General features: G+C 37.7%; 7 protein-coding genes and 2 long non-coding RNA genes across 13 annotated transcripts; 5 read left to right on the forward strand and 4 right to left on the reverse strand.

Annotated features, from left to right (window-relative positions):
• Positions 1-44,690: 44,690 nt before the first annotated feature.
• LOC307162011 lies at positions 44,691-45,923 on the reverse strand. Its single transcript, XR_013821839.1, has 3 exons — positions 45,468-45,923; positions 45,205-45,236; positions 44,691-45,040 (listed from the first exon to the last, which is right to left on the reverse strand). It is a non-coding gene; the product is annotated as an uncharacterized lncRNA (long non-coding RNA).
• Positions 45,924-53,534: 7,611 nt separating this feature from the next.
• On the reverse strand, positions 53,535-59,395 carry dsela (dermatan sulfate epimerase like a). The gene has a single exon (XM_079877026.1). It carries the CDS (start codon positions 58,427-58,429, stop codon positions 54,851-54,853), a length of 3,579 nt encoding a protein of 1,192 aa, XP_079733152.1. The 5' UTR covers positions 58,430-59,395; the 3' UTR covers positions 53,535-54,850.
• tmx3a (thioredoxin related transmembrane protein 3a) lies at positions 59,372-68,746 on the reverse strand. The gene is made up of 17 exons (XM_079877044.1): positions 68,494-68,746; positions 68,302-68,356; positions 67,738-67,777; positions 67,498-67,621; positions 66,716-66,761; positions 66,547-66,627; positions 66,317-66,416; positions 65,982-66,059; positions 65,811-65,877; positions 64,362-64,460; positions 64,036-64,093; positions 63,901-63,954; positions 63,744-63,800; positions 63,416-63,545; positions 63,241-63,309; positions 62,573-63,044; positions 59,372-59,497 (listed from the first exon to the last, which is right to left on the reverse strand). The coding sequence occupies exons 1-16, from the start codon at positions 68,513-68,515 to the stop codon at positions 62,820-62,822; spliced, it is 1,305 nt and encodes a 434-aa protein (XP_079733170.1). The 5' UTR covers positions 68,516-68,746; the 3' UTR covers positions 59,372-59,497; positions 62,573-62,819.
• On the forward strand, positions 64,761-66,215 carry LOC307162013. The gene is made up of 3 exons (XR_013821841.1): positions 64,761-64,833; positions 65,071-65,131; positions 65,293-66,215. It is a non-coding gene; the product is annotated as an uncharacterized lncRNA (long non-coding RNA).
• A 1,088-nt stretch (positions 68,747-69,834) lies between the features above and the next one.
• tesk2 (testis associated actin remodelling kinase 2) lies at positions 69,835-104,764 on the forward strand. 4 transcript variants are annotated; one of them, XM_079877038.1, is made up of 13 exons: positions 69,885-70,134; positions 70,307-70,404; positions 74,174-74,470; positions 74,936-75,046; positions 81,164-81,285; positions 88,922-88,970; positions 95,813-95,959; positions 97,342-97,424; positions 98,710-98,794; positions 98,896-98,979; positions 99,127-99,213; positions 99,612-99,753; positions 102,734-104,764. In XM_079877038.1, exons 3-13 carry the CDS (start codon positions 74,246-74,248, stop codon positions 103,648-103,650), a joined length of 2,052 nt encoding a protein of 683 aa, XP_079733164.1. In that variant the 5' UTR covers positions 69,885-70,134; positions 70,307-70,404; positions 74,174-74,245; the 3' UTR covers positions 103,651-104,764. The 4 variants fall into 4 exon arrangements, with proteins under 4 accessions (XP_079733165.1, XP_079733167.1, XP_079733166.1 ...); XM_079877039.1 differs by lacking the exons at positions 69,885-70,134; positions 70,307-70,404 and adding an exon at positions 69,835-69,878; XM_079877041.1 differs by lacking the exons at positions 69,885-70,134; positions 70,307-70,404; positions 74,936-75,046 and adding an exon at positions 69,835-69,878.
• toe1 (target of EGR1, exonuclease) lies at positions 103,963-108,521 on the reverse strand. Its single transcript, XM_079877042.1, has 7 exons — positions 107,977-108,521; positions 107,831-107,871; positions 107,643-107,739; positions 107,400-107,558; positions 107,050-107,309; positions 106,793-106,955; positions 103,963-105,661 (listed from the first exon to the last, which is right to left on the reverse strand). The coding sequence occupies exons 1-7, from the start codon at positions 108,088-108,090 to the stop codon at positions 105,017-105,019; spliced, it is 1,479 nt and encodes a 492-aa protein (XP_079733168.1). The 5' UTR covers positions 108,091-108,521; the 3' UTR covers positions 103,963-105,016.
• A 677-nt stretch (positions 108,522-109,198) lies between these two features.
• On the forward strand, positions 109,199-112,944 carry LOC307162006 (uncharacterized protein). The gene is made up of 4 exons (XM_079877045.1): positions 109,199-109,642; positions 109,765-109,918; positions 111,117-111,289; positions 111,377-112,944. The coding sequence occupies exons 1-4, from the start codon at positions 109,493-109,495 to the stop codon at positions 111,749-111,751; spliced, it is 852 nt and encodes a 283-aa protein (XP_079733171.1). The 5' UTR covers positions 109,199-109,492; the 3' UTR covers positions 111,752-112,944.
• An 850-nt stretch (positions 112,945-113,794) lies between these two features.
• On the forward strand, positions 113,795-115,821 carry selenop2 (selenoprotein P2). The gene is made up of 5 exons (XM_079877046.1): positions 113,795-113,966; positions 114,107-114,355; positions 114,934-115,146; positions 115,334-115,442; positions 115,518-115,821. Exons 2-5 carry the CDS (start codon positions 114,138-114,140, stop codon positions 115,809-115,811), a joined length of 834 nt encoding a protein of 277 aa, XP_079733172.1. The 5' UTR covers positions 113,795-113,966; positions 114,107-114,137; the 3' UTR covers positions 115,812-115,821.
• Positions 115,822-117,353: 1,532 nt separating this feature from the next.
• Positions 117,354-121,344, forward strand: elovl8a (ELOVL fatty acid elongase 8a). 2 transcript variants are annotated; one of them, XM_079877047.1, is made up of 8 exons: positions 117,354-117,538; positions 117,718-117,784; positions 118,049-118,236; positions 118,405-118,485; positions 118,609-118,665; positions 118,766-118,880; positions 120,709-120,836; positions 120,923-121,344. In XM_079877047.1, exons 1-8 carry the CDS (start codon positions 117,536-117,538, stop codon positions 121,088-121,090), a joined length of 807 nt encoding a protein of 268 aa, XP_079733173.1. In that variant the 5' UTR covers positions 117,354-117,535; the 3' UTR covers positions 121,091-121,344. The 2 variants fall into 2 exon arrangements, with proteins under 2 accessions (XP_079733173.1, XP_079733174.1); XM_079877048.1 differs by having other exon boundaries at positions 120,775-120,836.
• The last annotated feature ends 11,968 nt before the right edge of the window (positions 121,345-133,312 follow it).

Below are 133,312 nucleotides of genomic sequence, written 5' to 3' on the forward strand. Positions count from 1 at the left end.
TTTTGATATGAAAAATCTGGTAAATTTAGCAATATGGGTGAATTATGTATATGATGATATATATTACGAGGTTATGATGAATATGTCTTTCTCCACTGATGTTCTGAGTTGTTCAAAGCTTTGAATAATGTGGTTGTCACGCTGAGGCAAGGATGAAGCAGAGAGAGAATCCAAGTGCAAGCATACATTTAATTAAACAAACAGGTAATCCAGGCGGAACACGGAACTCAGGACAAGAACAGGTAACAGTACATTAAACAACGACCGACAACCAACAACTGAAGCACAGAGGTTTAAATACACAGACAAACAAGCTAAACAAGATAACAAGGGGGTGTGGCTAATTAGAAACACCTGGGAGAACTAATAAGCAAGAAAAACTACAAAGGACTACAAAACATGACACAGAACAGGAAATAACAAAAGTGCACACAAGACAAGGGAAACACAGGACAGGAAACATTACATAGCCCCCCACCTAAGGAGTGGATTCCAGACACTCCTCAGAAGAGAAAAAAAAAAAAAAAGTCCAGGAGGGTGGTGGGTCTGATCCGGGGGCGGGACGGGGGGCTAGGCCCGTGGAGCGGAAGAGGGCCTGAAGACTCCGGCAGGGCAGAAGGCCAGGGCAGAGCAGGCTGTGCAGGCGGCCAGGGTGGAGCAGGCTGTGCAGGCGGCCAGGGCGGAGCAGACTGTGCAGGCGGCCAGGGCGGAGCAGACTGTGCAGGCGGCCAGGGCGGAGCAGGCGGTGCAGGCAGCCAGGGCGGAGCAGGCGGTGCAGGCAGCCAGGGCGGAGCAGGCGGTGCAGGCAGCCAGGGCGGAGGTGACCCTTCAGGCGGCCAGGGAGGAGACGACCCTTCAGGCGACCATGGCACAGGAACAGACACCGGCTCAGAGGAGACCATCTTGTCCGAAGACACCGGCGTGGAGTCGGCCATCTTGTCCGAAGACCCCTCGGGCGGCCACGGCGGTGAAGACCCCTCGGGCGGCCACGGCGGTGAAGACCCTTCGGGCGGCCACGGCGGTGAAGACCCTTCGGGCGGCCACGGCGGAGAAGACCCCTCGGGCGGCCAGGGCTGAGACGACCCTTTGGGCGGCCAGGGCGGAGACGACCCTTCGGGCGGCCAGGGCGGAGACGACCCTTCGGGCGGCCAGGGCGGAGACGACCCTTCGGGCGGCCAGGGCGGAGACGACCCTTCGGGCGGCCAGGGCAGAACAGGAGACCACCCCTCTGGCGGTCCTGGTGGATCGGGCTGGTCCGGAGGTGTATTGCCCCCCCCAAAATTTTCTTGGGGAGGCTCCCCGGTAAAGAGTCCTGGACCAGCGATGAAGAGGGCTTTGAGCTGGGCAGGACCAGCGGCGAAGAGGGCTCTGAGCTGGGCAGGACCAGCGGCGAAGAGGGCTCTGAGCTGGGCAGGACCAGCGGCGAAGAGGGCTCTGAGCTGGGCAGGACCAGCGGCGAAGAGGGCTCTGAACTGGACGGAACCAGCGGCGAAGAGGGCTCTGAGCTGGGCAGGACCAGCGGCGAAGAGGGCTCTGAGCTGGGTAGGACCAGCGGCGAAGAGGGCTCTGAGCTGGGCAGGACCAGCGGCGAAGAGGGCTCTGAGCTGGGCAGGACCAGCGGCGAAGAGGGCTCTGAACTGGACGGAACCAGCGGCGAAGAGGACTCTGAGCTGGGCGGGACCAGCGTTGAAGGAGACTCTGAGCTGGGCGGGACCAGCGTTGAAGGAGACTCTGAGCTGGGCGGGACCAGCGGTGAAGAGGACTCTGAGCTGGATGGGACCAGCGGCGAAGGAGACTCTGAACTGGGCGGGACCAGCGGTGAAGGAGACTGAGCTGGGCGGGACCAGCGGCGAAGGAGACTCTAAGCAGGGCGCGACCAGCGGTGAAGAGGACTCTGAGCTGGGCGGGACCAGCGGCGAAGGAGACTCTGAGCTGGGCGGGACCAGCGGTGAAGAGGACTCAGAGCTGGCGTGAATTGCAGGCTCGGCTGGACTGGCTTGAAGCTCTGGATCGGCAGAAGTGACGTGAACAGTCTCTGGATCAGCAGAAGTGATGTGAACAGTCTCTGGATCACTAGAAGTGACGTGAGCAGTCTCTGGATCACTAGAAGTGACGTGAGCAGTCTCTGGATCAGCAGAAGTGACGTGAACAGTCTCTGGATCACTAGAAGTGACGTGAGCAGTCTCTGGATCAGCAGAAGTGACGTGAACAGTCTCTGGATCAGCAGAAGCGACATGAACAGTCTCTGGATCAGCAGAAGCGACGTGAACAGTCTCTGGATCAGCAGAAGTGCGCTCTGAGCTTGATGGGACCAGCGGCGGCGAAGATGCGGCTGAACTGGACGGGACGTGAAGATCAGGTGTTGACCTTGGGTGCCACGGAAGGAAGCTCTCCAGACATCTGGAGAGTGCCTCTCTCCAATCCAGACCGGAGAGATCGGGGAGCTCCCTCGGGTCGACCTCCTTAGCCCCCAGCCGGTAACACACCTTAATTGCCTCGTCACCCAGAGAGCAAGAGGCAGCAAGAGGAACAAATCCCCAGGTGTACTGGAACAGATCGAGGCTATCCAGGGCCAAGGCCGCGATCTGTCCAGCAAACTCCCGGGTCAGGCTGTGAAAATCAGGCATGACGCGAAGAGACTCAGGCTTTGCAGGCATGACGTGAAGAGACTCAGGCTTTGCAGGCATGACACGATGAGACTCATTTAATGCTGCTGGATTCATCGTTTGGTCGGTCGTTCTGTCACGCTGAGGCAAGGATGAAGCAGAGAGAGAATCCAAGTGCAAGCATACATTTAATTAAACAAACAGGTAATCCAGGCGGAACACGGAACTCAGGACAAGAACAGGTAACAGTACATTAAACAACGACCGACAACCAACAACTGAAGCACAGAGGTTTAAATACACAGACAAACAAGCTAAACAAGATAACAAGGGGGTGTGGCTAATTAGAAACACCTGGGAGAACTAATAAGCAAGAAAAACTACAAAGGACTACAAAACATGACACAGAACAGGAAATAACAAAAGTGCACACAAGACAAGGGAAACACAGGACAGGAAACATTACAGTGGTCAAGTAAGGCTAATCATATCAATTACCGTGATGTGTCCGACGTAGAGAGCGATACATAAAACGCATTAGCCTATCATTCTGATACATCGACTTGTAAACGAGCCTGTATAATTCACTCTTCCTCTTCTTCTTCTGAATCAGTTTCTGGTTCAAACATACTTATATGACTGAATTAAAACAGTATTTCCACTTGCCATCGTGCAGCTTTTACAGTAAAGTTGACGGGTGGATCAGGTATTCATCAAAGATTAGTTTTAAGGGATACAATTTTCCCATAATATGTTTTTAAACTTCTTTAAAGAAATCTTAAAAAATTATTTTAAAGAAATCTTAAAAAATTCTTTAAAAAATCTTTAATGTTTCATGTTTAAATTAAACGTTTAATGCTAGATTTCCAAAGTGACTCTACTGAACCTCATTATAATGTGTGATCTTGTCCCTTAATAGTTGCCTCAGTCAACAGAACAAACCTTCAAATAATACACTATAGTTCAAAAGTTTGGGATCTGTACAATTTCTAAAATGTTTTTGAAATAAGTATCTTATGCTCATAAGGCTTCATGTATATGATCACAGATACAGTAAAACCTGTAACATTGTGAAATACTACTACAATTTAAAGAAACGGTTCTAATTTAAAATGTAATTTATTCATGTGATGGCAAAGCTGAATTTTCAGCATCATTACTCATTATCATTACATACCTTCAGAAATCATTCTAATATGCTGATTTGCTGCTCAAGAAACATTTCTGATTATTATCAATGTTGAAAACTAAAAAATGTTGAAACATGTCGTGCTGCTTAATATTTCTGTGGAAACCGTGATGCATTTTTTTTCAGGATGATAAATAGAAAGTTCAAAAGAACAGCTTTTATTTGAAATATAATGTTTAAGTCACTTTTGATCAATTTAATGCATCCTTGCTAAATAAAAGTATGAATTTCTTTGCAAAAATAAACCTTTTGAATGGTAGTAAACAAGCTTTTATAAATACATGCCAAATAGTGTAGCAATAAAACAAAGAACCCAGAAAAGCCCTATATATAAATGTAACTAATTATTATTATTAATTATTAAACTCTTGGCTCAATTCTAAAACTGATGCTACGGCCACAACTGCACATAAATAGGCTATAACAACAGCCATATAGCACTAAGAAAATTCCTGCATAATGAACCCACAGGTAAATCTATAAAGACAACTGCTGAATTCTTCACATTCATGTAAAGGCAGGATGATTTCAGCTGTTGCAGGACTGAGGGCCCTTATGAATGTGTCTTTCAGCAGTGCACTGCACTGAAGCATCCTTGTTAATGATATGCCAGTGCCAATAATTCCCCAACAACACTCTCGGAAGACAGTTGGATAATGAGTCGTTCTCTTGCCTTCCACAGTAGAACAGCTGTTAAGCTTCAGCACTTGAACTTCCTGTTTAAGAAACTCTTAAATGGTTCCCTCTTTTCTGGACCACTTTTCTTGTCAAGCCTCGGACAGCAACATCTACACTACAAGAAATATACTGACAACAGTAACACGAACAACCAAAAATCACTCTAGTGAAAAGGTGCTCATTACCACCATACTAGTGGTGTATATTTCTTATATGCTCTGCTCTGTTAGAAGTCGCTTGGCTGGGAGGAATGAGGAATGAAGAAATCCAGGGAGGATTTGCCGCCACTGCATCATCAGTAGTCTTTAAAAGGACTCATAAATGTGTTGAATTTATTTTGTTATTGAAGGGAGAAACCTTATTATATGTGTTCAAGGGGTGAATGCTTCCTGAAGGAAAACCTGAAGGAAAACCAAAGGAATGCGGATATCATATTAGGCTTACTAAATGTCAGCTTTTGGAATATCTTTTGATTTTGAGATTTAAACTCAGTTTCATTGTTCCCTGAGCCATATGAACTCACTCCGTGTGCAGTTTGAAGATAATTTTGGAACTGTTTCTAATAGCTTTGCATAATTTTAGTTTTAACAGCTAACTAGGTCCTCCTAAATCCAGAGGGATACATTTTGTACTTATTACAATGTGAAGGCAATTAATTGGGCTGTAAAATGCTTTTAATATCTCATGCTCATTTGAAGCAAGGTGGCTTTAAGAGAACGAATGCTCTGTTTGCTCTTATTGGAAACCTATGGAAAAGACTATGTTGTCAGCACAGTTGTGACACCACCTGCGTTTAGTTTGGCCTTGTCCAGGGTTTAACTAATACTCTAAAGTGCATGGCTGGCAATATTCTCAGGGGAAAGTCACCGTGGCAATAAAAACATGAACCTTTATGGTCACACTGACCTAATTCTTCACACTGAATCAGCTCACTGCCACCGCTGTGGAAATGCGATAGCATCATGCTATGTTTGTAGCGCTTGCAGTGATACTGAAAAATCCCTGCATGCACAAGGGAAACTGATTGGTGACTGTATGCAAATTGCATTTTTTTTCTAGCATTTTGAGTTGTCTATTCGGATTCTCCTTTCTAAATCCACAGAAAAAGCAACGAGTCCAGAGAAAGGATTTACCACACACTCCCACCTATGACTCAGACAGTGGTATAGGAAGCTGTCAAAAGAGCAAAGCCTTTCTTAAAAAAACATTGGATATGGATATGAAAGTCTCCTAGACAGAGAAAAATGGTGTGTACTATGTTAAGACACTTACCTATTATTAGCTAGCTCTTCTCTTTCTTCCCTATATATAGGCCCTTGCTCTATATTATGCTAGAGATCTGTGGAAGTCTGTTTTTGCCTCAAGAGTACAAAATAAAAAGGTTGTTGTGAGCTAAAGTTGAAAGGGAGATATAAAGTCACATTGTGATTTGGAAGCTGCAGTTATGAGAAATAGTCAATTGCATAGTTACAATTGCAAAAAAGAAATAAAGTACCAAATATGACATTTTTATTTGCAAAATCGAAAAAATAGTTACAATAAGGTGCAATTGTAAAATATATAGTTGCAACTATGAGAAATAAAGTGAACTTTAAAAAGTAATGAAGCCGTTACAAGAAATGCAGTCGCATTGTGAGCTATAAAGTCAAACTGGTGAAATATATGGTTGTGATTATGTGAAATAAATCTGCAATGTTAGCTATTTTATTTATCTACTCAGAATAGGCAGAAACAGGCTTACATATTGACAAGTCTCATATCACTGCATATCAACAGGAACATCAACACTTAAACAGCATGTTTCATCAGTTTTCCCCTCAGACTTATTGACATTCCTTTATCATGAACAGATTGCACACTTTGAGAGGACAGTGGTTTTGGAGGGAAAGACACACTTTATTACTACAGCATTAATATCCAATCCTGCGACCGTCCGTGCCAGCCGTGTTTTTCTACCTGGGATCCTTTCCCAGGATTTATGGGATCATTCACACAGAAAATGTGCACCATTAGGTTTTTCAGATGCCGCAATTCAATCACGTCCTGAAATCCCCTCGCGGTCACCTCTCCCGGCGTGTGTCATTGTAGGCAGGTATTTCTCCCCACCGCCACACCACCCCATACGAGTTAATTCCTTCTCGGACTCCAGCGGGAGAAAATCAGGCCTTGAAAAATCATTACTTTCCATAATCCCTGCCTTCCATACGCCACCACGCTAATGTGTGTATGACAAAAGGGGGGAGGGAATGAGAGCGATGTGCTGGAATAAAAGAAATTGGATTAGAATAAGTCAAGAAAAAGGGAGATCTGTCCCCAAAAATTGAATTCCAGGTTTTAAGTGCCCTTGCCTCGCCAAGGTCTTTCATTCCTCATATTCTAACTTTATTTTCCATCGTGGGGCTTTCCTTCTTTCTTACTTTTGACTAGAAAACGCACCTGTTCCTGCAAAACTCTCAGCTCTCTACTCAGACATTTTGTCACTGGCAGCCTGAAGATTAATGGTGCTCTTGACAGTGTGTCTGACTAGAAAACAATCTGGTTTGTATTAACCACACACCAAATTGATTTACCACAACCAGCTGATGGAAAGTCCTTGTCGTTGCATAAAGTTTAATGCAAAAAATATGTTTTTGGGAAAACGTGAAGACATTTGACAGCACTGTTGACTGTTTAAACGTGAGGAGCATTTAGCTCAACAACCAGGACTACTTGACACACTGCTGGGAATATAAACACATTGCGGACTCAGGTGTTTACTGAGAGAAATTGAAGCTTAGACTCTGTAATGGTCTTTGGCAAGCTGGAGCTGGTTGCATCGAGGTGGAGATGCAGTTCTGCAGGGGGGTAAACAGAGAGTACCGATAACCTCAACAAACCAAAGGTGCACCTGAGCGAGAGAGGGGGAGAGAGAAAGTTCACAGGTCCAAAAACACAGCATGACACTGTCTTCCAAGCACTTATCATAAGCCCTGATTATACTGCAAGCAATGTGGCCAAAATAGAGTCAGAAATAACAATGGCAATCAAAGTGTGCATGCACGTAGAGTGACTAGGTTTCAGCATTACTGTGACAAGGGCACAGTGCACTTAATGTAAGTGGTGCCGCTCGGCAATTAAGACAGCAGAATGGAATCTCAGCAAAAGCCGAAGTGGAGAAAATTACGCCCTAAAGTGGTTATGATTCACTCATATATAACTGTCACCACAAGGAACTTTGGCGGCCTCCTTTGTCGTGCCAGATTTTAAGAGGAACATGAGCTGGAGTCAAAGACACTAATATTTTAGTGGGCATGCTTTCAAAGGTCATCGACCATATGTTGGATGCATCACCATCTCATTGTGTAAACAAAAAAATCAACAATGCTTTTTTGGCTCTGTGTCAGTTTTTATGATGTTCATGCAACACTATTGATCTGTTCATTGAAGTGTATGACTGCAGAGGAAGTACCTGGTTTCATCAACCCATTACTTCACACCCGCACCACCTGTCATGCCCCCCTCTGCTGTATCAGGAAGGGAGTCTAATCATTATCACATGGCAAGTTTTACCTGCCTGCACTTCAGTATCTCAACAACACATCATATCACACAAACAACCAAGAAAGAGAAGAGTGGGAAGAAAGAGCATACAGAGATCGAAGGAAGTCATGCTTGGTTTTTTAAAGCACTATCTGGAACCAGTGCAGCAAATGGGATAGGCTTCAAATACTGCAGGATGTTCTTTACTGAAAGAAAGTGCCCAGTGCCAGTTATTATATTTGGTTAGTAGTTACATATAAAAGTTCTATTTGAAATGCAGTGTATGAATGAAGTTTGATTCTCTGGGTCAGTCACTACACCACTGTATAAACATTTCACACTTATTAGTTGAATTTAACAGTTTACACAGACTTTTTAATGAGTCATACATGCAATTGGCTTGAACTATATATATATATATATATATATATATATATATATATATATATATATATATATATATAGTTTGCACAAGTTTGCAATTAATACAAGTTTGCAATTAATACAAGTTTAGGCTGATAACCAGGGTTAGGTGCTGTAATTCTATCATTTCCCTCTTAGGGATAACTTAAAGGTATGGTTAGGTTTAGGGGTATAGGGATTACATTTTCAAACAGGAATGTTGTTCCAGGATCAACAAAATATGTTGACCCAGGAATTTGTCTAACTCAGCAAAATCAGGACGTGCATATAGGCTACTCTAATTGAAGTATAAGTTCTTTGGGTAACACTTTAGAATAATGGTCCGTCATTAATAAGTAACTATGCAGGAAGCAATGAAGGACATATGAGTAGTTCTACATTAACACTTCAGCTACTACTATTAACTAATATGGAAACAATATTAACTAATCATTAAGTAATATCGAATTTAAGATAGTTCCTTATTAGGTAATCAATAGTTACTTAATGAGATTGGCATCATTAAGAACTAATAAGTAATTATGACAACTTATAAAGAATTACTAATTAATTACTAATCACAACATTATCGTGTCTGAGACGTTAGCAATTATCTTTTTTTGCCTTCAACGTGGTCATAAAATTCATCACTGCTTACTCAAGTGTTAGTCACTCTTCAAGGACTACTTGTGATCTGGACCATTATTTTAAAGTGAAAAAGATGTTTTTCACTTTAAAATAATGGTCCAGATCGCTAGTAGTTCCTGCATAGTGACTAGGTAACACTTGAGTAAATAGTGATGTATTTTATGACTATTTTCATAGTAAAAATGATGACTGATTACGTCTCAGACACACGATAATGTTCTTTATAATTTGTCAGTTAGTTAATAGTTATTAATGAAGCTAATCTCATTAAGTAATTATTGATAACCTAATAAGGAATAATCTCCTCAATTTTATTTATTTATTTTATTTGTAATTTTTGTTTCTTTATTAGTTAATAGTAGTAGCTGAAGTGTTAATGTAGTACTATTCATTAGTCCTTCATTATTTCCTGCATAGTTACTTATTAATGACGGACCATTATTATAAAGTGTTACCGTTGTTTGTTCACTAAAATAGACTGGCTCATAAAAATGCTTTGTTCAGAATCGGGTGACGGAAACTGGCTGCATTCTGACTCACAGGGTCTCTACGTAGTGTTCACTGTCTATTTACTGAGCACAGGCTCTCTGTTGAAGTTGCATTCAAAATGTGTTCATTTGGAGCTCCCTAAAATGTCATCAGACACATCCCATCTGCATCATTTGGTTATGCATATCAAATATATATTTAGTTTTTATTTCTATTATGAAAGCTCAGTGGTGTAGTTGCTAATTCTTCTCATTGAGGTAGGTATAAAGAAATATTGAGTGTCTCTCATTCTCATCTGGACACAGAAGAAAAGATACAGTATGTCTTAGCTACCATCGTGATAATACTCTCGCCGTCTTTGTGGTTGGTCGACAGACCGGTCAGTTTGCTCAAAGGACTGAATTTGTGGATCATTACCCACAGTGACCCGAACAGTCAAAGAAAGAGCATGTCAAGAGATGTGATGATTGTTCCACTGGACTGTGACTCGCAGCTCAAAACAAAATTTGATATTTGAAAGTCATGTATGCCTCTGTGTCGTACAATATGTTCAGCATTACTGCGTTTTGTGAGAACTGTCTCTTACTTCTGTATTTCTGGGAAGTACATCTAATATCAGTGGGACATAACCATGAATAAGTTCTTGAATAATTCTAACGATTTTTCTGAGAGATGTTGAATATTCAATGAAAGCTCTGTAGTTCATATCTAATTAATGCATTTGAACTTCATCTCAAGTTCTGTGTTTGATCTTATGCCATTTTGTAAATTTGGCTCCTCCGGAGACGTGCTTGCATGATTGCATGCTTGCTGAGTGCATGACTTGATAGTTCTCTCTAAGGTAGACATGAAAATGATCACATACTTGATCGCAGAACGAGGTATGTTCTTATTTATTTAATTTAGTCAATTAATTTGTTTCATTGGCACTCCATTAAAATAGTCGAGTAGGGGTCAGGGAGTACATGAAGAGTGGCGCTTTCGACTGTGAAAAGTCATAATGTGGTTCATGCGCTAAGTTTATAAGGTCAACCATTAGGATTAATTGTCCTGACTAATGATTTAGACAAGGATGCTAATTACCAGTTATTGTCCATTATGTCAAACACAAATGTAACCCTGATATATTTCGTCCCTCTGCTTTTTCCTCTTTATACTTCCTCTTTATATACTCTTTATACTCAAATTGCCTACATGATATACAGTATGTGACTTGGTCGTCACAGTTGCTGGTGACTAGTTTGAACCTCAGCTCCTCTTAAGTGTTCTAAACATAAAATAATAGCAGTGTCCACACCACAACTATAACGAAAACGGTACAGAGAAACAATTAGAATCACTTTCAGAATGATTTTTCTTTTTTTTTACAGCTGAAGAACAATAACAACATTGAGAGCCAATTAGAATCCATCTCTTTTTAAAAAAAAATAAAGGTTCTTTATTGGCATCTGCTTCCATGATGAAACTTTAACATCCATGGAACCTTTCCAATATACAAAAGGTTCTTTATACTAGAAAGGTTTTTTAAATTATTAATGTGTTCTTAACACTCATAAAAATAAAAAGTTATTTGAGGAACCAAAATTGATTCTTCTATAATGCATTGCTGCAAAACCTCCCTTTTGGAGGGAACGTTATCATCTGCTGGTGTGAATGCTAGTTGATGTTAGTTATCATCCTTGATGTGGACAGGCCTTTATAGGTCAGGTAGTTTGTGTAACACTATTGTCAAAGCAGCTGGCATAGCCACACGCTGCTCTGTGACCAGCTGGAGGTATTTTAGCCCTACTTTCAGTTATCCATACAAAAGAATTGCACCTGTGTTACAATGCACCTGAGCATGTTCATTGATTACTGCTGCACCCGCATCTACTAATCAACCCATTTCAGATCCTCAGGTGTCAGCAAGCACAGCCAAAGATGCCTAGTTGTGTCCTTCAGCTATAAATGACCACCATCGTCTTTCTCAGAAGCTCATCGTTTCACAAACACAAACAAAAAGAAAACATTTTCAACTCATGTTTTTATCTTGAAGTATATTTTACATTTAAATGTTTAATTGAGAAAGATTTAGGAATTTCTCTCAATTTTGTGTTATTATGATGTACTTTCCCACTAAAATATGTGAATTATGGACATATTATTTTATGAAATTGAATATACCGAATTGAGATGATAAAAGCAAGAGAAGGCAAAAGTTTATCTTTTATGAATCACATAATGATGGATCAAAATAATACAACATGAGAAATGTGAGCACTTGTGAGTCTTGTGGAGATAAAATACAAAACATTAAGCAGCATGAAGCTGCGATGAGGACAAGAACATTAATTTTCTGGATGAGTTTAAACATTAAAGCTTTCACAAACACAGTCAGCGGTCACAAATTAAACTGCTACTTAACTTAAGTTAAACTATCTTAGCTAGCCAGGCATACAATTCTATTGAACAGTGTTGGGGGTAACGCATTACAAGTAACATGATGGTTATTGTAGTTCTAGAATAGATGTGAGCAGGCATTTACCCATCTCACTTGCAAAAAAAAAAAAAAAAAAAAACAGATTCAGTATTATCAGTAGCAAAACCTGCAATAATTAAATGTTAAATAACACAAATATACTCTATGTATTTAATATCACTTAATTAACCAATGTCTTTGTTGCTGACCTTTGACAATCCAATTCAACCTTACCCATTTGTTTAATTTTTTAACATTTTTATTGCTGAAGTAAGTGTGTTGAACTTTCTCCTCCTGCATCCTATTCTTCTTCAATCTAGAATGGCAGAACAGCTTAAAGGTTTGTCTGAGCTTCATCCTCTACTGTACATGTGTGAATTTGCATTTCATTCAGCATGAGGTTTATTCATTTCACTTTTGATGTAAAAGGGCCTTTACATTTGCCAAAAATGTAACTTTTTTTAGTTATTAAAAGACAACCAAGCCCAGCCCAGGTGAGAAAAAGCAACACAAAAGTATCTAACACATTACTTTCCATAAAAAGTAACTAAGTAACGCAATTAGTTACTTTTAGGGAGTAATGCAATATTGTAATGCATTACTTTTAAAAATACTTTCTCCAACACTATAGTGTGAGTTTATACACTTGCAGCAGGACATCGACATCCAGTAAGTTGATTCTACTTTTGTATGTTTTTGTGCACTGAGTGAACTCTTCCTCAAACATGAACATTACCACATCAGCAGCTTTATGAGAGTCTGAGCATTCTGGGAAAACAAAATGCTCTTAGTGAGGTATTTAAATATGCGGACAGAATAAACAGTTCTTAATTTTTTTATTTATTTTTTGTCTGTGTGTTGTCATTATTCTCAGAAGTAATTATTTTATTATTGTTAACAGAATCAGCAATGTTGTAGTGGAGACACTCAATCAGCGACAACACCAATCATGTATCCACACAGTTTGATCATCATTCATTAAGGCATGTGGCTCATCCAGCTCGCTGTCGTAAATGACTAATCACGAGTAGATGGATGAGGAAAGGAGACTGCTATTTTCAGCAAATCACAAGACTGGGTGGCTTCTGAAAAAAAAGAAAAGAAAAGAAAGGAGACATTTAGAACCTTATAAGGTTACAGAAATCTCCTGAGGTTTGGATCATTTGTGGTATTAATTAATGATTTTTTTTCCTTTTCATGTTAATGCTAACTGTCACTAATTAATGGGTGGCTGTTTCCTTCCCTAATGAGAGTCTGGTGAAGTGATGCGGCCTCCCTGGAAAAAAACCAGTGAGGTATTTTTTTACTTGATAATACTGGTATATACTCATTTTTAAAACATGACAAATTACACCGAATTTAAAGGAGGTGATTTTTGGCCTTAAATTAGATACTGCCATTTCTTTAAAATATAGCTTTAATTAATTTTTACTTTTAGGAATGCATTTAATATTCAGACCAAATGTACCCCACAGCGCTCATAATTTGGTCAGAAAATCTTCTAATTGTTGAATAAGAATGGCCTTGCAGATTCTGCTGTGGTTTGAGCTAAACCATTATTGGAATGACAACATTTGCACCTCTCAGCAATGGCAGCATCTGTTTAATCTCTGATGGTTTGTGTCCTCTGAATTGGTCGGAGTTAATTGCAGTTTCACACAGAGGCAGAGTGGCTTCTTGTTGAATATCTAAGTGGGTCATTGTGTGTTTTGTTTTGTGGGGAGCACTACATCACTCGATGGGGTATGTGTCTGTGATAGCCACGGGGTCCCCTACAGATGATTTATGCGGATAATACTGTTGCTTGTAATAATAATAATAATAACAATGTTTTATTGGAATAAGAAATGAAAGTGGGTCAGCACTAACCGACTGATTCAGTGTCAAACCCAGGCATGCCTTCAGAGGCCAGACGCATAAAGACTCATCCATCAATAACATCCACCTAAATATAGCTACTGAAATATAGCATCCTGTTCCTCTGCCCAAGAATGATGGAAGAAATATGGCTTTTGCCTGCAACTGAGGTATTATTCATGAAGTCATACTTTGATTATATAACTCATTTTATAAAACCGTTGGTTCCTGCCTTTGAATTTCCTAGAGTGCTGATATGCAGTTCAACAGCACTGGGGCTTTTCACTGTTTGTATCACTCCACTTGTCTGTGTTTGCATGCTTCAGACATGCTGTTAATCTGTACATTAGTGGTGGGATTTTTCCCATTCACCATTTTTTGGAATCATTCACTGAACCGATTCATTAAAAACACTTAAAGAAACGTAGCTGTGTCTTAAATGACATACTATACACTATGCACCATACGCTGATAATAATAATAAAATAATTATGTAAAATATAAACCAACAATATGTACTCTGCTGTCTAACGTATGTTTACTTTCAGTGCACTTCTTGTTGTTGGAATTTTCAGTGTGAACACCTCTCACACTATTTCAGCCCGTTCTCATACCCAAGACGTCACTTTCAACCATGCTTCAATATCTGACGCTCAAAGCACCCTTTAGCGTCCATATGAGACGCATAACCCTACCACAGACCTAAACGTACCCAACCGAAGCGTCTCATATTGACGCTAAGGGTGCTTTGTGCGTCGGATATTGACGCTTTCGAAAGCGTCAGTTACATGACGCCTAAACCTACCCATAACCGAAGCGTCACATATGGACGCTAAAGGGTGCTTTGAGCGTCAGATATTGAAGCATGGTTGAAAGTGACAAAAAGTGACGTCTTGGGTATGAGAATGTGTTGACTATTTATACTAAAACGCACCTAGTGGCTTTATGAGTGAGTCTTTGAATCATTCACTTAACCCCATTCGTGACTCATCCATTCGTGGCTTGGAGACGCAGCAGTCATGCTTTGAATATTTTTTTTTTTCCGATTTGATTTTCTTTGAAGCCATTTTCATGGACAAAAATGCAAATAGACAGCCTAAAAGGAAGGTCAATCAATATTATCCTACTTTTATTGAACTGTTGTATACAAGCTGTTGCTTTGAATGCCAGATTAAATTGCATTGTGATTAAAACCCTATTCAGGCAGGGCTGCTTTTCACAGAACCTTCTTAGATTAATACATGTCTAGATTTCTCAGCTCATTTATGTGAGTTTATTTTATGTAGCCACTTCTATAAACTCATGCGAATATAAGTTTATTTATAATACAATTATATCAAAAGCTAATTTATTAAAAATGACACACAAGTCATACATGATGCACACAAGCACAGTACATAACCTTCTGTTACAACTACATAACTAAAAACAGTAAGTACACTCCCACCTCTGTAATAAATACTGAGATGTTAGTTCCATCTGAATTGGTATCTAAACTCACAAACATTGGGTGATAAGAAGAAGTAAAACTAGTTGGGAAAACTAGTCTCATCCGAATACTACTTAACTCTTAATGCGTCATTGGATAATACTTAATTGTAGGCGTGTCTGTTGAATAATTTCTAAATGAATCGGTGTCAAATCTCAGTGTCAAGAAGGACAAATTTGATCTTGTTATTGTTTGATATTCATTCACTCCAGATATTTTGGACATATGTTCAATTCCCATTGCATCATGGGTTCTCATAGACTAAAGAGTAGGCTATCTGCATAGAGTCATTAATAATGGACAAGCTACATTAAATTTGTATTCCCTAGATGTTCATTTTTTCTCTTATGAAGGTCAAAGTAGACATGATGCTCCATTTGACAACTAGTGCAAGACATTCATCTGTCTACAAAAGCCTGCCTGTGTGTGAATGCAGGCATGTGCGCATCGCTTCTGTTAGAAGTAGGATAGCTCGCAGGAGAGCAGCAGGAAGAGACTGGGAGTAAAAGGTTATGACAGACTCGTGAGGATGAAAGGGTCTAACCCTGTTAACAGCCCTACCTAAAGCCTCTAAATAAATGGAGTGAAAACTAGGTGACTAACTCAAGGAGGAGAGCTTCTTTCTCTCTGCACCAGACCAGACAAGTGCAGACAGATGTATCACCAAACCCTCTCGTTTCATTAAACTGTCATCCCTCTGGCACAGCCCATCAGCTTCTTTGGATTAATTGTCTTAAGTTGTTGTCACCGTGAACTGACTAATCTGAGTCATGCATGTGTTATGCTGATAATGAGTGCTTATAAACAGAACCTAGCTGTGGGAAGTGGGAAGAACTAAGCTTGCGTAGGTCCTCTGGGCAGTTGGGCGGCATCGCTCATGAGATCAACAATGGATATATGAATGAAGCTAAATAATCAAGGTCAACAGACTCAGAGCACTGAGCACAGAGTGTGAAAAACCAATTTCATGAGGCCCTGATAGGAAGCTCAATTTAATATGGCGCACATGCCCATTGTGTAATAGTCTTAAGCCATCTATCACACTATGAACGTACTGTTTTGAATACAGCAACACATGTAAAGCTTGTCAATCCCAGCTCTCTGTCTATCCATCTATTTGAAGCCTACGGTACTGCGGTAACTTGCAAATGGTAAATGGCTCTCTCTTGACATTGTGGTCACGGAATGGTTGTGCTGAAATTGAGTAGGGCCTTTGCAACTCAACGGCAACATCAAAAAAGACAAGTGGAACCTCCAGGGAAAGGATGGTGGTAGGCTAGAGGTATTACTGACATCGCTCACCTTCCTTTGGTTCGACTTGATATTCAGTGCAAAATATTATGCACACAACATTTTATTACAAGCTTTGAGGCATGATCTTTTTTTTCTTCTTTTTTTTCATTACCACATAATACATGATGTACCATAAAGGCGGAAAAGCACCATAAGGCTTTTTTGATTTCCATCAGTGTTTGGGGCAGGCTTACACAAGTCTGTGTTTAGATGTGTGTGTTGTACTGCACTCTTTTGTAGCTATAGTAAACACGCTTGGGGGGAAAACTAACAAAAGAAAAAGAGAGGAGAACTGGCTCAGAACTGCCTTTTTATAAAACATGAAATTGTTTGTGTTGCAGTGGCTCTGCTCCTCTGTGATACACATTTGGTGTACTTTAATAAAATAGAACACTCAAAGACACTTGTAATAGCAGCATGCTGGTCATGGTATTTCAAGTAAATAATATTGTACTTTATTGTATATATATTTTCTCTCTTTTTGTTTTTTTGAATGTGTCTTTTTGAATGTGTCAGAGCTCTTATAGGTTGCATGAACCAGTGCATGATCAATCATAAATGTATGTAACTGTTTATCTAACAGATGACAGAGTATCTGAGGTTTGTTTAGAAGTCTCCAATGAAAATCTATAAAAAATCTATAACTAAAGCTGTAAAGAGGGAAAAATCATGAGATGTCTGGGCAATAATTTCTATTTCATTTGTATTGCTTATAACTGAACAAGACCACACACATTTGTTATTTTTCTTCTTGTTCTTCCTGTTATTATAACGGGGGTGGGGGAGGGGTATCCCAGAAAGCTGGTTATGTGACATGCTCAGGTATGTTTTATATATATATAAAACATCTCACACATTGTTGATCTGCATTTCATGCTGGCCAGACAGAGTATTTTCAAAGTCGTAGTCACACAAACGCGGTTGTTCGCTCGACCGAAGGTGGCGGCAGGCAGAAAAAACTAAAGCTTAACACTAGTCAGCTTTTGTTGTCCTTGTCAGATAAAAGCAGTGATTGAATAACCTAAAACCCACATTATGAAGTGCAGTTTTGTTTTGTTGGGCGTCTTGTTAGATAAATCAAGGACCGAATAACCACAAACCCACATTATGAAACAAATTTTTGTTTTGTTATGCCAACCACGAAATCCAGATCTTTGTGTATATCAGTACTAAAGGTGACACTTGCTGTGGCAGAGCAAATATAGTTGAGCCTCCCTCAGGTGTAGGTGTATGTTGACCATGTCTGAGATCCTGTCCTGCTGTTTTCACAGCTAGCTCTAAAATCTATTAATTTAATTTTGTGGTGCAGCCTACACTCCTGTCAGGAGAAATATAATTAACAGGGTTTTGTTGCTGGTGTCTGAAACCATCTCTCTTACAGTCTAACTCACACATTTATATAATAAGCAGCCTCCTACATGACAGCTTGTGGTTGTGAATTATGACCATAAACAGCAGCCCTGTGGTTAAACTTCCTCACTGATATAATGAATATACTCACAGCAACATGATAGCGTGTGGTCTTGAATTAAAGTGCTTGTTTCAGTCCAAAATCTGGTGTGAATAAACAAACTGGACAGGCTTTGTTCAGAAATGTAATCAGGAACACAGCATTATGGGATTGTTTTATGTGCTTGAACTGTGTTGATTTTTGTGTGCCATAATTGTTGTTACTGGTGAGCTGTAAGAAGTGCCCTGAAATATCAACACTTTCTTGTATTTCTCTATTGACTCCAGACACAAAGCTTTTGTTTTAGCCTGAGAGCTAATGAAGCTGGCTCATACATGTTTAGCATTTTATAATGTTAATCAAGGTTTCTTGCAACCAAAACAGTAGTGATTTAGTTTTATATGAGCATGTTTCACCTTCTCCTCGACCCTTTACCCTTGTTCACACCTCCAGCAACTTGGCTGACAATGTGACCTGAACTCATTCATTTTCAATGAGAGTTGGCAACATGACAAAGCTGAGAAAAGTGTAACTTTATTGACTCCTGTTATTGTTTTTATAGTGCTTTGTTTTTAGAGCTTGACAGCCTTTGTTCACCATGAACTGTTGTTTTGTGGAAAAACATCTATGTGATGAATATTAAAAAAAAAGTTTTTTTCTCTCTGAAAAATAACATGCATTTGGAATGAGAGGGTGAGTAAATAGTGAGAGAATTTGCATTTTTGCATGATCCATCCCAGCTTGAAAAATAGTTCCTTAATGTGTTTAGGAACAATAGTATCTTCCTCATTACTTCACCATAATTAAGCTTCTGAACACCAAATGTAACTAATGTATAAATGTGGGTGGTTCTGCTGATGTATTCATAATGTTTTCAGTTTTGAAGCTTTTGACAACGGTGTACTAAAAATAGATGACAACGTTTCCAAAACTATCCCCGTTTACACGGATCTGTGAAAATTACTAAAAAGGCTGTATTATGCATGCCAGGCCAGTAGCTGGCGATGTAACTTTGTTAAAGGATAACTGTTGCCAAAATGCAACCTAGGGTTTTTTTGTTAATCTGCCCGAGGCAAACTTTCGTTTAAAAGCATAATTAGAATGGAAACGCCACTTTTAAGTTTGACCGTATTTTCGTTTTCGGTCAAATTGCCTTTTGAATGGGAGTGCTTGGGTCACTACTATGATAACATCAAAAATCGCAATTTTTAAAACACTAAGAAGGTTCGACACAACATGAAACTTTGCTCGAAGTATCACCGGGGGCTCTACACATGAACTCGAGCATTGAGAACGTTGTTTGTGTGCACAGAGTTTACTAAAAAGAAAGATTTTGAAGAACTCACTGTACTGTAGCTGTGTCCGCCGGCATTTTGTCTTCGAATGTGAATGAACTGACTCTGAATTTTAGTATTGCTTCTTATATGAGCATCCCTTTTCAAGTACAAGGTCAATACTGATTTTCACTAATGACAAAACAACAAATTATCTGTGACTTTATATGGAACTAAGCTTTAGGAGCTTTCCATCTTTACTCTCCTCCCTGTTACGTTGCATTCGGAGATCGACTATTTTTGACAGTCAAAATGCCGGCGGACACAGCTACAGTGAGTTGTTCAAAATCTTTCTTTTTAGTAAACTCTGTGTACACAAACAATATTCTCAATGCTCGATTTCATGTGTAGAGCCCCTGGTGATACTTCGAGCAAAGTTTCATGTTGTGAACACGCATGCTTGATTATGTATTTTGCATGCGCATGACATCACCGTTTTCACAAATTCACGTTTTTGTTGTTTACATGGAGAGGGCACTGTTTTCAAAACCTTGCACTTTGAAACCCGTTTTCAAAAGCTTGCATTTTCAGGCCCCAAAAAAGCTGTTGTTGTGTATGAACGGCCAAAATGCATAAAAATGTTTCAGTTTTCAGTTGAAAATGGTGTCGTATAAACTTAAAACTCTTTATTTGTATTTAATTTTTTTATGTTCAAGCAGTTTTTGAATTCCAAAAGACAATGTTTGCATTATAGATCAAGCTAAAAATTATAATATGACACCTTTAAACACTCAAGCTCAGATACAGCCACATACATGCTGGTGGAATGATCTGCCTATACCAGAGCTACTGAGTCCGTGGCCATTTTCAAGAAACGATTGAAGACGCATCTTCAAGGCAACACTTGATCCATTAATACTAACACTTTATCTTTTGTCTTCTATTCTATATCTATTAAAAAAACGAAAGTACATGTAGTGCGTCAGATTACACTGGGAAGGGTCATAGCACTTGCCTATTGTTAGTTTAACTGCTTCTATTGTTCTCATTTGTAAGCCGTCTCATGTAACTCATAAAAGCATCTGCTAAATGAATAAATGTAAATATACTGTACTTTAGCAAAGCCTAAAACAGCAATTATACACCTCCTGGAAGTCATTTCAAAATCAAACCAGCTCATCAGGACATCAACAACTTTTTCCTATAAACTGCATCCAGATACACATCCGGATATTTTACCAGCTGGTGCGATAACACTGTGCAGACATCTAGCACTGCTTGTCACATCACATATACATATGCATAGATTACAGGTGAAAAAGACAGCTTTGATATGATAACGAGTGTGCGCCACTGTAAGTGTCCCTTGTGTGAGTCAAAGAGTATCGTTCATGTCAGTGCATTACATATTATGTTCATTTCCATTTCCACTTTAATTTGAGTTTCTCTTTGTATCTAGGAAATTCAATCCAAATTTTGGGAGACAGCCATCATGTTGGTAATTATGCTGAAGTCTGGACGTAATTAATTTTATTGGACCAGTTAATCGATTCCTGATGAAAAGGGAGATTAAACTGATAGCTCTCCTCTCCAGTCATCGGGGCTCCTCCCTCCCTGATTCGGGCACGCATACGCGCTTTGGCTAAGCCATTACTTCTAAATGAATCTGTAGCGTGCCGCTGGCTGTGAGCCAGGGCAGATAATGCTAAGACTGTCTCACTCCCAGCAGTCACGGCTTGATCTTTCGGAGAGCGACCCATTCGCGTGACTATCAGTGGTGAATTCCTCATGCACAATGTCTAAACAGGTGGGGTACATCTATTAATCAGGTGCAGGCATCAGTGTGCATTGCTCATAGTTTAATGCAGGTCATAATTTAGTTACTGGGTGAACCGGTGTCATCTTTCACGAGCTGTATGGTGAAGCAATATTGTGCTCCATTCGGTCTTTTCACATTGACTATGTGAACTAATTGGCAAAAGCGGCAATAATAAGGCCCCTAATGCGATAACATACAAATTAAACTTATCGCTCTGAATGATGAAGCACAAAGAGTCGCGAGGGAGCGAGCTAAATCAATTTAGGAAGAGTAGCGTGTTTGTGAAAAGGGAAGAAAATGACAAGGGAGATCACGACGGCTACTGGTGGGGAAGTGCAGATCCTGTGCGAATGTGAATAAATCCGGCAGCTTGGTTTAATGATGAGAGACAGCATTCCGAGTGCCTTCTGGCAGTTTTGTATTACCTGCTAAAATGAGCTGACATTTGCATTTGAAAATCCTCCCTCCTGAAAAGATACAATTAATTCTCAACACCTAATGGTATTTGCTTGGCAAATCTGCAGTACGTCACGCTCAAATTTAAGCCCTCTGTTGAGTATCTTGGCAGTAGATTTGCTCTGAACATGCAAGTTTCCTGTCCAATCTTCCAAATGGAGATCCTCGCAGACCTTTGTCTGAGGCAGTACACAACATTTGATATTCCATGTTTGTCATTCTCATTGGAGGACTTTATGTATTAGTTCTTTTGTCAGGCTGTTCTCCAGGCACACAGGAGGTGATTCTTGGCCAGATTTAGCAGCATAGAAAAATGATGAAATGGCTGTGACATGTCAAGATGTTTCACTATTCTTGTAAACATCTGCTATCAGGCAATACAATGCCTGGCACGCAGCCTGGTTGTTTTCAGTGTTACGAAAATGGAGACAGCAATTCACCATCAGACCATGTTGAAATGCCAGTAAACTTTTATTTATCTAATACGTTCAGTTGCTCAGTAATATTAGAGTGAATGGAAATTTGCATTTAGTAAAGCCTGAACCGATTGTTCTGCAGTCTTTGTTGGATGAAAGAAAATGAAGAGACTTTCAGAGACGATTTCTTAATCATTACAATTAGAGGAACTTTGAGAACCATATCTCAGTAGCACAGACAGTCAACAATAAGATTGTCACACACAAAAACTTCACACAATTTATTTAAAAAAAAAAACTTTCATATCTCTTAAACAGTATATGGAAGTAGAAACATCAGAGACTTCTTTTGACAAGAACTATAAGCAGTTTACAAATATGCTTACACAGGTTGGGGAGGGTGTACCAGGTTAGAAAGGAGTTAGAAACAGGGATGAAGATAAATGATCATAAATTATCATTATGATTTGATTGCCAAATAACATTTACTCAAATATTTTTCTGAATATTAATGTCATGTCTGAGCAGACAGAGAGGATAATAATTTTTTTTTTATTATTATTATTTTATTTTTTTATCTTTTTGACTTTGTGGAAGTTGTTATACAAATCATTAGACATTTTAAAAGTAAATTTGATTAACAAACCCCTGGTAGTGGGGTGGGTAGAAACAACAGCACCCATTGCACTTGATGTTCATTTACACAGTTTAAGTTGTAGATTTCAAAACCACTTTAATTTATAGTAGATAAATGTTGAAAAAATATTACTTAATTATGAGATACATCACAGCACATAAAAAGCAAAAAAACAACAACAACAAATTAGGCCTACTATGAAGCAACAAAAAAAAGTGTCTCTCTATTGTGATTTAAAATGGGCAAAATGTATTTTATGTCAAAAAGAGCTGGATGACATTTTAAATGGGTAAAAGCTGAAGCAGAAAATTTGCCTTTGGTCGAATTATTGCGATCATTTTTCGAAACAGTCACAAAGCCAAACCGAGGCATGTTCTTCCTCTTCTCAAACAACGGAAATCTACTGTCTTAATCTGTCCAGAACTCAACTGCAAACAAAAACAGCTCTCTAGAACAACTGTCGCTACCGAATATGCAAACACTGCTGCCCTCATGTTTTTCTCTCAACGTCATGAAAAACAGGACTTATAGTAGCCTAGTTCTTAATAAAGTCGGCGAGAGGGGCAGGATAGAATTATGGGACATTTCTGACTCCTCGACTGTTACAGCGCCAAAAAGGTGTCAAGCTGATATCGATGGCAAAGGTGCCCACGAGAACTATGAATAGCAAATACATTTCTGCATTTATACTCTGAATTTGAATTACTCCTGGCAGGATGAGGTTGCAAAAAAAAATCACATCTACGGCTATCTGTGTCCTGGGTTGTAAGCGTGACACTGCTCTGTAATCCTGCCAATCCATATTCATGCATCATTCTGCCAGGTTCTATCAGGACGAATTCTATTACCAGAGCCAAGGAAGCAGAGCCTCAGTAATACATTTAGATAGATCATCATTATTATGTTTAAAACTTTAATATCTAAGTTTGTAATAGCAACATACATTGTAGTTTAAGCCTGCACAGTGATTGTCTTAAAGCGTTTCTTCCCATAGCTTCTCTTCCATGTTGTGTGGTTAATAAACGCATTCATGGGTCAATGGCATGATAAAAATACATGAAAACAACTATAAACACTTTACACTAAATACTACAAACATCACTTCTATGATGTTTCTGATTGTACTTTAATTGCTTTATTTAAACTCATTTTACTTTTTGGTCGGCATAAGTTTGCCTATAATATTTTCACAAAACAGCTTCACTACTTGTCAATATTTAAAAACACATTTGTGTGTCAAATGAAAGTCCTGTGGTCTAACCAACATGCAAAAAAAGAAAAAAAAAAGAAAGAATTGATACCATTGACAGGACCCCCGCAGACCATCTGTGTGTCAATATCAATAGGTCTCATAAAATATCAGATAACTTGACCTTTTATTAATGATTTATCATTAATTATTAATTCACAATTAATGACATTTATGAATTAATTAGTCATGATATTTGTAAAAATTAAAAAAAATATTTACAGTAAAAACTTTTTATAAATCATTCAACTATGTACACAAAATATAGATGTGTTCACGCCACATCGTAATTATCATAATTATGACTAAATATTTTCTAAATATTTGTAAAACGTATTAACATCCTTGCTGGTAGTTTGTAAGCTGAGAATTTTCGGAGAGCTCCTACTTGTACCATGTGAACGCTGGACAGCTCAAAGTAGAACATCACTTGTTTTCATCTCGAAATTACGGTAATTACATCATGACATGAATGCATGTGTTCATTTTTACTTGATGGTTACAATGATGTTTTTAAGACTCATTAAATGTTAACTTCTTAAAAATGGTATAAAAGTTTTTCAAAACATAAAGCCAACATGAGTATAAAGAGATTACATTTCTAAACTAAGTTAGAACTGTTAAAAGATGTTTATTTATTGTTGACTCTCTTACAGTATTGACCCTCAAACTATCGGTTCTTCTTTCAGCTGTGCTGTCAAGGTCGGTCTGTTAAATATTTCTCCAAAGGCTCACTATCCATTTGAGTTCTGACTCAGTCGTGACCGCCAATCGAAACTCAAACTGAGCTTGAGTCATGACAATGAAGAATCACTCACACACATCCACAAAGTGACTTTTATCACCCAGCTAATTTTGTAGCATAAGCCTTTGTTATGTGCTCCAATTCAAGTGTGTATGTGGCTTGATTTTTATGCTTAGGTCTTTTTTTCCTTTTCTTCTAAAAAGCAATTTGTCAAGAGTATGTGATAGAACTGTTTATGAATAGCAGATCAAATTAGTGTAATCAACCTTGCGGCTGCAATGCATCCATTTGTATTCATACGGTACTCTATCTGTCGTTCATTGGGATGTGGCGGTGCTGCGAGGTTTGAAGTTGTCATGAATGGCAATGCATGCTTTATTTGTCACTAAGCTATAGCCGCTAGTATGTCTTACAAGCATATAGTCTGTTTTACAGTTAATAGATTATACACATTCTTCTCTACTAACAAACAGCAATTTGTGTTAATAGAGTAATTTAACAGTGCAAGCTGAATGAAAAATAAAACCATGCAGTAACTAGCACTTTGCAGTGGGTATTCTTTTTCTGGTAACAAGAAGCGCATACATAATTAAAAATAAAAGGGCTATCATAAATGTGGTGTGGTCTGTTTTACTTAATAAGCTTCCAGAGGAAAATATGAATAATGCATTGCAGTTTTTCTATTTCTCTTTGTCTCAAGGTACCGATGGATAATTCAATTACTTTTTGAGGAGACCAGACCCAAATAATGCAATTAGATTTTTATAAGCCACACAGAATACAAAACCTGTCATAAACTTGTAATGCTGTGCGATATGATATCAAATGCAAGTTCATTGTGAGGTCTATTCTGAGAAAACTCTGAAACATTATGGAATTAATCAGTCAATCGATACACCTAGCTGAGGTGGAAGACACGCAGGCAGCTCTTGTTGCTCTTTTGTCTGAAGTCTGCAGAGATGAATGAATAGTGAAAGTAAGCTTTGTTTGTCATCTTACGTTTTTTTCTTTCTTTAGCTTGCAAAAGTGCAGGCATGAATTAAATATGTCTGCAGTCACAGTAGGGGGTGGAAACCAGAAAAATGATAAGTTGTAAGAGCAGAGGCTGCACTGGATTGTAGGATAAGAGATGGTGTGAACTAACCCTGCTGACACAAAGTAAATGTTAACCAGAACAACTATGAGCCACATTATAAAATGTATAATGTTATAGGAAACACTTTACAATAAGATCTCATTTGTTAATATTAGTTCATGTACAACTAACAATGAGCAATACATTTGTTACAGTATTTATTCATCTTTGTTAACATTAGTTAATAATAATACACAGTCGTTCATTGTTTGTTTAGTTCACAGTGCATTAACTAATGTTAAAAAATACAACTTTTAATAATGTATTAGTAAATGTTGAAATTAAAATAAAATAAGTTTATTAAATGCTGTAGAAGTATTGTTCATTCTTAGTTCGTGTTAACTAAAGTAGTCAAAGGGGTCATCGGATGCAAAATTCACTTTTATGCGGTGTTTATAAATGAAGAGTTCAGATGCAAAAGCCTCTAAGTGCCATCTGAAATTTTCTTCTAGAATGATCATTTTTATCAAGCTTGTATATTTAAGTTCAATAATTTCACTTAAATGGCAATGCAGATTACCTCTTGATTGTCATTTAAGTGAAATTACTTAACTTAAATATACAATCTTTATAAAAATTATCATTCTTGAAGAAAATTTCAGATGGCACTTAGAGGCTTTTGCATCTGAACTCTTCAAATGTGTCTTTGCAGTGTGTGGACACAACCACCATACAATGAAACAAAATTCATTCACTCCTTTTTTTTTAATCCTCAAAAAGTCTAAACACTCTCAATAATCAAGCCATTTGGATTTTCTGAGCAATGATATGTCATATTGCTCATGCTCCGCCCACGACCACTGACGGACTGTCCCGTATTAGAATATTTCCACCCTCAGCCATTTGTATACTGTCCGCCAAGGCAGGTTGTCATGGCAGCACTTTATGTGTCTTGTGTGACACGCCCCATGGAAGAGAGGGGTTAGGTGAGCAGTTGCTGTTTTGAACAGAGCTGTTTTTGAGGAGGTAAAAAGGGTGTTGTTTTACACAACCATTGAGGAATTTTAACCAAAGTATGTTACAAACTTTCCATGGAGACCCTAAAGAATCATACCAACTTGGGGAAAATGGGCATCCAATGACCCCTTTAACTAATGTTAACTAATGAAACCTTAATGTAAAGTGTTACCATGTTATAATAAAGAAGTATATTACTGAGTGGAAGAACTAACTCTGATAATTAATTAGCGGCTGCAACAATAACATAATAATAAAAAACTATGATAAAAATAATGGACAACAAATTTCATAACTGATTGATTAGTCGGGTCTGTGTACTGTGCAAGGATAATATCCACCAGTGACAACACTTTGCAATAATAAAAAATGCATTTATATAAAATGCATCTAGAAAATTGAGTGAACTGCAGCTTGGATTAAACACTTTCCCCACAGCATTGACCCAGTGCTTCATATTAAGCGCTTTAAACTAAAGTAAGCACATAGTTTAACGAGCTTGTCTAGTGCTTTACAGATGTGTGTGTGTTGTTTTATGCCTTCAAGACACGGTTTCCCAATTGCGTAAGATACAATTTACGGTTATATCCTAGCTGTAAATGTTTGAAATTCCACAAGTGTTTTTTTTTTTTTTCATAAAGGCTGTTCCTCCTTCTAACAAGCAATGATGCATCCAAATATACTTCCACACTAAAATATAGGCAAAAAACAGTAGGCCTATGTGAGCTAAGTAGAATGTCCGAATTCATATCAAACAGTATTTAATGACGCACCTGATGGCGTAGTTCACATGACAGAGACAACATACCACACACAATAGCTGCATCTCATTTCAAAGGCTGCGTCCTCTGGAGGACGCATGTGTAGGCTGTGCACGTCATAAAGGATGTCTTATTTCAGAACAGTAACCATTATAAAATTGACCATTATTCCAAGTGAAACATAAATTGTTGTAATTTCTTAATGACTTTGGAATGTAGTGGTCATGTTACTGAAATGGTGCAGTCTCAATAACATATACAGCCTTTGAAATGAGACACAGCTTATAGATTCGTAGATTCCACATTCAACCCCTCCAGACATGTTGACGTGTCCGCCATCTTGGAATGGTTAACTTTCTAGCTGCTTATCATTCACACTAACAAATCAATTAGTTTTCAAAGAAAATGTCACAGCACTGTGCAGCCAATGACTGTAAAAACCACTGAGCTATAAATTCCAGACAAAATGGGATAACCTTTCAGAGGTGAGAATGTGCTGGTTTGTGTTTTTATGTAGGCCTATAACTCAATATGCAACATGCAACACCCATGTGCAGAATTATCACATTATTGATAAACTAAATGTTGTGAAAATAATCTGCTAATGTATATTGCAGAAATAGATAGATGACTTTACGCTGGTTTGAAGCGCAAACAGTTTTAAAGTTTACTGCACGTTTACTGATATGTTATTCTCGTAATTTCCCTATAGCAGCTAATAAATAGGAAGTCTCGCACATTCACAGAAAACACACCTTACTTCCACGTTGAAAAATAAGGTTGGATAGCATGCCATGGAAATAGACACTCATGAGGCATCTATGTATTTATATATCTATGCTACACACATTCATACAATATATAATGCACTTTTTTAACTGTCACAAAGTAAGTTTTAAACCAAATGTAGTACCTATAGGCAACAGTATGCGATTTAATGCAGAGTGCAAGTCTGTGTTAAACTTCACATCAAACGAGCACCATCACACGCATATGCATCAATCAGATGAAGTGCAACACTAATGAAGCACAATAGGCCTTTATCACACTTCCACATTCGAAAAAAGGAAGCTTCCAATGGTAGCGTAAAACAACCTCCACTGCAGCCTGTATCAATGGCTGTGGGCATAGCATGGGATTGTTGTGATTTATTTATGTACAATTCAGCACAGATACAAAGACACCAACCTCAGTTTACAATCATTAAACGAGTATTGTGAAACAAAGAAAAATGGTGTCATGATATTCCAATGCATATTTTGTGATTTAAAGGGGACCTTTTATGCCCCTTTTTACAAGATGTAAGTCTCAGGTGTCCCCAGAATGTGTCCGTGAAGTTTCAACTCAAAATACCCCACAGATCATTTATTATACATTATATATTTTACATGTTTTAAATGCCCTCTTTTGAGCAGAAGGAAAAACATGCTGTTTTCATGCATGTATCTTTAAAATGAGCTGCTGCTCCCCAACCCACTTTCCAGAAGAGGGCGGAGCCTACAGCTTGTGCCTCGGATACTCTGCCAAAAACGAACAAAACTTCTGTGTGGTTTTGGCAGTCACGCTCATGTGACATTGCACATTGCAGTTCTTCATCATCATGAACAGGGTTTCTCAAACTCGGTCCTGGAGGGCCACTGTCCTGCACAGATTAGCTCCAACCCTGTTTGATCAGGGTTGGAGCTAAACTGTGCAGGACAGTGGCCCTCCAGGACCGAGTTTGAGAAACCCTGAGCATGAAAGTGTAGTATCTGCATCAGGGATGGGCAACTTAAGTCCTGGAGGGCCAATGTCCTACAGAGTTTAGCTCCAACCCTAATCAAACACACCTGGACAAGCTAATCAAGGTCCTCAGGATTACTAGAAAGTTACAGGCAGGTGATTTTTTCAGGGTTGGAGCTAAACTCTGTAGGACAGTGGCCCTCCAGGACCGAAGTTGCCCATCCCTGATCGGCATGGTTTTAAAGCCATATCAGTCTAAACTTCTGATGAGTGGTTTTCTGAACACACACATCTGAAGCATGCGCACAGAGCTTTCTGACTTCAGATGTCAGACGGCGCATTGTGTGAATATTAAACTTTATTAAACTTAAGTTCTTTTTCACGTGTGATTGCGCTTAAACTGTTAAACACACACACGGTTATGTCAAACAAAGTTCACATGAACACAGTCGGTTATGTGTGTGAGCGTAAACAGCAATCAAAGAAATCAAATGTGTATATTAGATCTGTGTATTAGATCTGTGAAAGTAGCATATAATAAGTAGCTACTGCTATATCAGTGGGGATTTTTTTAAGACTGCAAGGGAAGCTCAGCTTCCCCTATAACGTAAAAAATTAATGGTCAAATATGCACTATTGTGTTAACATTTTATTGACTAAAAATGCGTTAGAACACGTTCATCTCGAAGACGAGTTCGTTCAGAATCAGTTACATATAGCAGGTCGGCTGACTCGATTTCCTTCTCATACATTCCCGTAGCGTCACAGTGCATTTCCCTGTTGAAGCATAACGTCCATTGACTTCAATTGGGCTGCTTTGAACAGTTTTTTTCAGTGCTTCGAAACTAGACGATCATTGGATAAATGCTGCGATTATGTCCCGCCCACGGACGGTCAGCGTCTCTAGGGGTGAATGGAGGAGTGGGCTGGCCTGGACTCCGGGCTTCTGCGTGATGATTGGAGGGTCTGTCGAAAGACTGCATCTACTTTTGATTGACAGCGATTTTGTATTATAAAAAGTCGCTGACGCTGAAGCTATTCAAGCTCAGTCCCATCGCAGATTTTGCAAGTGTAGTCGAAAGACAAACTGCTGCAACCTATTTCTTGGTATTTGCTTGGCGAAAATGCTGGCCAATTTTCATCATACATTTCACACAATTATACACCACATTCCTTGTTTCAGTTTAACCTAATTCCCATATTTCCTCCGTCGAGTTTAATATCTTTTTTTTTTAGATTGTTTGTTCATTCATTCATTCATACAGTAGGCTAGGCTATAGCGTCGTAGGGGTGAACTAGCCAGCTAGCAAACTGCTGCTTCATTTTGTTGAAAAGGAACGTAGGGCAGAATTTACGGATAAGTAAATGGACAATTTTTATGATGTAGGCCGAAAATGAGCTTCCCCTCTTTGAAAGACCAGCAGCCGCCACTGTGCTATATATAGGCTACTGTTAATATGAATCAAACAACAAAAGAAAAACAGAAAATCACTCACACCCTTGATTGAATAACTTAATAGTTTTAAAAATAATACATTTCTTACTTGAATGCTGCTTTTAAATGCTCTGGCGAGGAGGTAAACATGGCGGACTGTGTACAACTCACTCAGTGCGGGGTCTATGCTAATAGGGAGAGTCCGTCAGCAGTCGTGGACGGGGCTTAAGCATTTGTTACATCACAAAAACGGATTTATGGTTAAATTATTAACTGATTTAAAAGCATAAATTATGATTTATGGGGATAAAAAAAAGAGGAGTGGGTGGATTTTTACCATTATGGGTGGTTGTGTACACAAACTTCCAACACACAATTATGTTCAAACACCATGTAAACATGAATTTTGCATAATAGGTCCCCTTTAAAAGTGTATGCGCAGTACTTCAGAGTCTGACCACCTTTTATATTAAAGAAAGGCAAGAATAGAATACAAACAACAAATCGAAAGAGCATTTGAATTAGACAAAGCTTAAAATATTAATTATGACTAAAAATTATTTTTGGGGGATTAAATTAAAGGTTTGGGGAAACTTATTGTGTTAAATGTTCAAATTTTTTCATGTACTTACTTTAATATGCAATCATAAATATTTAGATCAAATTGAAGATGTTCAAATAAAGGACTATTTTCAAATAGATAATTATTCAAAAATAACTGGTTTGATAAAGCCCCCAGATAGCAACATAGTGTCGGCCCAGATCCGGGCCACATCTGGCACATAAGGATTTCACGCCTACCATATGTGGGCTGGATCTGGGCTGACACTACGTTGCTGTCTGGGTCATATCCTCTGGGTTTGAGTGCAATGATTGGATAGCATTATTGGATATATACACATATATATATACATATATATACACATATATACACATATACATATATATACAGTATATATATATATATATGATACCTACTGTAAAGTCAAGTGCTAGCCTACCATACAATCCATAAATTCGTAATATCTAAGCCCAGTGGTCAGGAAAAACTGCAGCAATGCCCTCTGCAGATGCCAATCATCATAATTATTATTTATACTGATACCAGGATAATCCTCGGATAATCCTCAAGAACATCTGTAGCATGAGAGATTTGTTCTTTGTTCTGTACAACATTTTCACTTGGGACCTTTAAATTTGTTGCACTAGTCAGTGAACCAAAAGGCTAGTGTGCAGCGCTTGAACTAGAGTGATGCTTAATTCTCATAGGAGAATCTGTCTACCATGACAGCTTATATACTGCAACTGACAAACTCACGTCTTGCCCTGCACATCGTTTGAGGTCTTGGCAACACTTTGATGGATCCTGTTTTTCACTGATCAAGCCCTGAGGAGCCAACCCACAGCTCCCTTTTGATTCATAAAGGAATGTTTTTCGTGAGAGCAAATTGAAATTATACTCAATTATCAAGAAGAATTTTTCGCATCCTGAAGCATATTTAGACAAATAATAAAATAAAATAAAAAATACAATGTAATTTGACTAAATTTCTCGATTTTGTGATTAAATTTCTTATTATGAGATCTATAGTTAAGCCAAAAATGAAAATTCTGTCATTTACTCACCCTTGTGTTGTTCCAAACCTGTTTGACTTTCTTGGACATCATTCATTGTAAAAAACAAAACAAAAAACACTGAGACATTTTTTGCATTCTGCAGAAGAAAGAAATGCATTTTATGGATCAACTATCCCCTTATTGAAAGGATGATGTGCCATATAATGATAAATGCCATTATATATATATATATATATATATATATATATATATATATATATATACTCACCTAAAGGATTATTAGGAACACCTGTTCAATTTATCATTAATGCAATTATCTAATCAACCAATCACATGGCAGTTGCTTCAATGCATTTAGGGGTGTGGTCCTGGTCAAGACAATCGCCTGAACTCCAAACTGAATGTCAGAATGGGAAAGAAAGGTGATTTAAGCAATTTTGAGCGTGGCATGGTTGTTGGTGCCAGACGGGCCGGTCTAAGTATTTCACAATCTGCTCAGTTACTGGGATTTGCACGCACAACCATTTCTAGGGTTTACAAAGAATGATGTGAAAAGGGAAAAACATCCAGTATGTGGCAGTCCTGTGGGCGAAAATGCCTTATTGATGCTAGAGGTCAGAGGAGAATGGGCCGACTGGTTCAAGCTGATAGAATAGCAACTTTGACTGAAATAACCACTCGTTACAACCGAGGTATGGAGATCTCAACCCAATAGAGCATCTTTGGGGTGTGGTGTAAAGGGAGCTTCGTGCCCTGGATGTGCATCCCACAAATCTCCATCAACTGCAAGATGCTATCCTATCAATATGGGCCAACATTTCTAAAGAATGCTTTCAGCACCTTGTTGAATCAATGCCACGTAGAATTAAGGCAGTTCTGAAGGTGAAAGGGGGTCAAACACAGTATTAGTATGGTGTTCCTAATAATCCTTCAGGTGAGTATATATATATATATATATATATATATATATGATAAATGCCATTATATATATATATATATATATATATATATATATCTCCCTGCTAACCCCCATCATGTACCATTTACTTGCTGTACACCACACTCGAAGCAGCCTGCTGAAAGAGAGAGAAACACCGCATATGAAGGTGGAGGGAAAGGAGATGAAGAACGAGAGGGAGATGTCTATCGTGAGAAGCAGAAAAGGAGGGGAATGTAAAGAAAATGGGAGTGAGAAAGGGGAGGGACGCACACAACAGAGTAAGATCGCCCCTGGCCCCCTCCAAGCTCTTGCTGGCATCTCACGCTTCATTAGTTTTCAACCATTATGAACAATATTTGTCATCTTCTTTGCCCCCTGGAGCTGTTAGTTTACAAGCCACCTGATAGAAATAAGTACAAGACTTCACATGGAATTACATGTGCCTCGCTTTTCTCCCTTTTTCCAAAGGCCATTTCTCTGTTTCCCCCATTTTTTATGTTCTGTCTCCTGCATGAATATTTTGTTGAGGGGATTTAGAGCATTTGCCCTGTGGTCTCCAGGGGTAACGTTTGCCTGAGCTGCACTGAGCGTTCTGCAGCGGAGGGATGTGATGGCCCTGTAGCAGCTCAATTACAGTATAATCTCTCTAATTAAAAGTGTAACCAACATGAAAATCATCTCAGTTAAGGGTCAGACAGACAAACACCAATCGCTTTTTTGCTGGTGCCACATCAGTATAATAAGCATTACGTTGCGTTCATCAAATCTCACCACTGACATTTCTTGAGCTCTATTCATTAGTACATCAAAATTCCACCCACAAGAAGCTAACAGAGCGTATAGTGCCTTAAAACATAATTGATTTCATAAATAACTTTTCACTGTTAAAGGAGTTTCTCATGTAATGCGCTGTACTGTAAGATTGAGTGATCCAGTGTGCGTGTGCTAACAGATGGAAACCAACTGTTCTCTGTATTTACTCCCTAAGCCTGAACGTATCAGATGATCAATAAGACAGAAAAGCCATTATTATCATATCACAGTTCATAAGATTATGCTCTTCAGCATAATATCTTCTGCCTCTACAAATTGATTGAGGAAATCTATTAGACCTGTCGCTTGGAGCTGCAATGAACTTATGAAAATGTATCTATTGAAATAGCAGCTTATCCTCTGGGGTTTGAGCACCATCTTCCAATGCAATGACACTTACTTGATTTACTCCGCACACTCGCTGTTGATTCGGGTTGTGAGGAACGAGGCATTTTAAGAGATGTCTTTACTAGCTTCATCTGCGAAATCACGTGCACTTCAAACTAATGTTACTTTGCTACTGGACCAAATTGGTTTTAAAAAAGGGAATAAATTGCATAATTTCAAAATGAAGAACTATAATTTGGTAATCCAAGACATAGAGGCGAATTTCCTTTGCAGACCTCTGAAAGAGGTGCAGCAACACAAATGGAGAACAAATTGGACGAAATATTAAAAAAGGAAAACCATTGGTCTAGAATTGGAATTGCTCTATTAGCATGCTGAATAGTCCTCAGATTTCCAATCAAAATGTCATATAAGCAAATGCAACAGTCACAGTTCCAGAGAGAAGGAATAATGTAAAATTCATGACATATAGATCAGAAGACACATTAGGTTTTAATCTTCACTGTTCCACCACACAGCTATTTCTTTCATTCATGTTGTAGAGGATACAAAAGCTGCTAACCTTATACGTCTATTTCTGAGCCTCATCTCATGCTTTTACATGATTTTGTATGAATATGGATTAATATTTTGAGCTAAAGTAGCACTTTAAACAGTCTGGTTTTGAAAACATTGATCATTTTAAGATTCATTCGTTTACATGTCATAGCACAAAGCATCCATTTTGATATGAAAGTGACAGAATAAAATTGACAGTGAAACATGATTCCCCGCCAACACACGTACACCTGATGCAGCAACTTTTCTAACACACAAAACTAAAAGACCTGTGCCAGCTTTCTGTAACAATAAGGCAGCTTGTGAAAAGATTTCATTTTCACATGTTGGGTGACTCATCACCTGGAGGGCCCTAAGGCCTGCAGAGCAGATAAAGTCCCAACCGTTACAGATGGGCTTTAAAGGAGTATATGAAACCCCATAGCAGGTGAACTGCTGGGTTCTGCAGGAGGCTCGGTTTTATCCACATTATTCCTGTAGCCCATGATATTTGCACGAATTATGGTCGTAATTGCAGGCAACCTGTAAACAATAGTGATTACAAATAAGCGCAAAAAAAAAAAAGAATTCCATATTCCAAGATGACAATGTTAAGATTCATCAGGCTCAAATTGTGAAAGAATGGTTGGGAGGGAGCATGAATAATCATTTTCACACACTAAAGTATGAACTATCATTCAGGGTAGACGGCATTCAGAAGATTGTGTACAACAGATTTTTCAGAAAAGTCTTGGTAATGTTGATAATTTAGAGGTCTTAAGGTGTGGTCACATTAGCAAAGGTTTGGCGAAATGTGTTCAAAACAAGCAGCTTTCTGTTGGTCCTGATCGTGTGGATCAGGACCGTGAAAATTCACAGAACGGGGAATGAGATCACACCTTTAAAAAATGAAAGTATCAGATATGATAGGCTTATGGGGTTAAATATTTAAAAGCTAGCATTAAATGTATAATGCCTATCATGTGTTAACGCGAGCATCAAAATATTGTGATAAGTTGCATCGAAAGTGGAAAGGTAGTTCATATTTTCAAACGCAGTTGGCAGGTTTGCTCGTAATATTGTGCATCAACAAGCTTGTAGTGCGTATCCTTGTAATTCTGGTCTCCGTTAGCTGCGCAGCAGGCCGTGGTTATGCTACCCGCAGAGAAAGTGTAGGACATGCAGTTTACTCTTTGAAAGGGAACAAAAACACAGTGAGATGGTTTAAGATGTATATGTCAAGGGGTTCTCGGGTCATTGTTGTTATCAACGGCAATACATGGTTTCCTGGCATAAAGACACCTCAGGGAAGAGTAATAACTGCTTGAAGGCAAGGTTTAAGAGATAAATATGTAGTGCCTGTTTGTTGGGTCTTGTTTCTCCTTTAAATCTCCTTCATACAATGGATTATGTGCCACAGACACAACATATAAAGCTGTTTTGTTAAATGGGGAAAAAATGTTGGTTCCTCTACATTGATCCTCATTACATTTCACTCGCATGGCTGCAAAGAGAAACCGATCACCCCATCTACTATCTAACCTTAATGGCAGCCACTTCCAACATATGTGGTTAAAGCGGCATTATGGCTCCAAAGTGCAATATTCACGGGAAAGAGTGCTCCATATGAGTGACCCATAACTTTGATGTGCAGAGATTCCACTGACTGAGTGAGTGGATGTGTTCAGCACTCATCACAGGCTGTGATTGATAGGTACGCCGGAGTAGTTCTGGCCAGAGGAGTGCGGCTCTCACTCAAAAGACTGCCATACCACAGCATCTCTGTTTACTCTTATGATTTACTAACGCTGCTGCCGCCACTAGCTCCCAGTGCACTGCTGAGACCTGATGCTCTCTTCAAACGGAAAGCTTTTAGAGAGCTCAGTTTAAAGATCAAAAGCTTGTGATCCCCAAATTGCTGTGTGGTTGCTTTATAAATACTACCAACCGACGCCTCTTTGTCATGACATTTTACATGTCACCAAATACAGTGGTTGTCAGTGTGACTCATATCTTGATGCTTAAAGTTGGTATGAAACAGAAGTTGAAATGGTATTTTCTTCCCTATTGTGGCATATTAAAGTGAAATGGCTTCTTGAACAAATAAAAATGTAGGGCAGGACTTGATTTTGTCCATCGGCAATTGATTGGATTTTTGTAGTTGTTTTATTGCTGTGACCTCATTTGAGTGACAGGTTGCCCCGCCCTTACGGCAGTGAACACAGAGATGAGATGTAGCTACAAGAGGGAGTTATTTTGATTAAAGATTATGAGGGAACATAATTTGAAAAAAAATTATAATGTGCACTGATAAATCAGTTATAATAAACACTGAAATATTCCATAAAAAATAAGAATTGTCAATTTTGATTTCATGGTGTCTACAATATTTTTGTACAGACTTTATAGTGAAAATTGTATAATATATTTATACACAAAATCTGGAATAAAATCTGACAACAATATTATCATGAATAGTTTATTTTTCTCAAGCTTGAAAGCCTGGATCACCATTTACTTTCATCATATGAAAAAAGTGAGTGGCACATTCTTCATCTCATCTTTTGTGTTCCACAAAAGTCGTTCTGGTTTGGAACAACATGAAATAAACAAATGATGACACGAGTAATGATCCGTTGACACAGAACACGTTTTTTGCATTCCACTGCGCTACTTTTCCATTGCTTTATGTAAACAAGCGCTAAAGGGACGTTTTTGACCATTGCGCTTGCATTTCGCGCATGACACAATGTTGTACAAATGTTAAAATAATGAAACAGACATAAACGTTCTGTCTGAATCGCCCAAAAGAGTGCTGTTGGTCAGATCTCAGTGCAATTGTGATTCGGACGTAGGTTGACGGTAATCACTAATGTCATAAGTGCTGATTTATGTTTCACCTTCCTCCATTATAGTGATATTGGGTAACGCTTTAGATTACAGCCCGGAAAGTACTGCGTAATTAAAGCAATTTTACTTATAGTAAAAATTATAGTGTACCTAAGTACTTACATAAGTATAGGGAGCATTATGTAAAGTTTGGGAATAAAGGGGTAACAACCAGGAGAATAAAAAAGTATTTATACTGTAAGTATTATAGAACTAAGGGGTACTTATTCTACTAAAAAAAAATAAGAAAAACAAACTTCAATATACCAAAAAAAAAAAAAAAAAAATGATGATGATGATGATGATGATGATCATTCACCACACAAATTTAAATAACACAGCACAAACTTCAATTCAACAATAATTAGAGGAAGTAAACATCAATAACTTTTTCCACCCCCTTACCCACCATACTTGGTATCTCCCACTCACATGATGCAGCACAGGTATAAAAAGCATGACAAAAGTCTGTTCCAGTCTTTTACTCAAATCAAGATGGCCACCACCATGTATGTTGATCCAGGTGATAATCAACAGTTTGTGGAAAGCTTAAATGTCCTCCGGGTTAGTGCTCAGGTGGCCAGTCTGAGACACAACAGTCTAGTTGTAGGTGTATGGTTGTGTGGGTCTGTGGTTAATCCACCTCTCCCTTCGCTGGTACATCAAGGTAAATAAAGAGTCTTTTAAAAACCCAAGTATGTGTAGAATTAAAAATAATCTTAACTGTTTTTCTACCCCCTCTTCCTACCACAATGACCATTTGGAGTTCCTAAAGGCACAGAGGTTTCTGATTGTGATCTAGACCTGTAGGCCAAAATGTTTGTACTTTGGGGGTCGATGAATTGTCACACCTTTAGTACGGTGGGGGAAGTGTAATTATCTGATTGGTCAGTTTGAATGTCTCACATCTGGGTTTTAGTCACATGGTCAAGGAAAGGATAAAAGAAGATTGAAACTGTTGCTCTGGCTCTCTTCTCTGGGTCCCTTTCTTGGGGCCCTTTCTCTCCTTTTGCCTCTTTTCTTTGTCTCTCTCGCTCTCTCTCTCTTTCTCTCTCAGGTAACATTTTACATGCTGGGTAAGATTAATGGTATAAGCAGAGGCGGACAGAGTACACAGCTTCATTACTTGAGTAAAAATACAGATACCCCTTGCTAAATTTTACTCAAGTACAAGTAAAAGTACTACAGTCAGATGTCTACTTAAGTAAAAGTACTGAAGTACTTGTTTTTAAAAGTACTTGAGTATCAAGAGTACAAGAGTACATTTTCTAAATATTGCATTACTACTGCCACAGTGCTTACATTGGTAAACACAGCAAACACTTGAAGCGAAAACTATCATTAACTTGTTCAGAAAATTGAAATAGTCTGGCAAGGTGGGGCCACGGGTTGGCACATTCCCGGGATGGACCTGCTGTGTCTTCATCCATTGTTTCGTCCATGGTTTCGTCTCTTATCTAAATCTGACCATGGAGTTGACTTTGGCGGAAAGCTGAAGGTGATTGCTGATAGGCTGTCCCAATCAGTGGCGCCTGCACAATCCAATCACGTTTGAGAGAGAAACAACAAATTCAGGGTTTCTGAGATTGTTCCTTTTTTTTTTTTTTTTTTTTTTTTTTTTTTAGAAGTAGTAACGTGTACTCACGGTTATGGATAGAAATGTAGCGGAGTAAAGAGTACAATATTTGCCTCTCAAATGTACTTGAGTAAAGTCATGAGTACTCCCCAAAAATGATACTCGAGTAAAGTACAGATCCCTCAAAATTGTACTTAAGTACTGTACTCAAGTAAATGTACTCCGTTACTGTCCGGCTCTGGGTATAAGTTATTATCATCTCATACATCTATTTTGTAACTATTTTAAGTGTAACCATAACCATATTTTGTCATTAAACCTTTTCAATTACAACTAATGTGCTAACTAGTTTTGATTTGGTATTGACTTTGAAGTGCTACATATTGCAATACAATATAGTCACTATCTATAGCAATGCTCTCCCACATAATAAGCTATTGTAACTGCGCTTATTTCCGTCGTTGGTATAAGTGGCAGTGGGTGGAATATACAAAAAATGTGCAGTTTTCTACCATCTTGCTAATAACGTTTCTTTAGTCATTCGGCAGTCTTGCAGCTTGAACCACTGCAGGAATCCACCCTTACAGATGGTGCAGAAACCCGGGATCCCTTGCAGTGAGGTTTCTGAAATTTACTTTGATCTGTCATCAGAATGAGGACATTTTTTCACAGTTGATTTTGTGAATGGATTAAAGCTGACCTTCTGACCATGGAATGGGTAAGTCTGTTTTCATTGTTTAATGGTATATAGGAAAAGTCTCCATTTGCATGAATTGAATGAAACAGAATTTAGAAGGTTTTGAATAGCTTTAATAGTCCCATTACTGTATAACTTGTAAATATTGTGAATATTCAGATCCCCTCAGGGATGGAAGGGAAAAATTCTGATAAAAGTGACGTATTATTTGCTTTATGGAGCAAAAAAGTTGAGCCTACCTTGTGTAAACTCAAGAAAGAGTACATTGGAATTAAATGTCCAGATAAGGAAATGCTCCAATTGTGGGACACAATCGGCAAACATCAAAAGAAACCAAAACATGGTGAAATAATTGAGGCTTTAAACTTCCTAAGTTTTACACGGTTACGTGAGTTAACGTGTCTATCTTCAAGTATAGATGCTAAATGTAAAGAAGTGCAATCTAAAAATGCAGATGCACAAAAGTCTGAGGCAAAGATTCAAGATCTTCAAACACAGCTAGATAAATTACTAGCTGAGCAGTTAACCCTGACTGAAAAGTGTAAAAATCACAGAGACCATTGCAGAACTCAAGGCGCTAAATGCTAAATTGTCTCCCAAAATGCTTAACAGCGATGGAACTAAAAAGCATGTTCACTTCTTAGAGGAGGTGACTTGCTCTAATGAATCTGAAACGTTCACTGTAAAACTTTTCACTGTAAATTTACAGTAAAATACTGGCAGCTGGGTTGCCAGCCACATACTGTATTTTTACAGAACTAGTACTGTAAACAGCATTTACAGTATTGTACTGTAAAACGTTGTACTGTAAATTTACAGTAAAATACTGGCAGCTAGGTTTCCAGCCACATACTGTATTTTTACAGAACTAGTACTGTAGACAGCATTTACAGTATTGTACTGTAAAACATTGTACTGTAAATTTACAGTAAAATACTGGCAGCTGGGTTGCCAGCCACATACTGTATTTTTACAGCACTAGTACAGTAAAAAGCATTTACAGTACTCCACTGTAATTACCAAATACAGTATATACCACATACTTTTACAATATTAAACTTGTCTACAGCAATAAATTGTATAGTAGTCACACTAGGAAAAAGAAAACAACATTTTCTGGGTTTTAAAACATTTATTTTGGTTAAAAGCAAAGATCAGAAAATTGCCTTCTGTGAACATGTTGGCTGAATTTTTTAAACATAAAATGCAATTTTAACACTTAACAACAAACAGGTAACACTTAGCACTTAATTAAAGGGATAGTTCACCCAAAAAATTAAATTAGCTCAAATTTACTCACCCTCAAGTCATCCTAGGTCTATATGACATTCTTCTTTCAGACGAATACAATCGGAGATATATTAAAAAATGTCCTGGCTCTTCCAAGCTTTATAATGGCAGTGAATTGCTGTTTCTGTTTTGAAGTCCATACAAGTGCAAACGAAATCCCATTCAAAGTCTTCAAGTTTTCGCAGAAGTGAGGACACCTGTAGGCTTACAGTGTTCTTTTTTTGCACAACTTGGCCAGTTTTGTTTGAAGTTACTTGTCCTTTCTTTGTTTTTGATCCACGTTCAGGATTGATGTCAGGAAATCGTCTAAAAGGCAGAAAAGAAAGGAAAAAAAACAATGAAATATTATGGACTGAGTTTATATATTTTGACAGAGAGAGACAGCACAAAAGATGTGTAAATAAAAAACAGATATCGGTTTTAACGACTAATCTGTTTGGATAAAACTGAACAACATAAAAAAAAATGCAATGTTGGATGTTGTGATCAATAACTGATATTTTTTCTGCCCTGGTTAAAATACATCAACTCAATGTGTCTGTTTACATGCGCACTGTCAACTAACTAAACTTTTGGAAGTGGGGTTGCCAGATTTAAAGTTTTATTCTACAACTTTTAATATCATCCCCTCATCAGGTCCCATCAGAGTATCAGTGGAAAGGCAGCCATAGACTCTGTTTATATAGAGCACACATTGCCAGAATCCAGCCCAAACCTTTGTGACAGAAATAATTTAACTTTAATTGCAAGCCTTGCAATGTTTATTGCATACATGACTACATGATAATGTTAAACATGACATTTACCAGACTAAAATGCATGTTTGCACCCAAAAATGAAAATTCTGTCATTATTGCTCACCCTTAAGACTTTCGTTCGTCTTCGGAACACAAATTAAGATATTTTTGATGAAATCTGGGAGGTTTCTGTCCCTCCATTGACATCAATGTCATTGCAACTCTCAAAGCCCAGAAAGGTGGTAAAAACATTGGTAAATAGAACATATAACTACAGTGGTTCAACCTTAATATTATGAAGTGACGAGAATACTTTTTGTGCGCAAAATAACCCCAAAATAACCTCTTCTCTTACATGTCATTCTCCTACACTGTTTTGTGAGGATGAGTAGGCCGGAGTGTATTAAAGGGTAACTCTCGCCAAAATGCAACCTAGGGTCTTTTTGTTAATCTACCAGAGGCAAACTTTCATTTAAAAGCATAATTAGGATGGAAACGCCACTTAAGTTTGACCGTGTTTTCGTTTTCGGTCTAATTGCCTTTTGAATGGGAGTGCTTGGACTATGATAGCATTAAAAATCGCTATTTTTTAAAACACTAAGGAGGCTCGACACAACATGAAACTGTGCTCGAAGTATCACCAGGGGCTCTACACATGAACTCCAGCATTGAGAACATTGTTTGTGTACACAGAGTTTACCAAAAATAAAGATTTTGAACAACTCACGGAAGCTGTGTCCGCCTGCATTTTGACAGTCAAAAATAGTCGATCTAATAACTTTATTCTAGAGCTGCTGTAAAGCCAAAACAATCTATGTTACTGTAATTTCCTATTATCACTGTAAAGCTGCTTTGAAACAATCTATATTGTTAAAAGCGCTATATAAATGAAGGTGACTTGACACTGTTTACACTACGTCAACAGCGTAGGAGAATGACGTGAAAGAGTAGAGATTGTTGAATAATGTCGTTATTTTTTTTATTTTTTTTGTGCACAAAACAGGTTGCACCACTGTAGTTGCATGGATTATTTAAACAATGTTTTTACTACCTTTCTGGGCCTTGAAAATTGCAAAGACATTTCTGTCTATGGCTGGTTCAGAAACCTCTCAGATTTCATCAAAAATATCTTCATTTGTGTTCTGAAGATTAACAAAGGTCTTACAGGTTTGGAACAACATGAGGGTGAGTAATTAATGATAGAATTTTCACTAATCCTTCAACTGAAAACAACTTGCACTGACATATCTTAAATATGTGACTGCCACTGTTTTGTCTCAAGATGCACACCAGTAATGTTTTTTTTTTATTAGACATTTTTATAAAAGCTGCTTAAATACCCTAATTTTATTAAGGCCTAGACCTGTCTTAAAGGGTTAGTTCACCCAAAAATGAAAATGATGTCATTAATGACTCACCCTCATGTCACTCCAAACCCGTAAGACCTCTGAACTCTTCTGAAGACATCTTAAGATATTTTAGATTTATTCCGAGAGCTTTCTGTCCCTCCATTGTAAGTCAATGGACGTGTCACTGTTCACGTCCATAAAGGTAATAAAGACATCATCAAAGTAGTCCATGTGACATCAGTGGGTTATTTAGAATGTTTTGAAGCATCGAATATACATTTTGGTCCAAAATGAACAAAAACTACGACTTTATTCAACATTGTATTCTCTTCCGGTCTGTTTTCCATCCGCATTCACGAGTCCATATTGACGCACCAGATAACACGTCAGCAGCGTAAATGTGGACTCGTGAACGCGGATGAAAAACAGACCGGAAGAGAATACAATGTTGAATAAAGTCGTAGTTTTTGTTCATTTTGGACCAAAATGTATATATTCACTTACAATGGAGGGACAGAAATCCTCTCGGAATAAATTTAAAATATCTTATGATGTCTTCAGAAGAGAAACGGAGGTCTTACGGGTTTGGAGTGACATGAGGGTGAGTCATTAATGACATAATTTTCATTTTTGGGTGAACTAACCCTTTAAGCTAAGCCCAGTATGGAAACCAGGGCCATATTGTTCATACCAGTAGTCAGTCAGCTTAATAAATACTGTCAAGACAAGTCACAATTCAGTCTAATATTTATATGAATGGCAAATATGCTAATGACTAACCTCTGAACAAACTCAAGGTGCTGCCTCTTCCTGTACTGCAAGCTGAAGTTATAGGAGGAGGCAAACAGCGCTGCCAGGCCAGCGATGAAGTTAGGCTGTGATCCTTTCCACACACACCTTGACCTTCCAAACGTAATGTCCAGCACTGGTTGCTTAGAGATTGACCTGTAATTGAAAAAAATACAAAATAAAATGAATTAATAAATAATATTAATAATTAAAATAACTATTGTGGGTTCCACTGTGGTTCGATGTAGTTGTCTATCTATTCATTGTTCTATAAATTAAAATTTTCACCTAAAAATTAAAATTGATTAGGGTTAGAAGAACACTAAAACGCACTGCCATATTATTTTGCTTGTTTTAAGCATAAACTCACTAAATTTTTACTTATTCTTTCAGAAAACAAGACACTTTTTACTTGTCAATTAAATGCTTCTTCATGTAAGAATTTTAGATATCTGGACTGGAAACAAGAAAAAAACACTAATTAAGAAAAACATATTTTGCAGTGGAGTGAGTAAATGATGGCTTTTCATTTTAGGTTTAAACTTAAACCTTTAATGTTTACATACCAGGAAATAAGGCATGGACTCTCTGGCAAATGTAGATTGCTGGACATCAGCGTTGCAAATTCCTGAAACAATTTTTAAAAAGGACAGCACAACCATGATCAACAGAACCAAAACATAAAACATATATTACAGATTAATGAGATTTGTTGAATATCATCTACTTATCTGCTTGAAGGATAACACCGTCTAACTTCTCTTTGAATTGTTAGGCAATTTGTAGGAACATATGGCATGGCAATCAGGAATACTACATTTGAAAACAGCATTAACATGGATTTTTTTATGCTAGCAAAATTGAAAATTCTGACAACGATTCAAAAGCACGATCACAGAACTGACAGCATTTGATAGCATTTTTTATTTTATTTTACCACATAGACTATAACTGTAACACTACTTAAAAGCACTTACATTAGCACTGGACCGTCATCAGATTACAAAGCCTGAAACGAAAAATATATATCAAAAGCAGGTCATGCAAATAACATGGTATATGTTGCCTATTATGTGAAATATCGAAGTTAACGTTAACTTACTTGGTAAACAGGTGGAACAGAGTGAATTGTTTGCGCGGCCGCGGTAGAAAACCGCGATCGCAAAATCAAACCAAATAAGCATTTGTGAAAACAATGTAGAAATGCGAACGCAAAAAAAAACAAAATATATTGGCTTACCGTATCACTCAGTTGAACAATTTTCCATCTTCTCAAACTCTAAATCCCACTAATCGTCACAGGCGCAGGTTATTCAGATGACAAATTCTTCCATCCGTCTTCATGTAACATTAATGTCGCCCATTTTCTGCTGCGTCACAGACAACTAATGTTTCAAACACGAACCGAAGCTCACAAAAGCTTAAAAATTGCTCACAGATTCGCAGACACTGTTTATCTTGTTAACAGGAATGATTATTCTGTTCAGTTGAATCCCGCTGACAAATCAAGTTTGCCTGTAGTAGCTACTGTCGGCTCGCGTCACATTTGAACTGAATTGAGCGCGAAAGAAATCAATCCCACAATGCAGTGCTTTTACAGTATGATACTGTATTACGAATTTATCGGGTTGAAAACAGAAATGTGCTGTATATTTACAGCTGTTCTGTAAAATATACAGCCTAATACTGTATTATGGAAATACAGTACAATTCTGTAGGAAATTCGCTGTAAATTTACAGTAAAGTTTTACAGTGTTTAGTTCAGAAAATGCATGTGCAACTGTCCAAGAAAGTGTGCCTATTTCAGTTCTTAAGGTGATGCAACACCGTAATAGCGCAGGTTCATGTACCAGAACACATGTACAAGCATTAGAGAGACGCGAGAACATGGCAAACATCCCTATGGTAAAGAAAGCAGGTTTTGCAGTTCCTGTTAGAAAATAGGCCATACAGAGGAAAAATGCTGGTCACTGGGAAGGGGTAGACCTCCACCTTATGTTCAGAAAAATAGCAAACCCCTTTCTAAGGGAAAAAATCTGCGATCTGCACGCACAGGTAAAACTCTTAATGAGTTAACTGTTTTGTTTATGCAAGGCCTTCAGCTATTAACTTCACTTGCTAGTGGGTTAGCTGCCCAATAGTAACAAGTTTAGTTAAACATCCAAATTGCAATGATCCTGTTTGTATTTTCAAATTTGTAATTGTGCGTAACACATTGTGCTCATAGAAGAGTTTGTGCTACGTGCACATAGGCTAATTGAGTTTATTCTTTAAAACACATGATAGCTTTACTGTAAGTGTTGTATGAAACACTTAGGTTAAAAGGTAGATGATATTAATCCTATGCCATGTATCTTGTGTAAACTGAATAATTGTTTTACTGGAATTGCATTGCAATTTCAAGTTGCACGTGTGACTGTTGAATTTGTTTGTCTCCTTAGTGGAAAACTCTGCTATTTTTCCATATAGCTGTAGTAAAACCACGTAAAGGAGCATAGAATTGCCATGTGGCCACAATGTTAATGACAATTTGCATTAACCATGAAAATGCTTTCCTCACAACAGGATTCAGTAACTCTGTACTTTGCACTTTTCTCATGCTCCTTAACTGAAACATTGGTGTGGGAAGATTTTGAGCCAGATCACACTTCATACTCACATTCTCATGCTGGCTCCCTGTTACAACAACAGGACCAAATTTGCATCACAGTTGTAAAACCTCCTCACCTTTGTTTTGGGGCATGATTAATTTACACATAGCCACAGCTAAATGCAGCCACCATTTCATCTTCACAAAGTCTGCATCTGCATCTGATTCTGCCTCACAAAATTAATGCATACAATGTTATTTAAGTCTTTACATCTAGACTGAATTATAACTGTGAATTGCATCCAGTAATTGTTTGTTTTGTTTTTCTTTGGATTTATTTGATCACTTAAGTAATCATTTGTCTCACCAAGTTAAATTTTAAAATGTCAGTATTTCTCATTTTTACCCAAGTACAAATATTTGTATTCTCATTAATGCTTTTGAAACGATTTTTGCTTATTTGTAATTTGTCCATTTTACTTGCAACAATGTTTTTGGACAGTAATTCAATTGAATCTCTGTGTTTGGTTACACTGAATATTTTGCTGATATTCTTCATGAAATGGGGTTTTAAACCAGCATTTGTTGTTTTGTTTTGTTGTAATGCAATTTATTTAAATGTTTCCAGAAACAGTGTAAGAGCTTGTAAGATAATCTTTTTTTCTCCCTTGACCATATTTTTAAGTACATCAATTTAAGGGCTTTTTGCCAGAGACTAATTTTAATCTGACCATATCAATCCTCTGACCAATGACAAATGCCATGTGTCTGCTTTTGTGGTGTTTATTGTGCTATATGCTCTTTTAAGATCACAGGATCCCTGCAACCGAAGTTCACATCCTGTGTCCTGTCTCAGAAAGAGGAACCAGCGTTTGCTCCCAGATTCAGCGTCTGTTCTTGTGGAGGTGTGAAGTGTTCAATGGATGATTTGCATATCTATGAACTGTGCAACACCATTTGATAGAGCCTCCTCATGCAGGGCTGAAAGGAGGACAAAGACTGAACACTGACCTACTGCTATTGCAACAAACCTGGACGAAAAGTCTGAAGATGCAACTACACACAACAGAAAGCATGTCTTTATGGATTGTCACCTTTGGACTCCATGTGTGTGGCCAACGGTGCCAAGGGGGGAATTGTAGAATTGAAACTAATCTTGACTGTTTTTCTACCCCCTCTTCCTACCACAATGACCATTTGGAGTTCCTAAAGGCACAGAGGTTTCTGATAGTGATCTAGACCTGTAGGCCAAAATGTTTGTACTTTGGGGGTTGATGAATTGTCACACCTTTAGTACGGTGGGGGAAGTGTAATTATCTGATTGGTCAGTTTGAATGTCTCACATCTGGGTTTTAGTCACATGGTCAAGGAAAGGATAAAATAAGATTGAAACTGTTGCTCTGGCTCTCTTCTCTGGGTCCCTTTCTTGGGGCTCTCTTCTTATTCTTGGGGCTCTCTCCTTTTGCCTCTTTTCTTTGTCTCTCTCGATTTCTCTCTCTCTCTCAGGTAACATTTTACATGCTGGGTAAGATTAATGGTATAAGTTATCTCATACAGCTATTTTGTAACTATTTTAAGTGTAACCATATTTTGTCATTAAACCTTTTCAATTACAACTAATGTGCTAACTAGTTTTGATTTGGTATTGACTTTGAAGTGCTAAATATTGCAATACAATATCGTCACTCTCTATAGCAACACTCTCCCACATAATAAGCTATTGTAACTGCGCTTATTTCTGTTGTTGGTATAAGTGGCAGTGGGTGGAATAGACAAGAAATGTGCAGTTTTCTACCATCTTGCTAATAACGTTTCTTTAGTCATTCGGCAGTCTTGCAGCTTGAACCACTGCAGGAATCCACCCTTACAGATGTGTTCATGTGTTTTCTAGAAAGGGCTAACAAGGGGAACACAGTGAACAGAGGGTAGCTCTGTGACAGTAATAATGGTGTACTAATACTATATAGGCTTTTTTTTAAATTACAGGGTACATATCAATGCATTTATACAGTAATCTTTTTTTAACAAAAGTGCACTGAAAAATGTATTATTAAATTAATTCACAGCCCACAATGTCACACTTACCCTTTAACTACATGGAACAAGAGGGTAACAAGAACCACATACCCCGTAACGGTAACACTTTTGAATACTGTTCCTTCATTAATGAATAATTACACAGGAACAAATGAGTAATGCATTAGTAACACTCTAGTAACTACTATTAACTAACAAGAAACTCCGATTAACGAATTAGTAAGTAATAGCGCTCAGTCGGATGTGGTAGTTCACTATTAGCTAATCAATAACTACTATTTTTCATACCTCACTGAAGACTATAAGAACTACTACAGGTTAATAAATATTTATAATGCACAATGTTTAATATAAGGTAATGGTAGCCCATTAGTAATGAATCAAGTGTTACTACATCATTCTAAAGGAACTACTAATAATTTGGATCAGTATTCTAAAGTGAAAAACATGATAACAACCTAATATTGCCTGAAGTCATTGTAAGCTTTAAAGGCTTTTGTAAGGTTTTGGATAGTAATGAATCAAGTGTTACTACTTCTTTCTAAAGGAACTACTAATTATTTGGATCAGTATTCTAAAGTGAAGATCATGGGAACACACTAGTAATGACTAAAGTGTTACCAAATCCATTGGAAGGAATTGCTATTCAAAATCTTACAAAAATCTCAAAAGCTTACAATAACTTCAGTCAATATTAGGTAGTTATCATGTTTTTCACTTTAGAATCCTGATCCAAATAATTAGCAGTTCCTTTAGAATGATGTAGTAATACTTGAGTCATTACTAGTGGGTTACCATTACCTTTTATTATAAATTATGCATTATTCATGTTAATTATGAACCTGTAGATAGTAGTTCTCTGGGAGGTATGCAAAAAATAGTAGTTATTGATTAGCTAATAGTGAACTACTACATTCATCTGAGCGCTATTACTTACTAATTTGTTAATCAGAGTTTCTTGTTAGTTAATAGTAGTTACTAGAATGTTAATAATTCGTTAGTTTGTTCCTGTGTAATTATTCATTAATGAAGGAACAGTATTCTAAAGTGTTACCCCTGTAACTACATGGAACAAGAGTATATTTCCCAGTATTTAAAAAAAATTGCTGTATAACTGTATAAATGCATAGATATGTACACTGTAATTTTTAAAAAGCCTATTCAGTATGTATTGGTACACAATTATTACAAAAAGGTACGCAGTGTATTTTCTTGCTAAATTGCTCCCAAATGTAAGATTGTTGTATCATAATAGTAGAATAAGTACCCCTTAATTCTATAATACTTACAGTATAAATATTTGTTTTATTCTCCTGGTTGTTACCCCTTTATTCCCCAAACTTTACATATTGTTCCCTTATACTTACATGCAAGTACTTTATAGGTACAATTACCAAAATAACACTGTAAAATCGCTTTAATTATGCAGTACTTTCCGGGCTGTAATCTAAAGCGTTACCTGATATTGTGATGCAATAGTGATTTTGAATGAATTGTTTGAGTGAATTAACTAATTTGAAAATACATTCACTTGTTTCTTTATTGAAAGAATTTTATCTTTTGAAAGAATGGGAAAAAATGGGAGCTCAATCAGCTCCCTAGTTCAGTCAGGGCACTGATCAGAGAGTCGGCCATTTTAAGGGCTTTCTCCATCGCAAAATCCTTCCAGTGCACTGAAACATTCGCTCCCTAAAAAGTCCTACAATGCATAGTGAAAACCAGGGAGCATTGATGGTCAATATGTTCCCTTAACAGAAGTTCTGAAGCGCAAAAAACATAAATCAAGCAAGCCAACTCACCACACATATTGACATTCGATACATGTTTTGAAATAACAAACCGTTATTTAATTATATTTCATCCTAAACATACATCATTAGACAGGTACTGAACACAATCTAGCTAACATTTATAATTACAGCTATAACATTGCATGTATATGTAACAAAGTATTTATCATAATGTACTTTACATTTTTTTTTAAAATCTGAAAAATATCAGTTCTGCTGTTGTTCATAAATACCAGTGGTACACTGGACAACAAGGACATTATGTCACCATCAGTGTCCCATTGTGTAGTGAGCCAAGGTCCTTACCTTACCAGTGCCCAAATTCGTGTACACAATATACTGATTCACAACCTGGCTAGGCAGCTGATTGAGACGCACCCAATAACTCACAACGACTTGTTTTGTTCCTGAATGAATCCATGTGTTTGAACAAAACAAGTGAATGATTCAACGAGGACTTGAACTAAGTGCTGTTTAATTTAAATTATTACCATACTAACTATTTTTTTTGTGTGTTATTTTTTCATCCTAGTTTGCCGAACCATGTCTTTCTTGTTAGAAAGGTGTGTGCAGATGTGTGTAAAAGGAAACTGCTGTCAGATTGGATGGGTGACAGTCTGAGTCTCTGGGGTCAACCACTGGTTTTGAGAGAGTGACACAGCAAAGCATTGTTGTAGTATATGAGCACAGGTGAGAGCTGGAGAGATCTTGATGAAATATTAAAGGCCTGTGAGCTGATGCAGGGCCAGGATGAGGGCACTCAGGGGGCACTGTCTCCTTAATTACTGTGTGCGGTGGTTTCACTATTTCATTTGGGAAAAATCCCAGATTGAGGTTATGTTCAAATTGCCCTTCTTCTGCCACAGAGCGAACTGGACTACAGTGCCCGGAGGAAACGGCTCCTGATTTAATTAATGCTTGGGTGTGTTATGCCCTATGTGAGTGGGGGGTCAGACGAGCCATTAGGTAATAATAATGGCCCCGATCTCAATTAAACAGCATACTTAAGAAACAATGAATACCAATCGATGACATAAAGTTGCAATATTTACAGTGTAACCAACTCTTCAACAGTAACGTTATTAATTATTTGCACATGTGAATTTAAATACACAGTCCAACTATAAAGCAGCTCTCAATGTGCTGAGTTTCAGAAAGATTGGCATAGTTAAAGACCCAACCATGGTTATTAGTGTTATTAACGTAATCCCTCTCTCCTCATGGTCTCCTGGAGCATTGATCCTCCAAAATGGAGTATGGATCCCACTTTATCCACTGTCTTACAACAGCTCTACCTCACCTTGTGTGTTCTGCCTGTCCCTTCAGACTCTAGATATTCAACGCTGTAATGTGATAATGTGGGTGCAGATGAAAAACATAACATGACTATGTGGTTTATTGTCTACATGACCAGTATTTAAACGCATTGCATAAATGTTATGAATATGTTTTTTTCTAGTATCATAATGCTATTCTGGAAGCACATGCAGTAAAACTATATTTTTAATTCACAAGAGAAAGTGCTAAAGGTCCACTGATCTTCAGTACGCCAACAAAGCCTCATCACTCCGGTCCCCCTGGACACCGGCAGAAAATCCGTCAGCCCTAAAAGAGCTTGTTGCTGAAATTGATTAGCATTTAGATTGTATCTAGTTTGATTCAAAGGAGGAGAGGCTACAGATGGTTTGAAAGCAGCAGATTTAGAAGTAGATTTTGAAAACTGTCCGTAAATGGGTGCATTTACATGCAACTCATTTCGTGTTTTTTTATTATTTATTTTTTTAGGCTTGTGTATCCTCCACCCCAGTGTTTTTAATAAGACACCCGGTCTGTTATCTAAAGTCCTCTGAGGCCGGGCATTACTCACTAATCTTTTTTTTTTGTTCATAGTATTTATCAGTGCATTTGTCAACTACATGAGAGATCCCTCTTTTGGAGGAAACCTAAACCATGAGGTTTGATCTCAGATACTAATTAATTCATATGATACATTTATTAATATAAATTTAACATCCACTAAAACCACATGACCATAAACCGAATTAAGTTCATTCATCTTCTCCTTCTGAGCCCATGTGCATTCTTCATTGCAATGGATAATGCTAAAACATGTTCCTATCAGTATGCTCTTTCCAAGGGCTTGACATTAAGAAGAATAAATAGCACTGGTTTCACAACACCACCTAATTCATCAAAGTCGCTGCCACGGGTACATGCCCAGTGTGAATGATCAAACACTAGCTGGGCTTTTGGCTCATGCTGAAGGCACCGGTGCATTAGAAGGCACGAGAACTGTCTGCTAATGAAGAAAACTATCAATCACTTTCATGAGATGCGTTAGAAAGCTACGGATCTAGGGTTTCAATACAATAATCTGAAAACAAATACATTTTCTGGCTAAATTTAGTGAGCTACCTTGCATCAAGGCATGATTTGTTCATTTGAATGCATGAGCTGTTGCTGTAACTCTGTATTTAACCCACAGTCAGTGTTTGGCTCTACACATTTGCAAAGTATTAAGTTAGCCCCTAGGAAACCACAGTAAGATTCACAATACATCGTACTGCTCAAGGCCTGACTCATCTTAGCTTTTTAGTGTAAATGACAAGAATTGTGAAGTGTAAAAAGGAATCATGAAGTTGGCACCAATGAGCAAGCTCTTTTCAGTCCTTACATGATTTGCTGCTGATAGTAGTGAAGTACCTGCTATTGATAATAAATTTCTGCTCAAGCGTAGAAGTTGTAGGATCTTTATTTATCTGCTGCCCTCTGCTGGCGACATTTTATGAATAATTCTAGCATTTGAATTGCAAATAAAATCTTTCATTCCCCTCTTTTTTAAGGTCTGTTACTGACTATTAAACACTGTTTTATTACCAGAAGCCACGGTTTTGAACCATTTATTTGTACAATAAACAAGTATGTGTACATTTATGAATTACCACATTCAACTTGACACTATTGATATTGTTCAACAAATTTGACTTATATCTAGTTGCTTCACAGTTCAAATCACACAGTGTTCATGCCTTTTACCATCTTTGCACTTCAGTTTTTCAGAAACTGCTTCATGCCAGTCATAAAATTAAAAAAAACACACCATATAAACCTACATGATCAGCCATATGGTTTAATGTAGGGACTGAATTTTTTTTTAAGCATTAAACTTAATATTCTCCATACAGACTCTATCCTATGAAGAATTGCTTGCTGAGTTTAGTCCAGAAGCATGCTGGGCACAAAGGAATGACTCTGCAAATAACACCACACACACACACACACACACACACACACACACACACACACACACACACACACACACTAAACCAGCCTTTGCAAATGTTTTAAAAGTATCACATAAATTGCTATTATTTTCCTCCATTTCAGTTATCCCACAGTGAGGCTTAAACTCCAAATGCATGTGGTGCCATGGAAAATCCATTTGCATTGTAGCTTTTAATACATTGCGCGTTAGTAGTCTCTTAAAACTGCATTAAAATATTTCACCATTAAGATGAGAAATATGATGTTTGGTGGTTTTACTTGTTTGGGTTGTTAAATGTTCCATTTATTATTATCATGAGCAACTGATATAATTTCAGAAAAGTAAGACAGATTTGCTATTGGTGTTTAGTATATAGTTTATATAGGAATGCAAAGAAACAACAGGGAATAAATATTCACATACAGTACCCAAAAAAGACATTTGATGTCAATTGATGTGACATGTCAATAAAGGGATTTAATTGTACAGTCACACAGTGAACACCTTTTTTGCACATCTATAAACCTACACATGAACTGGCTCTTATAAATGCAAAAAATAAGGTATCTTGGTGGAAAAATAACTGAAAATTACATTGTTCTCTCAAAATAGCATAATTAACAATAGCATGCGTCTCACAGCTGAAAAAACTGAAAAATACTGTTAACCGCCCATCTGGTGGGAAATACCATAATCTTGTCTTCAAGTCAAACTAAATGTGTTTATGATCCAAGATTTGCATCTGTTGCTCATCTTAAGTGTTGAGCAATCACTTTTTGTTCTTTAGCAGATATAGACAGTCTAAACTCAGTTTTGTCTGTATGATTTACCTATATAAACATTGCTTAAATATCAGGATAAATAAATCAGTGCACAAAACAATTGGGCATATGATGAACTGTTTGCAAAAGCAATATGATTAAGGCAAAAAAATGGAAAATTTACAAAAAAGAATGACTGACTGTATGACTTTTATAACCCAGCTTCTCCATCACAGGCCAACATGTATCCTCAATGAGTTTAATCTCATCTATGGCCATTTTCGTCTTCCACATGTTGATTTTGGCAGGTGATATATCTCCTTCATATATCAGATTATACAAATTTGTGGACGTGGCAAATGTCAGCTGGTTTAATGCAGCTGGTGCAATTGGTATTCCAATAAAGTTATGTATCGTTCTCGCCATCTTTTCAGGAAAATATACAACGTCCTCGAATTTGACTATTAAGTAAGTGTGTGTGGGGAGGCTTGCGCTCACCTTGAGCCCTGCTGAATTGTGAGCCAGCCATAGCTGAGCTAGCAGCTGAACAGGGTTGGGATCTGGCTGGGAGAGGATCTTCTTTAAAGGAAGAAACTGTGAGTCCACTGTAGAACAGCCCTGATCCACACCATCAATGTTCTGCTTAAAAATGTTGGCGATGTGCCTTTTAATATTCTTACGCAAGTACAGGCTTGGCTTACTGCTGTAGAGCATTAGATAAATCCATGCACGTGGGTCTCTGACCACATGAACTGAGCGAAGTGAGCGACCAATGACCTCTTGAAGATACGGCAGCTTTAAGAACCAGCCACCACTGCCCATGCTCAGCACCGGCCGGGCATTTGGGTACTTTAATAGGTGCTGCCTGAGCTCTTGTATGTATCCGATGTCCAAACGCTTGCTGCTTCCTGTCCTTGTTTGCTCTGACAGCAGCATTCTTCTCTTTCTTTGACCTTTCTCTTTGACATTATTCACTGTTTTGTCATTGCTCTGGTGCAACTGAATGTTCTGCAGGTGCATTTTCACATTGTGGACTATGGAGTGGAACCATCCCTGAATAACTCGAAATCGTCCATTTTGAGCATCTGCTCCAGACCACTCGCAAGCGTCCACCAGAGAGATGAAAGGAGACACGGGGAACCGCAGGTAGGTGGAAGGGATCCGGAGGTATACAAAGTCAGAGCTGTTATCAAAAAGGAGTTGAAGGATCTCCGCGCCAGAGCCCGGCATAGATGTGATGGTGATGACGGGGAGGAGGTCGGGGACGCTAGAGTCTGTTCCATCATATATGCTGCTGTCTTTTGATTTGACTGTGCACGAGAGCTGTTCGCAGACGTAAAAAACAGACAAAAGTTCAGTCACCCACAAAAACAGCACACATATCAGAGTGCAATGAATTAGCATTTTGAACGACACATGAAATTTCTTCTTTTTTATTATGAAAGCTAAAGCAAAACATAAAGTCAGTATCGCAGAGATGTTTACTGCCAATCCAAAGTCAAACACAAAATCTTTTGTGACTTGACTTGGCAAAGTTTGAATTCCCTGGCCAAACTGAACTATTCTTTGATTGTCTTCTGTTTTAGCAAAGCCTGCAAAGCCCAAGTAACTGTGTCTAGCCTCAATGTCTTTGTAATTTGTTACAACTGACACAACAGTCTCAGTGTCATTAAGAGTTACTGATATCTTTACTCCATTTTTACTCTTGTCTATGAATCTACAGTCCGAGACCTTGACGTATGGGCCATACATCAAGTAAGCAACTCTGGCAACAGGGTTCTCCATGGGAAAGGTCACGTTTAAGAACTGCGTCCATCTCTTTTTGAATTCCGCAGCCTGTTCTGCCTCTTGTATCCTGGCAACGGGGCTGGATCCTTGCATGTCCAGCCAAAACATTTTGTAATGTGCATCCCACACATCCATCAGAGCCCCATTGTATTTTCCAAACGATCTGTGAGGAACGTATCTGAAATCAATGTCTAGGTTGTGAAAAAACGCACTGAGGGAACTGAGAGGGGAGTGCTCGTGTTTCTCAATGTGGTCCAGCACGAATAATGTTTGAGAGTTAAGAAGCACAAGTGCCCGATACACACTCTTTAGCTTCATGGCGGATGAATAGGCTGAAGCAGACTCTCCACTCACAAACAACATGTCCTCATGCGACGAAGCTGCGATGACCTCCCCGGCGGTTTCCCCAACTTCCTTTTCTCCCCATCGTAGCCACTTTGAACATTCACCCAACTGTCCTTCCCATGGCTGATTACACTGGCTGGTGGGTGAGGGGGCAAATACCAGCACATTGTTAAGATAGCTGTATTTAGGACCATACAAGGCTTCAGAGACAAACATCTGTCCATTTGGTGCAAAAGTGAAGGAGTTTTGATCAGGGTGTTCATGCCCTGGGTTGAAGTTCGTCCAGCCTTCTACCCAAGAATAAGGTTGGGCATGGACAATATCGTACACCGCTCGCCCTCCTAATTTTCCAGATTTAAATGACACAAAGGTATTACCCTGAGCTTGAGGTAACCCTGCCCCATACGTCACTACACCCCAGTTGGAGAAAACGTGCATGGTTGCTTTGTTAAAGTCAGGTGGAGGCAATGAATTTAACTCGGAGTCATACCATATGTACTCAGTATGCAAAGTAGCCCAGCGTTGGGCTGCTGATTGCATCATGGGTCCATCTTTAGGACGATGCTTCCTAATCTGCTCTGCCAGCCAGTTTCCCGAGCCATTTCGGAGCACGTATGCATCCAGAAATACAAGCTGGCTTTCAGGCCCATAGAACCAGTTGTAATTGGAGTCTGCAATGCCAACCGTTCGTTGAAATCCAGGAAGCAGAGTAGCGAAGTAAAACATGAAGTGAGCTCTGAGCCAGTTGTTCTGCGTGTTGTCTATCTGAAAATGACGCAACGCTAAGTAAACATACTGAGTGATGGATTTTGCTGTGTAGCTACCATATGCAACACCCTCATCGAGAGAGCCATCGACAATGTGGCTGAGAAGGAACATGGTCTTTTCCATGTAGTTCACTGATATTTGCTTCCATATCATTGTCTCTGGGTCATTATGTTCTCCTGCCACAAGAGCGCCAATGAGAATGGCTAGTATATTAGTTGTCTGGTGGTTCTGTAGAAACTGTTTTCCCCATCCTCTGTGCTTGGAGAGCTCAAAAAGCTCCTCGGTAACGGATCGTATTTTCTTGAGATATCGCAATCTTCTCCGGGTGTCAAGAAAGGTGTAAATGAAATCATACGCTGTGGCAAAACCAGTGAGGGAGTGGGCAATCGGAACCTCATCATTTGGGGCACTGGACACCATCCAATCTGGATACTCCACCATTCTGTCCATGTACTCAATCAAAAACTGAGAGGCGGCAGCATCCTCAGGTTGAAGCAGACAGTACAGCGCAAGAGGTGGCAAATTGTTGCCATAAATCTCATTCCATTTCTTGCCGAAATCCTCGTGGTTCACCGGAGGCTGGTAAGCAGCTGCATTGGATAACATAACAGAAACAGCATTTTGAATCACTTTAAATATGTGTCTATGCGTGGTGGTGGCCCTCTGTTTCATGAAACGCACCTCTGTCAGATCAAAGTATAGCTTGGGGTGAAGGTGTGCTGACAAGGTGGTATTGTCTGTTTGGCGTTCATTCAAAGACACATATCTGTCTGAGGCAGACGAAATTCCACAGAAAGTAAGTCCCACAGCCAAGACACAGAGCAGAACTGCAGACATCTGCATGTTCTCCATGTCCATGATACAAGAAACAGATGTGGTGCTTTTCTTTTTGAAAGCTCCTCCTCCAAAGCGCCCAAAAATTGTTATTACTCCAACTTAATTCACATGTAGAGCTGGATATTTCCCTTTCAGGCAAAATCCCAAGTGTCTATGGTATTTATGTAGCGAGTAGGAAACGTTCAGATTTCGTTGAGAAAACATGCTTTTAACTCCATAGTGTTGCGTCTAAACTAAAGCTTCATACACCCACGCAAAACAAAATATCTTCCGCATTTATTTGTAATGTCAATATCATCTCTCGCTAATATTTACAACCACATCCGCGCTAAGTGCCATAACGGAAATATCATAAAGAGAGATGTCAAATAAACTTCCGTTTGCAGAATCCGTCATTACAAGTTTGATCCGCTGTTTCCAGAGAAAGTTGCAGCGTTCGGCGATAACTGTTCACAGCATGTAAAGTCACTGTTAACGCCTTTTACTCATCCTTTGACACGAGAAGCGAGATAATCCATTAATCCACTTTGAGGTGAAGGAAATTTACCGCTTGCTGGGACGTACGTTTGTGGTGATGTTTTCTCATTTGTTTTGAAACAGACATATTTGAAGAATCCATATGCTTTCAATCCATTTCAGTGTCACTTTTTAGGTTTTAGGGTTAAGTTTCCTCCATTAAATTCTTCCATGACAGAACTGTCTCAGTGTTATAAGGCAAGTCGCTTTTTCCATCTTCCAAACTATAGTAGCCTATAGTTGTACTTTCGGCATTTACAATTTGTAATATGGTCGATAGATGGCGTCGTAATATCACATTGTGTGGTTTTATATATTTCCGGTAATCATGTCGTTTTGATTTACTGATTAAAATGCTATACTAATATAAAGTATAGTTTTATAGTTATGAATAATTTCATGTAATTTAGCCACATGTAATTGAAGCAGACACAGGTCACAATAATTGGTTGAGAACTCTTTCATACTTGGCTTTTTAAAAACAAAAAGAAAAGAAAAAAATACCCAGGGACCTCCAACATTGTACAGTAGAATGTTCAAATGCATTTGAACACAACTTGTTTACAGCATACACTGTAAAAAGTGAAACATTGGATCAACTTAATAAAATTGAAGTAACCATTCACAATAAAGATTTTACATTAACCTAATGTTCAGAAACCATTCAGTTCAAACTAATTTTCTGCATTTCATGCAAACTCTTTTCTGAATTTGGTGTAAATCAATATTTTAAATTGGCTTAAATTAAAAAAATCTGTTTTTTAACAGACTTGATTTCATGCAAACTCTTTTCTGAACTTGGTGTAAATGAATATTTTAAATTGGCTTAAAAAAAAAATTGGTTTTAACAGACTTGATCCAAATTGAGTTTTCTTCAATCTGAAATATGTATTCATTGCAAGTAATATCAGATCAAAATCAAAAGAGTCAGATCAAATGTTCTTTTAAATATTTATTAAATCTTATATGAAAATCAGTTTTTAAGATTAGACTTTTTTTGGCAAAACATTGTTTTACAAATACAAATGTAATTCTGAGACAGTTCAAGTAATCAGTTAATTTCAAGTTGAATTTCATATATAGCAGTATTAAAATGTGAATATATCATCTAAGAACAAGAATAAGAAATAAGAACAAATACCTAAAAACAATTGGTCTGCTTCTCTCAGGAATTAACATTTTTGGCAGAAGAAATAAATGTAAATCAAATACAAAACATAGATATTGCCACATCTAGTAAACAACAAACAACTACTGAACTACTATTACGATGTAGTGGAGACTGGGATGAAGGCATTTCTGCCATCCTGTGTGTTTGTGTGCGTGTGTGTTCATCAAAGCACTGAAATGGAGGCTGTCAGTCAGTCATTGACTATGCAGCAGAGTGCAGAGGCGACATATTTTGGGGGTCATTTTTCTTGTGTCAAGTTCCTTTAAAACTTTCTGAAAAAACTCAAAATTGAATTTCAGTTCTTTTGGATACTTGAGGTTTAGCACATATGTCAGTCCAAATAACATTGCTACAGCAGCTGCGGTTGAGGGCACGTTACTGAGGACCTCTGTGCCCACAATGAGAACCCTGGTGTCTATCTCGCTGATTAGATGGCCATTGGTTGCTCCAGTCCATCACCTGGCATATCCTGGCGAGAAAATACATAAAAATGAATAAAGAGTGCTGACCAGACCCAGTTGAGTGTGTGAGAGACACCCATGCTTATTCTGCATTTCCTGAACTGAGTGAGTGTGTAACCCCTGTTGTGTGAGCATAAATGACAATGAAATAAACAAATGAAATACATTTTATTTAGTATTAGCATATTACTACTAATATTAGTAAACAAGCGATTGCGCCTTCTTTAGAAAGTTAACTACAGTCGCAAGCAAGTTTGCGGTAAAATGTAGTTGGCTTGTCGAGGTCAAAACACTATATGTAGCAGCTTTGAATCAAATAAACGTATTATAAATAATGTTATGTCATTTTTTTACATTGATGAGAAGAGCAACAGAAGTAAATGCTGCACAAGACAAACAAGTAATGTAGCAAAAATCACCTCATATCCGCTCTTCAATGTAAAATAAGGGTATTTTGTCAGACAATGTATAAATCAGGATTTTAGCAGCAGTTAAAGGAACAGCTGGTTGGATTAAACATGAGGTGTTACTGGGTCGTGTTTAGTCACTATTTTATAGCCTAATCGTTTAATGTCTGACTACAGAACAGATAATATGTAAAAAAAAAAAAAAAAACATTCAGTAGTGTTATAATGCAATATAATGTGACAGATCAAAGCAAATTGCAGATTTCAGGTGCACGAATCACCTACTGACCCCAACCCCTTCCCCCCATAGCAAAAACAACTTACCAGTGTCAGCGAAGACTTGACAGACAACCAAAACTGGCACCAGGAACTAGTCCTAACAAGCAGCAGCTTTCCTAAAATTCAAATCCAAACATTAATCCGTTTTAGTTTTACAGTTTCAAAGTGTAAATTCATTTTCCTCACATTCATTTCCACCTTCGCAAATTTAAAACATAAAAACATATAAAATCCGCGTCCATATTGGCATTGAGCGCCCGGAGCAGAGCCAGTTAGCTAGCCAAAACTCTGAGCGGGAAACATTACACGTCACTCGCATATTGAGGTGATTCATAACGTTAATTGTCGGCAAAGAATTTTTTTTACAACATTCAGAGCGAAAAAATATTTTTTTCCTTTCATAATATCCGTTCAATCTATATAATAAGTTCTTAGATTTCCCAGGGAAATCGTTAGCTGTAAAATGGCGCCATGTTAACGCTAATGTCAAAATTAACGTTATAATAACTTCGAATCTGCGTGTCTGTTCATTAAAATTATATGACGTTAATGCTATTCAAGTATTTAAATGCTGAATGAGTTTCCCCATTACATTAGATAGGTCGCGCTGTAAACGCTTATGTTAACGGTCACTTGGGAGACGCCCAGACGGAGGTCCCGACGCGAGCCATAGCTGCGGAGGTCCGCGAGAAGGGCCCGGCGCACGTCCAGAGTCCCCCCCGCCCCCGGAGAGCCCTCCTCAGCGCCGGCGCCACCGGGGACCCGGCCCCCCGCCGACGGCCCCCCGAGGGAGACCGCCGAACGGCGGGGGAGAGGGACCGAGCACACCCGGCCACACCGACACCTCGGACAGGAACGGGAGGCTATCAGTAAAAACTGTGCCAAGGAAGTCACCTTATAAAAACTGAACTAGTCACCTTATAAAAATGATAGTGTGAATGCTGAAATAAAGGGCAAGGATAACGCAGACGTGCAATTTTGGTTAATTCCTCACTTACCTGACAAACGTGTCCTGTCCGCTTCGCGCTGTTCAGCAGATAACCCTCTCCGACTTCTGCGTTCGGTCTCTTCCAGAACTTTCTCTCGAGTGTTCATGTGTGCGCATGCGCAAACCATTCTTAATCTAATAAAAGTCGTTTGATCGAATGTATAATTTAAATTTCATTGTTATGTTATAATTTTATATTGTATCAATCTAAGAAAATAGATTGAAAGACACATACAAATTACAAAATGTAATTTTACTTAACAATCTAATAATTTTAGGCTATTGGAATGAAAAAAAATATATCAAACGAAAAACAGCAATGTTTTACTTTTTACAGTGTACATGTATGGCCATATAGGCTAGCCTATGTGCTTTATTCATTTGATTTAAAATATTTATAGACTTGTTTCACATGATGGAAGCTTAATAAAATAAATTAAGTTGATTAAGTTATTTGAAGTTTATTTGATAAAGAAACCAACCACAATATCAACAATGCAGACTGGGAAAACAATTTATAAAAATGGGGAAAGCAGTATGACATACTATGATGTTACAGATTAACATGATCCTCAATAAACAGTCCATGTTAATCGTCTTTCTTTGCTTCAGAGGTTTTTTCTGTGCTGCCAGGCTGCAATTCTGTTGCCTTCTTCCCGTGTGCATCCAAAGCAGGACTGGCTGTAGCTCCTTCCTCAGGTTTTTCATCATTTGCTGGTACAGCAGTACATGTAGCCCAGATAACCATTACAACTATGCCCACAGGCAGTCCACACACAAAACAGGAGAAGATCGGAGCTGTCTGGAACATTGACTGAGATCGAGGAGATTTATATTAGTTACTGGGACAACAGTAACCAAAATATTAGCCGCAAGTAAATATTTGATGAGGATGTGATCAGCCGTGTGCTTTGGTTTTGGTGCGTTAAGCGTTTGGTAAATATTTGGGAAAAAATGTAATAAGAGTAAATCTATCCTTCTGCTAAAATAATAAGTGTTGTCAGACTTACCACCACAGTAGACTTCACTTTAAAGAAAACTCTCTTAGTGCACTGCAAAAACCCATTTCCTCCGAGTAGCTGGTTAAGGTAAATGGAATTTTATTAGAAAAGGCCCATTGTATTTCGCAAGAAGGAAGTTATATGACAGAAAAGATGGAGAAGAAAACACCTTCGCGCCTCATACCGAAGTGCTGCCATCCAGAACGCTGTTGAGAAAGCGAAGTAAATCCTCAATGGTCTCAATCTTACTTTCTGGTAGACAGTATCCATCAATGGTCATATTCAGCACAATTATGGAGGGGATCGCAACTTCTCTGAGAAGAAGAAACATATTAGTGGTGATTATACAAAAATATATGAGCACAGAATGGCAGGTAATATTCTGACATTCTGTCATATCTCTGTAATATATATAATATACTGAATATCATTTTGTATTCATCTATGTCAGTGGCTTTAAATACAGTTCTTGCACTTTGCACCTGCTGAAATCTGCGTCCAATTGAACTCACCCCATAATTAAACCGTTGATATATTCATTACCATCCATATAACCAAACTGGTAATCACTAGGAGAAGAAAAAAACAATATGGCCTTTGTTAACAAATACTTTGATAAACTCAGATGTCAGGTGCTGTTTTTATAGTTCATATAAATTTGCTACCTACCTTTTATAATGATCTCTGTATTCAGTAGACAGCCTTTCCATCAGAGCTTTGTAACTAAAAAGAAATAATGGAGGGAAAAACTGGCTATTGTCATGGCTTTGATGTCTTCCGTGCACATTTTCTAATGTTACTTACCGAATGCTTTCTTCAGACGGATTTTTCTCATCTACTACTGCCAATGCCACAAGTTTACCTTTGAGGAAAGTGTGAGAAATGAACAGCGTCACAACAAATTATGTATGCATGGGAAGTTCACATAATCACAATATGTCAAAGCATCGTTTTCACACATAAATATCTGGGCAGAAAGTCATCTAGTAGTTTTGTTTTATCACCTAGTGGCAAAAACATAGAAATGGTGTTAATTAATGACAATGCACTTTTTAAACTTGAATAGGTTATTAGGAAATAAGACAAATAAAAGAAATACTATATATGTTCATATAGAAAGACAGGCTTACTTTGTTCTCCCATCTGGTACAGACTGAAACTATCGATTTGGAAGTAAGAGGGAAAACGTTCTCGATTTATCCAGGAAGACAGATCACCATCAAGAAATTCTATAGAAATGATAAAACAAGAGAGATTAAACTTTTTATTACTTCATGTACATTTAATGTGTTCATGTAATAAATGTAGCTCTACACTTATTAAAGGTCACCATCAAGCCTGTGCAAACAATATGCAAAGTTAAATACACAAAAATGTTTAATCATAAGAAACAAATAATCTTTCATTTTATTATCAAAGTGTTTCTGTCCACTAACTGTGCGTTACATTATGCAAAATACTTTACTTGCACACAGTCAAGTTGTTGACTTAAAGGGTGTGTACTGGATGATAGCCCAGACGAAATGTTCAGAATAAGCCACACGACAGAGGAGAGCTGGAACACTTCACTGTCTCTGTATTCTCATAATTCGGAATATAATGGTAAGAAACCATTGCTATATTTATAATGTCTTCACAAAAATCTTTTCACTTGTTTCTTATATACATGCAAGAACCTGTGGTAAGTACTTATAACAAAACAAGTACTTTTGTGTTCATAAAGTAACCTGAATTCCAGCAATAAAGAAAATGTAAATGTGCTTTCATATCAGATATATTGGTGTGCTGTGACCTGTAATATTTATGTAACATTTTTGTGAACTTTTCTGTTTTTATTAGGAGGATTACCATCTGAACTATGTTATGAAAAGAGGCCATTTAATAATGTAAATAATGTCAGGTAAGCGATTCATAAAGACTGACCTCCAAGTTGAAACAATAGCATGGATATCAGGAGTTTTTTAGCAGTGATAAGACAAGTGCGGGCTGTAATTTGATCCTATATGCTCAATTGATTCATTTAAAAAATCAAATTCTGACCAAATCTGTGTTTCTTTTTAGGCAACCAAGAAGATGTTAATATATAATATCTGCTGCAGAATCTACATTCTACACCTTGTCTTTAACCTTGCTCCATGGATGTGTTAACTATTCATATCGTAGAGGACTCGTCTGACAGCGCCGCGTTCTGGGTCCAGGTTCAGTGTGCTGATCCTTTCCTGCTAAACTTCTGGCTCCAAAAGACCTTCTTCAACAATGGGGAAGTCCAGCAGATCAACACCCTGAGGATAAACGGCTGTCATGGGCTAGTGTTTGTTTTGAGGGTGCTGCATCGTTCTTCACGCCTGCCTAATTCCCATTATTGGTGCCCTTTCCTAGTGACACTCTGCCTCGATGCCCTGGCATTTCACTACCACCTCCCCACTCTGCCCCAGTGGAACGGCACCCTTCGAGAGGCGATGAGAGGAAACAGCCTTGAACTCAGACGCTGAGAGACTATGAGATTTCGCTGCTTACAGATCCTGTTAGTTTCAGATATTGGCTTGGTAAAGTGATGCACTGCAAGTAGTACATCTTACCATTGTAGAGGTAGTACGTGCCATCTTTGAACACAGCAACAACGGGAACATCCTGCAGAGTGACTGCCTATGGAGAAAATCAATAATGGATCGATTTGGTTTATTTTCTAAGAAATTGAAAATATCGGATTATTTTACAGAGGGATTTTCTCTGAAAAGTTCAACTTTTACCTTTGGAAGGATTTCCTTAGATGCAGAGAAAAAATAAGTGTGGACAATATACTCAGTTGCAGCTTTATAGTATTTCTTCTGTTAAAAAAAAACACACACAAAAAAACTTGAATTATATTTCACTAGCAGTCGAATATGATCCATTCCTGAATTACTTTGCATGACTTGCCAATAAATATATTCACACAGTTTATTTATAAAACAATAATAAAATACAATCTAATAGTAGTTGTGAACTCATGCTCTACTGTTCATTAATTTGCATTTCATTCCTATTCCAATGTAATTCAGTCAATCATTGTACATGACAGACATTCATTTTACATAATGTGTACCTTAAGAAGCGACTCCCCTCCAATGTAAACGAACATAAGATCATGACGACTCATAACATGCTGGAACAACTGAACACTAGAGAGTGGTCTTACCACAGGACTAGATTGAATAAAAAAGGACAAGGGGATTGCATGAAGAGAATTACAACTAACTGACATAAGACTAAGGTCAGTGCAGAACACGAAAGACACAATACAATTCATTATGGTGAGATTTACTCTAGAATTACCCTGAAACTCTATTGGTAAATTCAATAATAGCATCCTTTGTTCTTGGCCCTTTGTAGTCAAAAGACAGATCTCCTTTAAACCTTTTTAAGAGAAAAAAAAACAAATAAAAAGAATCAAATACAGCATGAACAATAATTTATGTATGTTAACAAGTAGGCATTAACTCACAGTTTTATGGTTGGATATCCACGAATATTAAACTCTGAAGCAATGCCTAAAGACACAAGAGATCAAGCTTTTGTGCTTTATTTGCAAGAATTATTATTATTATTATTCATACATCAGTGGAGAAGCATTTCAGAATATATAGAGATAATAATGGTAGTACTCATACTTAGAAGATTGTCATTAGTTCATTGTTAGCTATATCATTAGTAGATCACAATTATTGTTAATTTGCTTGGATTTTTTTAAACACTAATCTAATTAATAACAGGGTTTACCAATGGTGGGGGGTAAAACAAAAGACATGGGCTACATTTTATTTAGCTAGAAAGCTTATGCGTGAACTTAAGAAGAAGAAGATTATTAAGTCGGAATACAATGAACAACCTAATTCCAAGAAACTAAAAGGATTGCTGAAATGCAACTTATGCCATATGGCCATCTGGTTAACAAGATACAGACTCAATACAGACTATGTATACAGTTCAACGAACTGAGTCTCATGAGCGCATGAGGCCTGCTTAACTAATCCCATTAAACAGCAGGTAAGCCAATCCTGCCGTTTAAGTAGCATACTAATTGGTTGCTAAGCAATGGCCTGGTGTGGCATTACCATTACTGTCATCTCAAACCAAGCTACAGCACTAGCTTTCATCTAAGGATCCTAAGGGGGGTATGGCATAAATGCAGTTCTTGGTAATCTTAAATATAATTTTAGGTATTCATTCAGTGTTACCAAAGCTTTCCAACATACACACTTTTGCACACACATGAATGGAACCCACTTGTGTGCTCTGTGGTGTCAATCTTGCCAACATTAACAGGAGAGCCCAGACTCTTCAGCTCTGCACCGACTTCATACCATATTGGCTCAAATGTGTGACAGTATGCGCACCATGGAGCATAAAACTGCAATAAAAAATTATTTTTAAAAAAACCTTCACGATATCACACAGTTGGCATGTCAGAAATTTGCAAAACACACAGCATAAAATTGCATAAATTAGACTGCACTGTACTCTCACCTCCACCAGCCAGAGCTCATCCTGTCGGTATTCCTTAAACCTGTAAATGTGAACTGTTTAATGCATTCAATCTAACATTCATATATATCTATATGTCTGTTCATCTGTCTGTGTCTGTTTGTATGTATATTATTAATAGAAATAGTAGGCTATAGCTAAATAGATAGACAGACACAATTATAAACAATTCTATCTATCTATCTATCTGTCTATCTGTCTGTCTGTCTGTCGGTCTGTCTGTCTGTATGTATATTATTAACAGAAATAGTAGGCTATAGCTAAATAGATAGACAGACACAATTATAAACAATTCTATCTATCTATCTGTCTATCTGTCTGTCGGTCTGTCTGTCTGTATGTATATTATTAATAGAAATATAGCTAGATAGATAGTCACAGATAAAATTATATAGCCTAGTATCCTATTATTACGCAAAATCATTAAGTGGCATTTCTCAAGATCTCAGTACGTTGTATGCAACAAAAATAACTACGCTGCATTGACAACACTACACTACTAAAGCACAATCAGTTCCTTTACAATGTGAAGCACTTATAGCCTACTTGTCATCGAGTTCCTCCACGTATCCTGACACCACAGCAATGACCGAAAGAAACGCTATCACAAAAAATATAAATAAATGCAGTGACATACAGTTAGGCAATACGTGTCAATCAGTCGTGTTAATAAGATTAGTATTTTGCAGTTTTATGTTGGCGAACATGGTTTCCAATTACTAGGCGTTCATAGCCTACCTGTAAGTATTAAGTTTCTCATTCTTGCTATCCTTGTATTCTGTCATTAACCGCGCAATGTCCTTTAATGTTACAGACAGCAGAGTCGGTGTTGGGTTAGTGACATAATCATCAGACTGGTAGTAGCCTAATAAGCTCTTGACCGACTGACTAGATTAACCCCATTGCCCCGAGGGGTAGGGACGTACAGATTTAGGCCACACATTGAATTTGGACAAGTGGTCATCGCGCAACTAGTTTGAATTAGATTTTAGTCTTGTATTTTCCAGCGTTGCCTAACACCAAACACATGAAAACATTATCAGTCTATAGCCTATAGACCTATTAACAACATGTTCTGCTGTTAAATGTTTAAAACTGTTAAAAACTGTGTATGATATCACTCAATGGCAATTGAATATAGCCTATTCAGATCATCCAGTTTAACAACTAAACCGCAAACTCTCCCAATATTAGTCTTCTTATTGTTGTCATTTTGGTCCTTCTTTAGGTGTCTTAACTAGTATTATAGTATCCTAATAAATAAATTATTGTGTTTGTTTGTATCAAAATACTTTGCTGCTATTGAGGTGGAATAAGTGTAATATTAGATGTTAGGGACAGGTTTTAAAAGATGTGGTGTCAACAGTGTAGCTGCTACTAAGAAATTAATTGCAGATTTTAGGCTACGCAGGTAGGTTATGTTAAAACAGAAGTAGGCCCACAATAAGTGCACTGTAGCAACTAATTCATGTAAATATTAGAATATTTTATATAAAGGGGGTTTATTATTATTATTATTATTAGTAGTAGTAGTAGTAGTAGTATACAATTGACAACTATATTAGGCTAAATGAATCATATTGTTTTACCTTGAAGAATGTTTTCTCTGCCAAAAGATGGCGCCATAATCCATTTGGAATACAGCTTTATTGGAAGGCACAGCTGTGCTAAAATATAAGTGGGCATCATTACATTAATCCTATATACATAACAATTTACTCACAGTGGGTTAGTAATTTTCGAATTCCTAACGGAATAAATAGCCTACTTAAAATGTTGTCAGTGCATTTCCCCACAATTGTTCTTACAGTTGTTTTCGATCCCATAATACAATGGACTGCATTTTAAAACACACAGAGATGTTAAGAACACGGCCTAATAACCATTACTAATGTGAATCTACTTTTGTATTATGTATTTTATTATGCCATAGAATCAAGCCTATCATTGGACAACTGTACCTTGAGTAAACATTTTGATTCGCGGAAAGACGAGTCAATCAATCGAAATACCCGCCCACAGTGGTATCTGCCTCCCCAGTGATTGGTTCAAAATAATACCGTTTAAGCAGTCTCTTGCATCTCTATGGCCGACGTCGACGTCCATCTCCATCAAATGAAAACGTAAGTTTGGTCCGTGGGGAGAGGCAACTGTTATGGAAGTGGCTGTCTCTTGAATATACTTCATTGTATTTTAACTCACCCTACTTGGAGTTACGTATTTGGCGATTCACTGCTTGTTAAATTAGTTAGGAATATAGAAACCGATTTGAAGAGCCTGACAGGATATTGAAAGAAGGACTCCATAGAAAGAGCTCGCACTTTATTTATTTTCTCTTGACCGCTTCATGTTTGTGGACAGAACGACGAAACATACGCAGTTATCTACTTGTGCACGTTGAAAATTGTGTTTCTGTAGGAAAGTTTATTATAGTTGCGGTAAATTAAGTTTTAAGACGCTCACACAGAGCTTGTGTTGTTTAATTCTTAATATAGCCTAGCCGACGCTTGGTCAAAACAGTCAATTATATCTGCATGTTAATGGATTGTAGTGTATGGCCCTTATTTGCTTTTGCAAAATGCAATGGGACTAAGTGAGGCCTTTCGACCGCCAGAATATCTTTGCTTCACTTTCAAGCCTGATGACCAGGTAAGACAATTAACTTTGTGTACGATATATTTCCTCTTGGTTTTAAAGTACGTTGAACGTGATACCCACGCGCGTGTATCAGTAAACAACTAAAAAGCGCTTTGGTGTCCACATGTAACAGTTTAATGACAGCAATGCAGTTGCACCTGATCACTATTCTCAGCGGTATTCTGGCGCTTATTGTTTTGCAGAAACCGAGTTCACTTTCGGTCAGCAACTCAGCATCAATTATGCGATCTCGGATTGCAACACTTGCACTTCCGAGTTGTTTATGCGTCCGCTTTCTTCTGCTTCCCTAGTAACTACCCACGCGCAATTAGTGTGTAAAGCAGTTTGCAAATTCACCCTGATTGCTAGGAAACGTTGCCATAGTTTCCTTAACGTTGGCTATGTGTTCTTGTTTATTAAATGATGGGCATGGTTTGTAATAATTCAACAAAATCGTTCAATTGTTAATAAACCGTTAATGTAATTTTATATATTGACCCTGCGAAGTGAATTATGTGTTTAGACCTGTAAAGTGTCTTAAGTATGCTCGTTAATAGGCCTATTTACGTCTAAGCACTTCTTAGCAACATCTTGAGCAGATTTTGAGGTGTTAAGATGATTCGTGAAAAACACCGCCTTACTGTTTTCAACAGTGGTTAGGTATGTCAAATGCATGCACACAACAATGTGTGGTATGAACTGAAAAATGTCTGTACAAGATGGTCAAGTCCTTCTCATTTCTTATTTCTAATCTTTGGAAGCTCAGACATGCTGTTGTTCACGCCATCAGCGAGGTCGCTCTGTCTAATCATGTCATTTAAAATACCTGGAACCTGTAGATTGTGAAGGCATTACAACCTCTTTTGGAATTTGTGTGTCTTTTTGGCTGCTAGAGATCATGAGTCCGATACTAGAGTAGTGCTAGATCAAATTGAGGTCTTGTTGTGCAATGTTTATTTAGCTTACTGTCAGTGTTGTTGTTTTGGCGGAACCCCTTTGTAGTAGCCTAGTGCATAATTTTTGACCCTGTGACATGCTTATTTCCAGGCTGAGAGGGTTATTTTTGGAAATAAGAGATTAGTATATAGGTCAAATCATGCAGTAAGTTGAACACTGAGTGTTTGCTTCCATTAAGGCTTTCCCAACTGACGGTCAAGTTTGAAATGAGCTCTGTGGAAAGTTGCCACTGGAATCATGATGAAAACAGCTGTTTTAGGGCTTGTCTTTAGTGGTCCAGTCCTTCTTACATACTCCAACTCTGAACACACTGTAGTTTTGGTTGCTTTCTACAGTTAATCACATAATTAAGTGAATGTTTATGGTAACAAAAACAGAGGGACAGCCCACCTTAATTATTATTGAATGTTAGCCATATGATTAGCTCCTTCATTTGAAAATCACAGGAGGAATCTACAGAAATGGACTGAGTTGATTTATCACAATGTAGTGAGTAGAGACAGCTGTTGAGCGACCTAGAGCCTGCGTAAATGTTTTGGTCCTTTTAAAGTGGCTTTTTACTGGGGTGTGGTACTCTACTGTGAGAGTGGGAAGCCAGTGTTTAGATCCTGGCAGAGTTTTGTGTTATTTATTTATTTATTTATTTCCCTATTTCATTCCCAAGCTTATAGCTGGAACGTTGCAGGGACAGTTTATTCCATATCCGTCATCTGTTATGTCTTTTTCTTTTCTTTTTTGTGCTGAATGAGGGGAAATGAGTGTGAATGGTTTGATTCTGTGCTCTTTTACAGAGAATTTAGTCTAGGTGATTCATTTTCATGCCAGTGACTGGACATTGTTTGTTTGGATAGTGTAAGGAATTTTAAAATGTAAGCCACTCAGCACTTTATCTGCACTGGGGATCTGTCTGCTGTGCACGCTTCAATTTGGAAGATGCAAAGTTATTACTTTAGATGTGTTTACTACCCGATGGTATTTTCCACGTGTATTACAATTATCTTAGATAATTGTGCAAAACAGTTCTTACTACTTAGCTGATAGGGATGTCCCTCAACGGTCGTTATGGGGGCTGGTTAAGCATTTTTTTTAACTGGTTGGTATCGGCTGTCCTAAGCCCGATCCTTTATTTTGCATTATTTTAGGTGTCGTCCAGTAGGTCCAGTAGGGGTATGCAATTTCAAGTTTGTTCGCAAACCGATTACTTACAAATATATGGTATCAATCGTAACATTAAACATTTGGGTCGGACTTGCGTTTGTTTTTGGTACATACTAGTTTGAGGTACTACTAATGTTAGCATCCTCTCAGCCTCCATGGCAAATATACTGCTGTTCTCCACTAATGTTAGCCTGGATGCCAGCCGAACTTAGCACTGCCCACAACATTTGAGGTCGGGAAGTTCGGTCTGGACTTGATCCGTTGTGGAGCAACTATGCTCGAACCAGAGCTGTTCGGACCAATCAGATGGTCAGGGTGGGCTTTATACGATGATGGACAGATGATCAACAGTAAAGTAATCATCCACGTCACCAAAGAGCTCTTGGGTTGAATTTATTTACAACAAAGATGACTGCCGCTGGAGAATTGAGATGTGTAGATTCCGCCATCGTGTCTGTTATAGAAGATATCTACAGCGCATTAATTTTAAAAGAGGAACAGAGAACCACAATCATTTGTTGATCACAAAGATGAATGAAGAACATGCGTCACCTACTCCGTTGCTCTGATTGGTTGTAGATCTATCCAATTGAGTGCAGAGGCATTTTCTTTCCTGGTTCGGTTGAAACACGTCCCATAATCACAGCCCAATGGAGCAGTACTGGAATCTGAGAATGACAACGTCAGGCTACACTATTGTAGCATCTAGTCAACAAATTACTTATTTTATAATGATATGAAAACATGTATTATAGAGTACTGTATACATACTGTTTCTTTGTCCCTTTTAAATCCACATCTGGTGTCCCACTATGTGCAGCGCAGCCTCGTGTGTCAAAACAAACTCCACGAGGCGTCAGTGATGGTTTTTATTTTGCCTCTAGAGGCTGCTCTCGTACAGTATAATTCAAAACACATCTGTTTAGCTATGCATTTACTGAATGAGCACTGTGCCACTGTTCGTCCGACTGTTTGTACTGTACTGTATTTTATTTTATTTTTCTAAACTGTTTTAATTTTTCTTATTTCTTTTTTATTATTTTAATTTCTTCTATGTAAAGCACTTTGAATTGCCATTGTGTATGAAATGTGCTATATAAATAAACTTGCCTTGCCTTGCCTATAATGACAGCCGACCCTTCTCAGCCGCTCCAGCAACGGACACAACCCGGAAAAACCTCATATTTTTTAATAAAAAATGTCCTAAATCGATCTTCCAGGGAAATTACTCATTTCTCTGTTACGTATTATCCAATCTTTTAGTCCTCTTAAAAATTTTAATTTTCTTACGATCTACTGCAAATTCACATTCAGATCTGCCTCCATTCAATCAACAACTGATGGAATGAACCAAGTTTCCATCCTACATTTTCAATAATCTGTTTTACTTCAATGTACATCACAACACAGAAGAAAATATCTTCTGTTTCATTTTGTATTTCAAATAGAAACAGAATATTTTTGTAATGCAGATCAAGATCAAACTTTTTCATAATCTACTCTTCAGTCTACTGCTCGTGTTGGGTTTCTGGTTTCCTTCACTACAGATTGCTTCTATTTGAGTAAACAAAACATATTCGGTTGTAAGAAGAATGGGTAATATAATGGGACATAGCCAACGTGCTGTTATTAACAATATTTTACTTATCTGTTTATTCCTCTGTAGGTCTGGAAAGGACCATCAAAAATGTGAACCGGTGATTGTTCATCTACCAGATACATTTTTGCACCAGCAGCAATGGAGCGGAGCAAACGGAACTCCATTGCTGGGTTTCCCACACGGCCAGATCGTCTGGAGGACCTGGATTGTGGAGGAGGAGGAGCAGAAACCGGTCTGGCACCGCTGGACAGGGTGTGTCCCTCTTCTTACCGGGCCCTCATCAGTGCCTTTTCTTGCCTGACCCGACTCGATGACTTCATCTGCGAGTGGATTGGCTCTGGGTTTTTTTCAGAGGTCTACAAGGTGAGATGGTTGTCTGATGACAATAAGTTATTTCGATTTCAGTTCTTAGTCACTTGCCCGTACCAAAGTCAACCTGCAGAGTTGAGTTCTGAATCAGAATCAGAATGAGCTTTATTGCGCAAAAACACTTCAGGAATGTTTTTTTTTTTTTTCTGAAGCTCTTGGTACATGCATGCATACATATGACACAAATAGGAAGAACATTACATTTAAATAAGACTAAGAAAGAAAGAAAATAATAATAATAAAATGGTATATATCTGAACAGAAGACTTATGTATAGATTTGTGCATTATGTACTGTATATACAGCTGTATGTATGTATTTACATAATATCTAATTATTTTCACACTCTCTCAAGTACTGAGGTATGAATTATATAAAAAAGGTAGTAAATGCTGTGTTATTTGTTTAAGCTGGAGATAGCATTGGGGAAAAAACTGTTTTTATGCCTGGATGTTCTAGTGCACAGAGATCTGCCTGAGGGGAGAAGCACAGGTTGTGGCCTGGGTGAGAGGGGTCTCTGATGATGTTACCTGTCCGTTTCTTCACTCTGAAGATGTACAAGTCCTGAAGGTTGGGCAGCTGCACACCAATTAACTTTTCAGCTGTCCTAACAGTCCGTTACAGTCTTCTTATGTCTGATTTGCCTGCTGAACCAGATAGTTATAGAAGTGCACAATACTGACTCAATAACAGCTGAGTAAAACTTTTTCTGTTGACAAAGAGAGCACAACTTTCTTTCTTCCTGTGAATATGCTGACATGCTTAATTATAGTCGTAAGTGAACATGAAATCGTTTTATTAGATGTTTTTTCAGGTGTTTGACAACTCCTAGTTTTTACACATTAGGAGGTGAAAGTTGTGTAGCCTTTCTCAAAGATAGACATAGATTCAGTGGAAAAGGCCCTAAAGGAGGAAAAGAAGGTTAATCTTGTGATTCAGCTGATGAGCTGTCATCCAGGTTGTAATGTCAGCTTTTGGTTTGTAAGATTGAATGTTGTTAGCTTAGTAATGATGATAGAATACTTACTATTGGACTACAATACTAAGTTAACTTGTGCAAATAATGAAGAGTATAGGGCTGATCAAGCGATGACAGTACTGATCCCTGCGGTGACGGTGAAGATGAAACATAGCGGTCGAACGTTGGGAATGATTCTGTTTTCTGACTAGCTTTCAGTTTGGTAAAACTGGCTGTTTTAAGTATATGTAAGTACTGTTGGGCTTAAAGTATTGCATAACATTTTTTTTTATTTTTTTTTTATAAAGTAACATTGCCTAAAGTAGCTTTGCCTCTTCTTAAAGGGATACTCCACCGTTTTTTCATATTAAACTATGTTATTCCCTTAACTAAGACGAGTTGATACATACCTCTCTCATCTCAGTGCGTGCACTTAATCGCTCTAGCGCGCGGTGACACTTTGAAAGCACTTAGCTTATGGGGTGAGATTTCGGTCACAATTCTGCGCGCGCAAGATCACATTTTGAGCGCGCAAAAGGGCATTTCGCACGCGCGTGAACTGAGTTTTGCGGAGAAATGTTCGTCTCGCAGATAAGAAAATATTGCGAGCGAACGAAAATCAATTTTGCATTTAAAATAAGTATTTGGATGTGCGCGGACGTTCTCTTTCGCGTGTGCAAAGTTTCACTTTCTTGCTCCTTTCATACCAGCCGTGAGCGCTCTCTAAGCGCAGACAGCTCGCTTGCTCAACACAACCCAGCGTTACAATATGCCATAATTCCAGCCAATCAGAGATAAGACTGCTAAATTCTGATTGGCTGGCTTGAAAACCAATCACAAGACTCCCTGCATCACCGACTGCGGAAGAGAACTAGTGCAGTTGAGTTTATTATTTATGAAAAATATTCAAAAACTTCACTGTAATTCAATGTATTGTTGGCAAATTCAGTTCACACATCACTGCTGTCCTGATGGTTATACTACAAGACTTATTTTGTATAAATATCGTTTTGCGTATTTTTTACGATTATTATTTATGAAAAATATTCAAAAACTTCACTGTAATTCACTGGCAAATTCAGTTCACACATCACTGCTGTCCTGAAGGTTATACAACAACACTTATTTTGATAAAATATATATTTTAAATTGTATATTGTACTCTAAATGTATAATTTTTATGATTTTATGAAAAATATTCAATAACTTTACTGTAATTCACTGTATTGTTGCCAAATTCAGTTCACACATCACTGATGTCCTGATGGTTATACTACAACACTTATTTTGAAAAAAAAAAAAAAAAAAAAGTTGTAAATACAATTGTAAATTTATGATTTTTTTTTAATGATTTTTATGAAAATATTCAATAACTTTGGACATCAGTGATGTGTGAACTTAATTTGGCAACAATACAGTGAATTACAGTTATGTTATTGAATATTGTTCATAAAAATCATAATTATACATTTACAATTGTATATACAAATTAAAATATATATTTTTCCCTAAAATAAGTGTTGTAGTATAACCATCAGGACAGCAGCGATGTGTGAACTGAATTTGGCAACAATACAGCGAATTACAGTGAAGTTATTGAATATGTTTCATAAAAATCATAAAAATTCTACATTTACAATTGTATATACAATTTAGAATATATATTTTGCCTATAAGTGTTGTAGTATAACCATCAGGACAGCAGTGATATGTGAACAGAATTTGGCAACAATACAGTAAATTAGAATATTTTTCATAAAAATCATAAAAAATCATAAATGTACAATTGTATATACAACTTAAAATATATTTTCCCCAAAATAAGTCTTGTAGTATAACTATCAGGACAGCAGTGATGTGTGAACTGAATTTGGCAACAATACAGTGAATTACAGTTATGTTATTGAATATTTTTCATAAAAATCATAATAATTATACATTTACAATTGTATATATAATTTAAAATATATATTTTTCCCAAAATAAGTGTTGTAGTATAACCATCAGGACATCAGTGATGTGTCAACTGAATTTGCCAACAATACAGCGAATTACATTGACGTTTTTTAAATATTTTTCATAAATAATAATCATAAAAAATACGCAAAACAATATTTATACAAAATAAGTCTTGTAGTATAACCATCAGGACAGCGGTGATGTGTGAACTGAAATTGCCAACAATACAGTGAATTACAGTGAAGTTTTTGAATATTTTTCATAAATAATAAACTCAACTGCACTAGTTCTCTTCCGCAGTCGGTGATGCAGGGAGTCTTGTGATTGGTTTTCAAGCAAGCCAATCAGAATTTAGCAGTCTTATCTCTGATTGGCTGGAATTATGGCATATTGTAACGCTGGGTTGTGTTGAGCAAGCGAGCTGTCTGCGCTTAGAGAGCGCTCACGGCTGGTATGAAAGGAGCAAGAAAGTGAAACTTTGCACACGCGAAAGAGAACGTCCGCGCACATCCAAATACTTATTTTAAATGCAAAATTGATTTTCGTTCGCTCGCAATATTTTCTTATCTGCGAGACGAACATTTCTCCGCAAAACTCAGTTCACGCGCGTGCGAAATGCCCTTTTGCGCGCTCAAAATGTGATCTTGCGCGCGCAGAATTGTGACCGAAATCTCACCCCATATTAGCTTACCCCAGTATATTCAATGGTATTGGTATCTAGCAGCAATGAATTTAGAAGTTACCAAACACATCAACGTTTTCCCTATTTAAAAACAGTTACACGAGTAGTTATACAACCAAGTATGGTGACACAAAATAAAACGTGGCGCTTTTCTAAGCGGGTTAAAAAGGATAACTATAATGTATGGCGGAATAGCACTTTTGGAAGTACTTCGACTCGGTGCAGTAAAAAGTCACGCCTGATCTTCTTCCCACTAGGAACCCACTAGGAAGAGGATCAGGCGTGACTTTTTACTAAGTGCTTTCAAAGTGTCACCGCGCGCTAGAGCGATTAAGTGCACGCACTGAGATGAGAGAGGTATGTATCAACTCGTCTTAGTTAAGGGAATAACATAGTTTAATATGAAAAAACGGTGGAGTATCCCTTTAAACCCCTCCTGATGGCTCACTGGTTACATATTGGCAAGTATCGTGACAGTGAACATTGTCAAGTCAGATAATTGCCATTGTTTTGTTTTTGTTGTTAACAAAAAGCATCTGGGTGTTGATTATAGTTTGTAATGTATAATTGTTTAGTTGTTAAGACCTACATTGAGTACTACCCTTGATGCTGAGCATCAGTGGTATGGTAAGCTCTGAGGGTTTATATTCACTGTGAATAATTCAATGAAGTTTTGAGGTCAGAAAAGCCCTGAGAGAAGAGTGCATCATCATGATGCCCATTACTAAGATCAATTCTTCTGTCATAGCAGTGAAAGCAGGGTTTTTCCTGGGTCTTCGGTGGTGGCGGATGAACACGGTCATTCCACACACAATACAAAGTACCCAATACATGCAAACTGTGAGCCCAGTACTGACAATAAATGCAAAATTAAAAAAGCAAAGAAACAGTTTGTAATATTAACTTATCCTATTTATTTATGAAATAGAAAATAATCAGTGTCAGGGTAGATTGCACATGAACCGATCATCTCTTCCGCTTAACTAGTTACAACACGAAATAAACATGAATAAACATCAGAAGGTATGTTGAAAGATACAGTACAATTTCCCGAAATCTGTCTCATGTCACACGCTCAATCAGTGTTTCAACCATGGAAAGGCGTCAATAAAACAGCTTGCAAACAACGTCACATTTACATCAGAAAAGCCATTAAATGTAAAAAAAAACCGCATAAGTCAGCTAGAAAAATTAACTTAGAAAGGGGCATTTTGTTAAATATATTCAATATATTGCATATTCATTGTATTTTACATGTTCTTCAATGTGTTTGAATAATGCGCTTTTTGATGGCCACCATTTAAAAGTTTATATAAAAAGTGAGTAGAAACATAATTGTCATTAAAAATGTATTATTATAAAAACATCCTTTTGTAATTTAAATGTAAGTAGCCTGCAGATCAATTAACTTTAACCTTTGATATTATAATGATGCACCTACTGGGTTTCCCTGTATAGTTTACAACATTAGTTGAGAGATATTTTTTTTCTTTGAGGAAATTAACCATGTACTTTAGGCCCCAAATTAATCAATAATGAATCGAAGTAAATCAAATTGCAAGCTTGTGAATCAAAGTCAATTCCAATTGTGAAATTTCAATGCCCTGCCCCAGTGTCAATAAATGTTGTTGTTGTTGTTTTTTACTTTATGCAAATGTTGTCTTTTCCATTTATTTTCTTGTGGGAGTGAACCTGAATGCTTCATTTGCATGTTAAAATCACAAAACATTTCTCCTGGGGGAGGATGCCCCCAGACAAGAACAGTATCGTTTGTAAACATGTCACCTTTTTCACCTCTACTGAGTTTGCAGGTCTGGACATTACTGGTCAGTGTTTTGTTGTATATATCCATTAAGAATATTACCTCCCTTCCCCACACAGGTGGCTGAGAATTAAAGCACAGTAAATGACTTTAGGATGGCAGGCAGGGGGTGTCTGCATGTGGCACAGACAGGGGTAATGCGCTGAGCCAACTACCAGCTGTGATGGGGGGGGGTCTGCAAGAAAGCTAATACAATAATAGCATGTTTCAGTTTATTTGAACATGAGTTTCAATGTGTATCCATATGATAAACTCAAACAAACATCCTAAAACCTCACAGCGCAATGGAGAATCCCTAAATAATCATATTGCTCAATTTGCTAATCCGTCTACTTTTGAGGAACCGAAAAATGTTCCTAGGACACTGGATTTGTTGCATGATGGGCAGCAAGCTGTGACTTGATATTAGCAGAACAGATTGAGAGTTTGGGTGCTATAGAGAAGGCATCTGGGTCCATGTCTGACAGGCGGCTCTCACTGTAGGTGGCCACACGAAACGGGCTCTTCCTAGGCTGCTGATCCCAGAAGTGCGATTGATTACAGACTGCAGTACAGTCAGCACCATGCATTTAAAGTAAAAGAACATGCTCATAAAATGTTGCTATGTGTACAACATTCACAGAAGTTAACACAGAATTCAGTGTTTTGGTTCCCTAGCACTTAATTTTGAGTAATCCTTCAGCTGTGTTTTGTCTTTCCTTCTCTGCATGCATTTTGAGGAAGTCAGCGTTTTACAGACATATAAAAAAATTGTTTGTTTTTTTTTGCACTAATGAGGATATCCTGTGGTTGATATTTGTCTTTTTATTGGTCAGTGCGATTTAAAGCACAAAAAGGAAACTAGGAAAACGGATATGCAGAAGCACATTTTAGAAATATTGAGAAACCCTCAACCATACATGACCAATAGTCATTCATGCAGTCAGTGTTTGTCTATTCCATTCTTCACCTCGTGCTAGAATATTGGCTGTGTAATAAAGATTTTTAACAATGATCTTCTATGGTAATGTATGTCACATCCCATCTAAGTGGTATTGTTGGTCTAATGGTGTGGTTATTACTTTATCCAATGCCCATAATCATAGTAGCCAGTGAGAAGCAATGGGCCAAGATGCACTGAACAAAATTCTTTGCATTCTTTATATTCCTTTAAGATGAACATTCAGAGCATATAAGAACTTACTTCATTTAATTTTGTCGGTATGGTAGTTCAAATTCAGAGTAAGACTAAAAGGACATTTCTCATTCGCTTTGTCTTTGTTTTAGGTGCGTCACAAAGCTTCGGACCAGGTAATGGCCCTAAAGATGAACAAGCTAAGCAGTAATCGTGCCAACATGCTGCGAGAAGTTCAGCTCATGAACAGACTCTCCCACCCCAACATACTCAGGTGCTTTCACACAACATACTTTGCTTTCATTCTAACACCATTGTCACAGTGGGTTTTACCCACACAGGCTACGGGTTCGAGTATCAGTACCGGCAGGCAGGAAATGTATTGTGGGGGGAGTGAATGAACAACGCTCTCTTCCACTCTCATTACCCACAACTGAGGTGCCCTTGAGCAAGGCACCCAACCCCCAATCGCTCCCTGGGCGCCGCAGCAAAAATGGCTGCCCACTCCGGGTGTGTGTGTGTGTGTGTTCTATACACTGCTGTGTGTGTGCACTTTGATGGGTGAAATGCAGAGCACAGATTTGTGAAAATGGGCCACCATACTTAGTAGGGCTGGGTAAAAAATCTATTTCTCGATTTTAATCGATTCTCATTTTTACGAACCGATATCTACGATTTATACGAACCGATTAGTCTACCCTGTTTTCAGTTGAAGAATCAATGGAACATTGTAGCATGCCTCTTATGACAATAAGCTTTGTGCTTTGTTAATTTTGATATGAAACAAAGTCTCAGATTTTCAATTCTGTCCATTTTATTACGAAAAATAAACCGTTTTGGCACTGTTTAATGTAGCGTGACAAATCGCTGTAGCGCCTCAGTTCAAGAGAAGCGGCAGCGTGGAGCGCACGTGAACTGATTATCTCCTCTGCTTATATCTTATACCAGTTACAATGCAAAATAAACATGAATGAACATTGTTAAAAGATACCGTACAACTTGCCAAAATCCATATCATGTCTCATGTAATCACTCGTGTTTCAACCGCAGAAAGACGTCAATGAAACAGTTTGTAAACAATGTCACACATTGTCAATTATGCATTTTTATATACTATAATCACTGGCTTCTAGCAATGGCCGTACGCGAATCTAGTTCGCCCGGAAGAGTGACCTCTGACCCAACGTATGATGCAGGATGTAGGAGTAGCGTCAGCTTAGGTGAGAGTAACGCCTCTCGCGGTTCAAACAAATAGGGCCGTGCAGCAAAGTCAAGCTCCTCTTCTCTTATATCGATATCTGACATTTCTCTTTAAAAATTCTCTAATTCGTGACCGGTGTTTTGTTTTGCTATATTCTCTGCGCTTTATGATGGATGGATGTGCTTTTTTGGGCTTCAAAATCCATGGTACCATTCACTCCCATTATAAAGCTTGGAAGAGCCAGGATATTTTGTGTTTGGCTAAAAGACGAAAGTCATTAACACCTAGGATGACTTGAGGGTGAGTAAATTATGGGATAATTTTCATTTTTGGGAAGCTAACCCTTTAAGACCACATAAGTATTGCAACATAACACTAGCTACATATTGTTCACTCTAGCTAGAACTATCGAGGCAGCAGAGATACAGGACGCATTCACTCAAGAGAGCGCAAGAAAGACAGAGCGCAGCTGAATGGGAAAGACCACTGCAACTATTTTAACTTGACACGGTTCATTAAAAACTTCCGTCAAGTCTGTCGCCACAAAAATTGTCTGATTGCTTATGATAACTATGGTAAAGGTAGCACAAAAAACAGGCTTTGAGGTGTTTTTCAGTCAGCGAGCCTTCGGCAATACCGCCTTTCAATCAAATAACACCAAAGCCTGAAATTTTTCCATAAAGAAAAATAAAAAGATGTTCTTAGGAAATATTTGAGAACTTAAAGGGGTCATATAATGGTACATGCACTTTTTACAAGTTGATTGCACTGAAATGTCTGTTGGCAGTGCCTGTACACAACCATCCTATCATGATAAAAATCCATCCAGTGGTTTTGTTTTAATCTCCTTATATGTTTGACCCTCTCTGAAATCAAGCCGTTGCCCCTCCCACGATTGTGATTGACAGCCGTGTTTCAACACAAGACCCGCCCTGAGCGAGCTGTGACAGCTGTCGTCATAGTAGTCTGCCATTGTTGATATGCTGGAGCAGAATGTCGTTCACTGGCGAATCACTGTTCCGAAATCTGACCCGCTGAAGACGCAGTGGCTGAGTTTTGTTTTTGAAGGAAATATTCCCAACGATCAATCTAAATGCCATTATGTTTGCGCTAGCAATCATTTCTCACCAGACTGCTTTTTAAAGAGTGTCAGTATAAAGCTGGGTTTGCTAAGAGGCTGCTACTGAAAAATGAATCTGTACCAACTATTCGTGTGCCTGCTGCAATTCCAGAAGAAGAAAGTATAACGTTTTATTAACCTGTATATTAATCTTTGCAAATCGCTTGTACTTTATGATGAATGTTGCTAATGTTTACACTCATTACTGCATCGTAGGGTACATTACGGCATGTTTTCTATGTAACGACGTTCTCAAAACAACTCATAATCCTATACTGTATAATAATGAACAACGCGTTATGGTTAATGTGTTATAAAAACTGTGTACACAGGTGTTATAGTTAACGTGGTAACACTAAGTTACACCTGGTTTACTTGTACTAAGTATAACGTTTTATTAACCTGTATATTAATCTTTGCAAATCGCTTGCACTTCATGATGAATGTGGCTAATATTTACACTAATTACGTGCAAAAAGACACGTAACAGTGTGCTACACAAACTATTAGGTATCTTTCAACTACTGCTAGAAACAGTCAACACAGAGATAACGTTACGCAATACGCATCATTGAGAAGCCTAACATTTACAAAAAAAAGTTTTTCAGCATCAATCTGTCAACGAACTAACCTATACATAAGTAAAGTTAAACACATAGCGTTTGTATCTCACTATTCTACCGTGCCAGTACATACAAAAATAGATCAAAATGACATTATGTTAACCAACCATTCAGAAACGTCCTGTCCGAGCCGTAATGGTCGAACTTCTTCGGGGCCGTCATCTTGTTCAGAGTCCGAATTAGGTTAAAATTGGTATGGTTGCAAAGACGTATCCCCAGAAACTCCCGTTGCCATTCTTGTTCCAAAATATAACCTCAACTGTTGTCAAGGCAACGGTCCACGTGCATTGTTTCAGAACGCCCCTCAGAACAGAGGGGCGGGGTGAGAAAAGCTCATTATCATTTAAAGACACATGCACTGAAACGGCGTGCTGAAAACAGCTGTTTTTGACCAGGTAAAATTAGTGTTTTCTTACAATACTAATGAGAATTTTTAATTAAAGTATATTACAAACTTTTAATTTAGACCCTAAAGAAACATATTAGCTTGTACAAAAATGGCATTATATGACCCCTTTAAGAATTTTTCAAGAATTGCGCTTCTTACGAACTTCTTAGAATTTATCTTAATTTAACAAGCTTGTAACTAAACAGGAAAATGGAAGTAACGTGTTTCAAAGAAAAACACGACTGCAGTATTCATATAAAGATATATGATGTAGCTTAATATATATTAGATTTCCTACTCTTTGAACAAGGTGTGTGCCTCATTTTATGCACTGCCAGTGGCTCAAAATAAATGTCGTCCTTTAAATAGTGAGACTGTGGGAGTGTTGCTTTCAATATGAATCTTTCTCTCCTTTGTAATGGAAACGCAGAGAGGACCTCTTCCTCCCCGTTCCTCAGAAATCCATTAAAAATAGATGGAGTGTAACGACATCCTGAGTTTAGATTTCATTGAGATCAAAAAGCCTCCTCTTGGTTCTCCGCATCAGCTCAGAGAAGAACTTGTGAGTTTTGTCTGCTGAGATAGCCCGCACCTGAGGATGAATGGGGAATTGGACCTGAGAATATAAGTAGTTCTTCAGATGTGGTGTTTATTTTTATTTTTTTACTACATAAAACATACATATTTTTTATGTATGTTTTTTTAATATTTGTTTTATTTACTCGTGTTTAATTATTTGTTACATTTATTTTTTTATTTCATTTATTATGTTATGTTTATATGACGAAATGCCACCTAGAGAATTTTTTGTGATGCTTGTCCAGTTTGTAAAGCAGAATGTGAGTTTGTAGGTGGATGAGAGAGAGAGAGGGTCTGTGTGTGGTTTACAATCACACCATTGTTACGTCTTAGTGAATGGGGGTGGAGGGACTGTAGCGCAGACAGGAGAAGGCTGAGGGGATCTTTGTTGAAGAAATCCTAACACAGACCCGCAATAAAAGCCAGGCCTGGGGTTTATGGGGCCATAACTTTGAAAACAGACAAATTTGTATCCTGTGTAATGACTCGTGTGAGGTGGCCATTCGGAGACATAGATGCGTTGTGTCATGGCTGAGAACACATTAGTGAAAAGCTACTGCATGTCTATATTATGTAGGTCCCACACTAGACATTTATCTGGTCTGTATTTTTCAAATTTGATCTCTGACTGTTCGCACTGCCATTTTTGCAATTGATGACTTTCTGAACATTTTGCTTCTGCTAATGGCCTTTTGTGACATTTTGTGACGCCTCGCATCAGACAACACAAGTGACTGAGATTTTACTTAGGTATAGTCTTTACGCATGCAGACACTACCATTCACAAGTTTGGAGTCTGCAAGATTTTTGTTCATGTTTTTGAAAGAAGTCTCTTATGGCGCGTTTCCACCGAGCGGTACGGTACGGTACGGTACGGGTCGGTACCCTTTTATTTGCGTTTCCACTGCCAAAAGTTGAGAATGGTACCAAAAAGGCCGAACCGTACCGTACCACTTTTTGGGTACCCTTCCGTTGGGGTACCTAGCACAGTGGTACGGTACTAAAAGGTGGAGCTAGACTCACTGCAGGACGTTGATTGGTTGACAGAGAATCGTCACTTGCGCGTGCTACGAGGGGAATGACAACATAAGAAGCGCCATTTTTTATATACAGTTTAATATAATACTACTGTTACTGTGTCACGAAATGTAATTTTAAGAGTTTTTCAGGCGAGAATGTAGTTGTTTAAAGCTCAAATCTGTGGTTTATTTATAAAGATGATTTGTTTTTCCCCGGTTGTGAGATCCATGCGATCAGCGGGCGCTCGGCGCTCATGTTTCCCGGCTGGGTGAGCCTTTCCTCGGCTAAGTTAGTTCTTCTGACGTTCGCCGATGACTCCGACGGTAGTGGTTAAACATGAGATATAATTCGTCTTGTGTAGACCTAACGGGCGATCTTTGGTCTCGTGAATATATAATTCGTTCCCTGTCAATCGTTTTGGCTGAGGGCTAAGTTTAGTTTCATAGGCTATTTGTATTTAACGTTAACTTTACTGTTGAAATGTTAGACTAGAGCGCAGCATTTGGACATTTGACTGAATTGTTTGCTTTATTTCTTATTGTATAGCTTCTTGTGCCTTTTACTTAAACTTTTATATTGGCTATTATTGATAAAACTGAAATTTTACTAAAAGAAATATGGTTTCTTGTCATTTTCTTATTACAAGATTATCACTGATGTTTATTGCAACATTTGTACAAATGCATATATTGCCTGTAATATGTGTAATTTTTTTTATTATTTAAACGAAAAGAGGTAACGTTAGGGTTGTGTTTTAAATTTCGTTTTGTTATAGAATAACGTATAACGTGCAGTGAATAATCAATATGCGTTGCGCATGAACCACATTTGTGTCCCTATAATGTTTAATTTATTTAAATGAAAACGAAAAGAGGCAGAGTAGTGTTTTATAACATATTTCGTTTTATTGTTGCTTAAAATGAACATACAGAGTAACAGAGATAAGTAGTAGCAGATCGCGAGCTGAGTGACGCTTTTAAGAACGCGCTGTACCATTTGCATGTAGGAGTCGCACATGGCAAGTACAAACTTTGCGTACTTAATAATGAGAAAAGCCAAATGTCGGCGCTTGTCTTCTTGTGACAAACATGTCGAGGAGCAAGAACAAGATCTGCTGTCATCCATTGTAGTTTACTATGTTCTTCTTCGCGCGAAAATGACGTCGATCGAAACACCACGCCTATCAAGTAAGGGTACTGTTGGCAGTGGAAACGCTAGCCAGATCATGGTTAACAGACCCGAACCGTACCGTACTGTACCGTACCGTACTGTACTGCTCAGTGGAAACGAGCCATTATACTCACCAAGGCTGCATTTGATTGATTAAAAATACAATTAAACGTAAATGTTGTGAATTGTAGCATTATAAATGTCTTGCTTTACTGTCACTTTTGATCAATTTGATGCATCCTTGCTGAATAAAAGTATTTATTACTTTTGAGGGAAAAAAAACATCCTGACCACAAACTTTCGAGCGGTAGCGTAAGTGGCAGAGATATAACTGTATTGACACATTCATACATATGTTGCCTTACTGTCACATTTTATAGCTAGTAGGGCTGGTCCGAATACCATTTTTTGAGCTTCGAAGCTTCAGTAGTAATGAACATCGAATATTCGAAGCTTCGGAGAGAGGGGGCTGAACATATTCTTCTCTCTAATAAAGGCGGGAATCTCTATGTGTCTGTCTGTCTGTCCGTTTGCATTTTGATTATTTTGAGAACCGTTCATCCAATCGACTTCACAAGGGAGTGCAGTGTCGCATTTGGTGCAATATAGATAGACACGCGAGACGCGACACATTCAGAATTAATAAACTTTTAATAAACTACAGAACAACGCGAGCGGGAAGTGGCGCGCATCACGTGGGCAGGACTTATATGCTCCGAGAACGGACACTGCACTAGTGATATAAAACGCACACACACACACACACAGGTCTGTTAACTTAAGCAATAGTTTTAATAAGGTAGTCTAATATTTTTCTTACTAACAAATTACTGACACAGTAAAGGGTAGATTTAAATAAAGAAAAACGAAATTTAAATAAAGAAAAACGAAATTTAAATAAAGAAAAACGAAATTTAAATAAAGAAAAAACGAAATTTAAATAAAGAAAAACGAAATTTAAATACAGAAAAACGAAATTTAATTAAAGAAAAACGCAATTAAGTTAAATTCAAAAACCAGATTAATTTAGATTGATAATAAAGGGTAAAAAGCTTAATACATTTTGTTTCTATTATTCTATTTTCCGCAATGTCAAAGCAACGCAGCTTAACCCAAAATACAAGCTCAGGCATGCACTTCTGTCCATACACACTCTGCTGTTCTGCGCTCTATAGCCAGAGAATACTCCCGTTGCAGGAACACTCTAGTAGGCCAAGAAGAAGCAAATATATTTATTAAGTATAATGAGGTTGGGTTCCTTCAACTGTCCATCCTATTAAAAATGTCTAGGCTATATAAGATAATTGTAAAAAAGAGTATTATTATATTTTGTCAGATTTTATAGTGTTGAACATATTGAAGCGTGAATGAGAACCGTTTCGAGGGGGATGCCAGGTGTGCAAAAAACAAACAAACGAATATTCGATTGTCAAATTTTCACATCGAATACCAACCCACAGAACAAACATTCGAATATTCGGGTCCAGCCCTAATATCTAGTGTTGATGTACAGTGCCATAAACCTGTCTGAGTGGTGTCATTTGTAAAAGCCATTTTTGACACAAGAAATGAACGCAAGTCTATTTAACAGTAGCCTCAGAGAAAGTCAGCATTGGCGTAGATGACAACAGCTTAGTCTAATGATATTGCTGAATTAGTGCTTATTCCATTGTGCATTGATTTAAAAAATAAATAAATAAATTATGGAGGGTTTTTTTGGCATCCTTGAAAAATCTCCTCAAACTTGTAACTTCTGCTGCTTTAGAGCATCTAACATCAACCTCTCTTTTTGTTTTTGTGCTGTTGTAGATTCATGGGGGTGTGTGTTCAGGAAGGTCAGCTTCATGCTCTCACAGAGGTAAGCTACATCAGCTCAGACTCAGAGCTTTCATTCACCACACATCTCTTCAATTGACTCTTCATCATGGGCAATAGGGGTGTGCGATGTGAACAAAATCCTGTGTCATGATAGTCATCTTATTTCACAATAACTATATATCACAATATAGTTTATATAGTTTTGCTTTAAGTATGTTTTTTTAGAATTAAAAAATGATACAATTGAAATAATTATTGTCATCAGTTTCAATATCACAAAATAACACTGGCCTGAGTAAAAAAACTTACTGGAGTTAAAAAAATCAAGCTTACTGAAGACAAGTTAACAGTCAGTGAGAAAATAAGAACAAGGAAACAAGGAAATTACAAGCAATAGGACAAACTACAATAGGACAAACTACAATAGGACAAACTACAATAGGACAAACTACAATAGGACAAACTACAATAGGACAAACTACAATAGGACAAACTACAATAGAACAAACTACAATAGAACAAACTACAATAGAACAAACTACAATAGAACAAACTACAATAGAACAAACTACAATAGAACAAACTACAATAGAACAAACTACAATAGAACAAACTACAATAGAACAAACTACAATAGAACAAACTACAATAGAACAAACTACAATAGAACAGACAAATGAAATGGGCCTACCTGAAAAAACTTCAAGCACTATAAATAAGAAATACTACAACCATTTTATGAAGTAATCAAATGTATAAAAAAACACTGCATAGTCTTTACTGTGTAAATTAAATATACTTTTTTTTTTTTAAGTTACAAAAGTGATTCAGTCAAGAGCAGTTTATCTAACATTGATGAGACAACAGCAGGTTTATTAGGCTGCCGTCACTTTACGAGTGAATGCACGGATCCAATATATTGTTACATGTGTTTTCTTTCTCTACTGTTTACTTTCACTTAAGACATAAATGACTGTGTTTATGAGGATACTTGTAAAGATGGGCATTTTGACTCACAAGTATGTGTATTTGCCTATCCGAGACGAATTCGGTGGTTCAGTATTCACACGCTCTCTGCACTGTGGCTTCATGTGCACATGTCTCTCAGACAGCTCTCTTTTGCTGCTTGTTGTTCTTCAACGGTTTAAAATAAATTGATTTTAAACCGAGTGCACACTGTGCGATTTATAATAGTCCTTTTACGATTATTTCTTGTCAGACTGTACGAACATGATAATCGCTGTGTTGCCATGTCACACTGTAAGATCTCAGTTGTCATTAAAGGGGTCATATGATATGATTTCGTTTTCCTTTTTCTTTAGTGTGTTATGTAGCTGTTTGTGCATGTATAATATCTGCAGAGTTACAAAGCTCAAAGTCTCAAGCGCAAAGACATATTCTTTGTAAAAGTTAAGGCTCAGTCACACCGCCTTAAAACGCTTCGTTCAAACGGCGTCCCCACAAATCTATGTCAGTATGTGGGGGCAGAGTTTCATGACACAGCCCAAATGTATACACAAAGAAAGAAGGCGGAACTTTTATTCTCGCTGTATTATTGTTCCCGCCAGCACCAACATCTTGTGGAGACGCTGTGTTTCTCCTTGTGAAAGCCAAACTACTTTGTTTGGCCTTCCAAAAGAGGACACAATTAGAAAAACAGTGGTTAAGCTTTATTTACAACACTGTTCCAGAACATTACAACCAAAATATTTGACTGTGTGTTGCGCATTTTTCGGAGGACTGTTATCAGAACTTGGGAGAGTGGCTGTGCACAAAGGCTGATTCTAAAAAGTGGGGCAATTCCATCTTTGCAAGTAGAATCTAGTACTTCTGACACACAGACACAGCCTTTAAGTATATTTTCATATTTTAAGAATTTGCTACTGACTATTCAAACGCACGTTTTGAGCAGTATAGAGTAATGCTTGTATGTCATTTCTACAATCACAAATGCAGACATGGTTTTATTTTTACGTGTTCTCACCCCCGTAGCGCGGCACGACACGTAAAAAGACAGTATACTATAATCAGTAATTATGTCCCCAATGAAATAAAACCTTGCCAATCTGACAAGTTCTGGTCCAGTCACGCTGGCAAAGTTGATCAATCAGCTTGGTCATCTGCATTTTCCGGATCAGATTTGGCCTCGAATTGATAAGGTAGTACCGACATTATCACCTGTCATTATTGCTTTGGGAGCTGATGTTCCAAATATGGTAAGGGGCGTGACATTTCGGTCACACGCGTAAGGTATTCGGGCCAATCACAATGCACTGGATCGCTGGCCAATCAGAGCACACACAAGAACGATGAGTTTTGTAAAAATCGACGCATTTCAGAAAGGCGGGTCATAGAAGAGCAACAATAATGTACGGTATGTGTGAAATAATGACTTTTTTTTTAACCTAAAACCACATAAAGACATTGCATTAAACCAAATACACAAAATATTGTTCTTTTTAGAATAATCATGTGACTCTTTAATGTCTGTCAAGACACGTTAAAAACGCACGCACTCAAGAGCTTGTCCAGAGTTTTACATCATCAATCAATGACACTTTCGGTGACAGTGAGCTGCATTACACGCGGTATTGAAATGGAGGCTACAAAGAAATCTCTAACATTTAATTTTGGTCATGGCTTGTCTTGAAAAACAAACGGCAGACAATTTGGCAGTCGTCGTAGAAGTCACACTGCAGGACTGTGAGTCAAATCTTCTGACACTGCCAGAATTTTGTCGGAGGTAAAATTTGATCGCAACGGTCATTAATCGGCTGTCGGTCAACATGTCAAACTAACAATCAATGACTTCATATTTTAGCCAAGGATCAGAGGAATCTTTTAGGATTTGCAAAATTTGTCTCAGACGGCAAAATCGTGGCCAAAATCGCAGTGTGCATCCGGCTTAAGTGTTTGCAGTGTACCTTGATTCCTAAATTGGTGGCATTTCCCCCTGTGAATCAAATGACTCACTATGACATTGAACAGTTTACTCTTTGTTTGCAGTGGCCCGAGGGGAAGTATTCTATTAGAGAGCCCACTGGCAGTCCCTTAAGGCATGATGTATTTTTTCCATCTCAAACTGTGTGAGTGTTTTATGCCTGTATGAATGCTGCAGTGCAATATAGTCCTATGCTGAAGATAAACATTGATTACACAGGTAAGAAGGGTACATATTTGTACAATGTGCATAAATCATTATCCTCCAACTTGAACCAGTTGATTTAGTTGGTGGGTGAGTGGGATTTTTAGCAAAGCAATGGCCTTTTATGAAGGTTAAATGAAAGCTTTGTTTTTATAAAAACAAAGATTTAATTGCAGGTATTGAGCCAAATGTTCTATCGAAAGACTGCGTATGGGCCGGTTCACACAGAAAACATTTTTTTGCTTTGAAAAAACCTGGTTCTTCATAAGAAAAAAAAGTTAGCCCATGGTTGAGAGCCACTGAGGAAGTCTTTTAAGAATAATGAAAATGCATTTCAAAAAGTCAAAAAGAATCAATCACCATCGAGTAGTTTGTAATGTACAAAAATAGCCTTTTAAATAAAAATGAATCGATTGGCTATCAACTCACCGATTTGCACCTTTAGGAAAACTGAATAGTCAAGATGAGTAAAATCTTTGCAACTGCACAAAGATTGTTTATACTGTAGTTCATATAATATATATATGTGACATGATGACACATTAGTATTTCCATTATAGTCTAAACTATTGCAGGTCCCTTGTTCTTGCCGTAGCCCTGTGACCTTTGCTCTGCTTTTTTGATGCATGTTGACAGAAAAGGGTATAAGTGCAGTGGTAATCACTGGCCTGCTGAGGGATTCTACTATTTTTCAAAGCCACTGGGGCCTTATGTTGCTCGTGCCATTAAGATTTCCCAGTCATTTTTTCCCCCCATAAATACACTTAATTTAAAGGACGCTGAGTGATTTGACAGTGTATTAAATGAGCTCTCTCGTCACTCAACAGTTCTGAAATCAGCCCCGCAGGAAGGTTTTCATCCTCTGTTGTAGCCTGCATCAGCACCCAACCCACTCAAGGTTACGGTTTCACCAAGAGGATTTGCTCTATTTAGGCATGCACATCAATCACCTGGAGTACCTCAGCTTTAGACCTAAACTGAACTGTTCCTTTTTGTTCAGTTTAATCTGTCTGGCAGTACGTCGGATAGTCAACACTGATCAAATGGTGCGATGTAGGATTAGTTTTAACCCTTTGAGAGATGAAGCCAACAAATAGCAGAAGTAGGGCACTTCCAGAGGAAAGATTTCCTGACCTGGGTTAAGGATAGATGTTGGGCATGAGGTCAGGTCTGTAAGAAGAGTGAGAAATGGGATTAGATGGGGACAGCTAGCCACATGGCGTGATTTGGCTTGGCTAACTGTGTGCCATGTACAAATGTGCTGGTCTTCATACATGCAAACACTTAGTGTAGCTTCTCGTAAGCCCCAAAAAACTGATTTTTATTAGATACTTACTATTTGTCTTTTATACAGTGCGTCTCCCAGTAAGTAGTACAAGTTCTGCACATGTTGTGGTTTGGCGAACCGTCTGCTGATTGAAGTAAACGGAGCGAAAATAGACATGCCCAAATAGCTAAAGTGTGGGCCTTTATATTTAGCCCAGGATATCCAAGACTGTATGTCAATTTATGTTGTTCCTAAAACAACGAACAACTTCCCTCCTTATATCACTGTTGCATTATTTATGCATTTTCCTTATGCTCACCGCAACTGCATTTATTTGATAAAAAAATGCAACCATATTGTGTAATATTATTACAATTTCTAATAACTGTTTTAATAGTTTAAAAGGTCATTTAAGTTTAAAATTTTAATGTTAAAATTTCAAGAAATTTCAGCAGCCTTTACTCCGGTCTTTAGTGTCACGTGATCCTTCATAAATCATTCTATGTTGATTTGGTGCTCGAAACATTTCTTGTTATCATCAATGTGGATAATTTTTTTTCACGATTTTTTGATGAATAAAAAGTTGGAAAGAAAAGCGTTTGTTTCAAAGTTCTTATTAAAAAAAAAAAAAAGTCTTTACTGTCATTTGATCAATTTAATTTGTTTGCTGAATATAAGTATTAATTCATTTTATTTATTTATATATATATATGTGTGTGTGTGTGTTTAAAAAATGTTTAAAGTCCCCCTGCAGTCAATACTTTTATCTTTGATCACCAAAATTACATATTTAAACGTTTTTGTTCCTTGAAAAAAATCTTGAATGTAACCCTACACCCTTGCCTCATTAAATATACGAGGTTCCATTAATATGCACATTATCCCCGCCTCCACTCTCTCACACCAGCTCAGAGATTCACTTGTTGACGTACACACATTGACGTGATTGGTTACAAGGTAATTTGTAACATCAGAAACACCAGCGATTTCAAACTGCAGTGAACCAAAGACCATCTCAAAAAATACTGGTGCAATGGTGTTGATTTATGAATTTGAATTTGAATTTATTTATTTGAATTTGTACAGGGTTTGTCTTAAAGCATATTTAAAACACCACATAGACATTGTCACCACAGGGGGTGAGACGAGATAAAGAATCCAGTCTTAGTAACTTAATAAAAGCTGTGATGTTTTACATAGACCAGATTGTCTCATGAGTGGCATCTTGTTGAGATCACGACCAGCTAAATACTATTTGCTTTGTCTCAGTAACCTATTATCAGACACTTTAGCTTGCAGAATAAATTACTGCTGTCTGCGAATTGTGCTTGATATGCCCTTTATATGTTTTGTTGCCAACATTCCATGTACAAGTGTTCACTCATCTGAGGACCGTGTGGGCTGTGTGTGCCATTTGGGACGGGGCTAAGTGCTCATTTTGTCAATTTGAAGTTCTAGGGAATTCAGATAATTAGATGTTTTGCTGGTGTTTTTTGTAAACCTTGATCTCAAGGTTATGCTGTATACAGCAAATTTTAAGAGCGTGACTAGAGAGTGACTTGTACATCAAGATTTTACTTTTGCCTTTGAATGAGTCCTCAAACTACGAGAGCATAACCTATTTGGTCATTTTATTCAAGGGCCAAGGTGCAGGTCTATTGATAACCTGGCCGGGTCACGGCACCAAAGCTTAATGGGAAACTGGAAGGTTCTGTCATTTTGACTCGGCCATCTTGTCTGCCTGTTGATATCTCACCGCACTGACCACATACTAAGGTCGTCTCTGTTTAGTCATCCATGGCTAATTTTGTTAGCTAAATATGGAGCCCTTTATCTGTCAGCACAGATCATTTCAGGCAGCCCAAAATTAGGACACAGTTGAGACCAGTGCCCTGTGGTGAATGCATCAGGCTCTTAGCGAGTAGCATGTGCACCACATTAACTAATATCTCAAAGACTTGTTTTAATCACACACAAAACATTCACAGCTGCAAAAGAATAGTTAATGCGTCTCTTGCGGAATAATTGCCTAGTTATTAGATGTTGCTTTCATGCAAAATCACTATGTGAAACAGAAGCACTTAAAGGGCTTCTACTGGGCTCTGCTAATTTGCACGCTTTTGTGACTTGGAAACCATTCCACTGGAGAGTTGGCATGGAATACTTTTACCCACAGGAAGCTGATAGGATTCACTTTTGTATTGTAAACACAAAGTACTGTGAACATCAAAATGACTATAATCCCCATTATGCAAATATTAAAGTTGCTTGATTTAATTGTTGCCCATTATTGTTGTACATGTCAGATTTTTTTTTTTTTTTTATCAGATTCAAAGTCTTGTGCATTGCATTTTTGTTGTCCCATCATTCTAACTAATGTAACCTCACAAATACAATATGGGCCATTTGAGGATGTCAAAGAGATGGAAACAGTGATGTCTGACACATGTGGCATCTTCTCTTTTCTCAGTACATTAATGGTGGAAACTTGGAGCAGCTGCTGGACAGCAATAAGTACCTGAGCTGGGCCACACGGGTCAAGCTGGCCTTAGAGATCGCCATGGGCCTCAGTTACCTACACTCCAAGGGCATTTTTCACAGAGATCTCACCTCCAAGGTAATCCTCACAATAAATACACTACAATGCAAAAGTTTGGGGTCAGTAAGATTTTGTCAAAGTCTCTTATGCTCACCAAGGCTGCATTTAGTTATTCCTTTAAAGCTACACTGTGTAAGATTTTCTCCCATCTAGTGGTGAAATTGTATATGACTATCAACTGAATATTACTTTCTTGCCCCTCCCATTCCGAGGGCGTTTTAACTCCTACGGTGGCCGCATTATTCCAAGATTAACATGGCTTCCAGTTTGACTTCGTCCATGAGTGTTCCTTCAAGTGATGAGGTTACTTTAGAAAACTATTACAAATTGCATTTAGTTATTTAGTCAGTTAACATGTAGGTTATGACCTGTATGTGAAATGAATAATAGTTTTACGTTTTCGTTATTTTGGTACCATTTCATTGTTAACATCAGCTATCAGGTTCCCAAACGAATGCAAGCTAATCTTAGTAAAGTATCAGTGCTATCGTTATTCTGAATATTGTACGAGATTAATAGTGTAAGGCAATGTTTAGAGCGTAGGCTACATAATTTTCTCCATGAGCAGAGTCAGAGATCTGCCGGCAGTCGCGAGTAATCTCCCCCTCGCATTCGTCACGGTGCCACTGAGTGTAAAAGCGTGAAAGGCGAAGCTTGAATTTCCAGGTATGTCCCTCTTTGGCTAATGTATTTTCAAGATGGAGGCGCAACATGGCTGCCGCCATTCGAGCGACTCGCTCGTATGTATTCTGAGTGGCAGATTCTACGCTTACGAGAATACTTGATTAGTTGGTGGAAGTAATTACATATGAATGAGCACATATAATTTTGAAAGAACAAAGTGTTTTTTGCTAAGAATCAACTTAAAAATGTACACCGTGTTGCTTTAAGCTGAATTTTTAGCTGAAACTTGTCACTTTTGATCAATTTAATGCATATTTGCTGAATAAGACAAAAAAAAATCTTACTGACCCCAAATATTTGTGAATATTAGTGTAATGTTGTAAATAGTAATTACATTGCTTAATTTTATTGGTCTCATGATGGTAGGCAATTATTGGATGAACTCAGGGTACACTTGTCCTATGGGTTTAATGCTGTTACTTTATAAACAAGAAGACTATATCAGTCAACACTGAAACAGATGCTTTTAATTTAGTATTCACAGTGCTCTTGTTGGTGGCATGCACTGACATGCTGTCTCTACCTCCAGCTGTTGTGTTATCTTCTGGGACTTCCCATAATTATACACTGTGGGAATCACCCCTGTGGCTTCCTAGCTACATCATTACTTTCTGTTTAAGTGATTCTAATTAACTGAATCTCAAGTGTAAGGTATCCTGTGGGAGAAGTAATATGATCTTCTAGTTACTGTTTCTTTCCTTTTGATGTTCTCTCAGAACTGCTTGATCAAGTCTGACGAGAATGGCCACACTGCGATCGTTGGAGACTTTGGCCTTGCTGAGAAAATCCCCAGTCATGAGTGAGTAACAGGCAACGTGGGGACCTACAAAATGAGTAAAAAATGCACACGTGATAATTTCACTCTGCTGCCTGTATGCTAATATAGAAGCAGCTGCAGGTATGATTAATATGGCTTTTTCCCCATATAAAACAGTAAAGTGGGCATCCTTCTGTTTTGCTATGATTAATATGGCAATCTGAAAGGAAGCAATGGTGATACGCAAGCAATGTGGACAGGGGATCTAATTTGGAAGGAACATACCGTCCAAAGCCAACTTTAAAGAGAGCTAATAATACCAAAGCGGTTCAAGACCCTTTCTTTCCCATGACCTCCTCACCACTAGTGTATACATATATTTTTAAATCGAATAGTTGGTTGGTTGCCTGAACAACTAGTCAATTAATCCCTATTTTATTTGATTAAACTGGAAGCTCTGTATAATTAGACAAGTTTCAGGGTTACATTTGTAAAATTTGCACCATCTTAAAGGGTTAGTTCACCTAAAAATGAAAAAGCTGTTATAAATTTTTCACCCTCATGTCATTTCATCAGACATTCATCTTTGAAACAAAGATATTTTAATGAAACCTGAGAGGTTTCTGTTCCTTCATTGAAAGTCTACTCAACCAAAAAAGGTATGCTTCCAAACGTTCATAAAGACATGGTAAAGATGAATCGAGCTCTTTAATCCACGTCTTCTGAAGAGACACAATCACATTATATGATGAACGCATTTAATTAATTTAATTCTTTTATTCACATAAGCATAAATTAATGGACATGCATAGAGAACATCAAAAATGCATAAACATGTTTGCGCTTTAGCAAGAGCCAATGATGTTTGTTCTCATGTGTCAAGCCTAAATTATCATTTAATTCCTATAACGCAATCATGTCTTTAAATGAAGATATGTTTTAAGTGCAATCTGTCTTTGTGTTTCGAAAGAAAAAGTCTTATGGGTTTGGATTGACATGAGGGAGTATGACCACTTTTTTGGGGGATACTCGATAAACATGGAAGACAGTTCTGACAGCTAAAGTTCTATTTAAAGCACTGCCGCTAAAAATATTGAATCTTTAAACATAGAATTGAAAAATTAGAAACTAGTCAAAGCTTTTTGAGTAGTCATGTTGTTGATCAACTAGTTACCCCTTCTCGATCCAGCACAAAGCATTGCTTTCTCAACTGAACTTTCAGGTGCCATTTAAAGTCATTGTAAGTGCTTAAGTGTCTGTATTTATATAATGTGTGAAAGCATTTTAACATGTCAGTGTTTTGACCAGACCACTATTCTGTGTTCAGTTTTGAGGGGGAGAAGCTGTCTGTGGTGGGATCCCCATTTTGGATGGCTCCAGAAGTGTTAAGAGACGAGCCGTATAATGAGAAGGTTAGATTCTCGGCTGCAGTCGGCACTCAGCACTATCACAAAGCTTGTTTCATGCCAGCATCTATCAGGACACATAATCGTTTCTCTGTATTCATTTCTAGGCTGATGTATTTTCATATGGCATTATTTTGTGCGAGATCATTGCAAGGATACAGGCTGATCCCGACTACTTGCCGCGCACTGAAGTGAGTCCACAGTAGCAGTAGTTCACTGTTATAAACCTCTACAATAAATGTTTTGGAGATAAAATTTACTACGTGACGTGTTTATGCTAGTCATTAAAACCTCTTTGTCCTAAGTATGACATTCACCCACTCATGTGCTCCTTGCAGAACTTTGGCCTGGATTACCATGCCTTCCAGCACATGGTTGGAGATTGTCCCCCTGACTTCCTTCAGCTCGCCTTCAACTGTTGCAATGTGAGAGTTTCTCTTTAAAAGAATCATTCATGTATTGGTAGTTCTTTTTAGGGTACACCAAATAATTGATCTATATTCTTACCACATAATGTATTTTTTATTTTTTTTATTTTTTTCCCAATAGTTTTATCATGTAAACTACTGTTCAAAAGTTTGGGGTCAGTAAAAAATTAGTTTGAAAGATTAAAGCATTTTATCAACCCAAAACTTTAGAATGATAGTGTACGTAATGTAATAATATTTCATATCAATTTATCAACAGACAAGCAACTACAACATGAAACTGCCCCACTGTAATATCTGTGATGTGCAACATTCTAGAAGTGAGAACATGGAGCTCCTCCAGATTTAGATGCTGATGCTTTTTTATGTTCTTGTTGCCTCCACATATTTCCCAGATGGATCCAAAGCTCAGGCCCTCATTCCCAGATTTAGTAAAGAGGTTGGAAGAAATCCAGATACAGCTGAAAGCTGATGACTCTGAGAGGGAGAGGATGCTTCTAACTGCTGGAGAGGTTGAGAAAAAAAACATGCCTAAAGGTGCGTGTTTATTCATGCAAACGCATTTATTTCACTACCGATATTGATTTGACTAACCTGCAAATTGCCGATATGATCATGAAAACTTCTGTTGTCCATTCCATACTATTTTATTCACTTTCTGGCACCAAACTTAAAGCTTTGATGTGCTTTGAACGCATCTTTGATGTGAGTTGCTTTGACAGAGGGCTAGTACATCCTGTCGCCCGCTGAGGCTTTGCTCATACCATCCAACACTCTCTTTTCATGTAGTATCGCAGGGCCAATGAGTTCTAAGAACACGGAGACTAGAAAACGAACAGGATTGGAGACCGTAACATTGTCTGTCTATGAGCTTTATGGATTGGATGTTCTTTCCTTATGGGAATTACTTATAATGCACAGCTTTTGCTTTTGCTTTTTCTGTCTTTGCTTTGCAATCTCACAGTCTAGTTTCCACTGCTAGTTCATATCCTGAACAAACAAGGAATAATTCACAAAACTGTGTGGCTAGAAGAGATTAGAGGCTCATTGAAAGTGAAAGTCGGATAGGTTACCATTCTAGTCAGATGAAGCAATTCAATGAAGCATTACATTGATAAACATTAACAGTAAAGACAATGTTACAAAAGATTTCTATTTCAAATCAATGCTTTTCTTTTTACTTTGTATTCATGAAGAATCCTGAAGAAAAAAAATGTATCACTGTTTCCACAAACATATTAAGCACTGTTTTCAGCATTGATAATAATAAGAAATGTTTCTTGAGCAGTAAATCAGTATATTATAATGATTTTTGAAGGATCATTATGTGACACTGAAGACTGGAGTAATGATGCTGAAAATTCAGCTATGCCATCACGGGGATAAATGAAAATTTTAAATATATTAAAATACAAAGTATGTATTTTAAAAATGTAATAATATTTCAAAGTATTACTGTTTCACTAGTTTTTGGTCAAATAAATGCAGCTTTGACTTGCATTAAAAAAAATCTTCCTTACCTTCCAAACCTTTAAACTACCAACATTGTATTCTGTTTCTTAAATGTTTTAATGAATATAGGCAGAGTTTGAATTCCATGTACTTATTTTCCAGTGCACTGTATTTTGAGTTTTGATATGTTAAACCTGATTCATGCTATTTGCTTTGCAGATTTTGTCACCCCCTAGTGTGTGTGCGTGTGTGTGGGTTCTGTTTGGTGACTAGCAGAAATATTGTTTTTAAACGGGTTGTCTGAAGATTTCTTGCATCTGTCATTGGTTAGCCCCACCTCAAACTCATGTCATTGTTGTTGTATCAGACTGGTCATTATGCTCTCACTAAATTTTGATGGTGCCATAGTGTTTACACTTGTCAAGAGAATCAATATATATATATCAGTATATAATGCATTTGGTATCATCATGAACTAACAATGAACACCTGTTTTTAAAGCATTTATTAATATACACAAACTTACAGACTCCAAACTTTTGAAAGGTATTTTAATAATGTTTTTGAAGGTGTTTTTTGTTTTGTTTTGTTTTTGTTTTTGTTTTTTTGCTCACTAAGGTTGCATTTATTTGATCAAAAATACGGTAAAACTAATATTGTGAAATATTATTGCAATTTAAAATAACTTTATTTTGACACATTTTAAAGTAATTTATTCATGTGAAGGTAAAGCTGAATTCTCAGCAGCCATTACTCCAGCCTTGTCACATGATCATTCAGAAATTATTCTAATATGCTGATTTGGTGCTCAAGAAACATTTCTTGCTATTATTTTATTATATATTGATGTTGAAAAACTGTCTTGCTGCTTAAAGATATACTATGTAAATTGAGGCCCTCTGGTGGTTAAACAAAGCATTTTGCAGGAGAATATTGTTTTGTTTTGCTTCGGCTTTACGTGATGATTATGCGGATGAATATGGTTATCCTACTGCTCAGAAAACATTCACTACTAGGGTTAACAACCAGTTTAGATGGAAAGGATCTTAGGCTGACTAGCTGAAGACATTACTGTAGCTATACCCATTAATAGATACAGTACTTCCTTAAATTCCAGCACAGCGCTACAACAACCATAATGAAATGGCCCTTCACAATAGATAATGCCTTACAATGAACTCTGTTAGAGAACTACATATGATAATTTATCTGGTCAATAAAATACCTTACTCACCTTTGAGTAATAAACGCTATCTCCACTTCGCTTTTACAACATTTCAAATCCCTCAGTTCTCGCCTTCTCCGAAAAGCCAAGCAAATGTTGATTCACATTTTATTACGAGCTCTGTCTTTCTCTTTTTGAAGGCAGAAGCTCCTTATTTCAGCTTTTTTTCTTTTCTTTTTTAAACGGGTGATTACCTGGAGGTTTGAGATTTAACTGCTCCATGTCAACCTTTCTCTCTCTCGTTGTGACAACTAACCAATGCTGCTCCCACATCCGGGGCAACTTTTCTCTATTTACGGATTTAACAAGACACGCACGGGCGAGTGACACAAGTACGCAATTTCGTGCGAAAAGCATCCAGATTGGTCTTAAATATAAACACTTATAATGGGCTTAAAATAGTGCATCAGTAAGACAAAAACATGTTTTGGAAGAAGGAATTGATTTCAGGATTCTTTGAATAGTAAGTTTAAAAGAATAGCATTTACTTGAAGTGCAAATTCTTTTGTAATAAATAAGTGTCTTTACTGTCAATTTAATGCATCCTTGCTGAAAAGTATTAATAACTTCTAAAAAATAATAATAATAATTTTAATAAAAAAAAAAAATCTTGCTGTCCCCAAACATTTGTATGGTAGTGAAGGTTAATTAAGATATTAAAATGTATTAGTATACATAGAAATTACTATTAACAATTAACAATACTTTTACAACAATTATTTTTCTCACTTGGATATTTTTACCTAATGCGCTGCCTAATGTTAACATATAGAATCTCACTGTAAAGCGTTATCATAGAAACACTCTAATGTGGTCTCAACTCTCTTATTGTTGTTCTAGGTCCAGGTGAAAAGGGTATAAAGAGGTTAAATCCTCTTGCTTTTCAGGATGACAAGATCCCACCCAAGTCCCCCCGTCCACGTCGCAACATCTGGCTTTCCCGTAGTCAGTCTGACATTTTTTCTCGTAAACCCACCCGCAAAGTGAACGTCCAGGACCCTTACTACAACCCAGGACCTAGGGGCTTAACGCATGGGCTACCGAAAGTCAACCCTTTCAGTGCCAGAGAGGACTTAAAAGGTGGCAAGATCAAGTTTTATGACATGCCCAGCAAGTCGGTCTTCTCGCTCATGTTTGATTTGCACGCACCTCACGGCAGTCAAAGCTCATACCAGCCTCAACCCAACATCAGCACTGGTGCCTCTGGCAACAACTGCTCCACCTCCTGGACGGAGCCCTGGCAGCTGCCCGGTCGGCAGTGTCGTTCGCTCCCTGTCTCTCCCCGGCTGCCCCACTCAGAAGTCTTATTCTCATCTCACACCATGTCCAGGAGCGAGGCCGGACAGCCCAGCAGTGAAAACCCCCAAAAGACGCTCAGCAGCTGGGCTAAGAAGTACGCTGTAACGGAGATCCCTCCATTCAAGCCGCAAGCCGACAAAGAGGAGGAAGTGGAGGCGGCAGAGGACTGGTCTTCTCGTGTACCCTCTGATGGAGGAGAAGCAGAGGCCATGGACTGCTCTAGTAGCAGAGGAAGCCCTGCGGATGATAAAGACACTGTCCTCAGCCAGATGCACAACGGAAGTCTCGGTGGCTTCTGCGAGGACATGGAGGCTGAAGAACAGGATGGCATGATGATCTCCAACAAGAACTCGCTCACGCTAAGCATGTCTGTGGAGCCTGAGGAACTCTGTCCGATAGTCCTCACAGCCTGCAAAGCCTCGTCTTCTGGAGGCCACATCTCCAGATGTGATATCTAGATAGTGTAGAAAGGAGTTTGGTCACGCAAACAGAGATTATATGCATTCAATATTTAATACGATAATACGTTGTATGTGTTGTTCCTTTAAGGGAAGGAAACCCTTGTACCTTAAGCTAAAAGGGGACTGAACATGGGAGCAGGAAACAGGTGTGAAACACTGATCCGGTCCATGCGTTAGAAGTTAGCCATCACACTATGAAGAACTCAAACAGGGAGATACAATGGACGGCACTTCACACAGGGCTAATGATGAGACACGTTCTGTTTTTCTGTATAATACATGCTATATTGGTTGCACCACATTAGTTACCACAAAAGCCGTTTTGTTTTTGTTTTTTAAAGTTTGTCCACAAACTGTATCCAATGTATATTTAAGTGAGCAGCTTTGGCCATTTCAATGTGTTTCTGATTTTTTTCATAAGTTAATGAAAGGTGATTTGAGTCTTTTTGCACTGCGTGGGCCTGGCAAAAAATCCGCAGCAAACATTCCATGTCGTCTCGCATCTTAAAAAGCTCCCGTTTTTATCCTATGCTAACGGTGTGTGCCATGGTAATTTCAGGACAAGGACAATTTTCACACTTTGACCTCTCAGGTCTTAAAAAAAAAAAAAAAAGTCCATGTCTGTATCTACTTAAAATCGTAATTGCACTTGAAATAAGTTAATGGTTTGAACTTTTTTTTAATCTGTTATTTGTCACTACATTTCTATGCAATAAATTTAACCAAGGCATGATAGTTTTATAGAGAGGATTTATTTTGATATTTATAAGGAGAAAAAAATAATTTTACTATGTCTTCATTGTCCGTGAACTGTTTAAACCGTGTTGTTGTTGTTGTTGTTGTTGTTTATACGATCTGATGAATAGATTTCTGTACATGTTGAAAATGGTCAGTTTTTGCTAGTTTATTTTTAACTCTATTTTTCTGTTTTCTCAGTCCTGGCTGTTTTCTCAACACTTTTAGATTGTAGATTTGTAAATGAATGAGAAAGAGATGTATATTTCTACCAAAGACAGATCAGGACTTATTTTCCCCATTTATATGGCTTTAATTGTTTAAATGCATGTGTGTATTCCCATTTGTTTAAAATAAATTCAAAATATCTTACTGATTTTTGTATTGTGGCTTTGCTTAATGTACTATTGTTCATTAACCTTGTTGCAGACCTAAACCATCATCATCATCCATACTTTAATGGCTTCTTCAAAATGCCTATCAAGTCTAGCACACTTAAGAATAGTTTAAATGTACATTAAATCAGACAGGAGAAAACAGGCATTATAAGGACAGGAAACCATAGGAAAACTTAGATTTTATTTGTCCAAAAATGTACATAAAGTGAAATCTTAAAAATGAAAGTTTTCTATGCATTTCCTTCAGCTTTTACAGCAGTGCTTTTCCCCCAGACATAGTCCATCTTGTGCACATGAGCCTTTGAAGACTTTGAGAAGGTGCTTTTAACTACATGTAGAGGAACAGACTTGCCACTGAGGAACAGCTTATTGAGACATGTAGGAACGAGAGGAGCAGTGCTGGATTCCTCTGTGTTTTTTGTCAGATTTCTGGCATAAGCAAAAATATAGCCAGTCATGAAAGCGTCAAATCCTGCTCGGTGAGTTCCTCCTTCGGCTTTCTTCTGTTTTGGTCTATCAGGAGCTTCAGCAAGTGCTTCTGGCTGAGATTCCTCATTTCCATTCTTGCTGGCTGTTCTCCCAGGTTCAATCACATGCGTGGCATCTGTTGGATCAGCTCTCGTGGTCTCCTCCTGATGTTCAGGGAGTGCTGGTTCAGACATGGGCATTGCCTGGTCCAGCTCAGCTCCTTCAAAGTGCGATCTTTTCCCCTGTGGGGAACTGCATGACTCAGAGGCCCCTTTAGAATCTTTCTTTTTGTTCTTCCGCTTCCTCTTCTTCCTCTTGTCTTCTTTGATCTTCTCATCTTGCTGGATTATAAGGTCTGTGTCATGTGACATTGTGCACTGAGAGCCATTAGGACACCATCCATAAGCCTAGCAGTAGAGCAGAGCAGAAAACATTAGCAATGTCATATACAATTTCAGGAATACGATGATGAAGGGGGTGAGTTTAAGTGAAACCTCATTACTTTATTTAAATATCTATATGCCTTCACACATGCTCTTATGTTTTTTTAACATGAAAATGAAGGCTTCAAAGTAGGAAAATAAAAAAGAAACAGACAGCTCTTATTCAAACAGAACAGATAGAGTAATGACGAGAGTAAAATCTGGAATCACTAAATGCAAAAGTAAATGCGACACTTGATCATATTCCGTAAACAATACCAAACATCATTAAATGAAAAATAAAAACAGTCTCGTTTTATCCTCAGGAAAAAGTATAATAACAGAGGTATCAATACTGACAATAAAAAAGTGCCATTAAAGAAATGTTGGTCACACTTTATTTTAAGGTGTACTTGTTACAGTGTAATTATACAAATAAGTACTGAGTAATATTAATTAACATGTATTTGCTATATAATTAAGGTTGGGTTTAGGGTTAGTTGCATGTAATTATGCATAATTTACTGTCATTATTAGAGTAAGTACATGTAAGATGTGCAACAAAAACTTATGTACGCACAATTTGGCATGTTTCAAAAATAAACTGAAGATGTCAATTTTCTTAGGCCAGACATAACTTTTGGCCACCTGTGTGTGTGTGTTAACAACCGTGCAAAACGTTTGGGGTCTATAAGATTTTTTTTCTCTTTTCTATGTTTTTGAAAGAAGTCTCTTATCACCAAGGCTGAAAAATATGTAATTTATTCCTATGATGGCAAAGCTGAATTTTCACCAGCGATTCTTCCAGTCTTCAATGACGCATGATCAGAAATGTTTAAATTATTCTAATATTTTAATACTGTCTTTGTGTAAAGCTATGTTGTCGTGTTATGTTGAAAACTGCTGTACAGCTTAATATTTTTGTGGAAAACTTAATACTTTATTCTTTGATTCATAGAAACAAAGCAATTTAAATAAACCATTTATTTTAGTCACTTGTTTTGATCAATTTAATGCTGAATTTCTTTCTTTCTTAAAAAAAAAAAAAAAAAAACTCTTACTGACTCCAAACTTTTGAGCGGTAGTATATAGCCCCAATGAATCTGAGGAACTCACAGAGAACTGAACACAGATGTTGAGGGCTCCATCCTGATTCTGGTTGTCCAAGCAAGGCCTGTAGTCGATGTAGCTCTCCATGTTGCCTGTATATTTACAAAACTCTAGGAACACACGACTCCCATTACCACCGCCTTCAATGTCTCTGCTATTTAGCAGCTTACTGTGGAGGAAAAGAAATAGGCCTACCTTAAAGTTTAGGAACTGAACAGACATGTACATTTTTTACTTTTGGCATATTGAGGTATTACACATACCACTTCTTATAGGCATATTCCAGGTATGAGGCTGTAAGCCGCAGCTCATACTCTGTTGCATACTTAGTGTCATAGATGCCTGAGGGAAACATCTGGGACAGATCGGCAGTGAAGGTGCCCAGTCGCTCAGGTAAATGGGCATAGAAGCACTGGTACAAGAAAACCATGTCTATCAGCCCATTATGGACCACCAAGGGCTTGTTGGCCCGAAGCAGTTCTAAGAACAAGGACCGCATGTTTACCCCATGGGCATCACCTTCCTAAAAGAAGCACAAAACACCCACTTAAGCCTCTAAACCTGAAACCTATGCATCTTCATGAAACATTCTATCTTATAAGTTCATACTCACTTTATCATTACCCTTATGATAAGAAATGCCTTCAGCATATTGTTTGTTGAAGTCAAATCCATGTTGCACAAGGAACTTCACTGACTGAGGTTCAATGATGTATTCCTCTGAGCAAAGCAAGGTTAGATTGTAAATCTGGACCAGGTATGTGCTGTCTGCCTAGAAACAGGAAAGGCACAAGAATCAATGCAATGTCCGTTTACGTATTCAGAGGGAAAATATATGTTAATCAAAGATCCTTACTTTGTTGTCAAGCTCTTTATAACAAGCAAACCCCAATGAAAGTATCGAACGTGTGCGGGCTGCATGGCATATGGCTTTGTATCTGTCTTCAATGGATCTTTAAAGGCAAAAAAAACATTACTTTTGTAATAACCACTTTCCCCGTCATTTATGATACTGGGTAATAATATTTTAGTCACACAACATACTCAGCCAGAAGAGCTTTCCTTGATCCAAGACCACTCAGTTCCTAAAAGAGACCACATACATGAATCATCTTGCTCAATTCTGGTATTAAACACATACATTTTCTCATTCGGTTCAGTTTCTCAATAGAGAATGCGTTTTATCTCACCGTATCAATGGCGATGAATGAAGATGTTTTAATGGCTAACACCATTGCTGCCCATAACTCCTTAAAATTGTTTCCCTGCACATCTATTACAGGGACTATCATTGAGGATGACATTTTAAGTGCACTGGATAAATTAACCAATACCACACATCTGCTGAAGAGAGATTTTCTTAATGGTCTTTACAAACTACCTCTCTAATCAAAGTCAACAAGTGAGTGCTCTACGTCACCGCTGTTATATATTTACGTAAAACAAAATGATGATGCCGTCAAAGCAGATAATGCAGACGTGCATAAAATGTCATTTCGGAGAGCAACAAAACATAATCGAATATATCTATAATGTGCCTGGTAGAATTATAATAATTGCTTGGCTTTCGCGTTTCTCCGACTGTTCCCAAATGTAATAGGCTATTCTAGACGTCAAATTCGTAAATGTGTTCCTATAACTTTCATAAGTTCAATCGCCAGTGTAACATGTGTGTGTATATTTTCTTTCCGGTTGGAGTTTCTTCTACGTTTTATGGCGGATGGCGTAATATGCGTGTTCACCACCCACTGGACTGGAGTGTGAAGCATTACTTTTTGAATTAAAAAAAAAAAAAGTATTATTAATATTAATCACTTTAAAACAGTTCACAAACGTTCACAAGTAAAGAATAACCCAAAAAAAAAAAAATGTAAAATGTGTAAAATGTACAATTTTACTGTAAATCCTTGAGAATTTCAAAACCAAAAAGTGGAAGATTACTTAGCTTATTGAAGAAATGTAAATTATCAGTAGACCCTGATACATAAGTTATTACTAATTTTATTTTATTTATTTTCTATTATTATTATTATTATCATTTTATATAGGCGTAGTTGTGCTCTGTTTTAGGAACCTTATGGTTTTGTATTGCCTTTTTGTAATTGTTAACTGCCATTTAAAAAAAAACATAACGCAAAAGTCATAATATTACCTTCTGTAACCCTAATACTTTAAAACATTAGTACCTTTCAAACACGTGAACATAAAATAAACGTATGAAAACAATTAAAAAATGTTTAAAGCTTTTTAAATTTATGTAACAGCTCACATGCACACAAGCATCTTTTTTGCTTTCTTTTTGTTCGTTGTATCGCATTCTCTGAACTGTTAAATGACGCATAAAAACTATTTACATTATGCGCATTTTCTAAATGTGAACGAATTTCATACAGGCGAAACTAAAGTCAACTCTCACATCATACGTCATCATGTCGCCTACCGGCGCCATTTTGGCTCAAACAAACTCTGCATTTCACTTACTAGTAAAATATTTTCGTTTTAAGTAATCGTATTTTCTACTCAATACATTAAAGAGACCACCCGTAAAGTCATTGCTTACGTCTGCTAAAATAACTGCTATCTCTTTTTCTGACGTCTAACGTATTTTTAATAATACACCTGCTAAGTCCTCTGCTAGCAAACCGCTACGTGTCATTGTTGTTTTGGCCAGATGGTAAGTTAAACATTTGGCGAACATAAATAAAAATGGGTGGATGCTCCGCTCCAAACTGCTCGAACTCTACAACTATTGGAAAGCAGCTTTTTCGCTTTCCGAAAGACCCCGTGCGCATGAGAAAGTGGCTTGTAAACTGTCGGCGTGATTTTGTACCAACTCCCTGCTCCAGACTGTGCCAGGCAAGTGAAAAGCATGCGAGTATTAAATTCTGCAGAAGAAAACAATGAAGTCATTCTTCTGACATCCTCTTGGTGTAACTATATATCTATATTCCTGCCATAAAGCTTTATTTCCGTGACAGGACCACTTTGAGGAAAGCCAGTTTGAGGAGATCGCCAGATCACCAGCAGGGGGAAGGAAACTCAAACCAAACGCAATCCCCACACTGTTCAATGTACCCGACCCTCCCTCTCCTGTCACCCCTCAAGTAGCGTTACCTGTTAAAAATGAGCCAGGTAAAGTTTTTTGTATGGAGTCCCTAAAGGCACAATGTGATGGAAAAAATAGCTATTAGATGGGAGGAAAAATGATGTTCCAATGCTATTGTGTAATAAAATTTTTGCACTTGCCACTTGTATTGCGTTTCCCAGAGAAACTTTGCATTCGCCCACAAAACGTTTGTGTTCTCTAGCAAAAGTCCTGCATTTCCCTGCGAAACTTTGCATTTGATCACAAAACATTTGCATTCTTTTGCAAAACTATTGTGTACTGTTCCCCCAAGATACTTTACCTTCGCTCGCAAAACTTTTGCGTTCTTTTGCAAAGTATTACATTTCCCTGAGAAACTTTTTTTTTTTGCATTTCCCTAGAAATTTTGCAGTTGCCCACAAAACTTTTGCATTCTCTTGCAGTGTTGCATTTCCTCTAGAAACTTTGCATTCGCTTGCAAACCTTTTGCGTTCTCTAGCAAAAGTATTGCGCTCCCTAAAGATACTTTGCATTCACTCGCAAAACTTCTGCATTCTTCAGCAAAAGTATTGCGTTTTCTCTGATATACTTTGCTAGAGAACGCAAAAGTTTTGCGATTTCTAGCAAAGTATTACGTTTCCCTGTTCGCAAAACTTTTGCGTTCTCTATCAAGTTTTGCAAAGTATAAAATTTCCCTGAGAAACTTGGCTTTTGTTCGCAAAACTTTTGCGTTCTTTTGCAAATATATTACTTTTCCCCGAGAAACTTTGCATTTGCTCATAAAATCTTTGTGTTCTCTCGCAAAAGTATTGCGTTCCCAGAAAAACGTTGCGTTGATCTGCAAGTTGTTCCTCCCACTTCATATTATTTCCATTACAAAAAAGTTCAAAGTGAACGCAAATTTTCTCGGGGAACGCAAACGTTTTTTTTAAAAACCATTGAAATATATACATTTCAATAATTTTTTTGCACATCGCCATCTCTTATTATATTTCCTTTATATTTGAGCCATTTCCCTGAAATTTTAATTTGAAAAAAAAAAAATGTTACAAGCACTACAAATGTATGTATTTGGAAACCTTCGGTGTGAACGCATCTGTAAGTAATTAAAAATAATTTAGTCATTTATTTGGTATCTGTAAAACTTTATACAGGACATCAGTAAGAATAGTGATGAAAATTTGTAAACAAAACAAAACTTTTAGGTGACTTTGTGTAAATGCATGTATAATGTTGTTACCGTAGTGGAAAAGGACTTGAACATGGGGGATCATGGTTATGCCCGCCGACAGCCCCCTGTGGATTCAGAGGAGGATGGAGTTCAGGGGGCAGAGGAAGAGCGACCCTGTTCTCTCTGCCAGCATTATAAAAGCAAGCTAGAGCAGCAACAGCAGCACACAGTCAGACTACAGAGAGAGGTAACATTTATTCTGATGAATCATAAGAACGAATCATAATCGATTGAAAACACTGGTAACATTTTGTCATTTCTATTTTTTACACAGGCAGAGGAGATGAAGAAACGTCTTTACAAACTGAGTAAAATAGAAAAGGGGCTGCAGGTGTTCCTGTTTGAGGATCAGATTCGCGCCCTAACATTAGCCAAGCGTTCTCGGAGGGCAGTGTGGTCCCATGACACTTTACTGACGGCCCGAAAAATCCGCTGTGCAGTGGGGGTTAAAGGATACGAGTACCTCAGGGAACTGGGCTACCCCCTGCCTTCTTACAGGACGCTGTGCAATCGCCTGGAGCCCAAAATGATGGTGACCACAAGTATGCAGGACGAACTGGCAGAGCTCGGCCTGGGCATCATAACAGCGTGTGACAGTCCAGAGGGCAATGTCACGAGCGACGAAGGACTGATTGGTGTCATGACCTGAAACGCCACTAATGCTTGACTGTTAAACCAGCCAAAGGCGAAGCAACGGCGGGACTCACAGATGATGTTTGTTTACTGCGTTGTGGTTGTTGTTGCATTTTAAAACCATTTGCATAAATACCACAACAGTCTGGAGCTGATTCAATATTACACGTGTTCTTTTCTCTAAGAAAGAAATGTTTCGGTCTTGCTGCATCTGTCTTGAGGCAAATTTTGCACCTTTTATGCATATTGAGAAAATTGTTGGTGGAATAATTTCAGCTGTTTACAGAAACATGGTGTGCCCTGAAATCCAAATGTTATCACTCTGAACTTGATTTTTGCTACTGAGACAAAGATATTGGAGAAGATCTGGGGAAATGTCAAAACTGACGATATGACTGTCAAAATATCTACTTTAAATTGGTATATTGGTAGCGGTGCTATGTGTAAATCTGGTATATGATGTGTAGTGAAGGAGTTTAGCCGCTAAAAAGATTGCACATATTTATAGACCCACCACACAAATCATGCAGCTGCCAAACTGAAAGTACTGTTCTGAATAATAAACTTCTGTCTGCAAACCAGAGTTTCTGGTTTTATCATATTAATTTAATCAGAAACTGCTTTGTGATGGGTCACTTGTCCTGACAGTAGATCAACTGTGTGTCTTAAAGGGATAGTTCACCCACAAATCTATATTTTTGTATTTACTCACCCTCGTGTTTTTTCAAACCTGTATCTGATTTTTGTGTTCCATGAAAGAAAGTCACAGGTTTATTTTTTCGGTGGACTATCCCTTTAAGAAAGTGTTTTACTGAGAAATTCAGAGAGCACATTATTAGGGATATTTGAGGAACATGTAGGGTTTAAAGCACTTTAAATAATACAACAATGATTTTTTTTTTTTTTTTAATTGATATTTAGTTCTAGGTGTTATACCAGTTGTTGTTGTTTTTTTGTTTGTGCTCATTTCTGTTCAGATATTTTAAACGTGTACTGAAGGTTGTTGCTCCGTGGATTAAAGCGTGTACTTTGTCCCAATCATTTCAAGGGTGAAACACTGCTGTTTGCCAAACTAAAATCAATTCCTCTGTCCATGAGATGGTGTAAGATCTTTCAAGAATGTTTTCTAAGGTGTCAATTTCAGATTGTTTACTTTTGTGTACATACAGCGAGGCCAGACATTAAAAAATGCCTCTATGTTCTCATTTATTTAGTGTGTGGCTGACATCCCTGTGAATGTTCCTATGATTTTAAAGGGAAAGGTATGAGCAGACAAGTATATTCTCATAGATTTGAATAATATTCTTGCTAAATTACTTTTCAACAAAGCATAGTAATTGGTGACTGAAGGATCAATTGCATAATTTGAACAGGACAGTAAATTTACAGACATCATGTTTTTCACATGATGTGATCACTGAATGTTTAGCTCAAGCAAACAGTGGCACAAACTGGCAGAGTCTCAAATACAACGCTCGTGAACTGGGGCCGGTTGCATAAACATAGTCATTATGTTAAGACAGTGTCTTGTGACCCACTAGTAGTAGTCAGGGGCAGTCAGTCTAAGTTTTCGTATCAACTTAAACTCGTCTATGTTTTTATGTAACTGATTTTAAAAAGCTATGAAGAGTCTTAAAGAAAAAAAAAAGATGTCTAACTTGTCTTAGAGGTTTAAGCAACTGGCCCCTTGCCCTAAGATTTTAAGACACTCCAGTATTTTCATTTCAATTTAAATCCTTCCTCATGTCAACTAAATTATCCAAGCGATCAGTCAAAGTATTGCATCAGTGTTAAAATGGCTTTTGGACACATAAATTCAAAGGGTAAAAAACACACATGACTAATCCAAGTATATATGGCATGATTTCCAACTTTCCTTAATCGTGTTTTGCAAAAGCATACAGAGAGCTGTAATCTTTTATCAATTAATGTTATATATTATTCACCCATGGCAATATATGACACAACATTTGTTCTATATAAATACACTGAAGATGTCACAAAAATGTTGTTTAGTTTGTTATCAGCTAGTGTGTATTTGTCTTAGATCACCCACACATACATGAACGAAAGCTTCGTAGTACACCAGTCCCCAATCCCCTCTTTTACTGGTTTATTCTGTTTGTTGAGGGGGAGGGTTTGTCCAGAAGAGAACTTTAAAAGTGTGGACGGTCAACTTTTCCTCATCTCTGTATTTTTTGACTCGAAGAGGCCAAGGGACAGAGCTTCAGGTTTGTGCAACTCTATGTCCTCCTGCCCGTTTTGCTTTTTTGCATACTATATGTGTATGGGATAAAATAAATATGTGGAACTAATGACACATCAAAAGAGTAGGCTATTTTAGGTTATTGATGATTGTGTTTGTTGGTAGCTGTTGCAGCGGGTGAAGTTCAGCAGGCGTGATGCAGGCTCTCTGGGCTCTGTGGTTGTCTGCTTTTCCAGCTCTTCTGGGAGCTTCACCACTGTTTGTGGAGAAAGAAAGCACTGGCTCCAGAATCTGTAAGCCTGCCCCACAGTGGGAGATCGATAACAAGACTCCGATGAAAGACCTTCTGGGAAATGTAGTCGTGGTGGCTCTTCTTAAAGCGAGCTGACACTTCTGTCTCACGCAGGCTGCCAGGTGAGAGGTCTTGTGCTGTGTCATTTTCTCATTCTATAAAGCGGTGTCTTTCAGTTAGAGATGTTGATTTTTAAAGAATTTTCTGGGCAAATTTTAAACAAACAAGGTGCTAGAAAAAGACCCAATGATGATATTTAGACACTTTTTAATTTAAATGTAACAAATTTAACATTTTAAGATAAAGAAACATAAGATACAGTAATAAAATAGGTGACTTTTAATGCTCCATTCTGAAAAAGGATGATGCAATTATTACAGTTATATAATTAAGCAGTTTTATCTTTATCTTTTTTAATGAATCTATGGAATATATTAAAATATATACAATATATGAATATATATATATATATATATATATGAGAACTTTTATATCCTTTTGAATTTGTATCAATTTAAAAATAATTAAAACTTATGTTTCACGCAAATGTATAAGGGGTACAACTGGCAGCCATTTTGTTGATTGACCTTCCTCATTTAAAGGGACAGTTTTTTATAATGTCAGTGTTTTGTAAACAACAAAAATATAAATCTTGGTCAACTGAATCCTTGCTTGTGTTCTCCTCCTTTTGGTTGGGAAGGTTGGGAGACCTGCGTGACAAGCTGGTTCATGGCAAGCTGACTAACATATCATTCCTGGTCATCAATGAGCAGGATTCGCAGTCCAGAGCCATGTACTGGGAGCTGAAGAGGAGGACGGCACAGGGCATCCCTGTGTACCAGCAGGGCCCACTGCAAAACAACATCTGGGAGCTCTTGGAGGGAGACAAGGATGATTTCTTAGTGTATGACAGGTAGAACAAAACACTTCTGAATACAGTACACACTATTATGACCAGTTTGACTAGTTTCCCTTTAGGGTCACATGGCTCTTTTAGTATTCATATGCCAGTTCCCCAGAAGAATGAACATCTGAGATATTTTTCTCAAGTATTGTTTATGTTGTTCATATTCATTCTTCTGCATTTCTTTTCTGCACAGATGTGGATATCTCACCTTCCACATTGTCCTGCCCTTCAGCTTTCTTCACTACCCTTACATAGAAGCGGCCATCAGGGCTACATACCACAAAAATATCTGCAACTGCTCAGTGAGTTACAATATTCGACAACATATAGCTTCAGAAAGTGCCATATTTATGAAATGTTTGCAAACTCTCTTTCAGCTAAATGCCAACTTCTCCATATCAGAAGGCACTGACAACCCCAAAAACAATGAAGATGAGTCCACAGGAGAGAACCAGCAGGCTAACAATACAGAACCTGTAACTGTTGAGCATCATCATCATCATCATCATCATCATCATCATCAACATGAGCATCATCATCAACATGAACATCATCATCACCATTATCATCATTCAAATAACAGAAACAGAACAGGTTATTCAGATGAGGCCAGCGTACCAAAAGAGCCAACCGAGCATTCTCATCATGATGAACATAGTCATAGTCATTAAAATTTATAAACATATATTTTTTTTCCAATAGCCTAATTGTTGAATTTTGATTTTTGAAGTTATAAAAAATGTTGTTTGTTTATTGTTTGTAAATATACAGAGCTGCTCTTGTGTCAGACCTTTATATCATTGACCTTAAAAGGGGATTTCAGTTGAATCTCACTGTTCTTAATGAAGTGTGCACTTTAAACCTGAGTCAGGGGTCTGCATACAGATGTTGAGCAAAGGAGTCATTAACACCATATCTGTTTTCCTCCTTCCTTTTAAGGAATATCTGATATTGCTTAACTAAAGAGTTTTCTTTGCTTATTATGTTAAGTGCTTTGTATTTGTTAATATATTAGCTATAAGATATGTAATGGGAATGTGTTTGAGTGGTGTAAGAATATAAAAAGCTGTATAAAATTTGTTTGCATCAGCATATCCTCCTGAGACCCAGCAATGGAGTTTTTTTCCTCTGTAGAGGTTTTCTTTGAGACCATATAAGACACCGTTTTAAGTCTGAATGTTGTGTGAAGAGCACAGTCTTTTTTTTTTTAGAGATATCAAATGTTTGGAGGTAGGTTAACCATGACAACTCCCTCTCTTTGGTCAATGACTGACACCGACTGAATGACTAAATTCAGCCCTCTTATGGGAATATGATAATATTTTGTAATTATCATTCAAATCTGACTAATTTTCACATTGTTTGTTGTAAATTAGTGGGGTTTCAAATCAGAATATGACTATGAGACATGCATCAGTTTCATACATGAAGACCACTGAGGACACCAGGACTTACAGCATGCATTTTAGGGAGACATAAGTAAAGGGAAGAAATTATATGAAATATGAAAAATGTTGCCAAGTTATTACTCTTGTTATAGCTACCTTTTTTTCATTATATGTTGCCCAAAGAATATGCAAATTAGAGATAATTAGATACACTGTAGGAAACACCATTGTTTGGCAATGTCTACATAAAGTAAAATAGAATATCAAATCATTCTCTAATAGGCTATCTTTCATATCATATTTGAGAATCTTTGTATACAAACATTTGTGCATGTTTGGTTCAGGTGGAAGTTTCCTGGAGCTGTCGTCCTGAAAACCCTCATTTACATTAAATGCAGGCACTAGTATGCATAGCCTAAAACGAAAAATGTAAACATTTTCTAAACATCTTTTCCCAACATTATTCTCCAATCTGTTTTTACAAGTTATAGAAAAAAAATAGCACCTTAAAATTGACTGGTATATCGTAATACGTATTCACTCTATATTTAGTTAAATTATTTAGGCCTATAGCCAACTTAAAAAGTAATTTGCAGGTTCCCACTTTTTAAAACTAATTAAAAACAATATTAATCGCGTAGCCTATTAATTACGCTTAATTTATAGTGTCTAAACACAAAATGGTGAAATGGCTACGGCACGCAGCTCAAAATAGCCGATGGTAGGCTATCTCTGTTAAAGAATAAAGTTGTCCAGGGGATTTCGGTAATCCGTCTTGGGGAGGATGCCATGCGTGTAAACTCCTTAACTCATCCATGAGCCTTTGATTTATGCTGAACGAGAGCTCTGTGTCGTTGACAACATCTCGTGTAACTTAAATAGCGATCATAATTGACATTTAAGGCAGTTACTCCTGAAGTTACTCCCAGCAACGAACTCTCGCGCTATTCCTAAAGGCAAACGATAGATGGCGATGTTTAGGCATTACTGAATGAACATCAATCGCAATGGTAAGACGTTTACGCTTAATTCATTAATATAGCCTACCATTTCTCGGATAGGCCTATTATTGGTAGAGTGACTACAATTAATTTTAGTTTGGGTTCGTTTGTTTGTTTTTTATTTTATTTTTACAATAATGATAGCCTACATTAACAGACACGTCTCATCTCCATTATTAATTGCTCAGGTGTCCGTATCACCGTCGACATGGCAAAGGCTCCAGATACTTTACCAATGGGTCCTAGAAAACGGAGGTATTTTTTCAAGGAATTGCATGTCCATTCTTTTACTAATATGCTCTTTGTTATTTTTCATATGACACATGCTAATGAGCAGTGTATAACACACAAGTTGTAGGCTACAACAGTGTTTTACACAGTTACACCGACACCGATGGGCCAGCCTACATTTGACTAACTGGTCCTGACGAAACCAAAAAAAAAAACTTTTCTAAACTACTTTAACCACTATATAAGGAAGTTTAACGAGGTAATTATGCAATTCGTTCTTTCCCACAGACAAGAGGACAGATGGATGGCTATTGGTTTATTCTCCCCTGCCTGTCTGTGGCATCTTCCTCTGTTACCTTGTCATCATCCGGCTTGGCCCCAAACTGATGACTTACAGAGAACCAGTCAACATCAAGGCGATTCTTATTATTTACAATTTTTCCATGGTGTGCCTTTCCGCTTACATGTTTTATGAGGTATGCGCTAGTGAACTAAACACAGTCTATGGAACAAACATAGGCCTATTTCCTATTCATTTATGAAATCTCATTCGTCATTCATTAATTTATTCATTCATTGTATAAATACATTCATATGTATTTATATGTGTATAGCCTATGTATGTATGTTTGTTTTGCTTTTAGTTCACAGCATCATCTTGGTTGGCAAATTACAGCTTGCTGTGTCAGCCTGTGGACTACTCTGAAAACCCCCTTGCAATGCGGGTAAGCAAATTATTTTTATACAAATAATTCGCATTTTTCCACACATCTGCAATTGTAGAATAAGAATTACCATTATTATAGTTATTGCCTTCCTTAATGCTGTGCAATTTTGATGCCATGCAGATGGCCAGAGTGTGCTGGTGGTTTTACTTCTCAAAAGTCATCGAACTTACTGATACTGTAAGTAAATTATCTAGTCCTTTGATATCAGATCACATTGTTAATGAATGTCTTATGATGATGTTTTATTACATTAAGTAGTAAATGTCATTATCATCAGATGTTCTTCATTCTGAGGAAGAAGAACAATCAACTGACCTTTCTGCATGTGTATCATCACGGCACCATGATTTTCAACTGGTGGGCCGGGGTCAAGTATGTTGCGGGAGGGCAGTGTAAGTGTTCTTACCGTGGAGTAAAACAGATTTTTGTGTTTACATACAGCAGTCCACTTAGCACAATGCAACAATGTCATACTCTCAAACAAGACAATATACACGTTGTGTATACAGGTTGTGTTCAGTTTTTGAATAGAGGTGAATTTGACTCTTTAATCAGATTGTAAAACTAACTATTAGATTGCATTATTGTATAGCTCCAAAAGTCTGAGACAACATTGAAAATATAATTTAAACCTTGAAATAAACTTGTACAGAAGCTTCTATTGATGCCTAAGATGCTAATTGGGTAATCTCAAATCATGCTGGAGAACATGATCTTGTTCTTGAAATCTTGAAATTCATGTTAATTTTCACTCACAATTATGTTATGATTACACTATAATTTGTAATACAAATATTAGAAGCATTTTTACTAGTGATCTGCTTTTGGACACCACTGTATTAATGTAATAAAAAATATTCAGCTGTTATAGTTTTTCTCAGTCACTTTGGTGCATTTCTCAAATCATCCTTAATATTTTCAGTATATGGATTAAGCATGGATTAAGTATGTGCATTCTCAAAACAATTCGTACAAACAGCACCACACATTGGATTACCTGCAAAAGCCTGTAACTTACTCAAAATCTTTAGTTCATCTCTCAAAAGTAGTATTTATGTCAATGAACATATCAGTGCCATCAGAATGAAAAGTCCTTGTGTCATTGTTCACAAACAAGATAGTCAAAATGCTTAGTCATGTTGTCAATAAAACACTGCACTCTGTTAGTATTACCTGATGTAAACTATGGCAACAGTTTGGATGACAGTTACTGTATTCAAATGTACAAAGCTGCACTTCTTCTTTATGCCGTATATCCATTTCAAAAGTACAAATTTACACACTACTGTACGTGAGTTATTGAAAAAGACTGGATAGAATTCACAGTTACACTTTTACAAGTGGTCTGACAAAAAAAAAAAAAAACACAACCTTTACAATATTGTGATATAGAAAAGAAAAAGAAATAGGGGAACAAAGGCGAAAATACAACATTAGAAAAGCAAACACAGGAAAGACCCCTTCGGCAGAACTTTGCTTTTGCATGCAGCACTGTATATATGCTTGCCAATTGAAGGTTCTTGAGATGCAACTTTGAGCTATTTCAGAGAACTGGTTTCTTGATCTACATTCTCTTCATTAGTGAAAGTCAAGATTCACTTGCACAATTCATCAGTTCATGGCACATTTACAAAAAGTCTAATAGAAATGTGTAGAAAATATGCTTGACCATTTATGACAACTAGATCAACCATTTTGCATTTAATGACTTATACGATGAACTAATGACTAGATGTTTTGAGGGGAAAGACTATTGCACAGATAACTATTTCATACATTTTGAGCAACATGGCATTAGCAACTGATAATGTGGGAAACCGCAGACAATTGTACATAATCAAATGCATGAATGTACCAAAGCAATCGCAACTTGTTCAAAAGAATGAGAAACTGCTTTTATGTTGTGCACAAGCGACTAGATGATGTGGAGGATGAACAAGTAGTTTTGAGAATTTCATTTCTGATCTGAGAAATGCACCAAAGCGACTGAGAAAAACTGTAAATGAACATCTATTGGGGTTGATTTAGTTGCAGTGTCACTTTGACACCACTAGGTGATATATTGCTCTAGAAATAGACGATGAAAGTATTCTGAAATGTGTGTGGTATTTTCTTGATGTTAGGCAACTGATAAAATGACAAATATCTTACGGATGTTTGCTATTACTTCAGGATGACAAGGCAGAGAATGATTTGCTAAAGATGTTCTCTCTTCCTCAGCATTCCTTATTGGCCTCATAAACTCTTTTGTGCATGTGGTGATGTATATGTACTATGGTCTGGCAGCACTGGGCCCCCAGATGCAGAAATACTTGTGGTGGAAACGCTACCTCACTTCCCTCCAGCTGGTGAGACTCTCATTATGATTTTTAAGGAATAATGCCTTAATATGAAGGATTAGTCACTTTTGTGCCTCTGTTTTCTTTGTCCTCAGCTCCAGTTCTTTATTGTGACCATTCACACTGCGTTCAACCTCTATGCTGACTGTGACTTCCCTGACTCCATGAATATGGTGGTGTTCGGCTACGCCCTCAGCCTAATCGCTTTGTTCAGTAACTTTTATTATCAGAGCTACCTTTCCAAGAAGACAAAGATAATATGATTGCATGCACATACTTTGATTGTTTGAATAAAAATGTATCATCCATTGATCCCTCAGACTGAATGTGGCAACTGTATCTGTCTTCAGGACTGTGTAATCCTTCCTTTATCTCAGATCCATTTGTCTGTGTATTCTCCCCTCCTCCAAACTAGTCCATACAATCTCTACACCCCCATCCCCCTCTGGTCATTAGGGATTGAGACCCTGCAACGCTCTAGTGATCTGGCCAAATTGAAATAAACCCGAGTCCACCTTCTGCTCCTCACTCACTTATTTATCTAATCTCCCGCTGTGACACTTCATTTGTTTTACCACTCATTGGTTCAGATCAACCAATCACAGTGTAGCTGGGGGGAGTGTCTTATTTAGGACCATGCCTTCTCTACTGCTGCCCTCTTCTACCATGTCTTAAGCCTAAGCCTTTTTAAATATGTGTTACCTCTAAAAGGCACAAACATTTATATTTTTATTAAGATATAAGATACAATATATATCTTAATATATTTTATTATGGTTTAAAATCTATTGAGAAACATTTAACATAATATTTAATGTATTTACATTACTTACATTTATTACTAAAGATACAAGATATATCTTAATCTCCTACTGTCTGATAAGATAATGATAATGAGTGTGACTTTAAATTGAATTGGCCACAGGAAGTTGAATTGGATTTTGAATGCATTCGGGGAAATTAAGAATCTATCTATCTATCTATCTATCTATCTATCTATCTAAAGTTACATTTCTTTGAATTTCAATCCATTATAGTTTTACATATTTACATTTAAATCAAATTGTAATTATGCATTATATTTGCTATATCAGTTCAAATGTGTGAAATAAATTGGAATTTAAAGGGCTTTCTCAAATGAATTCTGAATGGCGCACAAGCTTGCTTATTGCAGTGAAAACATTGATGGTAGCGAGAAGATTTCTCCTGAAAAATTGTTCTTGCCAGCTCTGAATAGCACGTGTAGGTCTACTCCAAAAATACTGGGCAGCACCCTGTCACCTGAGTGGCATGTGTCAAAACAGTGAAAATGTCCTTTCAGTGCAGGGGAAGGTAATGGCATGGAATTGCAGACTATTTTGCACTAGAATATTCTACTCCTGAGTAAAAGTAGATATTATAGACATATAAAATTGCAGCGCTCTTATAAATTACCTCTTAAAAGTAATGCCGTTTTAATATTTGTTTTAATGATAGCATCTCAAAAATATAATTTTACAATATATTTTCACAGGCATAGGTTTGGGCCTCAGGTACAGCTTTAATGCAGTTTGAGGATTTCACTGCATCCGCATGAATATGTGAAAGCTCTCGCCTGTCTCTCATTCAAATAAAAGCAGCACAAGCTTCTCTCCAACATGTCAGTCATCTGACAGAATGTGGCCAGGTTGCATTTCACCTGTTGAGATTTAAGTTCCCCACAGTGCCATATTTGATGTAAAATGGCCACTCTTTCATGCATTCCATAGGCCAGTAAACAGACAGTTCTCATGGTGCACCTCTAAATGTCACTTTCCCTGCAAGATGCCAGAAGAAGGCCATCCTTTAATGTTGCTATCACTTTAAGCCGCATCCATTCTTTCCTCTGCCTCTCTTTGTTAAGGCATATAAAGAGCGAGAAGCGTCTCTCATGCAGGCTGACAGAAATGTAAGTGCCTGAAGATGAATCTATTCACCTCCCTACATTTTTTTTTGTTTTACATTTGACAGTCACACGTCTTTTTTTTCTTCCCGATTTTTTTCTGTATTTAGTTTATATAATTCAGTATATTTCCTGAAGAACACTCCATTTCCCAAAATGCATCACCTGTGTTGACTTTCTTTAAAGTAAATTCCTCTTCCAATTCAACTTCCTGTGGAGTGTTTCCAATTCAATTAAGATTCACACTCATGAACTGAAATGTAGATAGTTCGATTCATGGTTTGCACAGTTCTCGTGTAATTGATGTTGTTGAGCAAAATGTGAACTTCTTCAAATAAAATTAACCAAGGACCTTATTTTACTGATGAATCTAACTGCTACAGTGTTTTCTTATATGATTCATTGTAGCAAGGTTTTAGGGCTACAAACTGAACCCCTCCATTATAAACCGCAGTGTTTTCCCTCTGCAGTGAACTTTTAATGTGGCGTCATGTTCTGGCTGGGGTCAGTTTCCTCCACTAGCAGCCGAACTGTAATTAGTAATCACTCAGAGAGGGGCTGAGACCTCCTCACCGCTGCCGGTCGGTAATCACACATGTCCTGAGTACCAGCAAATGAACTGCTGATGATGATGCTTTAGGTACGGCACGCTTTTCTCTCACAAAGAGGGTTAACAAGAAGGTTAGCAAACCTCAGCCACTGCCACACTCAGCTTGAGAAACTCCAGCAGCGGTCACAGCCACTACATGATCAGAGTGGTCTGGCGGACGGGGTGTCAGCGAGGTTGAGGGCTAACGTGAGGTCATCACACTGATGTTATTGTGTTTCATTTCGGGACAGCAGGAGGATCTGCTAAGGATAGTAGTGAGGGTTTTATGGAAACAGTGCAAACATCCTGACCTGCAGACACACAAACATATGGGATGTTGTTGATAAATGTTGTTGGTTAAGTGCTCTTTATCTAAAGACAGCAGACCTTAGAGTATACATAAGCATTTCAGTAATTATTTTGTAGACTATAGGAAATATAATGACTGTGACATAATTGTCATTTTCAGTGTTAATTAAAACCACAGACGATCCTTACAAAAAGTACTGTTATGATAATAGATACCATGGTACAAAATAATTACTATTCATATAGCATGTGGTAATATTATTAATATTATGCAAAGAAAATAATGTACACACATACAGACAACTCTTAAACATGGCCTGATAAAAGCATGAATCGGTTGTCGAAGATCCACGGGATTGAAACATTGCAAAATAAACGCTATAGGAATATATTTCATTTATTTTTAAGTTACAAAAACATTATATTACCATGGTACAGACAATTATGGAAAATATTCATGACACAATGCAGCAAAGAGAGTTTATTATTGCTTTACATTGTATTAGATAAAATAGTTTCATCCTATCCACAATACCATGGGAATACCCATTTGTATTTATCTATTTGACAATTTAAGCATATGCTGAAATTGACCTGCAGTTCTTCATTTAGAATAAAATATATATACAGTATGTGTTCAATGTATATATTACAGATCAGTTTGTCAGAACACCTGCTCAAGTTTCATTTGCTCTTTTATCACATTTCTCACATGGGAGGTTATTTTATGGTGCTTTGATTTTATGGTGAAGAAAGAGGACCATCTGTGTCTAGTTCCATTCATTAATTTATAATATTACATTATACATTAGGGTACATATTAGACCACTAGTAAAACCATTATCAAAAAAAAAATTGAACATGCAATATGACCATGATTTTGGAAAGGATGCGGTGGTCTGTGGATGAATCATCTCACTGAAGTATGTGCCACATGTTTGTGCAAAAGCTCCGAATGCATGTATTGCACATGATGTGCTCATACTACATAGCCTGTGGATGCCGGGATCTTTTGATAAGGACACCGATTCTCTGTCTTGACTGTATTTTGATTCACAGAAATTCACATATTTTGTCCAAATGCCATGCTTTATCAGACTGCTGAAATCATGTGCAACTTATTTCCCTCTTATTCAGGCTTGAGGTCATCATTGTCATCAGGCAGATTGATCTTTTGTTCATAGGCTTCTAGAATTAATGTGACGAATAACTTTTGTGCCTAATGTTGTCAAAATAAAACTTAATAAATAGAATAAATAAATAGACTACTTTTCAAAAGTTTGGGTTCAAAAAGTCATAAAATATTATGGCTGCTTACCAAGGACGCATACTTTTTTTCACAAATACAGAAAAAACAGGAATATTATTACAATTTAAAATAATTGTGTTCTATTTTAATATATTTTACATTTTAGTTTATTCCTGCATGGCAAAGCTATTCGGTGTCACATGATCCTTTAAAAATCATTTCAATAGGTTGATTTGATGCTAAAAAAAAAAAAAAAAAAAAACATTTGTATAGGTAATTATCATTGTTGAAAACATGTGCTGCTTAATATTGTACTTTTTTCAGGATTCGATGAACATAATGTTCAAAAGAACAGCATTTATTTGAAATACAAATCTTCTGTAACATTGTAATAGTCTTTCCTGTCACTTTTGATCAATTTAGTAGGACGTTGCTGAATAAAAGTATACATTTCTTTTAAAAAGTGACCATACATTTTTGAGTGCATGGGTGTTTTAAACTTTATTTGTTACAAAATCTTTACCTACACGGTGACATGTAATAAAAATAGGCCTACTGATAAGATTAACGAATATTACGATTTTATTTAAAAAAAAAATAATAATAATAATAAATGGACCGCATTTATATAGCGCTTTCACAGACCTATGCGCTTTACATAGCCTCACACTCACCCATTCACTCACGCATACATACACCGACGGCGGTGTCAGCCATGCAAGGCTCCATCCAGCTGGGGTTAGGTGTCTTGCTCATGGATACCTCGACACTTGGTCAGGTGGAACCGGGGATTGAACCACCAACCTTCTGGTTTGTAGACAACCTACATGAACCACTGAGCCACTGCCACTTAAGCCACTTGAAGCAACGCTGCTCCATTCGATGCGTAGACGGATCGTTGTATGACATAAAGTACCTCGAGAGCAATTAGAGCTGGTAAGTCCCACCCATCCGTAAAACCCCAAGTGGACCTCTAGGTTGAAAAATCGTCAATGCAAGTGAATGTGAGAAAATAATTATTTTCGGGTCCCGTTTGAATTGTGCCATGAATGTGAACATATGTTGTCTGTGAATTTTTTATATAATTTTTCATGTTATGAGTTTGACAGTATATTGTATGATTCTTTGGCTATAGCAGTTGTGGAAAAGACATAACGAGAAAGACTACATGTCGCCTATGTGACGTCACCCCATAACACATTTTCCCTCCACTTGTCAAATCACGGGCTAATGCTGCGATAATCTATGGAGACAGATCGAGATGCCTGTGTGTTTTGTACCCAAATGTAACCATTCAAACAAAATGGGCTGTTCTTTCTTCAGATTCCCGCGTCGAAAGCAGCGAAGAGTTGTAGTCCACAAAGTGCTCTCACACAAAGTCTAACCGTATCAAACTTCTACCCGCTAAATTGTAGCATTCTTCACACGAAAAATTATATTAAAAATTCACAGACAACATATTATGTTCACATTCATGGCAAAATTCAAACGGGACCAGAAAATAATTATTTTCTCACATTCACTTGCATTGACGATTTTTCAACCTAGAGGTCCAGTGGGGTTAGCGGAAGGGGCGGGACTTACCAGCTCTATTGCTCTCGAGCAATATAAATTGAACAAGGATAAAGTTCAACATAAGCTACTATCAATGCAGTGGAGTCTACGTTTTTTAATCAGTTTTTATTTGATACACATGACACAATATAACATCGCAACTACATGAAAAGAGTGTTTACTGTTATAACAAACTGATTTGTGAGCTTTAAAGGAACTAAAGGTGTTCGAATAAACACGAAACACACGTGATCGTTGTCATGCGGTGAATCCGGCCAATCATGGAACAGCTGTGTCGTCATCAGAGCTCGTGCAGCCCAGTGCAGCCGCTCTTGAGAAGCTGCGCTGGCTGAGTTCTCCGGCTACTCTCGAATCGCTCTCGCGGTACTTTGATGGCATACGTCACAGTCACGTGCCGTCGGCGCTGTATCAAGTCGGACAAAATTTCTAACCGGCATGCACTGCTTCAAGTCAGCCGCCGATCGGTCTGCGCAGAGCTGCATGAAGTCAAACAAGCCTCTAGTGATTCGAAAAAGATTCGAAAGCACACGGAGCCGTCGCTCTCCCGATACTTTGACGTAGCCTACACAGTGCCGCTTCAAGTCGAACACAACACGAGGACTCAAGTTGAGGACAACTCAGTGAATTTCTTGCCCTTATTATGCGGTACACACTCTATTTTCTTTAATCGAATTTAATTCAGCCTGCATATTACATTCATGATTATGATCATATTACAGTATAATATGATTGTTTTTCATAATTCTGGTTAAAATATAGCAACAATCAGTCTTGATGTTCTTTAATGTCCAAAATAGCCTATATAAACCTATATATAAACTCTACAACATCAAACCAAAAGCATAGGTTCCCATTACCAAAGGCAATGACATTGATTAGACAATATTTTATATAGCTACAAGGAGGTGAAGATGTTGTGTAGGCTAAATGTTGGTATTTTCCTCACACAAAGACACCACAAGACTTGGAAAACGGCATATGAGATTTATGTAATATGTTTATGGTACTTCTATAGTGTTTTTTGACCTATTCATTCATTATTTTTTCTGTTTGACAGTATTTTAAAGGCAAGTTTGAAATGCCTCAACAAAATAATACAGTGGTGATACATGTTTGCACCAGCTCTGCAATTCAGCATTCCAGTCAAATCAAATCATGTTTGTTTATAGCATTTTATGCAATAGATTGCTCTAAATGAACCAGAGAAGATTTTCACCTAAAAGACAGGATGGAGATGGAGCCTCAAAACCCACCTAACTATTACATAATCAATTCAGACCAACATAGTTTGAAGGTGTTTACCAGCTGGAGTAAACTTTTCCAGAAATTTAGCTTTCGGCAAGCTGTTTTGAACTCCAGAGAAAAGCACCAAACAAACTTTGTTTTGGCCTGAAATGACGTCACACCAGTTCATTCTTTGATTTGATGCTTGAAGTATATTGGGGCCTGCTATAGCATATCAGCTTTGGGGGAGTTTTCAGCTGGGATGTTAAAGATCTATGTTATGATTGTTCAAAATTCTCTTTTTGTGATCCACAGAAGAAAGTAAATCATATTTAGGTGTGTAAATAATGATTTTGTTATTGGTAACTTCTTTATTTGGTGCACTGTCCCTTTAATACCAGCAGCCACATTTATCTGATTACATGTGGCTAGCACACATACATCTCAATAATTGCAGTTCTAAGACTGCAAAATGTTGTTTTCAATACATTGAGCAGATGTAAGGAAATTGTGTGGGTCAGCTCTCAGTGGGCCTGGCCTTACTAAGGCCTGTTTGTGCCGGCCCAGTCGTTATCTTTCCCCCCTTTCTGCATTATTCACCATGAGGTGACCAAGGGGATGCTCTCTCTCTCTCGCTCTCTCTCTCTCTCTCTCTCTCTCTCTCTCTCTCTCTCTCTCTCTCTCTCTCTCTCTCTCTCTCTCTCTCTCTCTCTCTCTCTCTCTCCATTTAAAATTATTTTTGCCTTGCATCGAAGCACATTCAGCTTGACACAAAGACAAAGGACCTTGCACACATGTGCATCTCCCGAGTCCCTGGCAATATTAAAAATTAATGCTAGTATAATTTCTGTGGTTCCCAAGGAGCTGAGGAGTGCAGGCCTGCAGTCATCAGTGAGTTATGTGTTTTTCCCAATGGCGAAAAGATTGTCAAAATCAATTGTGTGCGGAGCAGTGAGATATCTCAGTGTTTAAAGCAGTGTTTAAGAGCTCAGCAGTAGGCCACTGAATTTTTCGCGTCCCATGATCATTCAGAAATCATACTTCAGTAATATGCTGATTTGGTGCTCAAGAAACATTTCTTCTTATATCAATGTTGAAAACGGTTGTGCTGCTTAATATTTTTGTGGAAACCGTGATACTTTTTTTCAGGGTTCTTTGATAAATAGGAAGTTTTTGTCTTTACTGTCACTTTTGATCAATTTAATGCATACTTGCTTAGTAAAAGTATTCATTTCTTTTTTAAAAACACCTTTCTGAACAGTATGAACAATCAGATGTGAGTCCACATTTCGTTATATGTGTATGAACCTGCACGCCGACCGTTCTCTCAGTTCGCCAGCTGCAAGAGTGAGCAGATTCTACATTTAGCCAGCCATTATTTATGTACTGCGTAGACCCAGCCCCAGCGAGCACGGCAAGACTCTTTAACATCAAAGCCAAATGAGCAGGGCCTCCACTTTCCCGTAGGAACATGCTCTTTTGATTCTCTTCTATCTCTACCCCTCTCCTCCACACTCCCTCTCTATGTGGAGTGTTTCCCCTCACCCCAGCGCCAGCTTCCAGGGTCACCTGACGCAGAGCAGGGGCCTGCCGAGGGTTGGTGTCTCCTCCCGGGCCTGCCGTGCCTGTGAATTACAGCGCCGTTCCACGTTATTAAACATGACACTCCAGCAAGATAATGGAGGCTTTCTTCATCCCCATTTGAAATCCTAATCTCATTTCTTTGATTAATAGGCGCTGATCTGCATATCAAGGGCTCTTGTTAATTTACTCCAGCAAAACCCCCATTTTTATGATGCACTTGCAAAAGAGATCGAGAGAGATTGTGAGGGGAGGTAGTGCCCATATCAGTGCTCCCAGTCTCTGCCCTCCTCCTCTTTCTCCTCATGCTGATATGATGCATGCGGAGTGAGATGAAAGTGCTGGGGTATAAACATGAGGGCAGCGCTTTTGAGTGATATGATGTCTTTTTGTGGATGCAGATCTCTTTTGGATCATCACTGCAGGTTTTGCATTCCACGCAGCGCATTATGTGTGAAGAACGCCCCTCAATTCTGCTTCCTGAACATTTCAAATCACAAGGAAGAGTGCCTTCGTTTCATCACAGGCCTTTAGCAGTTTTCAAAGACCTTGTGCACATCTCCATTATTCCCTTTTATGTTATCTAGCAGTACTTCTCACATTAACTCTCTCTTCCTGTATGGAACCTCAGAACTGGCCGAATGATGATGTTACTATATAACCTAGACACGCAGTCTTTGTTTATTAGTCTTACAGACATATTTTAACATCCAAAGTGATTTCATTCAGTGAACAGGTTGCTCTTGATGCAAGTTTTATATACTGTATTAAATAGAATTCATAGCAATGAATTCATAGTATATGTTTGTAATAATACAATATGTACATTTATTTTAAATGCATGAGGGAATTAAAGTAAAGTTTTATGAGTCCTGAGAGAATATCTTATTGTTCAAAAGTTTAGGGTCGGTACAAATTTTTTATGTTTTTGAAAGAAGTCTTTTATGCTTACCGAGGCTTCATTTATTTGATCATAAATACAGTAAAACCAGTAGTGTTGCAAAAAATGATTACAATTTAAAAGAACTGCTTTCTATGTTAATATGTAAATTGTCATTTATTTCTGTGATGGCAAAGCTGAATTTTCAGCATCATCCGTGTCTTCTTCAGTGTCACATGATCCTTCAGAAATCATTTTAATATTCTGCTTTGCTGCGCAAGAAACATTTCTTATTATCAATTTTGAAAATAGTTGTGCTGCTGAATATTTTTGTGGAAAGCGTGATACTTTTTTCAGAATTCTTTGATGAATAGAAAGTTCAAAAGAACACCAATTATTAGTGTAAAAGTTGTTACTTTCAATTTTTTAACAATTTAAAGATGTATAAAAAGGACTCCAAACTCTTTATTTATATTTGTAAAGAAGGTCATTCTATTTTAGATGTACAGGGAAAAATAAACTGGATAGAGACTTTTGAGAACATGTTTTAACAGATTAAACGTCTTTGCTATCTTGTTTCCAATGTAAACGGATTTGTTGATTATAATGGAAGCAATATTTTGTTTTGTTTTACAGGTTTTAGGTCCAGTTTAAACATGCAGATCTGTTCTAGATCGGGCACTTGTCCAGCACCAGCATGCTGTTGGTTCAAAAAAAGGCACGTGTGACCTTTCCATCCCATTGGAGCCATCCAGTGTATGAGATGCCTAGGGCTCCTCAACATCTTATCCCCCACCTGAAGGCCTCGACAGGCAAGAATGGCCAATTATAACCCTCCTCACACAGGGGGCGATGCTCAAACTCAGTAGTTCCTTTTTTAGTCTACGGTCTCAGTGGCGCAGGGAAGACGTAACTGCTTGTTGGTATGTTCGCATGTCTGAGGAGCGGAAGGGCAGGAGCTGAAGCTTGTGAAGAATGCAGACGTGGTCGAGAGAAACTCTTCAACCGCTCTGAGACTTTCAAGCATGTGGAGAGACTGGTGGGGGAGGGATGCTGCCTGTCTTCTCCCCCTGGAGGCTGAACTCCAATCTGAGAACTAACTTGTTTTGCGTACCTTCATCTAGAACACCGTGATTATCCCTCTCTTGCAGGAAACATTACTACACTTCACCTATCAATGGTTCATCTTTCAAGTATGTCTCCATCTGAATGTTCTCTGATTTGTTTTGTTTTTCAGGTGCAGTGTAGAGAACTGGTAATGGTCATGCTGTTTGGCTGCTTTGCTGAGGAAAAGGGCCCTTGATAGCCAGATGAGACATTTATGGAACAATCAGGACAAAAGATGCTATTTGTGTCTTTACAAAAGGATTCTTAACACGTTACCTATTGTCACTTCCATTGTGAGTATCAGAGGAATGCAGCCAATTGCTCTTTTTGAAAACTGAAGCATAAACAAAGTGCAATGTTGAGTCCGTCTTTGACAACAAAGACCAATCTCTATTTTATTTTATTTTTTTGTTAAAGTGCCAACACCAATTTAATGGTATTCTAGTCTAGTGTACATCTTAAAGATGAATTGCATAATTTATGTAATTTTGGCAAGTGCAAAAATAATGACAGGTCTGCTAAATAGTCCCACTCTCAAACTCACAGCATTGGTTGAGTCTGTGTTGCTGTGATTGGGCTGGTCGGAATGCTCAATAAATAATACATATTGTAAACAGAGTATAAATATTAGATGAAAAACTTAGAAATGGTAACCTTGGCAGTTGGCACCTTACTAAAATAAGTTCAAGTACTAAAATTACTAAAATTATAATGGAAATAAAAATAACTACAAAAAACAATAATAAACAACAAAACTAATGCAAATGACAAAAGCACACACCAAACTTGCTCAAACTTAAACTAAAATTAGAATGAAAATATAAATAATACTAATATAATACTGTTAATTCATTAGCATTTGGATGTAAATATGATTTCATGACATTTGTAATAGTTGTCCAACTCCTGATAACCAACTCAGTGGCCACCTCCTAATAACTTATTCTGAGAATTTTTTTAAATTAAATTTAGTAAATAAAATTAGATTATTTTGATTATTTTATTGAAGAAAATACTCAACGTTTATTAATAAATTACACACTCCATGTCGTTATGCATAGAAATCCCCCTTTTTCTATCTAGAGGTGCTGCTCTTTTACGTAGCAAAAACTGCTTTCAACATGTGGCGTAAAAGAGGTGTAAGAGCAGCTTCTTTATAGTTTTCTCTTCTTATTAAACTGGGAAAGCAGAAAGTATTTTAACGCCATAAAATAACACTTTCAAAGAAAATTTTTCTGTTGCTGTTCAGTTCCCTGACATTCACATGAAAAACGAGATGTTATTAAGATGCTTTTAAATGATGTACAGCTTTCCTTGTCTTCATACGTGGCTCATAGCCAGAGGTATGATAAGGTAATTAACCAGCTCATTTCAGGAACACCTCAGAGGGAAGCCAGACAATGGCTAATTTACGGGTTAATTATTAAGATGGGGGAAAGGTAAACATCGTAAGAATCAATTTGCCAGCTCCCACTGCACTAAGTTCAAATCTGTTCAAAGATGCCTCACAGAAGACAAAACAACGGAAGGGCTGAAGATTGCTATGGAATAAATGGAGGGTGGGCTTTTCTGGCAGCACAATCACAATTATGTCTGCTCTGACATCAAAATCTTGAAGGTGGTGTCATACGGCCAGGCGAAGCTGTCTAATAAATGATGCTCCTCTGAGAACAGATGTTGCAGACCAAGTGCAATACAACTGACAGTCTTACCTCGTAAATACTGCCAAGAGATATCTGTCGCTCCGAGATTATGCTTTTAATCAGACTCTTCCACAGGAGCTGAATGTTAGAAATTATAAACAGCTCTTTCATAGGCCCATTCTCGTGGCATTAAGGTGGTGATGACATTGTCAGAGAAAGGTCTATTGGGGTTCTGTCTGTTTGATGATGGCCACCTCGAGAGAAACCCATTTTTGTGATCTGCACGTCTTGGAATTGTGATTATAATCACATTGCAGTATGTGGAAATAACCTGTTCAAGATAATTAATGGGCGAGTCCTCTGTGTGACTGGCACTCTGAGCATAAATAACCTGGAAATATTCGTAA

Source organism: Squalius cephalus (assembly GCF_949319135.1).
Source record: "Squalius cephalus genome assembly, chromosome: 7".
NCBI classification, from domain to species: domain Eukaryota; kingdom Metazoa; phylum Chordata; class Actinopteri; order Cypriniformes; family Leuciscidae; genus Squalius; species Squalius cephalus.

Bases quoted from the DNA above. Each gene is read 5' to 3' on its own strand.
- tmx3a (XM_079877044.1), bottom strand. From the start codon at position 68,515: ATGAGAAACTTAATACTTACAG. The intron at 67,778-68,301 runs GTAGGCTATAAG...TCACATTTACAG, and splicing joins GTGGAGGAACTCGATGACAA to GTTTAAGGAATACCGACAGG. The intron at 64,461-65,810 runs GTAAGATGTACT...TCATTTCTATAG, and splicing joins CACGTACTACCTCTACAATG to AATTTCTTGATGGTGATCTG.
- toe1 (XM_079877042.1), bottom strand. From the start codon at position 108,090: ATGTCATCCTCAATGATAGTCCCTGTAATAGATGTGCAGGGAAACAAT. The intron at 107,740-107,830 runs GTATGTTGTGTG...TTGCCTTTAAAG, and splicing joins AGGAAAGCTCTTCTGGCTGA to ATCCATTGAAGACAGATACA. The intron at 105,662-106,792 runs GTGAGTTCCTCA...CTCTACTGCTAG, and splicing joins ACATCTGTGTTCAGTTCTCT to GCTTATGGATGGTGTCCTAA.
- elovl8a (XM_079877047.1), top strand. The intron at 118,486-118,608 runs GTAAGCAAATTA...GATGCCATGCAG, and splicing joins AAAACCCCCTTGCAATGCGG to ATGGCCAGAGTGTGCTGGTG. The intron at 118,666-118,765 runs GTAAGTAAATTA...CATTATCATCAG, and splicing joins TCATCGAACTTACTGATACT to ATGTTCTTCATTCTGAGGAA.
- tesk2 (XM_079877039.1), top strand. From the start codon at position 74,246: ATGGAGCGGAGCAAACGGAACTCCATTGCTGGGTTTCCCACACGGCCA. The intron at 97,425-98,709 runs GTGAGTAACAGG...TTCTGTGTTCAG, and splicing joins GAGAAAATCCCCAGTCATGA to TTTTGAGGGGGAGAAGCTGT. The intron at 98,795-98,895 runs GTTAGATTCTCG...ATTCATTTCTAG, and splicing joins ACGAGCCGTATAATGAGAAG to GCTGATGTATTTTCATATGG.
- LOC307162006 (XM_079877045.1), top strand. From the start codon at position 109,493: ATGGGTGGATGCTCCGCTCCAAACTGCTCGAACTCTACAACTATTGGA. The intron at 109,643-109,764 runs GCAAGTGAAAAG...TTTCCGTGACAG, and splicing joins CCTGCTCCAGACTGTGCCAG to GACCACTTTGAGGAAAGCCA. The intron at 111,290-111,376 runs GTAACATTTATT...TTTTTTACACAG, and splicing joins CAGTCAGACTACAGAGAGAG to GCAGAGGAGATGAAGAAACG.
- dsela (XM_079877026.1), bottom strand. From the start codon at position 58,429: ATGGACATGGAGAACATGCAGATGTCTGCAGTTCTGCTCTGTGTCTTG.